Here is a 139177-nt window from a genome sequence, read left to right as displayed (position 1 = left end):
AGGAAGTGAGAAATAACCCATATTCCACTGTGTATTCGATAGGGGTGAGTTCAAAAACTACAAACCTCAGATATCCCACTTCCTGTTTGGATTTTTTCTCAGGTTTTTGCCTGCCATATGAGTTCTGTTATACACACAGACATCATTCAAACAGTTTTAGAAACTTCAGAGTGTTTTATATCCAATACTAATAATAATAATATGCATATATTAGCATCTGGGACTGAGTAGGAGGCAGTTCACTCTGGGCATGCTATTCATCCAAAAGTGAAAATGCTGCCCCCTATCCCAAACAAGTTAACTAATATTTGAATTCTAAGGTTAGAACATGGTACATCATGTCTTTCTAAGGCGTTTTGATTTTGTATCAAATAAGTTAAGATGACTTCACCTCTGGGCATATTTTAATGATGTGAGATCGAAGGTTTAGTGTGGAATCGTCCTGGGCTGTTTCCCCAGATTGAGATTTTCAATGTAAACCATTTGTTAAGAACTAATCAATTCTGTAAGCATGCTGTCTCAGGGCTGTTGCCTTTCCCACCCATTCACGGTCAATGTCAGTACAGTATGTACATGACATAATGGGACATGATTAATGCAAAATGTTAATCAATTTAAGGTAGGCCTGAACTTGATTGTAAAGTTCTGCCTGTTTTTGAGTACATTAAGTTCTTCAGATGGCAGTTTGAGAGAGCCACAACCTTTTTTTTGAGGAGTCATTAGGCAAAAGATAATATGGTGCAGTATCAATGTACTTGGCATGTACTTACAAATCTAGAACCTGTTTTGCTAACTTTCCACTCCTTGGCAAACGTGGCATGACATGGAGTGGAATAATAACTCAAACGAATGGGTACCCAGGCTACTTACAAGTTACTTTACATTTAAAATAAATACATGTGTATATGCATAACGTATTTGGATCACTACATGTAGCTACTTGTCTTGAAAATAGCCAAACTGTTTTCATTGCTTGAAATAGTTAAAGCAGCCCTCTCAAATGGCAAGAACAGCAGCATGTTGAGGTTCCTGGGCCCTGTCCCTCAGCTCCAGAGAGGAGAAGAGGAAGGAGAGGGGCCAATGCAGCAACAAACTAGAGTTCATCCCGTCTGTGATGGGATCCATCATCGGCCTGGGTAACATGTGGCACTTTCCTTACCTCTGCTACAAGAACGGAGGAGGTGAGTTCTAAGGATGGGACCAGAGTAGGTCACAGACGTTTTAATTGACTCTGCTTCTAAAATAAGAGTTCATTTAGCAGTGAGAAGGTCCGGCTAGTTCAGTGACAGAACATGCATAAAAAAAGGTTACCATGAGGCAGAAGTATCACAATAGATTTAAGTGAAAAACTTAAAGTAGACAGCCAATCTACATGCAAAAACAGGCAAATCTTTAAAATACACAAACCATTATTGAATGTGTACATACAGTGGGGAGAACAAGTATTTGATACACTGCCGATTTTGCAGGTTTTCCTACTTACAAAGCATGTAGAGGTCTGTAATTTTTATCATAGGTACACTTCAACTGTGAGAGACGGAATCTAAAACAAAAATCCAGAAAATCACATTGTATGATTAAGTAATTCATTTGCATTTTAATGCATGACATAAGTATTTGATACATCAGAAAAGCAGAACTTAATATTTGGTGACAGAAACCTTGTTTTGCAATTACAGAGATCATACGTTTCCTGTAGTTCTTGACCAGGTTTGCACACACTGCAGCAGGGATTTTGGCCCACTCCTCCATACAGACCTTCTCCAGATCCTTCAGGTTTCGGGGCTGTCGCTGGCAATACGGACTTTCAGCTCCTCCAAAGATTTTCGATTGTTCAGGTCTGGAGACTGGCAGGCATCCAGGACTTGAGATGGTCTTACGGGAGCACTCCTTAGTTCCCTGGCTGTGTGTTTTGGTCGTTGTCATGCTGGAAGACCCAGCCACGACCCATCTTCAATGCTCTTTACTGAGGGAAGGAGGTGTTGGCCAAGATCTCGCGATACATGGCCATCATCCCCCTCAATACGGTGCAGTGTCCTGTCCCTTTGCAGAAAATCATCCCCAAAGAATGATGTTTCCACCTCCATGCTTCATGGTTGGGATGGTGTTCTTTGGGGTTGTACTCATCCTTCTTCTTCTCCAAACACGGCGAGTGGAGTTTAGACCAAAAGCTCTATTTTTGTCTCATCAGACACATGACCTTCTCCCATTCCTCCTCTGGATCATCCAGATGGTCATTGGCAAACTTCAGACGGCCTGGATATGCGCGGCTTGAGCAGGGGGACCTTGCGTGCGCTGCAGGATTTTAATCCATGACGGCGTAGTGTGTTACTAATGGTTTTCTTTGAGACTGTGGTCCCAGCTCTCTTCAGGTCATTGACCAGGTCCTGCGTGTAGTTCTGGGGCTGACCCTCACCTTCCTCATGATCATTGATGCCCCACGAGTGAGATCTTGCATGGAGCCCCAGACAGAGGGTGATTGAACTTCTTCCATTTTCTAATAATTGCGCCACAGTTGTTGCCTTCTCACCAACCTGCTTGCCTATTGTCCTGTAGCCCATCCCAGCCTTGTGCAGGTCTACAATTTTATCCCTGATGTCCTTACACAGCTCTCTGGTCTTGGCCATTGTGGAGAGGTTGGAATCTGTGTGATGCAGTTGTGACAGGTGTCTTTTATACAGGTAACGAGTTCAAACAGGTGCAGTTAATACAGGTAATGAGTGGAGAACATGAGGGCTTCTTAAAGAAAAACTAACAGGTCTGTGAGAGCCGGAATTCTTACTGGTTGTACCTATGATAAAAATTACAGACCTCTACATGCTTTGTAAGTAGGAAAACCTGCAAAATCGGCAGTGTATCAAATACTTGTTCTCCCCACTGTACGTACTGTTACATTTTTTATATTTTAGAAAATGGGAAAGCTGTACTCTTTGGAACTTTTAATGTTCTGCTCTGAATTAGTTTGTGTCTAGTAGAAAAAGGCCTGCTGTCAAATACCTATATCGACATAACCTGAAAGGCCGCTCAGCAAGGAAGAAGCCACTGCTCCAAAACCGCCAAAAACAGCCAGACTACGGTTTGCAACTGCACATGGGGACAAAGATCGTACTTTTTGAAGAAAATGTTATGTTTGGAGGAAAAAGGGGGATGCTTGCAAGCCGAAGAACACCATCCCAACCGTGAAGCACGGGGGTGGCAGCATCATGTTGTGGGGGTGCTTTGCAGCAGGAGAGACTGGTGCACTTCACAAAACAGATGGCATCATGAAGAGGAAAAATATGTGGATATATTGAAGCAACATCAGTCAGGAAGTTAAAGCTTGGTCACAAATGGGTTTTCCAAATGGACAATGACCTCAAGCATACTTCCAAAGTTGTGGAAAAATGTCTTAAGGACAACAAAGTCAAGGTATTGGAGTGGCCATCACAAAGCCCTGACCTCAGTCCTATAGAAAATTTGTGGGCAGAACTGAAAAAGCGTGTGCGAGCAAGGAGGCCTACAAACCTGACTCACTTACACCAGCTCTGTCAGGAGGAATGGGCCAAAATTCACCCAACTTATTGTGGGAAGCTTGTGGAAGGCTACCTGAAACGTTTGACCCAAGTTAAACAATTTAAAGGCAATGCTACCAAATACTAATTGAGTGTATGTAAACTTCTGACTCACTGGGAATGTGATGAAATAAATAAAAACTGAAATAAATCATTCTCTCTACTATTATTCTGACATTTCACTATGGGCCATCTTCTTTATCATGATCATTCTACTAGGGTTGGACAGTAAAGTAAAGCATCTTAAGTTATTTACAATGTTTATGAATGTACTGTCAAGCAAATGGTTGCGGTTAAGGATAGAATGGACCACTTCTGTACAATGAGAACTAAGGAGATCCAAGAGCACCACGATCTATGTAACCAAACATACCTAGCCTAACATGATATCAGCGATGCTCACTATTTGTTACCAAACATGCCTAGAACTGAGATTTGTTAAAATACCTCTCCCTTTCTCTCCAGTTTGTGTGTGTAGAGAGTGTTGGGGCTCATTTCCTTGTTCCTTGTCAATCATTGGCTCATTGGTGAAATTAGCATTATGACAATATCTTTAATTAAATAATTCAAAAACTTTTATTAATGCAATTGCAGACAGAACTTGACAACAGAAACATAACACATGTTTCCGAGTAAATTCTGCAAAATATAAAAAGTCCCAAGTTATTTTATTAAAGCCGAAGTCCAGCCCTTGTGATGTCACTGCATACGTCATTACCTTCTACTTATCAGACCAAGCCCGTGCATACACAGCTATATAAACTTGCAAGAGATACAAAAGTTCCACTGTTTTCTAAGGCCTAGGCAATAAATGTCCACTCCCCAAAGTTGATTTATTGTGGAATGTCTGGCTAGTCTCTTATCTCCTACACTCCCCTGCAGAGTTCTGTCTGTCACACATTTCTCAGAGGGGTCTCTTTATAAGAGGCAGAGAGACTAGAAAATAACTGTGGAACAATACGAAAGCTCTATAATGAATATATATATATTGTTAATCTGTAGTCTAGGACCCTATAAATGGAAGGAGGGTGGGGTCTTATAACCCCTCCCCTTCTATTAATACAACATAAGCATAATCAATTATTATAATACATCAAACATTTGGTACAGCCCCTATCATGACCCCTAGGTGAACTCCTGACAAGAGCTTAAAAACCTCTCTTGGGTAGGGGGCAGTATTTTGACATCCAGATGAAAAGCATGCCCAAAGTAAACTGCCTGTTACTCAGGCCCAGAAGCTAGGAAATGCATATAATTGGTGGATTTGGATAGAAAACTCTAAAGTTTCGAAAACTGTTAAAATAATGTCTGTGAGTATAACAGAACTGATATGGCAGGCGAAACCCCGAGGATAAACCCCCCCCCCAACAAAAAAATTCAGCCTATCTCTATTTTCAATGGCTATCACTTTTATTATAAGGCCAAGTCCACCCAGATTGCAGTTCCTAGGGATTCCACTAGATGTCAACAGTCTTTAGGAAGAGTTTCAGGCTGGTTTTTGGAAAAATGACACAGACATTTTAGTTTTTCTAGGTGGCTCCCATTTTGGCTGTAGTGTTTCCAAGCGCGTGGAAGAGAGCGCGTTCTTTGGTATTTTTCTCCGGTAAAGACAATAACGATTCTCCCTCTTAAATTGTATAGTTTATTTACGTATTAGGGTACCTAAGGTTTGATTGTAAATGTTGTTTGACTTGTTTGGTAAAGTTTATTAGTAACGTTTGGGATTCATTTTGTATGCATTTTGATGGAGGGAAACTTTGACTGAAGTGCGCCAGCTAAATTGAGTTTTTATGGATATAAAGAAGGACATTATCAAACAAAATGACCAATTGTGATGTAACTGGGACCTTGGAGTGCCAACAGAAGATCATCAAAGGTAAGGCATTTTTTATATTGCTATTTCTGACTTTCGTGTCACACCTGCCTGGTTAAAATGTTTTTCATGTGTTTGTATGTGGGGCGCTGTCCTCAGATAATCGCATGGTTTGCTTTCGCCGTCAAGGCTTTTTGAAATCTGACACATCGGCTGGATTAACAAGAAGTTAAGCTTTATTTTGATGTATTACACTTGTGATTTTATGAAAGTTAAATATTTATAAAACTGTAATTTGAATTTTGCTCTCTGCAATTTCACTGGACCCTTCCGTCCCACCTGCCCATAAGAACACCAACGGCCATGGTGAACATGTATCCTGAGGTGTTCTGTCGTAAGAACCGCAGAGAGCTCTTTCTGGCTTTCATGGCCTTCATCTCCTTCCTCATGGGCCTGGTCATGCTGATGGAGGTACATCTGGCATCACATCTGGAATTTGGAATTAACCCTCATGGGTTAGTCAGGCAGGTGTCCCCAGACACCTGCCTGGGGACTGGGTTGTGAATAAACCCTCAAGGGCTATTTCATTGTGTTCTTTAGCTGTAATATGCAGACAGACAAAGTCTAACTTACCAGGTGGCTGGTCGAGATTGCGTTCAAAGCAAACAAAACAAATATAGATTATGATTTGTTTTATTAGCTAGGACATTTTCATTCTGTGGACAGAAACCACTTCAGAGTTGTTAACAGCCTCGTCACTGTGATTCAGGACAGCATAACACATTGTTGTTCACTACATGACCAAGTGGCGCAGCTGTCTAAGGCACTGCATCGCAGTGTTGAGGTGTCACAAATGTCTGGGTGTTTGATCCCAGGCTGTGTCACAGCCGGCCGTGACCGGGAGTCCCGTAGGGCGGCGCACAATTGTCCCAGCGTCGTCCGGTTTAGGGGAGGGTTTGGCCGGGGGGCTTTCATTGGCTCATCGAGCTCTAGCTCCTTGTGGCGGGCCGGGCGCCTGCAAGTTGACTTTGGTCGTCAGTTGAGCGGTGTTTCCTCCGACACATTGGTGCGGCTGGCTTCCGGGTTAAGTGAGCAGGTGTTAAGAAGCAACGCTGCTTAGCGGGTCATGTTTTGGAGGACGCATGTAACAAACTTTGCCTCTCCCTAGCCCATTGGGGAATTGCAGCGATGAGACAAGATCGTAACTACCAACTTGGATATCACGAAACGGGGTGAAAAAAAACTATAACAAAAAAAAGTATGTGGACACCTGCTTGTCGAACATCTAATTCCAAAATCATGGGCATTAATATGGTCTTGGTCCTCCGCTCTTCTGAGGCTATCCACTAATGCTGGAACATTGCTGCGGGGAATTGCTTCCGTTCAGCGACATGAGCATTAGTTAAGTCGGTCACTGATGTTGGGCGATTAGGCCTGGCTCGCAGTCAGCGTTCCAATTCATTCTGAAAGTGTTTGATGGGGTTGAGGTCAGGGATCTGTGCAGGCCAGTCAAGTTCTTCCACACCGATCTCAAGTGTTTTTTTGTGTTCTTGTCTCTCTTTAGGGTGGGGTGTAAGTGTTCCAGCTGACGGACTACTATGCTGCTAGTGGCATGTGTCTTTTCTTCATGGCCATCTTTGAGACGGTCTCCAATCCGATTCTACAACCCAAAAATCTGATGGAACCGATCGAAAGATTGTTACACCATATCAAACCCCCAAAGACAGAACTGTCACTGGTTCATTCCAGAATACAGTGCATTCGGGAAGTATTCAGACCCCTTCACCTTTTCCACATTTTGTTACGTTAGTGCCTTAACAAGGCAGTTAACCAAGCCCGTCATTGTAAATAAGTATTTGTTCTTAATTAACTGACTTGCCTAGTTAAATAAAGGTTCAATAAAATAAAAATAATAAAGTATTCTGACACTTTGCTATGAGACTCGCAATTGAGCTCAGGTGGATCCTGTTTCCATTGATCATCCTTGATATGTTTCTACAACTTGATTGGAGTCCACCTGTGGTCAATTCAATTGATAGGACATGATACACACCTGTCTATATAAGGTCCCACAGTTGACAGTGCAAGTCAGAGCAAAAACCTAGCCATGAGGTCGAAGGTATTGTCTTGATTTATTATTGCCAGCCTAATCTCGGGAGTTGATAGGCTTGAAGTCATAAACAGTGCTGTGCATCCCAGCATTGCTAAGAGCTGCTTTTCGAATGAATGCTTACGAGCCTACCACCGCTCAGTCAGACTGCTCTATCAAATCATATACTTAATTATAATATAATAAACACACAGAAATACGAGCCTTTGGTCATTAATATGGTCAATTTCGAAAACAAAACGTTTATTCTTTCAGTGAAATACGGAACCGTTCCGTATTTTATCGAACGGGTGGCGACCCTAAGTCTAAATATTGCTGTTACATTGCACAACCTTCAACGTTATGTCATAATTATGTAAAATTCTGGCAAATTAATTATGGTCTTCACACAGTTGGCAACGAGCCAGGCGGCCCAAACTGTTGCATATACCCAGACTCTGTTTGCACTAAACGCAAGAGAAGTGAAACATTTTCCCTAGTTAATATTGCCTGCTAACATTAATTTATTTTAACTACGAATGCAGGTTTAAGAAAATATACTTGTGTATTGATTTTAAGAAAGGCATTGATGTTTATGGTTAGGTACATTATTGCAACGATTATGCCTTTTTCGCGAATGCGCTTTTGTTAAATCATCAAGTTGAAGTAGGCTGTGATTCAATGATAAATTGACAGGCACCGCATTGATTATATGCAACGCAGAACAAGCTAGTTAATTAACCTAGTAATACAATCAACCATGTGTAGTTAACTAGTGATTATGTGGAGATTGATTGTTTTTTTTTCTAAGTTCAGTTTAATGCTAGCTAGCAACTTAGTTTGGCTCCCTGCAGCCACAAGGTCATTTTGAGGCTGCACTCGCTTAACAGGTGGTCAGCCTGCCACGTAGTCTCCTTGTGGATTGCAATGTAATCGGTCATAATCGGCATCCAAAAAGGCAGATTATCGATTATTATGAAAACTTGAAATCTGCCCTAATTAATCAGTCGTCCTCTAGTCTGAATACTTTCTGAATGCACTGTATATTCCTTACCGTTTGATAGTACTGTTCAGAGACTGCTTCATAGTCTCAATTGTTGACCTTCATGTCCACAGCTCTTGTTATGATCAAACCCAGCATGGTTAGCCTGTCTCTCTGTTGTATGTTGTTCCAGTTGTCGACCGCTTCTATGATAACATCGAAGACATGATTGGCTACCATCCAGTACCTTACATTAAATACTGCTGGCTGTATGTCACCCCAGCCACATGCATGGTGAGTGACCTACAAACCCATTTAAAATATTGTATACAGTATAAAATGCCATTAGTTATGGTAAGGGAAAGGATTTTTTCCCCTGGGCCCACTCCAATTTGCATACTGCCCAAACAGATCCACAGATGATGCAATCTCTATTGCACTCCACACTGCCCTTTCCCACCTGGACAAAAGGAACAGTTATGTGAGAATGCTATTCATTGACTACAGCTCAGCGTTCAACACCATAGTGCCCTCAAAGCTCATCACTAAGCTAAGGATCCAGGGACTAAACACCTCCCTCTGCAACTGGATCCTGGACTTCCTGACGGGCCGCCCCCAGGTGGTGAGGGGAGGTAGAAACATCTGCCACGCTGATCCTCAACACTGGAGCTCCCCAGGGGTGCGTGCTCAGTCCCCTCCTGTACTCCCTGTTCACCCACGACTGCATGGCCAGGCACGACTCCAACACCATCATTAAGTTTGCAGATGACAACAGTGGTAGGCCTGATCACTGACAACGACGAGACAGCCTATAGGGAGGAGGTCAGAGACCTAGCCGGGTGGTGCCAGAATAACAACCTATCCCTCAATGTAACCAAGACTAAGGAGACTATTGTGGACTTCATGAAAAGGAGGACCGAGCATGCCCCCATTCTCATCGACGGGGTTGTAGTGGAGCAGATTGAGAGCTTCAAGTTCCTTGGTGTCCACATCAATGACAAACTAGAATGGTCCAAACACACCAAGACAGTCGTGAAGAGGGCACGGCAAAGCCTATTCCCTCTCAGGAAACTAAAAAGATTTGTCATAGGTCCTGAGATCCTCAAAATGTCCTACAGCTGCAACATCGAGAGCATCCTGACTGGTTGCATCACTGCCTGGTACGGCAATTGCTCGGCCTCTGACCGCAAGGCACTACAGACGGTAGTGCGTACGGCCCAGTACATCACTGGGGCTAAGCTGCCTGCCATCCAGGACCTCTACACCAGGCGGTGTCAGAGGAAGGCCCTAAAAATTGTCAAAGACCCCAGCCACCCCAGTCATAGACTGTTCTCTCTACTACCGCATGGCAAGCGGTACCGGAGTGCCAAGTCTAGGACAAAAAGGCTTCTCAACAGCTTTTTACTGTTGTTTTATTTCTTTACCTACCTATTGTTCACCTAATACCGTTTTTGCACTATTGGTTAGAGCCTGTAATTAAGCATTTTCGCTGTAAGGTCTACACATGTTGTATTCGGCGCACGTGACAAATAAACATGTTGCCCATAGAACGGTTTAGGCCTTCTGTGGTGCACCTCCGAATAATGCAATAAACGCAGAAAGTTCTCTAGGTCTCTCCGGTAACTTAGAAAATGTATTTAAAAAATTATATCCAGAAATGTGTCAATTTCAGGCATGTACAAAACGTGTAATAAAGTAGCAGGAGCCTGCTTACATCGGTCACAAGTGGGATATATTTCTGGTCTGATCTTGGATAATTTTGCCTTTGACTAATGCAGCTGATTAACTATTTTAAATTGAATTACAGCATGTCTTAGACACATAGATGAAAAAGGTATTCTCTGAAGCATACGCTGCCAAGTTAAGTCTGAAAGTTGTTCACCTAAATCCTCTTCCCATTGGTTGTTAAGTTCAAGGTTCAGATTGTGCGAGTTTAATAACGTGTAGATCATGCTCATGGCACAGTAGCCTGCTGCAGATGTGCCCCACTGATGGCGCCGACAGAGATGGTCGCTTCGCATTCTTAGGAAACTATGCAGTATTTTGTTTTTTATGTATTATTTCTTACATTGTTACCCCAGGAAATCTTAACTCTTATTACATACAGCCGGGAAGAACTATTGGATATAAGAGCAACGTCAACTTACCAACATTACGATCAGGAATACGACTTTTCCAAAGCGGATCCTCTGTTTGGACCACCACCCAAGGCAATGGATCGGGTCCCAGTAGGCGACCCAAAACAACAGCACTGTAGAAGGGGCAGACGGAGCGGTCTTCTGGTCAGACTCCGTAGACGGACACATCGCTCACCGCTCCCAAGTATACTACTCGCCAATGTCCAGTCTCTTGACAACAAGGTAGATGAAATTCGAGCAAGGGTTGCCTTCCAGAGAGACATCAGAGATTGTAACATTCACTGTTTCATGGAAACATGGCCCACTCGGCATATGTTATCAGAGTCGGTACAGCCATCCGGTTTCTTCACGCATCACGCCGACAGAAACAAACATCTCTCTGGTAAGAAGGGCGGGGGTGTATGCCTTATGATTAATGAGTCGTGGTGTGATCATAACAACATACAGGAACTCAAGTCCTTTTGTTCACCTGACCTAGAATTCCTTACAATCAAATGCCGACCGCATTATCTACCAAGATAATTCTCTTCGATTATAATCACAGCCGTGTATATCCCCCCCAAGCAGACACCTCGACAGCCCTGAAAGAACTTCATAGTATCCAAGATGATCCAAAAAAAGATAAAAATCCAAGATGGTGTAGCAGTTCAGACGTCTTTGTCTTCATCTTGTCGTGTCCCGTGTATATATATTTTTTTCCTTTGTATATATATTTTTAAATATTTTAACATACTCTCCTGGAACCCGCCTCACCCAATGTGGCATGGATCTGCTATTTTCTATACTTTAGAACCGGAACCCCCAACAAAAGCTAGCCAGCTAACTAGCTAATAGTCAGTTAGCCACGGCTACCCGTCAAACAGAGGTTAATACAGGCCCTGCAGCGCCTAGCCCCACTCCCATTCCCCAGGCGCTCTCATTTGTTGATTTCTGTAACTGTAAAAGCCTTGGTTTCATGCATGTTAACATTAGAAGCCTCCTCCCTAAGTTTGTTTTACTCACTGCTTTAGCAAACTCTGCCAACCCGGATGTCCTAGCCGTGTCTGAATCCTGGCTTAGGAAGGCCACCAAAAATCCTGAAATTTCCTGAACTTCCAAAGGGGGCGGAGTTGCAATCTACTGTAGAGACAGCCTGCAGAGTTCTGTCATACTACCCAGGTCTGTGCCCAAACAATTCAAGCTTCTACTTCTAAAAATCCACTTTTCCAGAAACAAGTCTCTCACCGTTGCCGCTTGTTATAGACCACCTTCTGCCCCCAGCTGTGCCCTGGACAACATATGTGAATTGATTGATCTTCAGAGCTCGTACTGTAAGGTGACCTAAACTGGGACATGCTTAACAGTCTGGTCCTACAATCTATGCTTGATGCTCTCAATCTCACACAAATTATCAATGAACCTACCAGGTACAACCCCAAATCTGTAAACACGGGGACCCTCATAGATATCATCCTGACCAACCTGCCATCTAAATACACCTCTGCTGTCTTCAACCAGGATCTCAGCGATCACTGCCTCATTGCCTGCGTACGTAATGGGTCTGCTGTCAAACGACCACCCCTCATCACAGTCAAACGCTCCCTAAAACACTTCAGCGAGCAGGCCTTTCTAATCTACCTGGCCCGGGTATCCTGGAAGGATATTGACCTCATTCCGTCAGTAGAGGATGCCTGGTTATTCTTTAAAAATAACTTCCTCACCATCTTAAATAAGCATGCCCCATTCAAAAAATGTAGAACCAGGAACAGATATAGCCCTTGGTTCACTTTAGACTTGACTGCCCTTAACCAGCACAACAACATCCTGTGGCGTACTGCATTAGCATCGAATAGCCCCCGCGATATACAACTTTTCAGGGAAGTTAGGAACCAATATACACAGGCAGTTAGGAAAGCAAAGCCTAGCTTTTTCAAACAGAAATTTGGATCCTGTAGCACAAACTCAAAAAGTTCTGGGACACTGTAAAGTCCATGGAGAATAAGAGCACCTCCTTCGAGCTGCCCACTGCACTGAGGCTAGGAAACACTGTAAATCCACGATAATTGAGAATTTCAATAAGCATTTTTCTACGGCTGGCCATGCTTTTCACCTGGTTACCCCTACCAACAGCCCTGCACTCCACACAGAAACTTGCTCAAACCTCCCCCATTTCTCCTTCACCCAAATCCAGATAGCTGATGTTCTGAAAGAGTTGCAAAATCTGGACCCCAACAAATCAGCTGGGCTAGACAATCTGGACCCTCTCTTTCTAAAATTATCCGCCGCAATTGTTGCAACCCCTATTACTAGCCTGTTCAACCTCTCTTTCGTATCGTCTGAGATCCCCAAAGATTTGAAAGCTGCCGCGGTCATCTCCCTCTTCAAAGGGGGAGACACTCTAGACCCACACTGTTACAGACCTATATCTATCCTACCCTGCCTTTCTAAGGTCTTCGAAAGCCAAGTTAACCTCGTCCCACACGGCCAACATCCAGTGAAAATGCAGAGCGCCAAATTCAAATAAATTACTATAAAAATGTAACTTTCATGAAATCACACATGCAATAGATTTCAGATTTCAAAAAGGCTTTACGACGAAAGGACACCAAACGATTATGTTATGTCAGTACCTAGTCACAGAAAAACACACAGCCATTTTTCCAGACAAAGASAGGAGTCACAAAAAGCAGAAATAGAGAAAAAATGAATCACTAACCCTTGATGATCTTCATCAGATGACACTCATAGGACTTCATGTTACACAATACATGTATGTTTTGTTCGATAAAGTTCATATTTATATCCAAAAATCTCAGTTTACATTGGCGCATTACGTTCAGTAATGTTTTGCTTCCAAAACATCCGGTGATTTTGCAGAGTACCACATCAATTTACAGAAATACTCATCATAAATGTTGATGAAAATACAAGTGTTACGCATGGAATTTTAGATCCACTTCTCCTTAATGCAACCGCTGTGTCAGATTTCAAAAAAGCTTTACCGAAAAAGCACACCATGCAATAATCTGAGTACAGCGCTCAGAGCCCAAACAAGCCTTACAGATATCCGCCATATTGTGGAGTCAACAAAGTCAGAAATAGAATTATAAATATTCACTTACCTTTGATGATCTTCATCAGAATGCACTCCCAGGAATCCCAGTTCCACAATAAATGTTTGATTTGTTCGATAAAGTCCATCATTTATGTCCAAATACCTCCTTTTTGTTCACGTGTTTAGTACAAAATCCAAACTGACGACGAGTGGGCAGGTCCAGGCGAAAGTTCAGACGAAAAGTCATATTACAGTTAGTAGAAACATGTCAAACTAAGTATAGAATCAATTTTTAGGATATTTTTATCATAAATCTTCAGTAATGTTCCAACCAGAGAATTCCTTTGTCTGTAGAATTGCAATGGAACGCAAGCTAACTCTCACGTGAACGCGCATGACCAGCTCATGCAACTCTGGCAGACCTCTGACTCATTCAGCTCCCATTCCCCCCTCCTTCACAGTAGAAGCATCAAACAAGGTTCTAAAGACTGTTGACATCTAGTGGAAGCCTTATGAAGTGCAATATGACCCAATAGACACTATATTCGATAGGCAAAGAGTTGAAAAACTACAAACCTCAGATTTCCCACTTCCTGGTGGATGTTTTCTCAGGTTTTTGCCTMCCATATGAGTTCTGTTATACTCACAGACATCATTCAAACAGTTTTAGAAACGTACGTGTTTCTATCCAAACCTACTAATTATATGCATATTCTAGCTTTTAGGACTTTTAGGACAGGCAGTTTACTCTGGGCACCTTTTTATCCAAGCTACTCAATACTGCCCCCCTGTCCCGAAGAAGTTAACAAACAACTCACCGACCATTTCGAAATCCCACCGTACCTTCTCCGCTATGCAATCTGGTTTCAGAGCTGGTCATGGGTGCACCTCAGCCACGCTCAAGGTCCTAAACAATATCAGAACCGCCATCGATAAAAGACAATACTGTGAAGCCGTCTTCATCGACCTGGCCAAGGCTTTCGACTCTGTCAATCACCACATTCTTATCGGCAGGCTCAACAGCCTTGGTTTCTCAAATGACTGCCTCGCCTTGTTCACCAACTACTTATCAGACAGAGTTCAGTGTGTCATATCGGAGGGCATGTTGTCCGGACCTCTGGCAGTCTCTATGGGGGTGCCACAGGGTTCAATTCTCGGGCCGACTCTTTTCTCTGTATACATCAATGATGTCACTCTTGCTGCTGGTGAGTCTCTGATCCACCTCCACCTCTACGCAGACAACACCATTCTGTATACTTCTGGCCCTTCTTTGGACACTGTGTTAACTAACATCCAGGTGAGCTTCAATGCCATACAACTCTCCTTCCGTGGCCTCCAATTGCTCTTAAATACAAGTAAAACTAAATGCATGCTCTTCAACCGATCGCTGCCTGCACCTGCCCGCCCGTCCAGCATCACTACTCTGGGCGGTTTTGACTTAGAATATGTGGACAATTACAAATACCTAAGTGTCTGGTTAGACTGTAAACTCTCCTTCCAGACTCACATTAAGCATCTCCAATCCAAAATTAAATCTTTAATCGGCTTCCTTTTTTGTAACAAAGCATCCTTCACTCATGCTTCCAAACATACCCTCGTAAAACTGACTATCCTACCGATCCTTGACTTCGGTGATGTCATTTACAAAATAGCCTCCAACACTCTACTCAGCAAACTGGATGTCGTCTATCACAGTGCCATTCGTTTTATCACCAAAGCCCCATATACTACCCAGCACTGCGACCTGTATGCTCTCGTTGGCTGGCCCTCGCTTCATATTCGTCGCTAAAACCACTGGCTCCAGGTCATCTATAAGTCTTTGCTAGGTAAAGCCCTGCCTTATTTCAGCTCACTGGTCACCATAGCAACACCCACCCATAGCACACGCTCCAGCATGTATATTTCACTGGTCACCCCCAAAGCCTATTCCTCCTTTGGCTGCCTTTCCTTCCAGTTCTCTGCTGCCAATGACCGGAACAAATTGCAAAAATCACTGAAGCTGGAGACTCATATCTCCCTCACTAACTTTAAGTATCAGCTGTCAGAGCAGCTCACAGATCACTGCATCTGTACATAACCATAATCTGTAAATAGCCCATCCAACTACCTCATCCCCATGTTGTTATTATATATTTTTTTAAATGTTGCTCCTTTGCACCCCAGTATCTCTACTTGCACATTCATTTTCTGCACATCTATCACTCCGGTGTTTAATTGCTAAATTGTAATTACTTTGCCACTACGGCCTTATCTCCCTAATCTTACCTCATTTGCACACACTGTATATAGATTTTTTTCCTTTTGTGTTATTGACTGTACGTTTGTTTATTCTATGTGTAACTCTGTGTTGTTGTTTGTGTCGAACTGCTTTGCTTAATCTTGGCCAGGTCGCAGTTGTAAATGAGAACTTGTTCTCAACTGGCCTACCTGGTTAAATAAAGGTTAAATAAATAAATATGTAAACTGGAAACCACATATCCTGAGGCTACATTTATTGTAGCTGGGGATTTTAACAAGGCTAATCTGAAAACAAGGCTCTCTAAATTTTATCAGCACATCGATTGCGCGACCCGGGCTGGCAAAATTCTGGATCATTGATACTCTAACTTCCGCGACGCATACAAAGCCTTCCCTCGCCCTCCTTTCGGCAAAATTGACCACGACTCCATTATGTTGCTCCCAGCCTATAGACAGAAACTAAAACAGGAAACTCCCGTGCTCAGGTCTGTTCAACGCTGGTCCAACCAATCTGATTCCACGCTTCAAGATTGCTTCGATCACGTGGACTGGGATATGTTCCGGAAAGAATCGGACAACAACATTGATGTATACGCTGATTCGGTGAGCGAGTTCATTAGCAAGTGCATCAGTGATGTTGTACCCACAGTGACTATTAAAACCTTCCTCAACCAGAATTGATGGATTGATGGAAGCATTCGCGCAAAACTGAAAGCGACCACTACTTTTTATTATGGCAAGGCGACCGGAAACATGACCGAATACAAACAGTGTAGCTATTCCCTCAGCAAGGCAATCAAACAAACTAAGTGTCAGTGTAGAGACAAAGTAGAGTCGCAATTCAATGGCTCAGACACGAGACGTATGTGGCAGGGTCTACAGTCAATCACAGATTACAAGAAGAAAACCAGCCCCGTCACGGACAACAACATCTTGCTCCCAGACAAACTAAACAACTTCTTTGCCTGCTTTGAGGACGATACAGTGCCACTGACACGGCCCGCTACCAAAACCTGCGGGCTCTCCTTCACTGCAGCCGAGGTGAGTAAAACATTTAAACGTGTTAACCCTCGCAATGCTGCCGGCCCAGACGACATCCCTAGCAGCGTCCTCAGAGCATGCGCAGACCAGCTGGCTGGTGTGTTTACGGACATATTCAATCAATCCCTATCCCAGTCTGCTGTTCCCACATGCTTCAAGAGGGCCACCATTGTTCCTGTTCCCAAGAAAGCTAAGGTAACTGAGCTAAACGACTATCGCCCCGTAGCACTCACTTCCGTCATGAAGTGTTTTGAGAGACTAGTCAAGGATCATATCACCTCCATCCTACCTGACACCCTAGAACCACTCCAATTTGCTTACCGCCCCAATAGGTCCACAGACGACGCAATCGCAATCACACTGCCCTAACCCATCTGGACAAGAGGAATACCTACAGTTGAAGTCAGAAGTTTACATACACCTTAGCCAAATGCATTTAAACTCAGTTTTTAACAATTCCTGACATTTAAACCAAGAAAACATTCCCTGTCTTAGGTCAGTTAGGATCACCACTTTATTTTAAGAATGTGAAATGTCAGAATAATAGTAGAGAATCTTTTATTTCTTTCATCACATTTCCAGTGGGTCAGAAGTTTACATCCACTCAATTAGTATTTGGTAGCATTGCCTTTAAATTGTTTAACTTGTGTCAAACGTTTTGGGTAGCCTTCCACAAGCTTCCCAGAATAAGTTGGGTGAATTTTGGCCCATTCCTCCTGACAGAGCTGGTGTAAGTGAGTCAGGTTTGTAGGCCTCTTTGCTCACACACGCTTTTTCAGTTCTGCCCACAAATGTTAAATAGGTTTGAGGTCAGGGCTTTGTGATGGCCACTCCAATACCTTGACTTTGTTGTCCTTAAGACATTTTTCCACAACTTTGGAAGTATTCTTGGGGTCATTGTCCATTTGGAAGACCCATTTGCGACCCAAGCTTTAACTTCCTGACTGATGTCTTGAGATGTAGCTTCACTATATCCACATTTTCCTACCTCGTGATGCCATCTATTTTGTGAAGTGCACCAGTCTCTCCTGCAGCAAAGCACCCCCAAAACATGATGCTGCCACCCCATGCTTCACGGTTGGGATGGTGTTCTTTGGCTTGCAACCCTCCCCCTTTTTCCTCCAAACATAACGATGGTCATTATGGCCAAACAGTTCTATTTATGTTTCATCAGACCAGAGGACAATTCTTCAAAAAGTACGATCTTTGTCCCCATGTGCAGTTGCAAACCGTAGTCTGGCTGTTTTTGGCGGTTATGGAGCAGTGGCTTCTTCCTTGCTGAGCGGCCTTTCAGGTTATTTCGGTACTCGTTTTACTGTGGATATAGATACTTTTGTACCTGTTTCCTCCAGCATCTTCACAAGGTCCTTTGCTGTTGTTCTGGGATTGATTTGCACTTTTCGCACCAAAGTACGTTCATCGCTAGGAGACAGAACGGGTCTTCTTCCTGAGCGGTATGACAGCTGTGTGGTCCCATGGTGTTTATACTTGCGTACTATTGTTTGTACAGATGAACGTGGTACCTTCAGGCATTAGGAAATTTCTCCTAAGGTTGAACCAGACTTGTGGAGAGGTCTTGGCTGATTTCTTTTGATTTTCCCATGATGTCAAGCATAGAGGCATAGAGTTTGAAGGTGGGCCTTTAAATACATCCACAGGTACACCTCCAATTGACGTCAATTAGCCTATCAGAAGCTTCTAAAGCCATGACATAATTTTCTGGAATTTTCCAAGCTGTTTAAAGGCACAGTCAACTTAGTGTATGTAAACTTCTGACCCACTGGAATTGTGACAGTGAATTATAAATGAAATAATGTCTGTAAAAAATTGTTGGAAAAATTACTTGTGTCATGCACAAGTATGACCCTGGGTCTCGACCCCGCCCTGTGCAACTGGGTCCTGGACTTTCTGACGGGCCTCCCCCAGGTGGTGAGGGTAGGAACAACATCTCCACCTCGCTGATTGTCAACACTGGGGCACCACAAGGGTGCTTTCTCAGCCCTCTCCTGTACTCCCTGTTCACCCATGACTGCGTGGCCATGCACGCCTCCAACTCAATCATCAAGTTTGCAGACGACACTACAGTTGTAGGCTAATTACCAACAACCACGAGATGGCCTACAGGGAGGAGGTGAGGGCCCTCGGAGTATGGTGTCAGGAAAATAACCTGATCGTGGACTTCAGGAAACAGCATCGTTTGACCTCTGTCATTGCCAACAAAGGGTATATAACAAAGTATTGAGATTAACTTTTGTTATTGACCAAATACTTATTTTCCACCATAATTTGCAAATAAATTCATAAAAAATCCTACAATGTGATTTTCTGGATTTTTTTTCTCATTTTGTCTGTCATAGTTGAAGTGTACCTATGATGAAAATTACAGGCCTCTCTCATCTTTTTAAGTGGGAGAACTTGCACAATTGGTGGCTGACTAAATACTTTTTTGCCCCACTGTATATAGTAGCATGTCATCCGCATAGAGTGAAACTTTATGCTCTAAGCCCCCTCTTAGAATACCTTTTGATAGTGGTGGCATTACGTATTGTGATGGCAAACAACTGAGGGGATAGAGGACCCTGTCTTCTCCCACATTGAAGTTGGAAATAGGATGAAAGGTTGTTATTTGTGCGCACTGCAGCCATAGAGGAGGAGTAAGGGACTTTGGTCTAGGACATAAAATTGGGACTGAATCCAAATTGTTTGAGAGTATAAAATAGATAATCCCACTCCACCTGATTTAAACGCTTTCTCAGCATTAAGTGATAACAAAATCTCTGGAGTGTCAGATGAAGAGGGATTCTAAAGTATATTATAAAGACGTCTGATGTTGAAAAAATAATTACGATTTTTTATGAAACCAGTTGGATCTGTAGAGATAATGGAGGAAAGGACTGACTCAAAGCGGCAGGCAATCATCTTCGAAAGTATATTTACATTGCAAAGAAATTGGTACTTTTTCAGAATAAGTGAAATACATGCTTGTCTCGTTGTTGAGGGTAAAGAGTTTGAGGAGAATGATGTCTCAAATACGGAAAGCAAGAGGAGATATGATCATTTTTTTTACGTATTTGCTCGGAAATCCATCGGGTCCAGGGGATTTACCACACTGCATAGATTTAATTTCCAACACAATCTCTTCTACAGAGAAATGTTCTTCTAATTCAGCAGCTATCTCAGGTTCAACTGTAGGATATCTAAGTTCTCAAAGGTGTCGAGTAAGGTAACATTACCAGCGGATTCCGAAGTGTATAATTGTGAGTTAAAGTTATGAAAGCATGAATTGACCTCAAAATCAATACATTTGTTATCCAGCTCGTCAGTTATCATAGGTATGGTTTGATTTGCGGTTCTCTGACGCAGCTAGTGTGCTAGATTTTTCCCTGATTTCTCTCCATGTTCATAATTTTTGTATAGATATTTACTAATTCGATTTTCAGCTTGTCGAGTTGGAAGAAGATCAAACTCTGTCTGAAGTGTCAAACGTTGTTTTTTAGTAAATCTGCAGATGAAGAGTATGAATATGCCATATTCAAATCCAAGATTTTATTTGTAAATTCCCCTAGGCGTTGAATATTTCACTTCCTTAATCTTGCGCTTTACGTAATAATTTGGCCCCTTAGATAAGCCTTCATTGATTCCCATACTGTTGTAGGGGAATCAGGGCTTTGGTTAAGCTTGAAATAGCTTAACTTCTTATGGCTGCAGGGGCAGTATTGAGTAGCTTGGATGAAAGGTGCACAGAGGTGCCCATAGTAAACTGCCTGCTCCTCAGTCCCAGTTGCTAATATATGCATATTATTATTCATATTGGATAGAAAACACTCTGAAGTTTCTAAAACTGTTTGAATTATGTCTGTGAGTATAACAAAACTCATATGGCAGGCAACAACCCAAACAGGAAGTGGGAATTCTGAGGCTGGTCGATTTTCAACCAAGATCCTATTGAATTCACAGCGAAACTCATATGGATGAGTTTGCACTTTCTACGACTTCCACTAGATGTCAACAGTCTGTAGAACCTTGTCTGATGCCTCTACTGTGAAGGGGGGCCGAATGAGAGGAGAATTAGTCAGGTCTGCCATGAGGTGACCATTCTTTGACCATGCGCGTTCACATGAGAGAGAGCTCCGTTCCATCGCTCATCTGAAGTCAATGTAATTCTCCGGTTGGAACGTTATTCGAGATTTATGTTAAAAACATTCTAAAGATTGATTCAATACATCGTTTGACATGTTTCTACTGACTGTTACGGACCTTTTGGACATGTCGTCAGCTTTTAGTGAACGCGCTTCCTGACGTTGGATTTGTTTACCAAACACGCTAACAAAAATAGCTATTTGGACATAAATGATGGACATTACCGAACCAAACAAAGATTTCTTGTGGAAGTGGGAGTCCTGGGAGTGCATTCTGACAAAGATCAGCAAAGTGAAGATTTATAATGCTTTTTATGAGTTTTGTTGACTGCACAATTTGGCGGGTATGGCTTGCTTTTGTGGCTGAACGCTGTTTTCAGATTATTGAATATTGTATTTTGCCGTAAAGCTTTTTGAAATCTGACACAGCGGTTGCATTAAGAACAAGTGTATCTTTAATTCTATGTAAAACATGTATCTTTCATCAAAGTTTATGATGAGTATTTATGTTATTTGACGTGGCTCTCTGCAATTTCTCAGAATATTTTGGAGGCATTTCTGAACATGGCGCCAATGTAAACTGAGGTTTTTGGATATAAATATTAACTTTATCGAACAAAACATATATGTATTGTGTAACATGAATTCCTATGAGTGTCATCTGATGAAGATCATCAAAGGTTAGTGATTCATTTTATCTCTTTCTGCTTTTTGTGACTCCTGTCTTTGGCTGGATTTTGCGGTGACCTAACATAATCGTTTGTGGTGCTTTCGCTGAAAAGCCTATTTGAAATCGGACACTTTGGTGGGATTAACAACAAGATTACCTTTAAAATGGTATGAGATACATGTATGTTTGAGGAATTTTAATTATGAGATTTCTGTTGTTTGAATTTGGCGCCCTGCACTTTCACTGGGTCTCGTCATATCGATCCTGTTAACGGGATTGCAGCCATAAGAAGTTAATTTGAGATGATATAAAAGCGACAAAGGTTTCTTCTGATAACAGTAGTAAGATAACTAGGCTGTGTATTTGGTGTAAGTAGTTTCATAGTAAGAGGAGAATGATCCGAAATGACTATACAGTGGCAAGAAAAAGTATGCGAACACTTAGGAATTACCTGGTTTTCTGCATAAATTGGTCATAAAATTTGATCTGATCTTCTTCTAGGTCACAACAATAGAAAAACACAGTGTACTTACAATAATTTGTGTGTTATTAGTTTATTTTTCTTATCTATATTGAACACATAATTTAAACATTCACAGTGTATGTTGAAAAAAGTATGTGAACCCCTAGGCTAATGACTTCTCCAAAAGCTATTTGGAGTCAGGAGTCAGCTAACCTGGAGTCCAATCAATGAGACGAAATTGGAGATGTTGGTTAGAGCTGCCTTGCCCTATAAAACACTCACAAAATGTGTGTTTGCTATTCACAAGAAGCATTGCCTGATGTGAACCATGCCTCAAACAAAAAAGATCTCCGAAGACCCATGATTAAGAATTCTGTGGACAGATTAAACTAAAGTTGAGTTGTTTTGTATGGAACACACAACACTGTGTGGAGAAGAAAAGGCACAGCACACCAACATCAAAACCTCATCCCAACTGTAAAGTATGGTGGAGGGAGCATCATGGTTTGGGACTGCGTTGCTGCCTCAGGGCCTGGACAGCTTGCCATCATTGACGGAAAAAATGAATTCTCAAGTTCATCAAACATTTTGCAGGAGAATGTTAGGCTTTCTGTAAGCGAATTGAAGCTCAACAGAAGTTGGGTGATGCAACAGGACAACGACCCAAAACACAGAAGTAAATCAACAACACAATGTCTTCAATAGAAGAAAATGCACCTTCTGGAGAGGCCCAGTCATAGTCCTGACCTCAACCTGATTGAGATGCTGTGGCATGACCTCAAGAGCAGTTCACACCAGACAACCCAATAATTTTGCTGAACTGAAACAGTTTTGTAAAGAAGAATGTTCCAAAATTCCAAAATTGAGGTTATTGCTGCCAAAGGAGGGTCAACCAGTTATTAAATCCAAGGGTTCACATATACTTTTTGCACCCTGCACTGTGAATGTTCACACGGTGTGTTCAATAAAGACATGAAAATAATTGTTTGTGTTATTAGTTTAAGCAGACTGTGTTTGTCTATTGCAGAAATCCAGGTAATTCCAAAGGGTTCACATACTTTTTCTTGCCACTGTAGCTTGATTATCACACTCTGTGATAGGTGGCACAAATCTATTGTCGAGGAAAAAGTAGTCTATATGTGAGAATATCTTATGAACTGGTGAGAAAAAACAATACTCCCTAGCTGTGGGATTGTGGAAACACCACGCATCCAATATGCCTTGAATTGTGGATACTGTCTTTGATGAAAACGATACCTTAGGAGAGCTACGATCCAGATTGGGCGACAGTGCACAATTCATATCACCACCTAGTATTAGGTGGTGTGTCCATGTTAAGTAATCGAGAAAATAAATTTGTTTAGAATGAACTGTCATCCCAATTTGTTGCATAAATGTTAGCCAAGATAACAAGGTGTATTATACAGTCTTCCTACTACAACAATGAAACAGCCTGCTGAGTCTGCCTCTATACTTGACATTGCAAACAGTTTGTTTTTACTAATTAAAATGGCTGCTCCTCTAGTTTAGAATGAAAATTGTAATGATATGATTGACCGATCCACCCTCTTTTTAAACGAGTGGTCGAAAGTGCGGCGATACTGATGAGAGGATGCTGGCCCCCAAGGGCGAGGGAGGCATGGAGCCAGTAGGGCTACCAAACAAAAATGGCTAAAAAAATTGAATAAAGCATAATGGACTGAGTAGATTGAGACAATCTTAGTAGTAATGTTGTGTATCAGAGGAATGAAACAATGGTCATAAAAACACTGGACTGAGAAACTTAAGGTTGCTTGCTTAACCCTAGTTCTCTGATAATATGGGTGACACATCTAACTGTGGGGTTCACCAGAATAAGTAGCTCAAAGGACCAATTATACACAACTGTATAATTCGCGTGGCGAATGAGGGAGCTCCTGCCCTCATACTAAAGAGTCACTCGCCTGCCATCTGATCACTCTTGAACGTGACAAACTTTTTCACACACATGCAAGTAGGGGAATGTGGTGATGTCACGCTCATAATATTTATTAGAGAACTGGGGTTACACAAGTAACCTTAAGTTCTCTTTAAATTATTTGTATCGACATCTCACTGTGGGATTTGGCCAAGTCCCATATCGCACACGCTCTCTGAAGCCAGGCAGTCTCAATATCAACCCTTAGAGGCCCCGACACCGAGGACAGTATGAGCCAATGAAGGCGCAGTGACATCTAGTCGGTAAAACCTCAAAAGTATGAGGGGATGCCCAACAAGCCACAAATCTCCTGCAAGGAGATGCCCTTGAACAGTGCTCAAGAGGTGGCCATATCTCTGGTGGAGTGAGCCTTTACACCCTCTAGAGGCTGTAACCCCTAGCTATTATAGGCCAAAATAATAGCATCCACAATCCAATGAGACAACCGTTGATGAGAGGAGCCTCCCCTTGCAGGGAGGCGCCCAAGACACAAAGAGTTGGTCACTCTTGCGCAAAGCTCTTGTCCTATCCAAGTATATGCGCAACTCGCATACTAGACACAAACGGTGTAGCCGCTCCTCTTCTATAAAAAGGCGGGTGGAAAGCCACAAGCTCCAAGGCCCCAAACTTGGGCATAAAAGCGGGTTTGGATAACAAGGTGATCTTGGAAAAGCCCCAGGAAAACTGCATGCATGAATTGAGAACTGACAATTCATGTAGCTCATGCACTCGCTTTTGAGGACATAAGTGCAACCAGTAAAGTGGTCTTAAAAAGGCTGATATTTAATCTCCACGCTTTCCAACACAAAAGGCTGCTGTGAAACAGCCTTAAGAACAATAGACAAATTCCATGACAGGGCTAAAGGCTTGGGAACTGTACGTAAGGGATAGGCGCCCTTCATGAAACAACATGACAGAGGATGTTTTCCCACCGTGTTTTTGCGGAAGTCTATATGACAGGCAGAGATAGCGCCTAGATAGACCTTAACAGTTGAGAAAGCCTTCCCTTTGTCCACGTAGAAGCATAACACCTTTGATACAGAGCATTGGTAAAGTATCTGTTTTTGGTCACACCACTTCTCAAAAACCCACCACTTATTTCCATACAGTGAGCATGTAGAAGGGGAAGCCTGTCGCATCCAAATTTATCTTCTCATGGACAAAGCCCAGAGGGCCATTGCTTCCGGGTGAGGGTGGAAAATCTTATTTTTGCTTAGGTCAGCAAATCCCTGCGTAACGGGAGTTGACAAGGCTCGTTGTATTGCCTTGCCATCCCGAGGCTACCAAGATGTGTTCCTTGAGAGCAAACGCATTAAACTGAGTTGCTGCACAAAGGGAAGGGTTTTAGGAGCACAGATGTGCCTTTCCCCCATAGTGGTGGCCATATGTGCCTGTCAAACTCTGTTGTCCAACCGAGAGGATGCAGGCCAGAACCCAGAGTGAACTGTTGGCTGCCCCTCTCTGCCGCAGGGGGCGTACCCCTAGATCGGGCGCTCCTTCTTCCATTAGTAGGGGTAGGCCAGTAGCCACAATTCCCGGGTCTACGGGCAGAGAGAAGTTGAAGGCTTTGCCCTCCTTCGCACTTCTGCCACATGGAGGTGACAATATTTTCCGTCTGGATTTTAACAGTTCCTTCGGCTCAAGAGAAGCGTAAAGGAAATCTGCTTTCTCCCTGTCAGACAGGTTGAGTCACAAAGCTCTCTCCCTTACCACGGCAAGGCTCATGACACGGCTGCATCCTTGAACGGCACCCCTGAAGGCTCGGAGGTTGGGCCCTGTGACAACACAGATCTCATCACAAAGGTCTGGGTCAGGCTTGCAAATCGATTTGAGATTGTGCATCTCCAACATCAAATTGGACTGGTAAACCAGTAGTAGAAACGTAACATTCAATGCCCGTACATAGTGTTGAAGACACATAGACCTTTTGGTACATATGTAACAGTTTAACTTTACCTCCGTCCCCTCGCCCCGACCCGGGCGCGAACCAGGGACCCTCTGCACATATCAACAACAGTCACCCACGAAGCATCGTTACTCATCGCTCCACAAAAGCCGCGGCCCTTGCAGAGCAAGGGGAACCACTACCTCAAGGTATCAAAGCGAGTGACGTAACCGATTGAAACGCTATTAGCGCGCACCACCGCTAACTAGCTAGCCATTTCACAGCCGTTACACATAGACGCGGAGAAGCAATGTTAACATAGCTAGCATTCGCTACGTGGGCTAGTTGCCTAGTTAGTTAGGACAAAGTTAGCCAAAGGAAGCTAGCGCTATGTTGGTCTAGCGAAGACCAAAAGTATGGCTCTCGGCCAATTAGCAATGTCTAGTCAACGCCGGCGAGAAAGCAAACTAGTAATTCTACCCTTCCAAGTAGAAAAGCCTTGCGGCGAGCTAGCCAGGTTAGCTAAGCCTTGCAACTAAGTTAACTAAGTCTCCACAGCTAGCCTTGTGATGCTAGCTACAACTGGAGACAAAGGAAGAAAATCAGTGACGCAAATTCTTACCCAACACAAAAGACGCGAGCTGATAACRCTGCGTTCGGCGACGTAACCTACAACATTTGATTCAACCAGTGTGTGCCCAGTGGTATGGTAAAGAAAAGGAAGCTGTACCTTACAAATGAGATGAATAACCGTTGATGTTAGAATGTGGATCATTGTTAAACGATGATGTATTGTATGACCTTTGTCAATTTAACAAGATCTATCAACCGTTGGACTAATAGAAAACGTGTACATTATTTTAATTATTGAATTTTCTGTGTAACAAAAGACTGTACAAATAAATATGAATCTGTTTTGAAATAAATTAAATGTGTAATGTATCAGTGTATTGTATGCTATTATGATCTTAATGAGATCACTCTTCACTAGGGAAGGCTTTACAATCACTAAACAGTATTGTTCTAGTCTATTCAAGTATTTTCCTGTCTTTCTTGGGCCAAGTACTATTCTATGGATATTGTCAGATCTATTATAAATCAGAGCAAGAATGATCTAGCAATATTCAGGAAACATGCTGTGAACATTTAACCACTAGAAGTCGCGCTTTCCCCGCTATCTACTAGCCACAGTTCCAGTTCGGGTTGATGATTGGCTGAAAAGGGCTGTTTTACGTGTGTGAATGACGTTTCTCGGTCCCACCATGCAGCGGGTGATGTCTAAGGAAAGATGGCGGAAGGAGGAGCGGCTGATATGGATACCCAGAGAGGGGAAGTCGCAGCACTGCTGAAAACACAGCTACGAAAGGGAGATACTTGGTAAGAGTTTGCCGATAACTTTTTAAAGGTCTTAGGAGGGTGCAGGCTGACTCTGTCTGGGCTGTCAAAGTGCTAAACCAGCGGAGAGCGGTGTGACAGTTACCCTGCCAGTTAACGTTAGCAAGTCAGTCAGACCGCTGGCTATCAAGTCTGCCAGCTAAAGCCAGGCAGTGGGATTCGCTACATTCCACAGTTTCTAGTAACCGAGTTATTTGCCAACATGGTATTGTCTAGATACATAGGTATGTTACCAACGTACCTAGTAAAATATATTTATTTCCCCAATGGTTTTATGATCTTACGATTCCAATCTGGCTAGCTTGATTTCAAGTGATTTGCCCGTGACGTACGCTCATTTGGCAAATCATGGAGGAGTCGTGAAAAGCACCTGTCTAAAATTACCTAGCCTGCCAATTAGCTAACACTCACAAACGTGCCAGTATCAAACAGTTAACTGCTGACATAATTGATGTTTAGTGACAATCAAGTGTCCCAACTAGCGCACTTTTGGGTAACTCCCACTGTTAGCAAGCATCTGTTTTATGATAATTGTAACATTCCTTACATTATTTAATAGGGATGCACCAATGACATTTTTGGCCATACCGATATCCAAATATTTTCCTTGCCCAAAAAAACGATAACGGATATTTATCGGCCTTAAGCATTCTAGTACAGTTAAATAGTTGACACAAACTGACCAGAAAGTTATTTTGTTGGCATTTACGTGCCCCCGTTACCAGTAAAACAATCAAAACGTATTTATTTAACTTACTTGCTGTACTGTTTCGTTCAGTCTCAACCAGGATTTCATCATACATGTCAAGCAGTGAAGTTTCTTCTCTGTCTGTCCGTGGCCTCCTCCCGGGTAGGCACTGTCACTGTCTGTTTCCGTCTTTTCCAGCTGTATCTAACATTTCACGTAAACCTTGTTTCTTGTCTGCATCGGAGTAGTGGTCCTTGTACCTAGCTTCGAGCATGGTGGCTACACCGTAAAGAGGCTCAGAGAGAATGCCACCGAATCGCTAATTCACAGCCCCTTGTAGAGTACTTTTACAAGTTTTAACCCCACAGTCTGTCGGCAGTTTTGTTGAGCAGGTGTTTCAATGCCATGACAAAGGGTGTCGCGTCTGCTGCAGACGCAGTTGATTAGCTTATTTCTCAGTCAGTTCGAATGGAGGTAGTTGGTGTGTTCAAGTTTCAAACATGTTCTCAAATGCCATTGAAATGGCAGCAGCGTTATGAGAACCAACACATTCTTGAGCATGCAATACGGCTTTCCTCAGTACGAAATCCTCGTCCACCCACTGTGCTGTCAGACTCGGTATGCTCATGGGGCTGACATCGCTGGTCCAAATGTCAGTGATGCCCATAGCAAGTAGCTTAGGGATGTGCGTTTCAACAATACTGTGTAACTCCGGTAGGGCAACATCTGAAAAATAGCACCTACTTGGTAGTGTATACCAGGGCTTGAGGTGCTCGACCAGTCGATGATAGCCAACATCATCGACGACAGAGAATGGTTGATTGTCAAGTGCAATGAATTCCATTGTCTTGGCGTTAATGGATTTCGTCTTTGAGTTGTCTCGCTGAAATTTTCTTACTCTTTCAAATGACTGCTCGACTTGAACTTGTTTAGTTGTTGGAACTGTGCGCTTAGTATTTTTCTGCTTTTGTTCTGTGTAGCGCTGTATTTTTTGTGGCGTCATTACTTCATATACCTACGTTATATATGCACGTCAGCTTTGACATCGGTTTTGCACAATGGTGTTAAACTAGACATCGGGGCGTTGTTGGCATTTTTTAGCTAATATCGTCCGATATGCTTACTGATATATCGTGCATCCCTATTGTTTAACGTTACTCCAAATGAATGTCAGTGAATGTTATTTAACTAATCTAAACAGATAAGCTGCTGATAACCTCTGTCTTGTTCTTCTCTCTAACAAAGATAGACTTTTGTAACCTGAGGCCTGTACTTTGGAGCTTCACACTTATTCTTAAAAAATAAAGTACTTATCAGATACAATCTATCACCCCAAACGTATTACCGTAATTTCCGGACTATAAGGCGCTACTTTTTCCCACGCTTTGAACCTCGCGGCTTATACAATGACGCGGCTAATTTATGGATTTTTCCCGCTTTCACAAGATTCATGCCGCCAAAAAACTGAGCACAGTCACATAATGTGACGTAAATCGAGCACGCTCAAACTTGCCATCATTCTGATTACGGTAGTCATTTTGTCACCCTCATCATGGCAAAGACACAGAGAAATGCATATGATGCAGCTTTCAAGTTGAAGGCGATCGATCTGGCTGTTGGAAAAGGAAATAGAGCTGCTGCATGGGAGCTTGGCCTTAATGAGTRGATGATAAGACGTTGGAAACAGCAACTTGAGGAACTGACTCAGTGCAAAAAGACAACAAAAGCTTTCAGAGGGAAGAAAAGCAGATGGCCCGAACTAGAAAATGAGCTTGAAGACTGATTCCTGGGGGCACAACAAAGTATTTGCAGCCACTCGACATCAGTGTAAATCGTGCATTTAAGGTGGCGCTCCGTGTTCAGTGGGAGGCTTGGATGACAAGTGGGGAGAAATCCTTCACTAAAACGGGCCGCATGCGAAGAGCAACTTATGGTCAAGTCTGCCAGTGGGTCCTGACAGCGTGGAGCATTGTCAAAAAATCCACTATCATCAACGGGTTTCGAAAGGCTGGACTGCTGCGTGTTGGAGGGCAGCATGAGCTCAGCAGGGAATTTGCCTCCGGATGAAAGTGACGAGAGCGACAATGAAAACGATCCAACATCGGATGAAGCAATTCTGAGGCTATTCAACTCTGACACCGAAGGAGATGACTTCAGTGGTTTCAGTGCATAGGAGGAGGAAGATAGTGACCAATGACTTTCTTGGTAGGCTACTGTTTACTGCTATTTTTTAAATTTTTGTTACAAGCCGTGTTTCGTTAAAGCCTATTTATTTTTGTTACAAGCCGTGTTTCGTTTAAAGGCTGTGTAAAATTCATTTGTTTCAATGTACCGGGAGGCACGTGCGGCTTATTTATGTACAAAATACATATATATATATATATTTTTTTTTGCAGCTTATATTCAGGTGCGCTTAATAGTCCAGAAATTACGGTAGATCTAATCTAGTGTGATCTCAGATCTAAATAATCAGTGCTCTCGCTCTTTATACATAGGTACCTAGTGGACAGCCACTGGTTCAAACAGTGGAAGAAATATGTGGGCTTTGACAGCTGGGACAAATATCAGATGGGAGACCAGAATGTCTACCCTGGACCAGTGGACAACTCAGGGCTCCTTACAAGTGGTAAGATGCACCACACTCAGACCTCTTTGAAGCAATATTTGTCAATCTCTGGTGTGATTAGGGGAAATGGTGACATCATAACATGTTCTTTTACTCATCCCCAGTGTATCTGGATGAACCCACCACTGTTTTGCGCAGTACAGGATGTTTAGAGTGAACAAGATGTATCTTAACTAATATATCAAACTAAAGGCTGTTATACATGCAATTTCTATAGGCTAGTATGACAGAAAAAGTAGGTCTATAATTGACTCTGTAAACATCAATGAAAATAGGACAAGGGTAGCCTACCTCTGGTCTATAGAAAGCTGTCTGTTGTTTTATTGTATGAGAAACTGCCATTATGAGTAGGCTACCACCATTGAAGCAGTCCCAATTGAATGACACCATTATAACCCTTTAGTAAACCTTCTTTCACCACTAAACCTGGGTCATATTCATTATGGCAAACAAACAAAAATGAATGTCTGTTATTGGCCAGGTTTGTGTAGTCCTTCCATGTCAGTCCATTTTCTTCTGTTGGTTGCCGAACGAACATGACCCTGTTCTTTCTGTCGTGAGTAGGTGGGGATGTTCTGGCCATAAAGGAGCACCTCATTGATGAGCTGGACTACATCCTGATCCCAACAGAAGGCTGGAATAAGCTAGTGAGCTGGTATGCACTGATGGAGGGACATGAGCCCATCTCACGCAAGGTAAGGATGGGTGACATTAGTGGCTAATTATGGCTGGTGAGGTCCAATATCTTCTCTTTAAATGGTCAAATAAGTAAAATAATGTTCAGCAACTGTATGGGTGAAAGAGCTGATTGGGTACAGTGCACGTAGCGCCAGTGCCTCAGCGGTAATCAATTGAAAGAGAAGCTCAGTAAGATCACGGCCCAGGTACTTTATGTGAAGTGGTGAATAGTATGAGATAAAATAATATGGTCAGTACAAGAGGTCGACCGATTAATCGTAATGGCCGATTAATTAGGACCGATTTCAAGTTTTTATAACAATCGGAAATCACTATTTTTGGACACCGATTGGCAGATAAAAAAAATATAATAATAATAAAGTTTTTACTACACCTTTATTTAACTAGGCAAGTCAGTTAAGAACACATTCTTATTTCCAATGGCGTCCTAGGAACGGTGGGTTAACTGCCTTGTTCAGGGGCAGAACGACAGATTTTTACCTTGTCAGCTCGGGGATTCAATCTTGCAGCCTTACAGTTAACTAGTCCAACGCTCTAACCACCTGCTTTACATTGCACTCCACGAGGAGCCTGCCTGTTACGCGAATGCAGTAAGAAGCCATGGTAAGTTGCTAGCTAGCATTAAACTTATCTTATAAAAAACAATCAAACATAATCACTAGTTAACTACACATGGTTGATGATATTACTAGTTTATCTAGCGTGTCCTGCATTGCATATAATCGATGCGGTGCGCATTCGTGAAAAAGGACTGTCGTTGCTCCGTGTACCTAACCATAAACATCAATGCCTTTCTTAAAATCAATACACAGAAGTATATATTTTTAAACCTGCATATTTAGCTAAAAGAAATCCAGGTTAGCAGGCAATATTAACCAGGTGAAATTGTGTCACTTCTCTTGTGTTCATTGCACGCAGATTCAGGGTATATACAACAGTTTGGGCCGCCTGGCTCGTTGCGAACTAATTTGCCAGAATTTTACGTAATTATGACATAACATTGAAGGTTGTGCAATGTAACAGGAATATTTAGACTTATGGATGCCACCCGTTACATAAAATACGGAACGGTTCCGTATTTCACTGAAAGAATAAACGTTTTGTTTTCGAGATGATAGTTTCCGGATTCGACCATATTAATGACCTAAGGCTCGTATTTCAGTGTGTTATTATGTTATAATTAAGTCTATGATTTGATAGAGCAGTCTGACTGAGCGATGGTAGGCACCAGCAGGCTTGTAAGCATTCAGTCAAACAGCACTTTCGTGCGTTTCACCAGCAGCTCTTCGCAATGCTTCAAGCATTGCGCTACTTATGACTTCAAGACTATCAACTCCCGAGATTAGGCTGGTGTAACCAATGTGAAATGGCTAGCTAGTTAGTGGGGTGCGCGCTAATAGCGTTTCAAACGTCACTCGCTCTGAGACTTGGAATAGTTCCCCTTGCTCTGCATGGGTAACGCTGCTTCGAGGGTGGCTGTTGTCGATGTGTTCCTGGTTCGAGCCCAGGTAGGAGCGAGGAGAGGGACCGAAGCTATACTGTTACACTGGCAATACTAAAGTGCCTATAAGAACATCCAATAGTCAAAGGTATATGATATACAAATCGTATAGAGAGAAATAGTCCTATAATTCCTATAATAACTGCAACCTAAAACTTCTTACCTGGGAATATTGAAGACTCATGTTAAAAGGAACAACCAGCTTTCATATGTTCTGAGCAAGGAACTTAAACGTTAGCTTTCTTACATGGCACATATTGCACTTTTACTTTCTTCCCCAACACTTTGTTTTTGCATTATTTAAACCAAATTGAACATGTCATTATTTATTTGAGGCTAAATTGATTTTATTGATGTATTATATTACGTTAAAATAAGTGTTCATTCAGTATTGTTGTAATTGTCATTATTACAAATAAATAAATAAAAATCGGCCGATTTTAATCGGTATCAGCTTTTTTTTGGGTCCTCCAATAATCTGAACCGGTATCGGCGTTGAAAAATCATAATCGGTTGACCTCTAGTCAGTACACACTTACATTTCTATGGTTGCTGTTAGGCCTGTTTGTTGATAACCTACTTGTAGCCAAAGAGCTTATTGTGGTGTGAGGAGTAATTGAGAAGTTTCACTGTGTCAAAATCTTGGCTGTTTTCTATAGGGTTGGATTGATCAATACACTTCAACACAGGTCAGATTGGGCCGATAGTGAAAAAGGATAACTTTGATTTCTAGATCGATATTAAGGCCTACCCAGCTAGTAACTGAATCTCAAGCGTAAGTTATCTCAATGTTTAGGCTGTCTCTCTCACGGTCTTCTTCAAGAGAAACAGCTGGACTGGTCATGCGATTTTGATACAATTTAGCTACCGGTATTCCAAATATGCTAGTTATTATTTGTAGTACATGCTGTATAAGGACTTAATTGGTTTTTAAACGTAAAGTGGACCCAAGCACAGATGCTTACTGATGGAATGTTGTCCTCAGAAGATCTGTTTTTATAAAGTGTAAGTAGGCTACATTAATATTATTTAGTTGCTTTTTTATTCAGTGTGCTTTGGGTTTAACTCTTGACAACTGACTACAAGTTAAGCCAGTAGCTCACATAAAGATTTGTTCTGCTAACGTAGGGCTATTTCTAACTGCCAGCTGGGCCTACTGTACTGAGCCCAGACATGAGCTTTCTGCATCTTCAAGTCTAGCCAGTCATGGCATCATGGCTGCTGTAGTGCTTTCTTTCTCCCCCCATTGATCCTCCCCTTTTTGCCATGTATGTTGCGGGGGGTATCAAGTGGCCCTGGCCGTTTCTATTTTCAGAGATTGCTCTGGATGACTGGAACACCGCAACATGGAGCGAGCTACGAGACACAACATGCAGGAGGTTTTCTTTTCTTTCTCACTTTTGGGGGTTCTTTTACTGTGTTGCCAGACGGTTGGAATTGATTTTCCGGGTTCTCCTCTTGCTGTTCCACTCAGGTTCTCTGTGTTGAGGCTATCACCTGGGGAGTGATTCTAGTGTCCTTGTTTTTTGAAATGGAGGAATGCTGGCTGAGGTCAAACTGAGAGAGCGTCAGAGGCTTTTTAAGAGTGAAGGGAGCGATGGCCTAGCCTAAGCAGAAAGGAGTGAGCAGGGTAGATCTGGTCTCGTTGGTTCTTCGCCTTGCTGTTTTAGAACTTTGTAACAGTTCTGTTCTGTCAGTTTGTTTCCTGTGAGACTTGCATATTGCCTTTTATCTCTGCATTATGTGGAACACATGGCTGGGCATTCATTTTATAAGGAGGGCGGTGGGTCGTGTCTGGTAGTGGGTGAAGCTGACCCATGCCATTGCCTGGGGCTAGGCCCACACCCTACGGTGTGGTGTAGGGTCAGCTACCAGCGGAGAGGCTGTGTGAAATGAATAGGAATGGACCCTTCAGCTGTCTCTACGCTCTGGGGCTATATTAAGAGGCTCTGTGACTCGCTCCTATCAAGGGAGTTAAAGTGTAGCTTTTAGTTTATACACTAACAATGCTTTCAGTGTATAGATAGGCCTATTAACTGGATAGCCAAATTCTTAGTTTGTTTCTGTTTTGTTGTTGATTTGTCCCAAATAATGAGCTTGACTAATCTAATGCCAAGTTTTCTTTATTTCTTCTTTCCTTGGTGTTGGTGAATGCTTCTCTGTTCAATGTTGAAGAGTTTTAGCAAGTTGTAAGCAATCAGCAATGCAAATCTTGCCCGTGTTGGAACAATGTCATGAGTTAAATTTTTTATTTATTTTATTTTATTTAACCTTTATTTAACCAGGTAGGCAAATTGAGAACACGTTCTCATTTACAATTGCGACCTGGCCAAGATAAAGCAAAGCAGTTCGACACATACAACAACACATAGTTACACATGGAGTAAAACAAACATATAGTCAATAATACAGTGGGGAAAAAAATAAGTCTATATACAATGTGAGCAAGTGAGGTGAGATAAGGGAGGTGAAGGCAAACAAATATATGTATAAATAAATAAAAATATAAAAGGCCATGGAGGCGAAGTGAGTACAACACAGCAAGTAAAATAAAAACTAAAAAAAACACTGGAATGGTTGGTTTGCAGTGGAAGAAAGTGCAAAGTAGAGACAGAAATAATGGGGTGCAAAGGAGCAAAATAAATTAATAAATAAATACAGTAGGTAAAGAGGTAGTTGTTTGGGCTAAATTGTAGATTGTTAATCATTCATATGCCATGTACAGCAAATGTTTGAACAAAATGTAACTGAGTGATGCCTTTTTTCTTCTCATGCCATCTGTCATGTAAGACAACTTTAACATTGTCAAGTGTTTCATTTGCGAAACAAACATTTTGTTAATATTTTATTTCTTGTACCATCTGCCATGATATAAGACACTATCAAAATATTTCGACAGGTGGTAGAACAGGGTATGTTTGTGAAGCACTGCAAGGTGGAGGTGTACCTCACAGAACTGAAGCTGTGTGAAGACGGCAACATAGACAACGTGGTCACCAGACGCTTCAGCAAAGCAGACACGATAGGTAGGCAGACACTTATCTTCTCCCTGACAGAATGAATGGAGCAGATTATATCTTTATTTGAAGAAACTCTGGTCTCTTCCTCATGGATAATTTCCACCCGTTTTCTACCTGCCATTATAATGTAACAGTATGCCCTTTAGCCTACGTGTTTATCTATAGCGACTTATAGTCATGTGTGCACGTATGGGTATGCCTAGTCCTGTGAATAGAACCCATGCTCTACCAACTGAGCTATAGAGTACCATTATATTGGTATAACCATTATATTCATTGTATAGTCAACCTGACAAAAGTAGCAACTCGCTTCTTCTCCCAGCCAGAGAATGAATGAATAGATCATTCCCATCCATTAGACACCAGTCATAGTGATTGTACAAGAGCACTTCACTTCTACATGACAGAGAATTAATGAGTAATATATTTGATTTGAAATGCACAGAAGCTCTGCTTTTTTCCTCTTCTGCTCAATTCCACGAATGTTTAACCTGACATTAGGATTGTATATTTATAACCTGATGTGTTCTGTATTTCTTAATTTGACTTGTTGATTGTATACTTTGGTTCACTGTGCCCCATTGCTCTTACTTATTTCACTGATAATACTAACATTTTTTGTTCAATTTATGCAAATCGGATGCATTGCCAAGCCTTTTAATGGTCAACTTAAACAGTGAAATCACAGGGGAAGGTCACTGATAACTCTGTTCTGTGTTTGTCAACTTCTTATGTAAACTGACTTTGCTTTTGGCTACTACAAAATGATGCGCTCCCACAAGAACAGCCAAAACTCTACTCTCTGAAGTGCACACACAAGTAATCAACAATTACATGAGCAGGGAGTGTTACTGTAAAGTAGTTCATTAATCTGCTGCCTATTTATCAGAGCATGAGATTTATACACAATTATTCTCTGCCCTAAGTATGCAGGTGCATGAGTGTAGTTTTGTCAGTTTGTCACCTACACTGAGAATACCTGTTCTTTCCATGACAGACTGACCAGGTGAATCCAAATGAAAGCTATCATCCCTTATTGATGTTAACTGTTAAATCCACTTCAATCAGAGTAGATAAAGGGGAGGAGACCGGTTACAGAATAATTTTTAAACCTCGAGACAATTGAGACATTGATTGTGTATGTATGCCATTCACAGGGTGAATGGGCAAGACAAAAGATTCAAGTGCCTTTGAACGGGATATGGTAGTAGGTGCCAGGTGCACCGGTTTGTCTCAAATTCAGCAGCGTTCCTTTCACAACAGTTTCCTACGTGTATCAAGAATGGTCAACCACCCAAAGGACACCCAGCCAACTTGACACAACTGTAGGAGGCAATGGTGTCAACATGGGGCAGCATGTAAAACACTTTCGACACCTTGTAGATTCCATGCCCTGACAAATTGAGTCTGTTCTGAGGGCAAAAAGGGGGTGCAACTCAATATTATGGTGTTCATAATTTTTTTAAATAATCAATATGTGTAATGTTGCTTATTTGTTACCTTTGTCATATAACCTCCTGTGATGCAGACACCATTGAGAAGGAGATGCGTAAACTGTTCAGTATCCCAGACGAGAAAGAGATCAGGTTGTGGAACAAGTACATGAGCAACACGTTCGAGCCTCTGAACAAACCGGACCGCACTATACAGGATGCAGGACTCTACCAAGGACAGGTATGAAATAACCCTTGGATACCAGGCTATTTATACCTTAATGTCTCTATTTCCTGTCATCGCAGCAGTTATATAGGGTCTAGATTAATCCAGACCATGCAAACTGACAAGGAAATTCTCTATGCTCTTGTTTACGAGGAATGGCGCCGGAGGGAATGGCTGCTGTTTTACGGGCTGCTAACCAATTGTGCTAGTTTTTTAGTTTATTTTTTACTTTAGTATATTTCTTAATTCTATTTTCTTAACTGCGTTTAAGTAAGTAAGCATTTCACGCTAAGGTCAACACCTGTTGTATTCGGCGTATGTGACAAAATTAGATTTCATTATAGTCTAAGTAGGTTCTGGAGTTTTTCCTGGTCAGGTGAGTTCACATGCTTGGTGAAAATTCAAGGACCGTAATAATAGTATACGTCAGTCTTCAGATGTGAAGCCTAGTATTAATTGTCACTTGTTTGTCTGTTTAACAAGCTCAAATTTCAGCTTCATGGTTTTGTACATACTGAACAAAAATATCAACGTAACAATTTAAATTATTTTACTGAGTTACTGTTCATATGAGGAAATCCGTCAATTTTGAAAAATACATTTGTGCCTAATCTATGGATTTCACATGACTGGGAATACAGCTATGCATATTTTGGTCACAGATACCTTCAAAGAAATGGGCCTCAGGATCTCATCACGGTACTTCTGTGCATTCAAATTGCCTTCATTGAAATGCAGTTGTTCATTGTCCATAATGTATTTCGCTTTATCAGCTCTGGTTAATAAAGTAGCATGAAATGACTTTTCTGCTGCTTCCTTCAGCTCGAACCTGGCCTGGATCCCACCAGGTCAATACGGAATGGGTCTAGTTGTCCTCGGGTTCGTTCGGAACAGGTCTCTCTCTCTTAAAAAATATATATTTATCCATATCGGGTACGGGTGGGAAAGCCCCAGGTCCATTTTGGAATGTGAAGACCTCTACCACACACTCCTAGCCTCGCCCCCTGTCACTCAAGCAGCACAGTTCTTCCTCCTCGCTGGTAGATTCACTAAGTTTGCATGCTGTTCTATTAGATCAAATTCAGTCAACAGATTGTTCTTGTTTGGAACAATGTTGAATTTCACTTTGCTTCTAAACATCAAATCATTTTATTTATATGATTCCAACAGTTCACCCAAGTCTTTGATCTGTATCGTGAGTGCAATCGCAATATTTGGTAAAACAAAAAGGCTATTAGATTGTTTTGCCCATAGTGTGCAGGCCTGCTAGAAGTAGATGCCGTTAACAGATTGGGAAATATAGCACTGAGAGTAGATGCAGTTGTACAAAATATTTGGAAATACTAAAAGACAAGTGTTTCCATAGTACTCTTATGTGTGTTGCTGTAGATACATTTATGGGACCGTAGGCCAATCTGACGAAGGAAGTTGGTTAACATAGTGGCGTATGTATTATGTTGCCATATATTTATGTCTATTATGTTTCTATTTCTGATGTCCATGCAGGTCCTGGTAATAGAGCAGAGGAACGAGGATGGATTGTGGCCTAGAGGTTCTTCTGCACCAAAGTGAGTGTGTCTGGTTGGGTCCATAACCTTGGGTTATGTGAGTGAGGAGCTAGACTTCCGATTTAGATATGACTCTCACTTGGGATGGAAAGACATTGGTTCTGCTGAGGCAGAGCTTTCTCTATCCTGGTCTGTTCTGCTAAGTTTGTTGTATACATTTTATGTTCAACCTAGCAGACCCTTACGATTATTTGAGCTACTATTTTACTACCGTCTTTCGTCTTTGAATTTCAACTCCCTATCATATATTTGCCTCTATCCTATTTGCTTGGCTTTAGTTGCTGACATCTCTTTAACCCAGGGGTTTTCAAACGTTTCTTTCCCAGGCAAACCGGCGACATAGGAACCCCCATAATATGTTAGCATAAAAAATAACAATGTCTTGTCTCATCAGGTGAATGATAATGGCTGGTAGAAGTAATCAACTGTTTAAACTGAAAAAATTCAGTAAACAGTTTTACTTTGACCTCCCCACATCATTGTCTGGGTTTACCCTTCCTCTTCCAGTCTATTAGCTAGAAGGGTATCTTGGCACCGTAGAGAAAATGTTGCTGTTCAAAGCATGTTTTCTGCAATTCTACAGATTTTTCCATTTTAGGTGTGAATTTAGCAGTTAATAAAATTTCCAGCTATTCTATGTAGTTTGGCATGGAGCTGAGACAATTTTGCCATTTTTAAAACACATTTGCAATTCTATGCATTTTGCCATGGCTAAGGCTTTGTTCCTCTGCTCAAAGATTATAACAAAATAAATGGGCATGTGCCCTGAATGCCTGGTTTTCTGAATTTTCGATCTCCCTGACAGTCCAGCTTTTATTTGATTGTTAGTTCTCAAAGTTGGTATTATTTAAAAATACATATAGTTCAAAATCTTTTCTGCATGATTTTTATCTGGTTTTGGATGATTAAAATTGACACACTGTTTCTCAATCCCTAAACCTACCACTTAGATGGCCTCCCTAAGAATAATCCTATACAGAACAACCCTTGTGATTAGCTCCAATTATTATAATTTCCTCCATTTTGTTAAAGGGATAGTTTGAGATTTTGGCAATGATCCCTTTATCTACTTCCCCAGAATTGGAGGAACAGCTAGCATGCTAACTGTTCCTGTAGACTTCGTCATTGAGCTAACGCTAGTTAGCATTGGCTCGTGAAACTTCCTTTAACATCTGGTGAAATTGCAGAGCGCCAAATTCAAAATACAGAAATAGTCAAATTAAACATTAATAAAAATAGAAGTGTTGAACATCGGCTTAAAGATGAACTTCTTGTTAATCTAGCCGCTGTGTCAGATTTCAAAAAGGCTTTACGGCGAAAGCATACCATGCGGTTATCTGAGGACAGTGCCCCGCTTACAAAAGCATACAAACATTTTACATCCAAGCAAAGGAATTACAAAAGTCAGAAATAGCAATAAAATGAATCACTTACCTATGATCTTCATATGTTTGCAGTCACAAGAGTCCATGTTACACAAATGTTTATTTTGTTCTATAAAGTCCCTCTTTATGTCCCAAAAACTCAGTTTTGTTGGCGCGTTTTGTTCAGTAATCCACTGGCTCAAAGGCGGTCACGACATGCAGACGAATACATCCTAATATTTCGACAAATTTGACCGGTACTATGTCAAACGATGTTTCTATTTAATCCTCAGGTTGTCTATTGTCTAAATAATCGATAATATTTCAACCGGACAATAGCGTCTTCAATAGCGCACCCTCCGTTCTTTTTCCTTTCTATCGGTCACGCGTGCAAAGGAGCTCTGCTTCATTCTGCATGCCACTTACAAAATTGTCTCATTCTTCCTCGTTTTTCAGAATACAAGCCCGAAACAATGTCTAAAGACTGCTGACATCTAGTGGAAGCCATAGGAACTGCAATTTGGTTCTTATCCAAATACATACTGTATAGGCATTCAATAGAAAAGTACCCACATAAAAAATATCCCACTTCCTGGATGGATTTCCCTCAGGTTTTCGCCTGCCGTATCAGTTCTGTTATACTCACAGACATTATTTTAACAGTTTTGGAAACTTTAGTATTTTCTATCCAATACTGCCATGCATATGCATATCCTAGCTTCTGGGCCTGAGCAGTTTACATTGGGCACCTCATTCATTCAAAATACTGCCCCCTACCCAAGAGATGTTAACTAACTTCATACTGGACGCAGAGACATAGAAATGGTATCCACGATGGTATTCTGTTGCAGCTTGCGATATTCAGAAATATCGCAGACCCCCTGCAGTACCTGGAACCCAGTTTGAAAACCCCTGGTTTGACCTATTTCCATTTTTCAATTAACGACCACCTCTCAAAAGCCTCTTTGAGAGCCATTATCCTTTCTCTCTAATTTATGATATTCCTTATCTTTTGAAGGTCATCTGGTGCTTCCAATCTGTCTGCTTTGCCAAAGATCTCCCCTTCATCTCTGACAAACAATCATAACAGCAGGAAGTAAGGACTAGTGAGCATAGAGAGGGTTGTTTTATTGACTGACGGCTGTGGCACATAGGGCCATAGAGGGACGCTACGGAGTTCCGTAAACTCTGAAGACTGAGTTTTGAACATCAGCCATCTTGGCTCCAAAGGTTCTATCTAGGCAAAGAGTGCAAATTAGAATGTTATTGATTTTAATGGAATGTTTGGTGCCAATATGGAGGCTAGTTTGTGGAACTCTGTACATCTCTGGGTTTAGGCTTGAGGTGGTTATGCGGTGATTTGCAGTTGCCTGCATGTTTTATGGTTTTCATCTGTCGTTTCACTTTTCACAGCAGTGTTCTCCATCATAGGACTGAGAGCTTCTGCGTATTAAACAGTGTTTGAATGTCATCTCAGATTAATTCATATTCTATTGATGGAATTATGAGTTGATAAAATGTTAACTCTCTTAACTAACAATTTTCAAGGAGAGTCATTTTGTGTAGGTGGTTCGTGAGAATCAAAAGTTGCTGTGAAACTTTTGCAACCCATAAACTCTTGAGACCTAGGTTGTTCACCACTGGTGTGGATTGTTGTCCCTGTCCAGTAGTTGAACTATAGCCTAGTAGTAGAGGAATGTCTTATTTTCCACTGTAGTTGTGAAGCATTGCATGCTGGAGTGGGTGTAATATCAGTGTCACTGTCAACACTGTAGGTTATTCTCACTGAAGGCTTGTGTGGGGATATAGGCTACCTGCAATTTTCTTTTACCCAGCGTCTGAGTGAGAAATAAGGGCACACTTCTGAGAGATTAATGTAAACTTGGCAAAAAAAGAAATGTCCCTTTTTCAGGACCCTGTCTTTAAAAGATAATTTGTTAAAATCCAAGAAACTTCACAGATCTTCATTGTAAAGGGTTTAAACACTGTTTTCCATGCTTGTTCAATTACCCATATACAATTAATGAACATGCACCTGTGGAACTGTCGTTAAGACACTAACAGCTTATAGACGGTAGGCAATTAAGGTCACAGTTATGAAAACTTAGGACACTAAAGAGTCCTTTCTACTGACTCTGAAAAACACCAAAAGAAAGATGCCCAGGGTCCTTGCTCATCTGTGTGAACGTGCCTTAGACATGCTGCAAGGCGGCATGAGGACTGCAGATGTGGCCAGGGCAATAAATTGCAATGTCCGTACTGTGAGACGCCTAACACAGCGCTACAGGGAGCTGATCGTTCTACGGACAGCTGATCGTCCTCGCAGTGGCAGACCACATGTAACAACACCTGCACAGGATCGGTACATCCAAACATCACACCTGCGGGACAGGTACAGGATGGCAACAACAACTGCCCGAGTTACACCAGGAACGCACAATCCCTCCATCAGTGTTCAGACTGTCCGCAATAGGCTGAGAGAGGCTGGACTGAGGGCTTGTAGACCTGTTGTAAGGCAGGTCTTCACCAGACATCACTGGCAATAACGTTGCCTTTGGGCACAATCCCACCGTCGCTGGACAGGACTAGCAAAAAATGCTCTTCATTGACGAGTCGCGGTTTTGTCTCACCAGGGGTGATGGTTGGATTCGTGTTTATCTTCGAAGGAATGAGCGTTACACCGAGGCCTGTACTCTGGAGCAGGATCAAGGTGGAGGGTCCGTCATGGTCTGAGGTGGTGTGTCACAGCATCATCGGACTGAACTTGTTGTCATTGCAGGCAATCTCAAAGCTGTGCGTTACAGGGAAGACATCCTCATCCCTCATGTGGTACCCTTCCTGCAGGCTCATCCTGACATGACCCTCCAGCATGACAGTGCCACCAGCCATACTAATCGTTCTGTGCGTGATTTCCTGCAAGACAGGAATGTCAGCGTTCTGCCATGGCCAGCCAAGAGCCCGGATCTCAATCCCATCGACCCATTGAGCACGTCTGGGACCTGTTGGATCGAAGGGTGAGGGCTAGGGCCATTCCCCCCAAAAATGTCCAGGAATTTGCAGGTGCCCTGGTGGAAGAGTGAGGCAAAATCTGGTGCAGTTCATGAGGAGATGCACTGCAGTACTTAATGCAGCTGGTGGCCACACCAGATACTGGCTTAATTTTGATTTTGACCCCCCCCCCCCCCCCTTTGTTCAGGGACACATTGTTTAATTTCTGTTAGTCACATGTCTGTGGAACTTGTTCAGTTTGTCTGTTGAATCTTATGTTCATACAAATATTTACACGTTAAGTTTGCTGAAAATATACACAGTTGACAGTGAGAGGACGTTTCTTTTTTTGCTGAGTTTATGTAGCACACTTACGGTCTGAGCACATCACTGTTTTCACCATTGCACACTGTAATGGTAGATTTATTTCCATATTGTGTTCTTGTATCTGTGGAATCCATCGATGTGGGAATAGTCTCTCCCTACAAGCATTTTGCTACACCTGCGATAACATCTGCTAAAAACGTGTATGTGACATACAATTTTATTTGAGATCCCCTTCCTGTCAACCACTGTACATTGCCAGCTTGGTCCGCTCTGGCATTGAATAATGGATAGGATGCTATTTTAATCTTGAATGTTTCAAACCAGGATCAAGTACGCAAGGATGGATCTCTGTCTTTGACTGTTTGATTGTAGATGGTGTGGGACAAGATTAGGGTTGCACATTTTGGGGAATATTCAGAGGTGGTAACTTTCTGTGTGAATTAATGGAAATGTATGCAAATGAATATTAATACCATTGTTTTTTGCATTGGATATATTTACCATATCACATGGAGACAAAAACAAACCTTTTACCTTATCATAAGTAGACATAATTGCAAATGATTAAATCATTCCAATAGAAATAAACAATTTAGTTACGAATTAAAGTTTAACTTAATTAGTTTACTTTTGACATGGGATGATTTCACTGAACAAAATGATCCATCGTATCTCCCAAGAATGTTTTCAACATACTTCTGTAAAATGATAACCAAAGCTTTAATTTATAGACTGTCTTCCTCTCAGGCTTCCATGTCTTCTCCCTGGACCTCCTCAATGTCCACCTGTTGAACATCAGACTCTGAGGCCTCAACTTCACTGTCACTTTCCAAGCTTGTTGAGGATGGCTCGTTGTCAGGCTCAAAAAGCCTAAAATTGGCCCGGATGCCCACCAATTTTTCAACCCTTGTATTGGTAAGCCTGTTGCGTGCTTTGGTGTGTGTTCCCAAACAAGGACCAGTTGTACTCTGAGGCGTCTGATGTTGGTGGGATTTGGAGGATGGAGGCAACAGGGGAAAGAGCCTCAGATCCACAAAGTTCCTTCCACCAGGTGGTTGATGAGATGTTGGCACAACTGCCATGTTGCATCTCCATCCCCAACACCCTTGCTTGGAAGTGTATTTCGCCAGACTGCCAAGAACCTTGCCCTCATCCAGGCCAAGGCGGCAAGACACGGTAGTGATGACACTATAGGCCTTGTTGATCTCTGCACCAGACAGGATGCTCTTGCCAGTCTACTTGGTGTCCAACATGTACGCTGAGGCGTGTATGGGCTTCAGGCAGATGTCTTCACACTTTTTGATGTATTTCAGAACTGCAGTTTCCTCTGCTTGGAGCAACAGTGAAGTGGGCAGGGCAGTACGGATTTCTTCTGACAGTATGGCATTGTCTCCCTCAATCCGTGCAATTGCTATAGGTTTCAGGCTGCTTACCACTCTCTCCCAAAATACATCATCCAGGAGGATCCTCTTGATGGGGCTGTCCATATTGGCCATTTCTTGGAGAGACTCCTTCCCCTCCAGGAGACTGTCAAACATGATGACAACACCACCCCAGCGGGTGTTGCTGGGCAGCTTCAATGTGGTGCTCTTATTCTTCTCACTTTGCTTGGTGAGGTAGATTGCTGATGTAACCTGATGACCCTTCACATACCTAACCATTTCCTTGGCTCTCTTGTAGTGTCTCCATTGTTTTCAGTGCCATGATGTCCTTGAGGAGCAGATTCAATGCACGAGCAGCACAGCCAATGGGTGTGATGTGAGGGTAGGACTCCTCCACTTTAGACCAAGCAGCCATCATGTTCGCAGCATTGTCTGTCACCAGTGCAAGTACCTTCTGTGGTCCAAGGTCATTGATGACTGCCTTCAGCTCAATTGCAATGTAGAGACCGGTGTGTCTGTTGTCCCTTGTGTCTGTGCTCTTGTAGAATACTGGTTGAGTGCTGGAGATGTAGTTAATTATTACTTGCCCACAAACATTCGACCACCCATCAGAGATGACTGCAATACAGTCTGTTCTCTATGATTTGCTTGACCTTCTGTTGAACTCTGCATCCAGCAAATGAGTATATAAAGCATGTCTGGTTGGAGGGGTGTATGCTGGGCGAAGAACATTCAGAAATCTCTTCCAATACACATTGCCTGTGAGCATCAGAGGTGAACCAGTTGCATGCTCGAGCAAGGCATTCATCGGTAATTCTCTGACAATGTTCCTCCATTGAGTCAAAAACACTTCTGATTCCAGGAGGACAATGAGCTGTTGCTATCGATAAGGTGTCTGATTGATCATTTTCACCTCGAATAGAAGTCGACTTTTGTCAGAGGTTGCTTGTTGTGAGCACTGAGGGAACTTTATACACTTGGCCAGATGAGTCTGCATCTTTTTTGCATTCTTCACATATGATTTGGCACACTATCTGCAAATCTACACAGCTTTTCCTTCTACATTAGCTGCAGTGAAATGTCTCCACACATTAGATAGTTCCCGTGGCATTTTCCGATAAACATAAAAAACAACAAATACAATTCCATGTACAGATAAATAGTTAAGCAGTTAGATTAAACAACTCTTACTTTGTAAGATAAATGTTTTAAAATTAAACATGTATGGAAACAGGTGAAAAACCTACATGGTAGCGAAAATTAACTAACAAATTCTTAACAAGTTAGAAATTATTTAAACACACTTTGCTGTAGGCTACTATTTAGTAGTTAACAAAAAATAATGTATGTCATGTAAAATATATTCACCACGCCCAGTATTTTTAAATCAAGTATTACCAGAAAGCATGTAGTCCTTGGCTCAGACAGTGTAGTAGTGTGGGCTCAATAGCTTCTCATTAGTGCAAGATCTTGAGAATCAGCTGACCATGTGATGGAAGAATGCACTGTGTATGCAGAGGGTTGCAATTCCATTGAATTTGCGATAGTTTAACCAAAATATGCCATGACCTAGAATTTACTTATGTGTATCCCACAAAAAAAAGGTTCACTGTTATAAGATAACTTTGAATTTAAGCAAAATTCCCAGGCTTAATTTTCCGACCCTTTGCAACCCTAGACAAGATGCATTTGTTCTGAGCCACTGTCCCTAGACTGTGCAGTGACAGTCCTCTCACATTTTTCTCTGCTCTCTCACTTCTTCCCCTCTCTCTGAGCTCATTGTGCTGCATATTCTGCAGTCCCTGTGTGACCTTCAGAATGCATTTCATCTGCTCCCCTTTCCCTCTCCACCTCCACACCCTCTCTCTTGCCTGGCTGCGACACAGATGCTAACTTCATTATTCTCATCACATCCTCCTCCAGCTATACTCACGCTACAGTAGATTCTTAAGGAGACCAAGCTATATGAATACCTAATTGCATATAAAGTAGCTGTCTATTTGGACAAGATGCATTCTGCAGCCTCAGCAGGAATTCTCTGCTGTCAGGCCCCCTCTGTCACCCCCTCTGCTATTTTCCTTCCTTTCTCTTGAGCTCTCCATCTCTTTCTTGCCTGTACATCCCCTTTCTTTCCTTTACCCATCTGTCTCTCTCCTGTACCCCTTCCTCTCACCCTACATCTCTTTCTCCTGTACCACTCTCTGTACTACCTCTATTTTGCCTCTCCTTTGCTCTTGTCTCCCCTTTCCCGCTTTCTCTCTGTCTGTGTACCTCTACTTCCTGAATCATATTCTTGCGCATCGTTGTAGCTTAGGGAGCTGCTGCTATAAATAGGCTATCCTGTGGTAGCAGCAGTGCAGAGCACACGTCAGGGCAGGAGCAGTGTGATGCTAGGGGACAGGGCAGGGGATGGCACTGTCACTCAGCAGGACCTGGAGAGAGTGAGGAGAGACACTGCATAACTTCAACTGTGACTGAGGGAAGAGGCTTCTCGTTAGCTATGTTTGACTGTGTTGCGCTCGGAATGGGATGGGCCTTGCTTACTGTTCCCTCTGCTGCATATCTGAACTGGGACTGAGCTCTGGGACCAAGGCCTGGGCAAGGAGTGAGCTGAGCTACAACTGGGCTAGACCTGAACTCTAGTTAAAGCGTTTGAGGTGAGATGCTGCTGGTGGTGGCTGAAACCTATATGGATTTTGAACGACAAGATGGTTGTTGAAAGCCTGGGCAGAGGCTAAGTTAAGGCAATGGCAAATATTTGTGGAGCAGTAACTGTATGAGCTGTCTTACCGTAGTGAGCTAGGTTACAGGCCAAATCAATCTACTTCCTTAGCTCTATGGCAGACTGTTGGTGATCACGCTAAATTCTGGAAAACCGATAATTCACTGAAGCCGGGTAATTCCTCTACTTCCCTGCCTAAGCAGTTTTCTGCATCATTACTGAAAGTTACGACTTATGATGCTTTTAATCAGCATTTAACTCCGCTGGTTTCCTATTTGAAAAATGTTTATCTTACTGGTTTTGGCCAGTCAGTTGACTCGATGGATAATCACTCACCCTTATGTGACTTGGTAAATGGTAGGTTTTTATTTTTGGCAACTCACAGAAACCGATGTTATTGCTGCCTTATTAGCAATTGACACCATGAAGTCCATTAGCAGCTGACAATTTGGACCCGTCTTTGCTTAAGTATGCAGCGCCTCTCATTGCTGGGACTGTAACACAAATGTTTTAATATATATTCCAAAAGTGTGGAAAGCAGCTTTGCTACCACTTCATAAGGGTGGGGATAGTAGTGATCTTGATAATTATCAACCCATTTCCAGGCTCCCCTGTCTTTCAAAAATTCTAGGATCATTGGTCCACAAACGGCTGTTATTTTCTGTAAATTGTTTTCTTAATATTAATCAATCGGATTCAGACCTAAACATAGCACCACTATGGCTACCATGCTGTTTGTAAATTATATTGCAAATGCCTTAAAGAATTGTTGCCATGTCTGTTGAATAAGCTGTCCTCGATAGGGTTGGGTACTGATGCTTGCCGATGGTTTCATAATTATCTCAATGACAACTCAGGCCAACAAGGTAGATGGGATCAAATCGGAGTTCCTTGACTTACATAAAGGATGTTTTACAATCTACAGTGTATATAAATATAATTGGTAATGCTTAAAAAATATATACATTTATTTAGATGCAGATAGTCTGCAATATTAAAGCTGATCACTGAGTTCTATCAATTGAGTGTTTGCATAATTTCCAATCGCCCATATTTTATAAAAATATATTTTCCTTCATTATTGTCCCCTAACCCCCACCCCTCCCCTAATTGGCGTAAACTAATGGACAACAATACTTCTACTTCCAATATATACATTGGTTATTCATTTAAAAGTTACGAGCTTATGCCGCGACCGTTAGTGGTAGATGTGGTTGGATTCTGTCATTGCACTACACTATAACAAGGGGGATTTAGAACACTGATCGATCGGTAGTCTAAACTGGCATTTTAATGGAGGTGTTTTCAGTCAGTCTCTCCTCTGGCACGAGTCCTCCATCAGACAACAAAAAAAAAATGTCAGTGGTCCTGGAGTTAAGAGAGAACAAAAAATATGCACGGTGGGCTTCTGGTTTCTCTCCCTCTAAAATCATGGGGTAAAAGTAAGGAACTTGTCTGTAGGCCCTGCATTAAAGACCAAAATTGGTTGAAGAAAATGAAATAAATTGCAAAATAGTTGGGAATAGATTTTCGATGTACCAATTCCATGATTTATAAATTGACACGCAATTTTTCAGTTTATTATAACCTACTGCAGGCTTAAAACCTATGGGTTTAACCTTTTGAATTAATGATTTTTATTGAAGATAGAAGCCGTCTCTTAATGATTTCCGAGAGCTGATCTGTTATCCAACGATTTAAATATCATTAACCCTGCTTTATATAGAATCCCCTTAGATGTTCTGTGTTTTTATTTACAGTAGTGATGGACAGTTGGATGTTTTGTTTTTCACAAGCGTAGCGGGCTGTGAATTCTGCAAACAACGTTTCCAGGATTCTCAATATCTAAGGGGCATTTTTCGTTAGGTATTTTCACAGACCATATTTGCCCATCATGCAAACAATATAAGCAGGACGATAGACTCTTCATAGCCCGGCGACTGTCGGTGTGAACCCCCCCGAACTTGCAATGTTTTCGATGCTTGAGTACTCAAAACCTCATGCAACTGCGAAGTGTTGGTTAAAGTATACTGTACAGTATCTGTTCAACATCTTTATGCTGTTAATAAAATAATGAGGGAAAAAAAATACTTTCAAAATGCAGATGTTTATTTCAACTACATTTTAGTTGCACTTCCCCCCCCAGCTCCACAAACTTTGCTGAGATGATCAATGTACACTGCTCAAAAAAATAAAGGGAACACTTAAACAACACAATGTAACTCCAAGTCAATCACACTTCTGTGAAATCAAACTGTCCACTTAGGAAGCAACACTGATTGACAATACATTTCACATGCTGTTGTGCAAATGGAATAGACAACAGGTGGAAATTATAGGCAATTAGCAAGACACTAAGGAGTGGTTCTGCAGGTGGTGACCACAGACCACTTCTCAGTTCCTATGCTTCCTGGCTGATGTTTTGGTCACTTTTGAATGCTGGCGGTGCTTTCACTCTAGTGTAGCATGAGACGGAGTCTACAACCCACACAAGTGGCTCAGGTAGTGCAGCTCATCCAGGATGGCACATCAATGCGAGCTGTGGCAAGAAGGTTTGCTGTGTCTGTCAGCGTAGTGTCCAGAGCATGGAGGCGCTACCAGGAGACAGGCCAGTACATCAGGAACGTGGAGGAGGCCGTAGGAGGGCACAACCCAGCAGCAGGATCGCTACCTCCGCCTTTGTGCAAGGAGGAGCAGGAGGAGCACTACCAGAGCCCTGAAAATGACCTCCAGCAGGCCACAAATGTGCATGTGTCTGCTCAAACAGTCAGAAACAGACTCCATGAGGGTGGTATGAGGGCCCGACGTCCACAGGTGGGGTTGTGCTTACAGCCCAACACGTGCAGGACGTTTGGAATTTGCCAAGAAACACCAAGATTGGCAATTCGCCACTAGCGCCCTGTGCTCTTCACAGATGAAAGCAGGTTCACACTGAGCACATGTGACAGTCTGGAGACGACGTGGAGAACGTTCTGCTGCCTGCAACCGCGTGGCCGCCGCACTAAACCTGGTGGTCCAGCGCGCACGACCCACGTGGATTTCCAGGTCTCCGGCAGCCTCTGGAACTGCTGATCTGCGGCCAACAAGGCAGAGTTCATCTCAGCCTATGCTTCCTCCAGTCCCTCGACTTCTTGGCACTGACGGAAACATGGATTACCACAGATAACACTGCTACTCCTACTGCTCTCTCCTCGTCTGCCCACGTGTTCTCCGCACACCCCGAGAGCTTCTGGTCAGCGGGGTGGTGGCACTGGATCCTCATCTCTCCCAAGTGGACATTCTCTCTCTCTCCCTGACCCATCTGTCTATCGCCTCCTTTGAATTCCATGCTGTCACAGTTACCAGCCCTTTCAAGCTTAACATCCTTATCATTTATCACCCCCCAGGTTCCCTTGGAGAGTTCATCATGAGCTTGACGCTTATAAGTTCCTTTCCTGAGGATGGCTCACCTCTCACAGTTCTGGGTGACTTTAACCTCCCCACGTCTACCTTTGACTCATTCCTCTCTGCCTCCTTCTTTCCACTCCTCTCCTCTTTTGACCTCACCCTCTCACCTTCCCCCCCTACTCACAAGGCAGGCAATACGCTTGACCTCATCTTTACTAGATGCTGTTCTTCCACTAATCTCATTGCAACTCCCCTCCAAGTCTCCGACCACTACCTTGTATCCTTTTCCCTCTCGCTCTCATCCAACACTTCCCACACTGCCCCTACTCGGATGGTATCGCGCCGTCCCAACCTTCGCTCTCTCTCCCCCGCTACTCTCTCCTCTTCCATCCTATCATTCTTCCCTCTGCTCAAACCTTCTCCAACCTATCTCCTGATTCTGCCTCCTCAACCCTCCCCTCCTCCCTTTCTGCATCCTTTAACTCTCTATGTCCCTATCCTCCAGGCCGGCTCGGTCCTCCCCTCCTGCTCCGTGGCTCGACGACTCATTGCGAGCTCACAGAACAGGGCTCCGGGCAGCCGAGCGGAAATGGAGGAAAACTCGCTCCCTGCGGACCTGGCATCCTTTCACTCCCTCCTCTCTACATTCTCCTCTTCTGTCTGTGCTGCTAAAGCACATTTCTACCACTCTAAATTCCAAGCATCTGCCTCTAACCCTAGGAAGCTCTTTGCCACCTTCTCCTCCCTCCTGAATCCCTCCCTCCCCACCCCCTCCTCCCTCTCTGCAGATGACTCGTCAACCATTTTGAAAAGAAGGTCGACGACATCCGATCCTCGTTTGCTAAGTCAAACGACACCGCTGGTTCTGCTCACACTGCCCTACCCTGTGCTTTGACCCCTTTCTCCCTCTCTCTCCAGATGAAATCTCGCGTTTTGTGACGGCCGGCCGCCCAACAACCTGCCCGCTTGACCCTATCCCCTCTCTCTTCTCCAGGCCATTTCCGGAGACCTTCTCCCTTACCTCACCTCGCTCATCAACTCATCCTTGACCGCTGGCTACGTCCCTTCCGCCTTCAAGAGAGCGAGAGTTGCACCCCTGCTGAAAAAACCTACACTCGACCCTCCGATGTCAACAACTACAGACCAGTATCCCTTCTTTCTTTTCTCTCCAAAACTCTTGAACGTCCGTCCTGGCCAGCTCTCCTGCTATCTCTCTCAGAATGACCTTCTTGATCCAAATCAGTCAGGTTTCAAGACTAGTCATTCAACTGAGACTGCTCTTCTCTGTGTCACGGAGGCGCTCCGCACTGCTAAAGCTAACTCTCTCTCCTCTGCTCTCATCCTTCTAGACCTATCGGCTGCCTTTGATACAGTGAACCATCAGATCCTCCTCTCCACCCGCTCCGAGTTGGGCATCTCCGGCGCGGCCCCACGCTTGGATTGCGTCCTACCTGACAGGTCGCTCCTACCAGGTGGCGTGGCGAGAATCTGTCCCTCGCACCACGTGCTCTCACCACTGGTGTCCCCAGGGCTTGTTCTAGGCCCTCTCCTATTCTCGCTATACACCAAGTCACTTGGCTCTGTCATATCCTCACATGGTCTCTCCTATCTTGCTATGCAGACGACACACAATTAATCTTCTCCTTCCCCCTTCTGATAACCAGGTGGCGAATCGCATCTCTGCATGTCTGCAGACATATCAGTGTGGATGACGGATCACACCTCAAGCTGAACCTCGGCAAGACGGAGCTGCTCTTCCTCCCGGGAAGGACTGCCCGTTCCATGATCTCGCCATCACGGTTGACAACTCCATTGTGTCCTCCTCCCAGAGTGCTAAGAACCTTGCGGGATCCTGGACAACACGCTGTCGTTCCACTAACATCAAGGCGGTGACCCGTTCCTGTAGGTTCATGCTCTACAACATTCGCAGAGTACAACCCTGCCTCACACAGGAAGTGGGCAGGTCCTAATCCAGGCACTTGTCATCTCCCGTCTGGAAACTCGCTGTTGGCTGGGCTCCCTGCCTGTGCCATTAAACCGCTACAACTCATCCAGAACGCCGCAGCCCGTCTGGTGTTCAACTTCCCAAGTTCTTCCACGTCACCCGCTCCTCCGCTCTCTCCACTGGCTTCCAGTTGAAGCTCGCATCCGCTACAAGACCATGGTGCTTGCCTACGGAGCTGTGAGGGGAACGGCACCTCCGTACCTTCAGGCTCTGATCAGGCCTACACCCAAACAAGGGCACTGCGTTCATCCACCTCTGGCCTGCTCGCCTCCCTACCTCTGAGGAAGTACAGCTCCCGCTCAGCCCAGTCAAAACTGTTCGCTGCTCTGGCACCCCATGGTGGAACAAACTCCCACGACGCCAGGTCAGCGGAGTCAATCACCACTTCTGGAAACACCTGAAACACCACCTCTTAAGGAATAACTAGGATAGGATAAAGTAATCCTTCTAACCCCCCCCCCCCCCCCCCCCTTAAAAGAGTTAGATGCACTATTGTAAAGTGGTTGTTCCACTGGATATCATAAGGTGAATGCACCAACTTGTAAGTCGCTCTGGATAAGAGAGTCTGCTAAATGACTTAAATGTAAATGCAACATCCTCCAGCATGACCGGTTTGGCGGTGGGTCAGTCATGGTGTGGGGTGGCATTTTTTGGGGGGCCGCACAGCCCTCCATGTGCTCGCCAGAGGTAGCCTGACTGCCATTAGGTACCGAGATGAGATCCTCAGACCCTTGTGAGACCATATGCTGGTGCGGTTGGCCCTGGGTTCCTCCTAATGCAAGACAATGCTAGACCTCATGTGGCTGGAGTGTGTCAGCAGTTCCTGCAAGAGGAAGGCATTGATGCTATGGACTGGCCCGCCCCGTTCCCCAGACTGAATCCAATTGGAGCACATCTGGGACATCATGTCTCGCTCCATCCACCAACGCCACGTTGCACCACAGACTGTCCAGGAGTTGGCGGATGCTTTAGTCCAGGTCTGGGACTACCTCATCAGGAGCATGCCCAGGCGTTGTAGGGAGGTCATACAGGCACGTGGAGGCCACACACACTACTCAGAATCATTTTGACTTGTTTTAAGGACATTACATCAAAGTTGGATCAGCCTGTAGTGTGGTTTTTCACTTTAATTTTGAGTGTGACTCCAAATCCAGACCTCCATGGGTTGATAAATTTGATTTCCATTAATTTTTGTGTGATTTTGTTGTCAGCACATTCAACTATGTAAAGAAAAGTCTTTAATAAGAATATTTCATTCATTCAGATCTAGGATGTGTTATTTTAGTGTTCCCTTTATTTTTTTGAGCAGTGTATTTGTTGCACCAGTTCAATTTAGCTTGTAGGCTTGGCAGAGTTATAGATGAATGTTTTCAGTTGATGCCYAACAAGTTCGATCGGGTCTAAATCAGAAGATCTACATGTGGAGATGCAAAAAATATATTTTGATATACTGTAGGTGTTGTAGGTTATTTTATTTAACCTTTATTTTACAACATAAGTCTACTTACTCTGCTGGCATCTTGACCCAGTTTATGCCCTCATTTGCAATACAAACCCGGGCGGCAGTGTGTTTTGGGTCATTGTCTGCATTTGGAGAAGAAAAAAAAMACATTTAGCCTAACAGCCAACATTAGGTGCAATTCTAGAAATGTACATGTAAATATGCCTAAACATAACAAAATATTGCTGTAATCCTACCTTGAAAGAAACATTGTGGTCCCTGAAACACCTCTCTGACATAGGGTCCAGCAAATCTCTTGATGAATTATTTTTCCTCAAATCTCGAGCCATGATTCCTGAAAAAGGAGCCAACTGAATTATTGTGGAACACATAGCAGTCCGTGAGGTGTAGGCTATAATATTTGATGTACCTTTTGCTTTGTAAATAGCCAAACTTAACATCAAAGTGCAAATATGGGCCTGGTCCCTGGTGAGCAGTTTGCTCAAGGGCCACAATTGAGTTGTCTGTGTAGATCACGTCATTGAATGTCTCGCCAGCTTTGATCCATTCCTGGGCCTGCAGCACGCAAAGTTCTTTGTCAGACGAATCATTGGGTCGAAACTACATAACGGTACAAAACAAGAGAACACACATGGTTAATGTTCTGAGAAAAATTAAATGGTTTGTGTGTATGTGTACACTGCCTTTCAAAAGTTTTGGGTCACTTAAATGTCTTTGTTTTTGAAGGAAATMTTTTATTTTTTTGGTCCATTTTTTAAATGACATCAAATTGATCAGAAATAGTGTAGTTATTGTTGTAAATGACTATTGTAGCTGGAAACGGCATACTTTTTTTGAATGGAATATCTACATAGGCGTACAGAGGTCCATTATCAGCAACCATCACTCACTTGGATTAGCTAATTGATCATTAGAAAACCCTTTTGCAATTATGTTAGCATAGCTGAAAACTGTTGTCTGGTTAAAGAAGCAATAAAACTGTCCTTCTTTAGATTACTTGAGTATCTGGAGCATCAGCATTTGTGGGTTTGATTACAGGCTCAAAATGGCCAGAAACAAATACCTTTCTTTTGAAACTCGTCAATTTATTCTTGTTCTGAATAGAAAGAGTGCAAGGCCCTGGTGCACAACTGAACAAGAGGACAAGTAGATTAGATTGTCTAGTCTGAGAAACAGACGCCTCATTAAATACTACCCGCAAAACACCCGTCTCACCGTCAACAGTGAGGAGGCGACTCCGGGATGCTGGCCTTCTAGGTGGCATTCCTCTGTCCAGTGTCTGTCTTCTTTTGCCRATCTTAATCTTTTTATTGGCTAGTTTGAGGTATGGATTTTTCTTTTCCACTCTGCCTAGAAGACCAGCATCCCGGAGTTGCCTCTTCACTGTTGACATTGAGACTGGGGTTTTGCGGGTTCGTGGTAGGTCCCTTATTTCCAGGTAAGGGAAATCTTAATGCTACAGCATACAATGACAAACTAGACGATTGTGCTTCCAACTTTGTAGCAACAGTTTGGGGAAGGCCTTTTTCAGCATGACAATGCCCCTGTGTACAAAGCGAGGTACATCAAGAAATGGTTTGCTGAGATTGCTGTGGAATAACTTGACTGGCCTGTACACATCCCTGACCTCAACCCAATCGAACGCCTTCAGAATGAATTGGAGCGGTGACGGGAAGCCAGGCCTAATCGGCTTTAATTCATTAATGCTGTTGTGGCTGAATGGAAGCAAGTCCCCGCAGCAATGTTCCAACATGTAGTGGAAAGCCTTCCCAGAAGAGTGGAGGCTGTTATAGCAGCAAAGGGGGACCAACACTGTATTAATGCACATGATTTTGGAATTATATGTTTGACGTGTGTGTGTGTGTGTGTGTGTGTGTACACACACTACAAGACTAAAAGTGTGTGTCTCTCACACACTGAACAAAAATATAAATGCAACAAGTAAAGTGTTTGTCCCATGTTTCATGAGCTAAAAAAATAGGCCCCAGCTATCTTCCATACACACACAAATTGTATTTCTCTTTACATGTTGTGCACAAATTGTTAATATCCCTGTTATTGAGCATTTCTCCTTAGCCAAGATAATCCATCCACCTAACAGGTGTGGCATATTAAGAAGCTGATTAAACAGCATGATCATTACACAGGGGCACCTTGTACTGGGGACAATAAAAGGCCACTTTAAAATGTGCAGTTTTGTCACACAACTCAATGCCACATGTCTCAAGTTGAGGGATTGTGCGTTTGGCATGCTGACTGCAGGAATGTCCACCAGAGCTGTTGCCGGAGAATTTAATGTTAATTTCTGTACCATAAGCCACCTTCAAAGTCGCTTTAGAGAATTTGACATTACAACAGCAGACCACGTGTAACCACGCCAGCCCAGGACCTCCACCTTCATCTGTAGTATCGTCTGAGGGGGGGTGCGGGGGTTACGTCGGCGTATTTATTTTTGTGATACAAATGTTTTAAGGTGTGTGTGTGGGCACTAGCCTTTGTATTTATTAAGGATCCCCATTCTTAATCCCCACTCTTCATGGGGTCCAAACAAGATTAAGGCAATTACTTAAAAATAAGCAGTACACATTATTATCCCGCTACTCTAAGTACTTTATGCCTGCATTAGTTGGGTAACATCCAGTAATCTTAAGTCCATGTTCTTTATTTATTCCTGACTGATGTTATGGATCCTCTTCAGTGTGAAAAACTCTAGCTACAGCCTTCCGTCCTACCACCCGTATAACAGCTATGAGTGCTCCGAAGGCAGGCAGAGTGAGCGGGCTGGCCTGTGTGGTCTCTCCAACCTGGGAAACACCTGCTTCATGAACTCTGCACTGCAGGTACCATACTCTAACCCCTCAACTTGCCGAAAAATGTTTGTACCATGTTTTGTGCTGCTACCATGTTATATGGTGTTGCTTCCATGGTGTGTTGCTGCTATGTTGTCTTAGGTCTCTTTATGTAGTGTTGTGGTGTTTCTTGGCGTGATGTGTATTTTGTCCTATATTTTTAATCCCCGCCTTCCCCACAGGAGGCCTTTTGGTAGGCCGTCATTGTGAATAAGAATTTGTTCTTAACTGACTTGCCTGGTTAAATTTAAAAAATACATTAAACTGTTCACTGTGAACGTTGGTGTGTATGCATTTGTTTTAATTGTATCATGGCATGAACTGCTGCTGGTATTGATTGACCTTTGGCATTGTATAATACTGTTGGTTTTGGCGATTCCTTTGACTGTTGGATTTTTCATTTGGAGTTGCTCGTTATTCCCTGTCTTACATATTTTACTGCTTTTTTCCTTTAACTTTTAATAGTTTTTATATATTTTATGTGTTTCTCGTTGTTTTTCTTCAGTGTTTAAGTAATGTTCCTCCTCTCACCGAGTATTTCCTGAAAGACAAGTACAACGATGAGTTGAACGAGGACAACCCTCTGGGAATGAAAGGGGAGATCGCCAAGGCCTACGCTGAGATCACCAAGCAGTCATGGTCTGGGAAGTACAGCTACATCACACCACGGCCTTTCAAGGTAATTTACTGTACCAGGGTTGGTGTCAAGTCCATTTCCATTCCAGGCAATTCCGAAGGTACACTGAAATTCCAATTATCTTCAATGCTTTTCAATTGGGAAAATGTCTAATTGGAATTTGGTTTACATTCTGAATTGAAATGGAATTGACCCCAACCCTGTACTGTACCCATACTAACTTCTGAAATTCACATGGTCTGAAAGTTGTTTCCTCACTTCTGCTTTGATTCTGGATTGAAATGCAGCAATGATGTGCCCAATCCCAAATTGACCCACAAGCCACAACAACCGAGTCTCTTCAGCAGTGATGTAGTGGTAGAAAGAATGGGTGGGTAAACACTGATTTCTGTTCGTGGTGAATAAAGTAACGCTCCCTATACTTTCAATGTGGTTTTCCGCAATAGGTAGGTCAACGTTCATGCAAAATAGAAAAGGTGCGTGAACGGTGTTTACGTGAGTTTACCTTTGATTACACCACTGCTCTTGAGTAGATCAGAAAGTATCACAGATATAAGAAATATGGCAATAGTACTACTTTGTTAACTGACGGGCTACAGGTTGGTGGAATCTGCTATTTTGCTTCCACTCATTCAATCTCCACAAGTTCCCTAGGGGTGAAGTGTCAATTTGGAATTTCCTATATACCTGTTGTGTGTGTGACTCTGTTCTCCCCTCCCTCCAGACCCAGGTGGGTCGTTTTGCCCCCCAGTTCTCAGGTTACCAGCAGCAGGACTCTCACGAGCTGCTGGCCTTCCTGTTGGACGGTCTACACGAGGACCTGAACCGTATCCGAAAGAAACCCTACATCCTGCTCAAAGATGCCGAATGCAGGCCTGACAAGGTATGTTACTGCTAACTTACTGGCACTCTTTATTTTATTAGTTTAATTTAATTTGCTTTACTATTTGTCAGGGACCATGCACAACAAATGCTACAGTACACAGTACAGTACACAGCAATTTTTCTCTAAGTCGCAGGTAGTCTTTGCGCTCTTTCTGGCACTCAACACTCATTCAGTTAATGTTGTGCGTTGATTTTTTTCAAATCAAATCCATTTAAATGTTATTTGTCACATGTGCCGAATACAACAGGTGTTGACCTTACAGTGAAATTCTTACTTACAAGCCCTTAACCAACAATGCTGTTTTTTTTCTTTAAGTAAAAAAAAAAAAAAAAAAAAAAGTAAGAGATAAGCGAAACCAATAATTAAGGAGCAGCAGTAAATAACAATTGCGGGGCTATATACAGGGGGTACCAGTTCAGAGTCAATGTGTAAATGTGCGGGGGCACCGGTATTGAGGTAATATGTACATGTAGATAGGCTTATTCAAGTGGCTATGCATAGATAATAACAGAGTAGCAGCAGTGCAAATAGTCTGGGTAGCCATTTGATTAGCTGTTCAGGAGTCTTATGGCTTGGGGATAGAAGCTGTTTAGAAGCCTCTTGGACCTAGACATGGCGCTCCGGTACCGCTTGCCGTGCGGTAGCACCGAGAACAGACTATGACTAGGGTGGCAGGAGTCTTTGACCATTTTTGGGGCCTTCCTCTGACACTGCCTGGTATAGAGGTCCTGGATGGCAGGAAGCTTGGCCCCGGTGATGTACTGGGCCGTACGCACTACCCTCTGTAGTGCCTTGCGGTCGGATGCCGTGCAGTTGCCATATCTGGCCGTGATGCAACATGTCAGGATGTTCTCGATGGTGCAGCTGTAAAACCTTTTGAGGATCTGAGGACCCATGCCAAATCTTTTCAGTCTCCTGAGGGGGAATAGGTTTTGTTGTGCCCTGTTCACGACTGTCATGGTGTTCTTGGACCATGTTAGTTTGTTGGTGATGTGGACGCAAAGGAACTTGAAGCTCTCAACCTGCTCCGCTACAGCCCCGTCGATGAGAATGGGGGCATGCTCGGTCCTCCTTTTCCACAATCGTCTCCTTTGTCTTGATCACATTGAGGGAGAGGTTGTTGTCCTTGCACCACACGGTCAGGTCTCTGACCTCCTTCCTATAGGCTGTCTCATCGTTGTCGGTGATCAGGCCTACCACTGTTGTCATCAGCAAACTTAATGATGGTGTTGGAGTTGTCTGGCTGTGCAGTCATGAGTGAACAGGGAGTACAGGAGGGGACTGAGCACTAACCCCCGAGGGGCCCTGTGTTGAGAATCAGCGTGGCGGATGTATTGTTACCTACCCTTACCACCTGGGGGTGGCCCGTTAGAAATTCTTGGATCCAGTTGCAGAGGGAGGTGGTTGGTCCTTAGCTTAGTGATGAGCTTTGAGGGCACTATGGTGTTGAACGCTGAGCTGTAGTCAATGAATAGCATTCTCACATAGGTGTTCCTTTTGTCCAGATGGGAAAGAACAGTGTGGAGTGCAATAGGTATTGCGTCATCTGTGGATGTGTTGGTGAAGTAATGCAAATTGGAGTGGGTCTAGGGTTTCTGGGATAATGGTGTTGAACTGAGCCGTGACCAGCCTTTCAAAGCATTTCATGGCTACAGACGTGAGTGCTATGGGTCGGTAGTCATTTAGGCAGGTTACCTTCGTCCCTGGCCCTACCAAGCAAAAAGGCAGTAACTGCTCATAGCGTGGAACTGAGAAAAAAGGCATTTATTTACCTTGGTTTCACAGTAACTTTATGCAGTTACTGCTAACATGACCCCCATTTTCTCAAACACAGTACAATAGAGGCAAGATACTTGTCTACATGATTAAGCATGTATTTAACGTTGTAAAAATGACATGAAATCATTTTCGACCAAATTAGCAGTTACTGCCTTTTTGCTTGGTAGGGCAGTATGGTGGTCTGCTTGAAAGATGTTTGTTACAGACTCAGACAGGGAGAGGTTGAAAATGTCAGTGAAGACACTTGCCAGTTGTTCAGCGCATCTGGCCCAGTGGCCTTGTGAATGTTTACCTGTTTAAAGGTCTTACTCACATCGGCTGCTGAGAGCGTGATCACACAGTCATCCGGACCAGCTGATGCTCTCATGCATGTTTTAGTGTTCTTTGCCTCTAAGCGAGCATAGAAGTTATTTAGCTTGTCTGGTGGGCTCGTGTCACTGTGCAGCTCTCGGTTGTGCTTCCCTTTTGTAGTCTGTAATAGTTTACAAGCCCTGCCACATCCGACGAGCGTCGAAGTCGGTGTAGTACAACTCGATCTTAGTCCTATATTGACGCTTTGCCTGTTTGATGGTTCGTCGGAGAGCATAGCGGGATTTCTTATAAGCTTCTGGGTTAGAGTCCCGCTCCTTGAAAGCATCATCTCTTCCCTTTAGCTCGGTGCGAATGTTGCCTGTAATCCWTGGCTTCTGGTTGGGGTATGTACGTACAGTCACTGTGGGAATGATGTCCTCGATGCACTTATTGATAAAGCCAGTGACTGATCTGGTGTACTCGTCAATGCCATTGGAAAAATGGCATTCCGGAACATGTTCCAGTCTGTTCTAGCAAAACAGTCCTGTAGTTTAGCATCTGCTTCATCTGACCACTTTTTTGTAAACCAAGTCACTGGTGCTTCTTGCATTTATTTTTGCTTCTAAGCAGGAATCAGGAGGATAGCATTATGGACAGATTTGCCAAATGGAGGGTGAGGGAGAGAGTTGTACAGGTCTCTGTGTGTGGAGTTTTAAGTTCCTCGGTGTACACATCACGGACAAATTGAATTGGTCCACCCACACAGACAGCGTTGTGAAGAAGGCGCAGCAGCGCCTCTTCAACCTCAGGAGGCTGAAGAAATTCGGCTTGTCACCAAAAGCACTCACAAACTTCTAAGAGTGCACCAATCAGAGAGCATCCTGTCGGGCTGTATCACCGCCTGGTACGGCAACTGCTCCGCCACAACCGTAAGGCTCTCCAGAGGGTAGTGAGGTCTGCAGAACGCACCACCGGGGGCAAACTACCTGCCTCCAGGACACCTACACCACCCGATGTCACAGGAAGGCCATAAAAGATCATCAAGGACAACAACCACCCAAGCCACTGCCTGTTCACCCGCTATCATCCAGAAGGCGAGGTCAGTACAGTGCATCAAAGCAGGGACCAGAGAACTGAAAAACAGCTTCTATCTCAAGCCATCAGACTGTTAAACAGCCACCACTAACATTTAGCGGCCGCTGCCAACATACTGACTCAACTCCAGCCACTTTAAAAATGGGAATTGATGGAAATTATGTAAAAATGTACCACTAGCCACTTTAAACAATGCCACTTAATATAATGTTTACATACCCTACTACCATCTCATATGTATATACTGTACTCTATATCATCTACTGCATCTTGCCATCTTATGTAATACATGTACACTAGCCACTTTAAACTATGCCACTTTATGTTTACATACCCTACAGTACTCATCTCATATGTATATACCGTACTCTATACCATCTACTGCATCTTGCCATGCCGTTCTGTACCACCACTCATTCATATATCTTTATGTACATTTCTTTATCCCTTTACACTTGTGTGTGTGTGTAAGTTAGATAGTTGTGGAATTGTTAGGTTAGATTACTTGTTGGTTATTACTGCATTGTCGGAACTAGAAGAACAAGCATTTCGCTACACTCGCATTAACATCTGCTAACCATGTGTATGTGACTAATAAAATTTGATTTGATTTGAGTAATGGTGGTCTGGAATTTTTTCCCCCCTCTGGTTGCACATTTAACATGCTGATAGAAATTTGGGTAAAGCTGATTTAACTTTCCCTGCATTAAAGTCACTGCCGCCTCTGGGTGAGTGTTTTCCTGTTTGCTTATGGCGGAATACAGCTCATGGAGTGTGGTTTTAGTGCCAACTACATGGTGGTATGTAGACATCTTCGAAAAATACAGATTTAAACTCTCTAGGTAGATAGTGTGACCTACAGCTTATCATCAGATACTGTACCTCACACGAGTAAAACTTTGAGACTTCCTTCGATATTGTGCACCCTGACAAATAGTGGATGTCTTTGATTCCACAATCTTGAGTTTTGTTTCAGCCCAATGAGGCATTTATGTTCAAGAATCAATGGTATATCATTAATTGAAATGACCAATTGAATGGCAGGAAATATGCCAGATCTTGCGCAAACGCTATAACCTAATTATTGTCTCTGTAGCCAATGTGTTTCTGGAGGAGAACCAGTCGCAGTGGGAACAGTGTTCCTACCTCCAGTCACTCCACTGTGTCATTTTAGTCTGTTGAAATGGTTTCTCATAGCCCTGAGACATGGCTGTAACTTCCATTATTCTAGCTTATTTGTATTTATTATGGATCCCCATTAGGTGCTGCCAAAGCAGCAGCTACTCTTCCTGGGGTCCAGCAAAATTAAGGCAGTTTATACAATTTTAAAGACATTACAATACATTCACACATTTCACAACACACTGTGTGCCCTCAGGCCCCAACTCCACCACTACCACATATATACAGTACTAAATCCATGTGTATGTAAAGTGCATATGTTATCGTGTGTGTCTGTGCCAATGTTTGTGTTGCTTCACAGTCCCCGCTGCTCGATGAGGTGTTTTTTTTTTTCAATCTAATTTTACTGCTGGCATGAGTTACTTGATCTGGAATAGAGTTCCATGTCGTCATGGCTCTATGTAGTACTCTGTGCCTCCCATAGTCTGTTCTGGACTGTGTCCGAGCTGTGTGCCAGTAGTTTAGTGCATTAACTTCTTATGGCTGCAATCCCGTTAACAGGATCGATATGACGAGACCCAGTGAAAGTGCAGGGCGCCAAATTCAAACAACAGAAATCTCATAATTAAAATTCCTCAAACATACATGTATCTCATACCATTTTAAAGGTAATCTTGTTGTTAATCCCACCAAAGTGTCCGATTTCAAATAGGCTTTTCAGCGAAAGCACCACAAACGATTATGTTAGGTCACCGCAAAATCCAGCCAAAGATAAAATGAATCACTAACCTTTGATGATCTTCATCAGATGACACTCATAGGACTTCATGTTACACAATACATATATGTTTTGTTCGATAAAGTTAATATTTATATCCAAAAACCTCAGTTTACATTGGCGCCATGTTCAGAAATGCCTCCAAAATATTCGGAGAAATTGCAGAGAGCCACGTCAAATAACATAAATACTCATCATAAACTTTGATGAAAGATACATGTTTTATATAGAATTAAAGATACACTTGTTCTTAATGCAACCGCTGTGTCAGATTTCAAAAAGCTTTACGGCAAAATACAATATTCAATAATATGAAAACAGCGTTCAGCCACAAAAGCAAGCCATACAGTTACCCGCCAAATTGTGCAGTCAACAAAACTCATAAAAAGCATTATAAATCTTCACTTTGCTGATCTTCGTCGGAATGCACTCCCAAGACTCCCACTTCCACAAGAAATGTTTGTTTGGTTCGGTAATGTCCATCATTTATGTCCAAATAGCTATTTTCATTAGCGTGTTTGGTTAACAAATCCAACGTCAGGAAGCGTGTTCACTAAAAGCTGACAATGTCCAAAAGTTCCGTAACAGTCAGTAGAAACATGTCAAACGATTTATTGAATCAATCTTTAGAATGTTTTTAACATAAATCTTGCATAACGTTCCAACCGGAGAATTTCATTGACTTCAGATGAGCGATGGAACGGAGCTCCCTCTCATGTGAACGCGCATGGTCAAAGAATGGTCACCTCATGGCAGACCTGACTAATTCTCCTCTCATTCGGCCCCCCTTCACAGTAGAGGCATCAGACAAGGTTCTACAGACTGTTGACATCTAGTGGAAGCCGTAGGAAGTGCAAACTCATCCATATCTCGCTGTGATTTCAATGGGAGCTTGGGTGAAAATCTACCAGCCTCAGAATTTCCACTTCCTGTTTGGATTTTTTCTCAGGTTTTTGCCTGCCATATGAGTTCTGTTATACTCACAGACATAATTCAAACAGTTTTAGAAACTTCAGAGTGTTTTCTATCCAATACTAATAATAATATGCATATATTAGCAACTGTGATTGAGGAGCAGGCAGTTTACTCTGGGCACCTCTGTGCACCTTTCATCCAAGCTACTCAATACTGCCCCTGCAGCCATAAGAAGCTAAACATGTCAATACCTCTCATAAACGAAAGTATTGATGAAGTCAATCTCTCTTCCACTTTCAGCCCGGAGAGATTGACATGCATTTGATTAATATTAGCTTTCTGTGTACATCCAAGGGCCAGCCGTGCTGCCCTGTTCTGAGGCAATTTCAATTTTCCTAAGTCTTTTTTTTGTGTCACCTGACCACACGACTAAACAGTAGTCAAGGTGCAACAAAACTTGGGCCTGTAGGACCTGCCTTGTTGATAGTGTAACAAGGCAGAGCAGCGCTTTGTTATGGACATACTTCTCCCCGTTTTAGCTACTACTGCATCAATATGTTTTGTCCATGACAGTTTATAATCTAGGGTTACTCCAAGCAGTTTAGTCATCTCAACTTGCTCAATTTCCACATCATTTATTACAATATTTGGTTGAGGTTTAGGGTTTAGTGAGTGTTTTGTTCCAAATACAATGCTTTTAGTTATAGAAATATTTAGGGTAAACTTATTCCTTGTCACCCACTCTGAAACTAACTGCAGCGCATTGAGTGTTGCAGTAATTTCAGTCGCTGTAGTAGCTGACGTGTATAGTGTTGAGTCATCCGCATACATAGACACTCTGGCTTTACTCAAATTAGTGGCATGTCGTTATTAAAAATGTAATAAAGCAAGGGACCTCAACAGCTACCCTGGGGAATTATATTTGAGAGGCTTCCATTAAAGAATACCCTCTGTGTTCTGTTAGACAAGTAACTCTATCTACATTATAGAAGGGGGTGTAAAGCAGCAGATCGATAATGTCAAAAGCTCCACTGAAGTCTAACAGAGCCCCCACAATAATTTTCTCAATTTCTCTCAGCCAATCATCAGTCATTTGTGTAAGTGCTGTGTTTGTTGAGTGTCCTTCCCTATAAGCATGCTGAAGTTCTGTTTTCAATTTGTTTACTGTGAAATAGCATTGTATCTGGTCAAACACAATTTTTTTCCAGAAGTTTCCTAAGGGTTGGTAACAGGCTGATTGGTTGGCTATTTGAGCCAATAAAGGTGTCTTTACTATTTTTGTGTAGCGGAATGACTTTAGCTTCCCTCCAGTCCTGAGAGCACACACTTTCTAGTATGTTTAAATTGAAGATGTGGCTAATAGGAGTGGCAATATTGTCTGCTATTATCCTCAGTAATTTTCCATCCAGAATATCAGACCTGATGGCTTGTCATTGTTGATAGACAACAATCGTTTTTTCACCTCTTCCACACTGACTTTACGGATTTCAAAAGTACAATTCTTGTCTTTCATAATTTGGTCCGATATATACTTGGATGTGTAGTGTCAGCGTTTGTTGCTGGCATGTCATCGCTAAGTTTGCTTATCTTGCCAATGAAAAGTAATTTAAGTAGTTTGCAATATCAGTGGGCTTTGTAATGAATGAGCCATCTGATTCAATAAATGAAGGAGCCAAGTTGGCTTTTTTCCCAAAAATTTCATTTAAAGTGCCCCAAAGCTTTTAACTATCATTATTTATATAATATATCTTTGTTTCATAGTGTAGTTTATTTTTATTTAGTTTAGTCACATGAGTTCTTAATTTGCAGTACGTTTGCCAATCAGTTGGGCGGCCAGACTTAATTGCCATACCTTTTGCCTCATCCCTCTCAACTGTACAATTTTTCTATTCCTCATCAATCCAAGGGGATTAACTGTTTTTACAGTCATTTTCTTAATGGGTGCATGCTTATTAGTAACTGGAATAAGTAGTTTCATAAATGCGTCAAGTGCAGCGTCTGGTTGCTTCTCATTACACACCACAGACCAGCAAATATTCTTTACATCATCAACATATGAATCACCACAAAATTTTGTGTATACGAGGTCATACAATATGTTCGGCCCAGCCTTTGGAACTTTGGTTTTCCTAGATATGGTTATTATATTGTTATCACTACATCCTATAAAGTCTGTCTCGGCTATGTTTCTGATTTCATTGCTTTTGCTTCCCTTCTGTAACACTGTAGGCATGTTTCTAGAGTATAAGCAATAAATAGAAACAGTGTACCACTCCATAGTGTTCCCTTGGTTTATGTCAAAATGGTTTCTCAGCCGTATCCCTCCCCTCAGTGTGACTACTGTAGGTGTTTCCCGAGGAGGTGTGGCAATAGTTATACCACCACACACTCCATGTGTCCCTTCACCCTGTATCTAAATAGTTTGTCTTTCCCTTCCCTTCTGTGTAACTTTAGGTAGTGGCTGAGGAGAAGAGAAAAAACAGTAGAATAAACGGTGTCATAGCAACACTGGAGTGTCTGAAGGAGGTACAGTATATCTCACCCTGTCTCACTAACTTCCCTCCCCTCTGTGTGTCTGTAGGTGGTGGCCGAGGAGGCATGGGAGAACCACATCAAGAGGAACGACTCCATCATCGTGGACATCTTCCACGGCCTCTTCAAGTCCACCCTGGTGTGCCCCGTCTGCGCCAAGGTCTCCGTCACCTTTGATCCCTTCTGCTACCTGACCCTGCCGCTGCCCATGAAAAAGGAGCGCACACTGGAAGTCTACCTGGTCAGTCTGGACCCGATGGCCAAACCCACACAGGTAACTGAGCTGTTACCGCCTACCTAGAAATGAGTCATCCTTCACATATTGTGGTCACCCACAATATTCTCTGCTTTTGAATAGATGTACTCTGAAGTGGATTTTAGTGTTTGTAATCATTTTATGCTCTGAATAGGGCCAGATGGAATCTGCAGGGAGGTCCTTTTTATTAATACCTTTTGAAGGCTTGGTGTATATTTAATGAATCTGCAGCTATTCATTCTTCATGGGGCTTAAGTGATGAGTTAATCTTAGGACCTGGCTTAATGGGTGTTTGTCTTTCTCTGTGTTTCAGTATAAACTGACTGTGCCCAAGGTGGGCTACATATCAGACCTCTGTACCTCGCTCTCTACTCTATCTGGTGTTCCTGCTGAGAAAGTAAGATATATATATACACACACACACACACACACACACACACACACACACACACACACACACACACACACACACAAATATCTGTCCTGCTCTTAACTAAATCAGTTCTCCCTCAAAAAATAAAAGTATGCTCTGGAATGGTGTACAGTGCATTCGGAAAGTATTCAGACCCCTTCCCTTCCAGATTTTGTTACGTTACAGCCTTATTCTAAAATGGATTAAATAATTGTTTCCTCATCAATCTACACACAATACCCCATAATGACAAAGTGAAACGTTTTGGGGAAATTTCTACAAATGTATTACAAATAAAAAACATACGTTATTTACATAAGTATTCGGACCCTTTGCTATGAGACTCGAAATTGAACTCGGCTGCATCCTGATTCCATTGATCTTCCTTGATGTTTCTACAACTTGATTGGAGTCCATCTGTGGTAAATATAGAAAGGTACACCTTTCTATATAAGGTCCCACAGTTGACAATGCATGTCAGAGCAAAAAACAAGCAATGAGGTCGAAGGAATTGTCCGTAGAGCTCCGAGACAGGATTGTGGGGCACAGATCTGGGGAAGGGTACCAAAACATTTCTGCAGTATTGAAGGTCCTCAAGAACACAATGGCCTCCGTCATTCTTAAATGGAAGAAGTTTGGAACCACCAAGACTCTAKCTAGAGCTTGCCTCCCGGCCAAACGAAATAATCGGGGGAGAAGGGCCTTGGTCAGGGAGTTGACCAAGAACCTGCTGGTCACTCTGACAGAGCTCCAGAGTTTCTCTGTGGAGATGGGAGAACCTTCCAGAAGGACAACCATCTCTGCAGCACACCACCAATCAGGCCTTTATGGTAGAGTGGCCAGACGGAAGCCAATCTTCAGTAAAAGGTACACGACAGCCGTTTGGAGTTTGCCAAAAGGCACCTAAAGGACTCTCAGACCATGAGAAGCAAGATTCTCTGGTCTGATGAAACCAAGATTGAACACTTCGGCCTGAATGCCAAGGGTCACATCTGGAGGAAACCTGGAACCATCCCTACGGTGAAGCATGGTGGTGGCAGCATCGTGCTGTGGGGATGTTTTTCAGATGCAGGGACTGGAAGACTAGTCAAGATTGAGGGAAAGATGAACGGAGCAAAGTACAGAGATCTTTGATGAAAACCTGCTCCAGAGCGCTCAGGACCTCAGACTGAGGTGAAGGTTCACCTTCCAACAGGACGACCCTTAGCACACAGCCAAGACAATGCAGGAGTGGCTTCGGGACAAGTCTCTGAATGTCCTTGAATGGCCCAGCCAGAGCCCGGACTTTAGCTTGATCGAACGTCTCTGGGGAGACCTGAGAATAGATGTGCAGCGACGCTCCCCATCCAATCTGACAGAGCTTTAGAGGATCTGCAGAGAAGAATTTGAGAAACTCCACAAATACAGGTGTGCCAGTTTTAGAATAAGGTTGTAATGTAACAAAATGTGGGAAAAGTCGAGGGGTCTGAATGATTTCTGAATGCACTGTATGTGTACTTAAGATGTTTTTTTTTGTTTTTTTCAAATTCAGATGATTGTAACAGATATCTACAACCATCGGTTCCATCGGATATTTGCCACCAATGAGAACCTCAGCAGCATCATGGAGAGGGACGACATCTATGTGTGAGTGTCAGACTATTCTGATGAAGGCAGTTGGATGAAGCACTGTCTACTCCCCCTCCAGTGTTAGATCTGTGAAACCTGGGTTGTTTTCATTAGGTACCAAACAGAAGGGCATGGACTGAAAACGGGAGGGTCTACCTGAACCTGTCCAATTTGAAACACTCGGTTTTGCTACAGTATGCCTGAATGAATACAACCCTTAACTTACCAAAGATGCAGACATCTGCAACACATTCACCCTACCCTATAGTTCTGTAGCTTTGAGGTGGCAGTGCATTTGTTCTTAATAACTAACATAATGTAGCAGACGTCCGCAGGGTTTCTTTTTTTCTGGTCCTGACGAGAAAGAAAAAAAACTGCACTATTGAACCAATACAGTAAATGTGGAGGAGGAATTAAGATGGAGTGTCACCTTGTTAAGATCCAAAAGTGGTAGTCGCGTCACAAGCTCTTTCCTTTTCCCCTGAAAACCGGATGCATCTTACTGTTTCCCGAGCCCGCAGAGGGTTGTTCTTAGCTGACTTGCCATGGTAAATAAAGGTTAAATTAATGGGGGGGGAAATAACTCTCTCCTTGTTGTACAGCTTTGAAGTGGCAGTGAACCGGCTAGAGGACACAGACCATGTGGTGATCCCAGTCCACCTTAGAGAAAAGTACAAGCAGTCAGGGTACAACCATACCTCCACTCCTCTGTTTGGCCAGCCCTTCCTCATCACCGTTCCCAGAACACTCAGCGAGGACAAGCTCTACAACATGTTGCTGGTACATCTCTGGTGGGTCACACACACATGCTCTAAAACATGTTGCTGCTACGCCTCTGGTGGGTTACACACACACTTACATGCATACAGTGCATTCGGGAAAGTATTCCGACCCCTTGACGTTTTCCAAATTTCGTCACGTTACAGCCTTATTCTGAAATTGATGAAATTTTATTTTTTTCTCATCAGTCTACACACGATACCCCATAATGACAAAGCAAACACAGGTTTTTCGATTTTTTTTGCAACAAAAAACTATCACATTTACATAAGTATTCAGACCCTTTACTCAGTACTTTGTTGAAGCACCTTTGGCAGCGATTACAGCCTTCAGTCTTCTTGGGTATGACGTTACAAGCTTGGCACACCTGTATTTGGGGAGTTTCTCCCATTCTTCTTTGCAGATCCTCTCAAGCGCTGTCAGTTTGGATGGTGAGAGTTGCTGCACAGATATTTTCAGGTCTCCAGAGATGTTTGATCGGCTTCAAGTCCGGACTCTGGCTGGGCCGCTCAAGGACATGTCCCGAAGCCACCCCTGTGTTGTCTTGGCTGTGTGCTTAGGGTCATTGTCCTGTTGGAAGGTGAACCTTCGTCCCAGTCTGAGGTCCTGAGCGTTCTGGAGAATGTTTTCATCTTGGATCTTTCTGTACTTTGCTCCGTTCATCTTTCCCTCGATCCCGATTATTCTCCCAGTCCCTGCTGCTGAAAAACATCCCAACACCATGATGCTGCTACCACCATGCTTCACCGTAGGGATGTTGCCAGGTTTCCTCCAGACGTTACGCTTGGCATTCCAGCCAAAGAGTTCAATCTTGGTTAAATCAGACCAAAGAATCTTGTTTCTCATGGTCTGAGAGTCCTTTAGATGCCTTTTGGCTAACTCCAAGCGGGCTGTCATGTGCCTTTTACTGAGGAGTGGCTTCCGTCTGGCCACTCTACCATAAAGGCCTGATTGGTGGCCAAGATTGGCCCAGCCAGAGCCTGGACTTGAACCTGATCGAACATCTCTGGAGAGACCTGAAAATAGCTGTGCAGCGACGTTCCCCATCCAACCTGACAGAGCTTGAGAGGATATGCAAAGAAGAATCTCCCCAAATACAGGTGTGCCGAGCTTGTAGCATCATGCCCAAGAACACGCAAGGCTGTAATRGCTGCCAAAGGTGCTTCAACAAAGTGCTGAGTAAAGTGTCTGAATAATAATGTAAATGTGATATTTCAGTTTTTGCTTTGTCATTATGGGGTATTGTGTGTAGATTGAGGGGGGGGGGGTCCATTTTAGAATAAGGCTGTAACATAAGAAATTGTGTAAAAAATCAAGGGGTCTGAATACTTTCCAGATACTCTGTACATACATTCATGCGCTACAGCAAGCCTTACAACATGCTGCTGCTACACCTCTGGTGGGTAGGTAACCATCTCAGAAACTGCCGCTAACTAACCTTGTACTCTGCGCTCTTGTTAAGTACTTAGCCTAATTGTGACAGATGTTGCTGTAAAAAGGGCTATATAAATACATTTGATTGCTCTTTTCATTGTTTCTATGGAACCTTTTTTAGTTTCTAGTGTAAACAAGACTTTGACACAATGTCCTGATCTTTATGTTTTCTCATGAAATGTTTTCTATTCCGGGAGCACTGAAGAACTGAGTAATAACAGCACTGAGGGTGGATGTTTCTTCGAGGGGAGCATATCAGTTATGTTGAGCAGTTATATGTTGTTGGAATGTGTCAATGTATTGAATGGTAACTGATTATATTAATATTGTGTGTTTTATGTTGTATGGTGCAGTCGGTTTGTGCGTTCTGTCGTTGAGGAGGACGACACTGAACAGACAACCCCCTCTTCTAAACAACACACTGTCAATGGCAATGCTACAAATGGGCTCCTGGAGGWGGGCTCGCCCAGTAGGTAACACACACGCTCAAGAACACACACTCAAACGGACACACTTACACATGTGCTCACCTATGACTGAGGAATGTTTCATATGATTCTGTATTGTGTTTCCCTTTGATGAGTTTTGTAATTTATATGTAAATAGATATGTATAGTGCAACTGTTTTATTGATATTACGCAGGGCTCATCTGCGAAAGAGACTGGTCTCAGAATTAAATAAAAGTTAAATAAAAAATGTAACCCCTGTCGATAAAGCTATTCCAAAAACTGATCGGCTGATCCATTCCAGGCGAGATGGAGACTGACGAGCAGGATGGAGATGACGAATCCAGTCAGGACCAGGAGCTGCCTTCTGAGAACGACAACAGCCAATCAGAGGACTCTGTGGGTGGTGGGGACAATGAGCTGGAGAACAGGGTTGGTCCAGGGGAAGAGAATTCGGGGACCAAAGGTCACCAGAACCAGATGTCTACGACGATGGAGGACAAGAAGAGATTGTTTACATTCCAGTTTAACAACATAGGGAAGACGGACTTCAGCTTAATTAAGGAGGAACCGCGGCTGATCCGGTTCAACGAGGGACACCTCAGACTCAGTGGTAAGATGCGCATTTTGCATACAGTATGCAGATGAAGTCACAACCGTCCAATAAAGATAAAAACATGGTAACGTTCTAATAACATTATACTTATTGTAAGCACTAAGCAGTGCCTCTACTAGTTGTTAATGCACAATCCACCTTTCTCTGTCTGTTATATTCTCACCTTTACAATTAGTCTTAAAGGGTATATTGCTCTCTCCCTGTAACAGAACGGTCCTATCTCTCTTTGGACTGGGAACCAGAGGTTAAGAAGAAACACTTTCATGAGGGTATCACAGAGGTAAGGCTTTCTACTCTCCTCTAACACTAGAAACCATTTTACCTTCACTACCCTCCTTATTTATTTGGACAGTGAATATAAATGTCATTTTATTTTAGATGATAAAATGTTTCATATAAGGGGTGACAGTACAGATTGTCACCGTTTTTATTTGAGGTTATATTCATACATATGTTTTACCATTTAGAAATTAAGTCACTATATCTTCTTTTTTTTCAACTTTATTTAACCAGGTAGGCTAGCTGAGAACAAGTTCTCATTTACAGCTGCGACCCGGCCAAGATAAAGCAAAGCAGTGTGACACAGACAACGACACAGAGTTACACATGGAGTAAACAATACAGCCAATGACACAGTAGAGAAAAAAAAGAAAGTCTATATACAGTGTGTGCAAAAGGCATGAGGTAGGCAATAAATAGGCCATAGGGGCGAATAATTACAATTTAGCAGATTAACACTGGAGTGATAAATGAGCAGATGATGTGCAAGTAGAGATACTGGTGTGCAAAAGAGCAGAAAAGTATATAAAATAAAAACAATATGGGGATGAGGTAGGTAGATTGGGTGGGCTATTTACAGAAGGACTATGTACAGCTGCAGCGATTGGTTAGCTGCTCAGATAGCTGATGTTTAACGTTGGTGAGGGAAATAAGTCTCCAACTTCAGCGATTTTTGCAATTTGTTCCATTCACTGGCAGCAGAGAACTGGAAGGAAAGGCGGCCAAATGAGGTGTTGGCTTTGGGGATGATCAGTGAGATATACCTGCTGGAACGTGTGCTACGGGTGGGTGTTGTTATCGTGACCAGTGAACTGAGATAAGGCGGACCTTTACCTAGCATAGACTTATAGATGACCTGGAGCCAGRGGGTCTGGCGAKGAAWATGTAGCGAGGGCCAGCCGACTAGAGCATACAGGTCGCAGTGGTGGGTGGTATAAGGTGATTTGGTAACAAAACYGATGGCACTGTGATAGACTGCATCCAGTTTGCTGAGTAGATTATTGGAAGCTATTTTGTAGATGACATCGCCAAAGTCGAGGATCGGTAGGATAGTCAGTTTTACTAGGGTAAGTTTGGCGGTGTGAGTGAAGGAGGCTTTGTTGCTGTCACGATCGTCAAAGGGAGAGAGAGAGGACCAAGGCGCAGCGTGTGAAAAATACATCTTCTCTTTATTTAGAAGAAGAAAAACTAAACAAAACAACAAATAGACGAACGTGAAGCTATAAARGACTAAGTGCAAAAACATGCAACATAGACATAGACAATTACCCACAAATGCATGATGCCTATGGCTGCCTTAAATATGGCTCCCAATCAGAGACAAATGAAAGACATCTGTCTCTGATTGAGAACCACTCAGGCAACCATAGACATACCTAGAAACATTCACTCAACCATAGACTTACCTAGAAACATTCACTCAACACAAACTCATACACTAAACCCAACACCCCCTTTACCATATAACCACCCAAAACGACAAAACACAAACATTCCCCATGTCACACCCTGACCTAACTAAAATAATAAAAAACAAAGAATACTAAGGCCAGGGCGTGACAGTTGCGAAATAGCCGATTTATAGATTTGATTTTGGATTGGAGATGTTTAATATGAGTCTGGAAGGAGAGTTTACAGTCTAACCAGACACCTAGGTATTTATAGTTGTCCACATATTCTAGGTCGGAACCGTCCAGGGTGGTGATGCTAGTCGGGCGGGCGGGTGCAGGCAGCGAACGGTTGAAAAGCATGCATTTGGTTTTACTAGCGTTTAAGAGCAGTTGGAGGCCATGGAAGGAGTGTTGTATGGCATTGAAGCTCGTTTGGAGCGACATCATTGATATACAGAGAAGAGTCGGCCCGAGAATTGAACCCTGTGGCACGCCCAGAGACTGCCAGAGGTCCGGACAACATGCCCTCCGATTTGACACACTGAACTCTGTCTGCAAAGTAGTTGGTGAACCTGGCGAGGCAGTCATTAGAAAAACCAAGGCTATTGAGTCTGCCGATAAGAATACGGTGATTGACAGAGTCGAAAGCCTTGGCCAGGTCGATGAAGACGGCTGCACAGTACTGTCTTTTATCGATGGCGGTTATGATATCGTTTAGTACCTTGATCGTGACTGAGGTGACCGGCTCAGAAACCGGATTGCACCACGGAGAAGGTACGGTGGGATTCGAAATGGTCAGTGATCTGTTTATTAACTTGGCTTTCGAAGACTTTAGATGGCCAGGGCAGGATGGATATAGGTCTTTAACAGTTTGGGTCTAGGGTGTCACCCCCTTTGAAGAGGGGGATGGCCGCGGCAGCTTTCCAATCTTTAGGGATCTCTGACGATACGAAAGAGAGGTTGAACAGGCTGGTAATAGGGGTTGCAACAATGGCGGCTGATAGTTTTAGAAAGAGAGGGTCCAGATTGTCTATCCCAGCTGATTTGTACGGGTCCAGGTTTTGAAGCTCTTTCAGAACATCTGCTATCTGGATTTGGGTGAAGGAGAAGCTGGGGAGGCTTGGGGAGTAGCTGGGGGGGGGGGCGGAGCTGTTGGCCGGGGTTGGAGAGCCAGGAGGAAGGCATGTCCAGCCGTTGAGAAATGCTTATTGACATTTTCGATTATCGTGTATTTATCGGTGGTGACCGTGTTACCAGTGGGCAGCTGGGAGGAGGTGCTCTTGTTCTCCATGGACTTTAGTGTCCCAACATTTTTTGAAGTTAGAGCTACAGGATGCACATTTCTGCTTGAAAAAGCTAGCCTTTGCTTTCCTGACCAACTGCGTGTATTGGTTCCTGACTTCCCTGAACAGTTGCATATCGCGGGGACTATTCGATGCTCCTGACTTCCCTGAACAGTTGCATATCGCGGGGACTATTCGATGCTATTGCAGTCCGCCACAGGATGTTTTTGTGCTGATCGAGGGCAGTCAGGTCTGGGGTGAACCAAGGGCTATATCTGTTCTTAGTTCTGCATTTTTTGAACGGGGCATGCTTATCTAAGATGGTGAGGAAATTACTTTTAAAGAATAACCAGGCATCCTCAACTGACGGGATGAGGTCAATATCCTTCCAGGACACCCTTGCCAGGTTGATTAGAAAGGCCTGCTCACAGAAGTGTTTTAGGGAGCGTTTGACAGTGATGAGGGGTGGTCGTTTGAACGCGGACCATAGCGGATACAGGCAATGAAGCAGTGATCGCTGAGATCCTGATTGAAAACAGCTGAGGTGTATTTGGAGGGCAAGTTGGTCAGGATGTATATGAGGGTGCCCATGTTTACGGATTTAGGGTTGTACTTGATGATTGAGGGCATCTAGCTTAGATTGTAGGACTGCCGTGGTGTTAAGCATATCCCGGTTTAGGTCTCCTAACAGAACGAACTCTGAAGCTAGATGGGGGGGCGATCAATTCACAAATGGTGTCCAGGGCACAGCTGGGAGCGGAGGGGGGTCGATAGCAGGCGGCAACAGTGAGAGACTTATTTCTGGAGAGATTCATTTTTAAAATTAGAAGTTCGAACTGTTTGGGTATAGACCTGGAAAGTATGACAGAACTTTGCAGGCCATCTCTGCAGTAGATTGCAACTCCTCCCCCTTTGGCAGTTCTATCTTGATGGAAAATGTTGTAGTTGGGTGTGGAAATCTCAGAATTTTTGGTGGCCTTCCTAAGCCAGGATTCAGACACGGCAAGGACATCAGGGTTGGCGGAGTGTGCTAAAGCAGTGAGTAAAACAAACTTAGGGAGGAGGCTTCTGATGTTGACATGCATGAAACCAAGGCTTTTTCGATCACAGAAGTCAACAAATGAGGGTGTACTGGGGACACGCCTCCACATCACCCGAGGAACAGAGGAGGAGTAGGATGAGGGTACGGCTAAAGGCTATCAAAACTGGTCGCCTAGAGCGTTGGGGACAAAGAATAAAAGGAGCAGATTTCTGGGCGTGGTAGAGTAGAATCAGGGCAAAATGTGCAGACGGGTGTGGTGCGGGTACAGCGGACGTAAGCCCAGGCACTGAGTGATGATAAGAGAGGTTGTATCTCTAGACATGCTGGTTATAATGGGTGAGGTCACCACATGTGTGGGAGGTGGGACAAAGGAGGTATATCAGAGTGGAACTAGGAATGAGTGGAACTAGGGGCTCCATTGTAAACTAAAACAATGATAACTAACCTAAACAACAGTATACAAGGCATATTGACATTTGAGAGAGACAAACAGCGAGGCATAAAGTAATCACAGGTGTTGATTGGGAGAGCTAGCTAAAAACGGGTGAGACAACAACAGCTAATCAGCTAAAACAACAACAGGTAAAATGGCGATGATTGGGCAGAGAGGGTCGGTTAACTACACACAGAGCCTTAGTTCGCGGCTGGGGCCTACAGATAATCAAAAAATTAACAGAATGGAGTACTGTGATTAATGGACAGTCCAGCAGGCATCAGCTATGTAGACATGTGATCATAGGGTCCAGGGGGCAGCAATAGATGGAACAGGGAAGCCGCGGAGTAGTCGCTACTATGCTAGCACGTGGGCGACACGGCGTTTAAAGTTAGTAGCCCGGGGCTAGTAGAAGCGTCTGCTCCGACATCCGACAGAGGCCAGTTGAAGGCACAGCGGATGGAGTATTCGTCGGCAGACCAGTCGTGGTGGTGTGGCGGGGCGCCGTGTCGACAAAGGATCCAAGCCAGATGGCGAAAGAGGTATTGTAGTTGTAGTAATTTAGTTTGCTAGCCAGGAGATGCGCTTGGCTCACGGCTAACTGGTGCTAGCTCACTGCAGGGGCCCCGAAGCTAACTGCTGCTACCGAGTGCTGCTACCACAGCAGTGATCCGGTGCCAAGGTCCAGAGCTTACGGCAAGGATCCGGTGGAGTAGTGGGTTCTAGCCGTGTTTTGGTGGAGTCCGGGTGAACAACTGAGTAGGCCGGGAGGTGGGCCTCAGGGATAGCTTGGGTACTGGATAACTCGGTGGGTGCTTGCTAGCTGTGAAGATCAGGAGTAATGGTCCAAGGATTACGGCAGGAATCCGGCGTTGTAGTGGAGAGACAGTCCGATACTGGTAGGCTGGCGAGTATTATCCAGGCAAAAAAAAAAGGGCTGGTATCTGTGCAGAAGGTAAAGGCCGCTAGCAGTGGCTAACAATGACTAAATAGCTTGTAGCTGGTTAGCTTCTGATGGCTAGGTGGTTCTTGCTATAAGGTCTAAAAATTTAAAATAATAGCGGTTCCGTATCACATTGGGTGAGGCAGGTTACCGGAAGGTATAATTTTTATTAAAATGGAAAAGAGATTGAAAATGAATTGAAATATATATAATATCTAGTCCCCCCCATTGGAATACTTTTTTCCCATAAGTATTTGGACAAATTAAAGTGTATTAAAGTTGTCAGCAGTTTAGTATTTGGTCCCATATTCCTAAACAACATCAAGCTTGTGACTCTACATACTTGTTGGATGCATTTGCAGTTTGTTTTGGATACTTTTTTTGCCCAATAGGAACTGAATGGTGAAAAATGTATTGTCATTTTGGAGTCACTTAACAGAATAAATGTTTCTGAACACTTCTGCATTTTTTTTAAATATATGTTTTTAACCTTTATTTAACTAGGCAAATCAGTTAAGAGCAAATTCTTAATTACAATGACTGCCTGGCTTTAGGCCTCCTGTGGGGATGGGGGCAGGGATTAAAAATACCCATGAATGTGAATGGTACCATGATTTATGGATAATCATAAATAAAGATACGTGAGAAAGTTACAGAGCAACAAAGATCATACCCCCCAAAAAATGCTAACCACCCGTTATTGGTAATGGTGAGAGGTTAGCATTTTTTTGGGGGGGGTTAACTTTCTCACTCATCATTATGACAGGTGACATTCTGTACTGTCGCCTCATATGAAACATTTGATCTAAATTCCAAAATGCTGGATTATAGAAACTAATTTACATATTTTTGCATCGCTGTCTAAATAAATATAGGGTGGTGTATAGTATATCAATTCATGTCTGACTCCTCTGCATGGATGTCTGTGTCTGTCCTAGAATAGTGTTTGCCAAACCTGGTGTGCTAGTTTATAGATCAAATAGTTGGAATGGCTGGAGGAATTTGAGAAGAGGCTTGGGAAACACTGTTGTAGAATGAATGTCTCTCTTTAAGCCTTGGATGGTAATAATTGAACTAAATAAGTAATAACAAATCTTGCTCTGCCTGTGAACAGGACTTTGAGAAGCATGAGAGCATGGAGTATACGCCTCAGAAGAAAGCCTTCTTCAAGCTGAAAGACTGCATCGAGCTGTTCACCACCAAGGAGAAGCTCGGAGCTGAGGACCCATGGTGAGACTTAACTTCATATTGTCAAAGCTAATAAAGGACATAATGAACATTTAAAAGAATAGTTCACTCAAAATAAATAAAAATACATGTTTTAACATGATATTAATCTCCATTCACCCAGAACTAAAATCTCCTGTAATTTGATCAGATGTGTAATTGATCCTGTCTGTCTCGGGTAGTACTAAGAAAGTATATGCTTTTTTATAAATGTTTTATTGTCAAATCAAATATAATAATTCATTAATCTATCCCAGGTACTGTCCAAACTGCAAGGAGCACCAGCAGGCCACTAAGAAGCTGGACCTGTGGTCTCTGCCTCCTGTCCTGGTGGTCCATCTGAAACGCTTCTCCTACAGCAGATACATGAGGGACAAGCTGGATTCACTAGTTGATTTCCCACTCGGGTACGGTTTTGACCAGACGGCCATACTTTTCTGTCAAAACAAGCTATAATGTCAATGAACAAGTATCATTGTGAAAGTAAAAACACTCAGCTGTTTCCCTATGATTAAAAGGGATACTTCTGGATTTTGTTCTACCTCCCCAGAGTAAGATGAACTCGTGGATACCATTTTTATGACTCTGTGAGCAATTTGAAGGAAGTTGCTAACATGCATGCCCATACACTTCTACCTCTACCTCTAACATCCTTCATACAGGACACAGACACAACATTTTTATCCACAAGTTCATCTAACTCTTGGGAAGTATTTAAAGAGCCTCATTGCTAAAATCCAGAAGTATCCCTTTAAGTTGTAAGACACTTATACAAATGTTAAATATCTCTTGAAGAGAAAACAAGGAATGCTCCCCCCCATGAATGGTTCTTTTGTGTGATTCTTTCTCCAGTGACATGGAAATGTCAGAGTTCCTGATCGACCCTAATGCTGGTCCCTGTCGCTATGATCTCATTGCGGTCTCCAACCACTACGGAGGCATGGGAGGAGGACACTGTAAGTCTGATTTTAAGTATTTTTATTTGACAATTTAGTCATCACTAGAAGTGCAGACAACTTCATTTGAACGTAATGTGTGTTCAAAATGATAAATTCAGACATTGCTAGCCACAGTCTTATCCGAGTGTATTCAAACAAGGAAGTTTGAATTAAGAACCAACAGTCTTAATTCCATGCTTGCTTTTAGCAGACAAATGCTCATCTTCTCATCTTGTCTTTGGGACACCTTAGATACTGCTTATGCTAAGAACAAGGATGATAACAAGTGGTACAACTTTGACGACAGCAGTGTCTCTCCAGCCAACAAAGATCAGATAGTGGTGAGTTCCATGGTCCTCCAACATCTTGTCAGATACACAGCACTGCCCAGTGTGAATTGAATGTGCACTTCATGTGTGTGTCTGTTCAGTCCAAAGCAGCGTACGTGCTGTTCTACCAGCGCCAGGACACAGTGAATGGAACAGGCTACTTCAATCTGGACCAAGAGGAGGAGAACAGAGAAGCGGAGGAGGAGAGGAAGAGCGTCCCCTCATCCCAGGGGGCCTCATCCCAGGGGGCCTCCACTTCATTCCAGAATGACGAAGAAGATGTAAACGACAATGTCACCATGAAAACCAACTGAGCTGGAGAAAGAGACAGAGCGAGAGACAACAATATCCATCCTAAGCCATATCGACAGACACAGAGCAGTGGGCCAGGCCTGAGGCTGTGCACTGACCTCTGACCCCATCCATTCCTACGAAGAGTGGGCTACCAGGGGAAACTATACACTGAGAAGTTTGTCAGTGCTGGAACACCCAAGCAATATTACTAAAGAAATCAGGGCCTATAGATATGTGGCCTGACTGACCGGTCTTATTCGTATCGCAGTGAGTCTTCTCCATGTCCATTCTACATGAATCATCCACTCTGGAGGAAAAAGAAGTCAAGCTCTGTTCTGATTCTGAACAATGACATCATCCTGAAATCTAATGGATCCATTAGAAGCGTTAGGAAGGCCTGCATTACGAAGTTCAGTTCGTCATAGAATCAAACACAGAATGTCACAGTGCAGTGGAGTCGCTGCTTTGGCACTTCGAACCGATACTCCCTCCCTCCCACCCACCTGCTTTAATTTTGTTTTTGTTAAGTTTTTATTTTTTTGAGAGCGCAAATCATTAGCATACCATTTTACCATTCTTTTTAAGCTAGGCCTTGTAAATATATATTTTTTAATGAACGCTGAATTATTAAGTTTTAATGATGCGCTGAAGCCTTTTTGGGAATTCTTTCGAATACTTTTATTTTGTTGCACAATCACCTCCACTCCCATTTTTTTTTTTTTATAATGAATTGTATATTAGTGCCACGTACTGCAATTGCTTTACAAATTACTCTGAGCCAGGGTCTTCTCAGTTAAAATGCTTTGAATGCTGCCTTTTAAACACTGGTCAACAGAACACACATCCACACATAGTGACTCTGCTCTGTGTAGAGTAGGAGTGCTGATCTAGGATACTTTTTGCCTCTAGGATCATAATGAATAAGGTTATATGGACAGGGAGGGACCTGATCCTAGATCAGCCCTCCTACTCTGCTTTGTGTATGTGAGGAGGAAGAGCAAAATACACTTCATAATGTAAAACAGCCAAACCAGTCATGTGGTGAACTTGCATTTTAAACACAACTAATGTACACAATATAAGCCTTATGATTAAGTTCTGTTTTTTTCTTCTGCTGGTCCTTACAATAAGTATCCTCCTAGCCACATGAAGTCAAGTTCCAGAAACAACCCCTAGACACTTTTGTAGATCTGAAATGATCAGATAGGTTAGGTGAATTTCATCCCATTTCGCATACCTATCACATGACAAGGTGGAGCTACTACCATATTGCTCACATCCAATTCTTTCAGATCTGCATAAGTGATTAGGAGACGTGTTTGCATATTAGGTAGGGGCTTTTCTGGGACAGAGCCACCACTCTTAGGCTGTATGTTGCATTACTAGCTTTACATGGCTTGAACCTCTCCTCTGCTACCTGCTCCTTCTAGAGGCTTTTTGAGATTATGAATATTGGTGATACATTAGATTTCTGTTACTTGGTTGGATCACCTCAGCCTTAACTCTTAGTCTCAGATTGTAGTCTTTAGCACATTATTACGTCACGCTGTCTGTGCATGGCCCCGAAACACACACACACACACACACACTTAAACAGGACACAGATACGAGCTGAAACTCATTCATACACTCACAGTAACACTTACACACCCTCAAACCTATCTTTGCTGTTCCCAACAGAAACATACATGAATAGCAACCGCTGCTACCGGAATTCAACCATTTAAAAAAAAAAAAAGGGCAAACGCAAGAGCTCGAATGTATGCTGAATGTGACTGATTTGAACTGATCCACTTGTAAGGCTGTTTTTTTTTGCCTCATCTTTTCTTGCTTTGTTTAAATGTGAGGGGGGAAATAGTAGGGGGTTCATTACCTTTGATAGAAATACCTGGGTACTGCTGTATGTGTCCACTCTTCCAAGGGAAAATAATGCTTCATTGTGGTTGGAGCATGTAGGGCGGGAGGGATGGGTGGAGGGTAGTATTACTGATCAGCCTGAGTGGGTGAGATATGGTGATTACATATAGGATATATAATACTGTACATAAGAGTTCACTCTGTGAGTGCACATTTGATAACATTTATTTATATATAAGCATTTAATAAAAAAGATATATATATATTTAAAGACCTTGGCACGACCGACYATGTAATAGGGATTTGGCTTTATAGTCCACAAGTTCAGGGTTGTGTCCGAAATAGTGCTCTATATTTTGGACACACCCAGAATTCTTGCCTGTGCTCTTCTCTTCTGGGGGATTGAATATTTTTTAAAGAGCTATTGTTCTGACTTTTTTTGTAAGGTGAATACATTCAGGCATCCTTGCATGACAGGGTTTCCAGGTTTGGCTGCGTTTGAGTTAACTTGGGTTTACATTTGAAATGCGCATGTGTATTTATACACAAACTTCAATAAAGTTGTGTAAAGTCCAGTACAATTTTTTTTTCTGTAAACTATTCTGAATTACCAACCTTAAGGTTGTGTATAGATGTAGATATAGATGTAACTTGATTGATAATGACTGATTGGGTATTCGTGCCCTAAGGAGGTAAACGTATAACAGGAGCATTCCTGGCTCAACAGAGAAATTGGAAATAGAGGCCCTCTTGTGGTTGAAGCTGGACCATGACTGGATATTATGGTCTATTCATACTATACTAAAACATATTTTGTCGGAGATTATTAAGTGTTGAAGCTCAGCACAAACATGGATGACCATTTGTCTAACTTGATTATTTATTAGAGACTTCTTCAGAATGCGTCTGGCGCATTTTAGAATTTCACACAAAATCGCAATGGCCAACATTTTGCGCATGAATTGAAATACTCCCTTTCCCACAACCCAATACGAATGGAGCTGTTGTGCGGTGCTTTACACCCAGTTTGACGTTTCCCGCAGTTGATCGCATACTCCTTAATTTTCCACACGGATCGCGGGAAGGAGCTGAAACATACTGATATACTATGCGGGTGCGCGTGGCTGTGCTAGACTGAATTGCGCGTGTATTTTTCTTAAAAGCTCGACCGCACAGATAATTGTTCCGCCTTTATGTTTTCTTTACAGGGGAGATGGTTGGCTGCTGCTTGCACCGAAAATACGGTGTACGCACAAGATAATATTGCATTGCTGGGCTGGATCAACCAATCACAATTATAAGGTTGTTTTGTGTGTATGCCATTTAACTGTTCTTAATTATCGGATTGTGATATAGCTTTGTTGTAAACTATTAAGCTATAACGGTATTCAATATTCTCCCTGTATTAATTCCTACGGTCTGTGATTTGTCGTATCTTTCATTCGGGACCCCAGGTAGGCTGACGCGGTTGAAAACGGCACGTGGATGTTCAGTAGCCTATCAAATCAATCGTTGATAATGAAATATACCTCTGGATAAAAAAGAAAGACCGCTACTGCTGTTAATACACAGTCAAACGCTGTATAGTCTAGGTCTAAAACGAGAACTTGGCCGAGACATGATGCAAAGTCCAGCCATGTCATTTTAGGGGAAGGGCAGTGAAGTCAGGAGACTGAGTTGCTCGGGACTTGGGTGGGGTTTCAATTGTGTTTTACGCATGGGACGTGTTGAATGACACAGGTACTGTATATGACGCACCATCATGGAACAGTTCATTCTCATGGTCATTCTGAACCATTTGGACAGGAGGCAGACACACGGATGACAGAGCTGGTTCGTTCGTTCCTTTCCACTGTGCTCCGGCTGAGGTAGTAGTTTGTGCTGTTGGTCAGGTTGTGACATGGCCCGCTGTGGAGATAACTGCGCAAACTACTGCCTTGCTGGCGCTGGTGATATGCACATCAAGATACCTGGATTATTATTTTTCTTGGAGCAAAAACATGTTTGGATTAAACCGATCCAAATTACTTTTTGGCATTCTGAGTAACTGTAACTTCATTACCATTCAAGTAGGCCTGTGTGTGTAATTTGTAGGCATATTCATGACAGAAGTGTTAGCCTATAGATAGGTACACTATATATACAAAAGTATATACACCCCTGTAGATGACTGGTGTATAAAATGTAGGACACAGCCATGCAATCTCCATAGACAAACATTGTCAGTAGAATGGCCTTACTGAAGAGCTCAGTGACCTTCATTGTGGCACCGTCATAGGATGCCACCTTTCCAACAAGTCAGTTCATCAAATTTCTGCCCTGCTAGGGCTTCCCCGGTCAACTGTAAGTGCTGATATTGTGTAGATGTCTAGGAGAAAAAGCGGCTCAGCCCTGTAGTGGTAGGTCACAAGCTCACAGAACGGGACCGCAAAGTGCTGAAACGCGTAACAATTCTGTCCTCGGTTGCAACACTTACTACCGAGTTCCAAACTGCCTCTGGAAGCAATGTCAGCACAATAACTCTTCGTTGGGAGCTTCATGAAATGAGTTTCCATGGCCGAGCAGCCACACACAAACCTAAGATCACCAGGCGCAATGCCAAGCGTCGGCTGGAGTGGTGTAAAGCTCGCCGCCTTTGGACTCTGGACCATCTGGCAGTCCAACAGACGAATCTGAATTTGGGCGATTCCAGGAGAATGCTACCTGCCCCAATGCATAGTGCCAACTTTAAAGTTTGGTGGCGGAGGAAAAATGGTCTGTGGCTGTTTTTCATGGTTCAGGCTAGCCCTCTTAATTCCAGTGAGGGAAAATCTTAACGCTTCAGCATACAATGATATTCAATGATTCCGTAAGGAAATCGTTTGTCGAGATCGGTGTGGAAGAACCCCATTGAACACCTTTGGGATAAATTGGAACGCCGACTGCGAGCCAGGCCTAATTGCCACAAATTCAGTGCCTGACCTCACTAATGCTCTTGTGGCTGAATGGAAGCAAGTCCCTGCAGCAATGTTCCAACATCTAGTGGATAGACTTCACAGAAGAGTGGAGGCTGTTATAGCAGCAAAGGCTGGATCAACTCCATATTAATGCCCATGATTTTGGAATGAGATGTTCGACGAGCTGGTGTCCACACTTTTGGTCATTTAGTGTAGGTGGTTGTCATCATCACCAACTTGAGCACTTGTTTTTTTGTTCCATTCTAAATAAAGTATAAATATTAAAACTTGCCGTTAATTTAACATTTATAGTACTATTTTGCATCATGTATAAAGACTAAAAGAGCCATTTTTATCTAAGCCTACTGGAGTTGTAGCCTAGACCTTTGATCTGATTGCCAGAGTTGTTTTAATACAAGTTTTTCATGTTAGTCATAATTCTCTCATGCAGTGTGTCTTCAGGTCTTTGTCACGCAAATAGTAGGGGAATAATCACATCACAGATGAAGAGGGGAGTCACGCTGTGTGCTGTCAGGAAATGCCATTAGAGAGGAGATAGTGTTACCCTCCATTTAGGCAGCCTGTGTAGTATTTCTCATTCACCCAGGTGCTCTAGTTATTCACGGAGAGTGAGAATTAATGAAATAGCAATACTACTACTAGGCCTACTACACATCAAATCACTTTATTTTACAGAGAGTCAATCCTGCCAGTGCATCGCCTGGTCTCATAGAGTAGACATAACATAGCAAATGTAAATCTGGGACACTCAAAATAGTATGATTTGTAACCATGCCAATGGCAAAGACGAAAGTAGGGTAGTTGGTCGGGGCGGATGGATGGGTGTAAAACATGAACGTATAGCAATCCAAAGGTTGTGTGTTCGAATCTCATCACGGACAACGTTAGCATTTGAGCTAATTAGCAATTACTTTTTGGCTACTTTACAACTACTACCCTTCCCCTTACCTAACTCTTAACTCCTAGCCTAGCTAACGTTATCCTCCCTGCTAACAGTATTCGTAACAAATTGTATGAATCCCTTGATGGCCCTGAAAGAACTTCACTGGATATGTAACCTTGAAACCATATATCCTGAGGCTGCATTTATTGTAGCTGTGGATTTCAACAAGCTAATTTGAGAACAAGGCTACCCAAATTCTACCAGCACATTGATTGTTGTACCCGCTCGAGCAAAACACTTAACCACTGCTACTCATACAAGGTCCTCCCCCGCCCTCCCTTTGGCAAATCTGACCATGACTCCATCTTGTTGCTCCCCTACTATAGGCAGAAACTAAAACAGGAAGCACCCGTGCTTTGGTCAGACCGGCGTTGGATAGACCTATCGGATTCCACACTTCAAGATTGATTCGATCATGTGGACTGGGATATGTTCTGGGTAGCCTCCGACAATAACATTGACGTATAGCTGACTTGAAGAGTTTTTATTAGGTTGTGCATTGGAGATGTTGTACCCACTGTGACTATTAAAATCTTCCCTAGCCAGAAACTGTGGTTTGATGGCAGCATTCGCGTAAAACTGAAAGCACGAACCACCACATTTAATCATGGCAAGGCGACTGGAAACATGACCGAATACAAACAGTGTAGTTATTTCCTCCGCAAGGCAATCCAACAACCAAAGCGTCGGTATAGAGACTCGGTCGCAATTCAACGGCTCAAACACGAGACGTATGTGGCAGGGTCTACAGACAATCACGGATTATAAAAAGATAACCAGCCCTGTCGCGAACATTGACGTCTTGCTCCCAGACAAATTAAACAGCTTCTTTGCGCGCTTTGAGGACAATACGATCATAGTCAAGGATCATATCACCTCCACATAGCTAGGTAGCTATGTAAACCACGCCCCTCTGCGAACGTTCCTTTTGCGATATTGGTTACAAGGCGGTACCTAATTTAAATTGGTCAATTAAAATGAGAGGATTTTGTGATGTCACAAAAATCTCTTAATAATCCCGCCTCCTGAATCCAAATGGGGGAATGGACCAGTAACTATATAATCAAACTTTATCAATGTAGAAGCAACAGTCAATTCATACTTTGGTCATCCTACTTTGATCTGGTTTCATCCAAGTATCAATGTGATTTTGACTTTAAGACCTTTAAGGCCTGTTCAATAAGTTCCAGCGTAAACTTGCCATGACTGACAACTGCATAGCAGTTTCATTGCTTTTGTTTAGGTGATGTTAGAGGTATAACTGCGAAACCACATCGTCCATAAAACCTACCCGCGTTAGAAGTTTGAGAAAGTGTAGGCTACATAGAAAGTGAAACTCATTAAACAAATTAATAAGGATTGATATCAGCCTAAATGAGGTGTAGATTACAGCACACATTTGAATTTGTAACAAGGCTGCATGGGATTTATACTAATGCGACTCGTGCATCCAATGGCAATGTCTGCGATAGGTATAACGCCGGGAATCACTTGCTGATTTGACAGCTCCAATGCAGTTACACCTCTAAAATCATCTAAATAAAAACCATGAAACTGCTATACAGTTGTCCGTTATCGTGGGTTAAGGCAGATTTGATTGAAAATAGTCCTAAATTTACCACATGGTCTACTGACGGGTAGACAGCAGGCAAGAGCCAGAACTGAGTATCTTATGTTCGGAAACCATCTTTGAGCACTGCATCTGTGAWCTTGAGCCACTATCAACAATACATCAAGGGCGACAATGTCACCAAATATGTAATGTAACGTAGGAAATGATATAGTATGTTTACATCAATTAATGTTTTATGGTATGTATGATTTTTTTTTTTTTTAAATGTGCAGTTTGACATGTGGATTATTGCCACTGAATTGAAGGATCAAGTGTGACGTACACAGTATAAATACATCCTCTTATAATATTGAAAGTGAAATACACAGAATTGCACAAACTGAAGTGGCAATTGTGTAGGCCAACTTACTTAATAATCCATGGAGTATATGAAACCTAAAAACATCCTTCAGTGAAGAGATCTCTTTTCTTTGGGTTCTGTCTGAACTACTATCCCTAGCTCCAGCTCTTTCCCAAAGCAAGCAGCATTACATACAAATAAACATCTTGACCATCATCAGCCTAAAATAATGATCTAACAGGGTGACAGGGTGATTAACAGAAAGAAATACAGCTACATCAGATTTGTAACAGAACGTGGGTCTTGGTCTCTGAGTACATTGTGTGAGAGTTCTGATTTGTTTTTACACAAATGAGAAAAACAAGATCAAGTCATACAGAAACAGTACCATAGTGAACTATTGCACCTTGCTCAGTCAGATACAGAATCTATTTTCATTACATAGGCTACATCAACAAGTCAAAAAAATGTGATCTTCACTAAGTTCAGCCTCCCTTTCCATTTGAGATGTTTGAGAAAACTACATAAAGAATACTTTTAGTAGAAACCATTTTCTGCCAGACAAACACCTGTCTGTACTGAACCTTGGTAGGTCTGGAAGAAAGTACTTCAGGAAGTGACTCCTCAAGCCACACTAGGGCATGGTCAGGACAGTCCAGCGTCACATGACTGGGATGTCAGGTCACAGAGTGAGAGAGAGAAAAAAACACTAACTGCCTGCTGGTTGAGGGAGCCTGCTCCATTCAAGGCCTTGTAGGTGGTACTAGGGCTGGCGGTTTCCGTACACCAGAGTGATGATGTAACAGGAGATGTCGTCTCTAGATCCCAGACGTTCGTTAGTGATCCGCCAGCCTCGGTCCTTCAGTACTCCCTTCGCTCTCATCACTAGATCCTGAGCAGCCATTGTGTACCTGGTCACATACATGAAGTGGAGGGGTGTTATGGCAAAAATGGTCCACCGTCAATCGTTGTATTTGCCTTGTTTGTAAGATGTTGGATGTTCACTCATTTTACAGTTTTATGTCAAGCAAAAATTGGACAGAAAAAAAAATTGCTAAGAAAGGTTGGAGGGCCAAATAAAACCACCACGTGCCACCCACCAGTTGTGGAACCCTATTGTACACCTTCACCTGTAACAAAGAGGGTCTTATTCAGGAGGGTACACCATAGAAAAACCTCTTGCAGAGACAAATGTCATGACAGTGGTTCATTAATCACTACCAGTAATCTTTATCATATACCTCGCAGTAACCTTTATTATACACCTCATCCCAGTAACCTTTATTATACACCTCCTCCCAGGAACCTTTATCATTCACCTCCTCCCAGTAATCTTTATAATACACCTCCAAGTAATCTTTATCATACAGCTCCTCCCAGCTCCTGGAAGTCGAAGTCAGGTTAGGATTTACAAACCATAGACGTAATCCATACGCTGGATCACATATGAGTATCATAATCCAGCATTGGGAGATTTCTTTGGATGTGCACTCAATAGTCTGCCTCATAGAATTTCATATATAATTGAATAGGATCTCTGAGTCTGGTAGCATTATCAGACAACCTTGGTTTGACCATGACAGAAGAACTATGGTACTGTACACCCTGATCCCATAGTGTATGTGCTTTAGCCAACTCTTCTATCGTCATACCATACAACAGTGTGGGAGCAGGCTACTGTAGACCCTGAAGCCATTCTCTCTGCCTTTTGAGATAAAGACGATAACACTGTATAATAATGGCACCATAATTAACATGACATCTAAGTGCCTTGTACATATTCCATCATACAGTACTGTACACTACATAACCAATATACGTTCATACATTCACAGCAGAGAAAGTAGGAAAGACGTGGGGGTGGGGAAGAGAGGGAGAGAGCGAGTGAGAGAAAGTGTCCTCAATGAAAAAAAGGAAGTTCAACTTGTTGAGGCAGCCAGGTGAACCCTGGCTGAACTGCCTGTGTAATGATTAAAGATCAAAAGAGCTGAACATTGTCAAATTGAATGAGACAACTCAACGAATGGACTATGAGTGAGATGAAAGAGCTGGGACACTACCAGAGTCAGGGGGGCAAAAGTACTCCAGGAACCAAGCATGGCCAAAAACGTTATGCATTGCTCTTTCCTTCCTTCCTTTCAATATTTACCAGTCTGATAACTTTTGTCTTTACTCACTGTTACAAACCCAGTTAGCCAATCCACTGAAAAAACGACACTTTCACTCGGTCTAGGGTAACGTACGCCTAGTTACTTGGATCATAAACTGAGCTAAATGTGTGCACAAGACGTTATCTGGATATTAGATAGTGTATCTGGGTAGAATGGTGCCAGAATGCTACACGCAGTGTTCCAGAATTGTATTTACCTCTGGACAGCAGGACAGGAAAGGCTTGATGTAGATGTTGGTGTCGTGGACTTTAAGATTGTGGTCACCAAGGCCTCTGATCCCTCATATGGTGGCCATCGCCCTGGCCTGACGAAGAGTCGTAAAGACATCAGTTAGTATACTATTAAACTAAGATATAAAATCAGTTTTTCCTATGTAATAACTCTTTTATAAGTCTGTTATAAATTCTGTTCATATCCACATTCAAACACAGACACGCACACACACTCCCTCTCATGCATGAGACACACACAAAAATAACCGTTTTCCCTTCGCCATAGACAGGGGGAACCTCAGGTCCATCTTCTATGGTTTTATAAGCCCTGTGTGGAAAGAGGAGACAATGTTTTTTTATTTCATGGTTTATAGCGCTGAGCATTACACACACTGTATTTGATGAGCCTCAGTAGACCTGTGCTGAAGGGAGGAGAGGGAGAGAGAGGTTGAGAGAGATTAATAAAGAGAGAGGAGACAGAGAGAAAGAAGGCACAGTAAAAATCACCTGAGAACGAGGGAAGCAGATGGAGACCTCAGATCTTTCAAACATGCTACAGTACCTGTTTTTCCTTCTCTGCTTCATAACAGGCCAGGGAGCCATTCTGGTTCTTCAGAGCCACAGTCAGCAAGTTCATGACCCTTCCTCTAGTTTCACATACACACACTGTAAAGGGGTTGCCGTGAATTTGACAGTCATTTCCAGGAGGCTCATTAGCAAGTAAGTTACTGTATTTCATATTGCAGTACACCTATTGTAATCTAAATACACTCAAAGCAAGCACTGTGTAATGACTCGCATTACAATACTGTAGAATTGACTATTATACTGTAAAAGGTAAATGATGCCATAATCCTAATAAATAAATGGATGAAATTAATTGAGGGTATGGTGTTTGTATGATATTGTTGATAATACCCCAAATTGCAGGTAAAACATTTTAATGCCCCCCCAGGAGGTCAGAGCCCCTGGGCACATGCCCGGTCGGTATACGGCCATAATTACTACAAGTTTAGATAGCTGGCTAGACTAATTTACCAATCTAAAAGTTGTTAGTTGACATGGCAAATTGAGTGACTGTCAGTGACTGACAAAAGATAAAAACTGCTGATGCACAACCAAATTTAAGAAATTGCACCATGTATATTCTACAATTCTAACTCTCAATGGGGGCGGCTCGTCAGTAAGTCCAGGATCTAGTTGCAGAGGGAGGTGTTTAGTCCCAGGGTCCTTAGCTTATGGATGAGTTTTAAGGATACTATGGTGTTGAACGCTGAGCTGTAGTCAATTAATTAGCATTCTCACGTAGGTGTTCCTTTTGTCCAGGTGGGAAAGGGCAGTGGGGAGTGCAATAGAGATTACATCATCTGTGGATCTGTTGGTGCGGTATGCAAATCGGAGTGGATCTAGAGTTTCTGGGATAATGGTGTTGATGTGAGCCATGACCAGCCTTTCAAAGCAGTTCATGGGTACAGACGTGAGTGCTACGGGTCGGTACTCATTTAGGCAGGTTACCTTGGTAACTTTCATGTGCAGTAATATCAGACTTGTATGTCATCTGTAAATACGAATAAAATTGTTAAATTATGAGCCTAGTTGGGTTAGCCACAGAAAAAGGGGCAACCTTCCCGCTAGCCATGATTCACTGAGAAAATGAGTGGGCTGCAAATGCCGAGAGATGAGTTTGGATTGGTCGGTGTTGCATCTTGTGTCTATAAAATGAGCTGCTCGTACTGTAGTTTATTTTTTAAAGATATGTTAGTCATGGAGAACTGCAAATATGTTGCTACTGCTCTCAATAACATTGCTGCCCTGAATTTATCAGACGCTATCGACAAAGGTCAGTGGGAAAAAGTTGTGATGGACAACTTTCTGGACGACGATTGTGCCATGCTATGCTGACTCTCTCATTTCATAACACGTTTTGAAATCAGTGGAACACAACGGGCCTAACAAGCTGTGCAAACTAAACGGAAACAACACAGGATGTCTTATAAAAGGGATTGCAGTCTGCCATGAAGCTTTCATCTATGTATACAGGTAAGAATCTAGCTACAGATTCAGATATTATACGTTTCTAATTTTGTCCGAAAGGTGTTTTCATTGCAAGCTAAAGCTTGCTGTTATCTAGCCACCTGGAGTTTGATGTCTGGCTTGCTAACTAACAATGAACCCAACGTGAATCTTTCATCCATGTATACAGGTAAGAATCTAGCTACAGATTCAGATATTATACGGACTGAATACAGCTATGTAGACCACCTCAAGATAAAAATGCAATATTTAATATCGGAAAGTTAGACTAAATATTAGCACTACACAATCTGGTGGGTAATAACCTTCAATCAACACAAAACAAATCATAAGACTAGAGAAATTTATCAACAAATATTACGAAAACAAGCAACACCCAAACATGACGGAGAGTAAGACAGGGGAACCTTTTTCAAAACTAAAACGTGACTCTTCTACAGACAATTGAATATTTTCACCATTGGGAATGGCAAAGGTCAAAACCAATAAATGACAAACTGGGCATACTTGCACTAGTCAGTAAGGATATTAAAGAGTTGAAGGCAAACCGTGAGATGAGTGATGAAAAAGCTGCGACATTGGAGAAGGAAACAAACAAGCTAAAAGGGACAGTCAATAAGATTGAAACAAAGTTAATGAACTTAAAAAGGAGAACACCGTTCTGAGAGAAGCCTTACTTGACATACAGACTAGATCCATGAGAGAGAATCTGGTACTTACAAGTATCCAAGTGAAAGAAGGAGAAGTTCCTGAATCTGTAGTTAGAGTTCCTCCTTGCAGCGCTTCAGATTCCACGCGAAGCTATCGACAACATCCAACTCAAATGTTTACACCACTTCGGACAGAGAGAGCAAAGGTATGAACGCCCAATCGTTGCCAAATTTGCTTCCTTTAAAGATAAAATAATGGTTAAAAGCCTGGGTAAAAGACTTGCTGGGACCAAAATTGGCAAGAATGACCAGTTCCTGAAGGAAATTGCAGAACGGCGTAAAGTTCTGTATCCAATTTTCTAGGAAAATAGATTTAAAAGGGAATTGAGTAACTCTCGTCATCGATAAACTATATATTGATAACCAGCTGTTCAGGGACACAAAGACTACTCCATGGCTATTTTAAAAATTACAAAGTTCTTATAGACGAGGAAAATAATGAAACACAATTCTAGCCTGGTTATGGATTGTAATAATACAATAAATATATTTTCTATATATCTTCAAATAACTAATTGGAACACAAAAGCACTAATTCAACATGGTGAAGATAAAAACTCAAACAGAAGGCACAGTATGTGTGGATGGTGTGGTGTGTTTTTTTTATGTATGGGGAAAGTGAATTATGAATTATGTTGAGTGAGAAGGGAAATGGTTGCATATCTCAGAACCAATGTATTGCTGTGAGCGGGGGTGTGAGAGAGCTTTCAATGTTGTTCAGATGATGGATATACTTTTTATAATGAATTATGTCTTATTGTCCTATCATGGTGGAACAGTGTTTTAAAATAAATTATACATTTCATTTATTTATTGTCCTATCATGGGGAACTCAATTTTTTAAATAAATTATATATCTTATTATTTATGATCCTATATTGATGGAACGGTCCACAACCCTATACGCTAGACACCCACCTGAATGACCAAGATACTAAGGAGAAGTCTCTAACTGTTTTATGGGCCTGCTGTAAGTGGTCTGTATGCAGCAAAAAAATGCGGTCAGAGACCTAGAGCAGCACTGCCCCCTCAACATTCGGTGCCTGCTTGTCAGGGTTGGTCCTGCAAAGCCAAAGCCCCCTAAAGGGAGAGCATACTATACAAGGAAATTCTCAAAGCTGCTAATGAGAACCTTGACGACCTTGTATCTAGCCGGTGGGGTGCCCCCACCCAGGCAGTGGCAGTGCTGGCAACACTAGCTGCAGTAACCCATGGGGAGGGGGTCACACTCTGACATTCAGAGAGGGTGTATATTATTGTGGCCCTGGTGGCACAAAATCAAAAGTCTGACTGCATGGAGGTGCTTGGGAATATGGTCAATACGGGGGACCGTGTTGTGGGTGTTTCAGGGAAAAAGTGTACATTTGACCTCCATCTAGGATGTGGCAATGGTTAATAAAATCTCTCAATTTCTTCCCATTTTTTTGCACAGTCTTGCAGGCCTTCTCATACAGCTGCAACTGTATATGCATTCATAAATCAAGACCTTTCTTGAGTTGGGCTCTGGGATGGTGCAACTGTTGAGAATGTGAGCCTATGATTGTGTGGGGGAAAGGGTTGAGTTAACAGTAATTTTGATCCAAATGTGCAAATTGTCCAAACAGATAATAAAGGTAGATGGATTATTTTAAATATGTTATTGGACAATAAACAGATATGGCTTATTAACCTATACGGTCCAAATAATGATGATGATCCAAGCTTCTTTGAAAATATATAAGAATTTATCAACTCTACAAGCAACATTAGACTCTATTATTATGGTGGGAGATTTTAATACGGTCTTAAATACCTCTATGGACCGGAAAGGAAATCACACTACAAACCATCACCCTCAGGCACTTAAGGAAATCATGAATGTCATGGATATATTGGAATTAGTGGATATATGGAGACTTAAATACCCTGACCAAGTGAGATATACATGGCGGAGGCTTAATCAAGCTAGTCGTCTTGACTACTTTCTTATACCATTCTCTCTGGCACCAAAAGTTTAAAAAGTGTTGATAGGGGACAGAATGCAGTCGGATCATCACATAATTGGCATATATATTACTCTTACAGAATTTCCACGTGGGCGAGGATATTGGAAATTTAATCAAAGCCTACTAGATGATAAATTGTTTAGAACTAGGACAGAAGAATTTATAACTGACTTTTTCAGACATAACATAGGTACATCAGATCTCCTTATTGTATGGGACACTTTTAAATGTGCCTTTAGAGGCCATGCAATTCACTACTCATCTATAAAACAAAAGCAATTTAGAACAAAAGAGTCCATATTAACAAAGGAAATTGAAGGACTAACAGTACAGTTAGATAGCAATAAAAACTGTACCATAGAGGCACAGAATAAGTTGGAGGAAAAACAAAAAGTAAAGGAGGAACTTATTCAAGAGTTATAAATTATAAAAAATAAAGCTAACTGGATGGAATATGGGGGAAAATGCACCAAATTCTTTTTCAATCTTCAATATAGAAATGCAACCAACATATTTTTATTGAAACTTGTTACAAATGATGGAGTCACGCATGATTCACCAAATTATATTTTGAAAGAGGAAGTAAAGTATTTTAAGAATATGTTTTCGTTTCAGTCTCCTCCATCTCCACTAACGGAAGCTAATTGTATGGATTTTCTTCCTAATAATAATGTAAAATTTACATCTGTACAGAAAGACTCATGTGAAGGCCAAATTACAGAGGAGGAACTTCTTTATGCAATTAAAGCCTTTAAGGCTGGGAAAACTCCAGGGCTGGATGGCATACCAGTGGAAGTATCTAAAACCTTTTTTGATATACTCAGAGGACCATTATTAGCTTGTTTTAACCACTCCTATATAAATGGTAGATTATCAGACACGAAACAAGAAGGTCTGATATCATTATTACTGAAACAGGATCCAAGTGGTATATATAAAGATCCAGTCCATTAAAAAAAATTGAGACCTCTTTACACTTCAGTGTTGTGATGCAAAATGCTTGGCGCATAGAATTTAGAAAGTATTGTCAGATATTATTCATCCTAATCAGACAGGTTTTTTACATGGACGATACATTGGAGATAATATAAGACAAGTACTGGAAACAATAGAATACTATGAAATATCGGGGACACCAGACCTGGTTTTTAAGGGATTAGAAATCCGTGGCTTAAAAACAAAGGTGTCAATGTACGCTGATAATTCATGTTTTCTTTTAAAACCACAATTAGAATCTCTCCATGGCCTCATAGAGGATCTAGATACTTTCGCTATCTTCTCTGGATTACAACCGAATTATGATAAGTGTACTATATTATATATTCGATCACAAAAAAATGCAAATTTTACATTACCGTGTAGTTTACCAATTAAATGGTCTGACGGTATACAAATCCCAAAAGAAAGAAATGAACTTCAATAAATTTTTATAGAAAGTTAGCAAAAATAGATAGGTATTTTCCTTTCCATGGAAGCAAGATCTTGTCTGTTTGTGGAAAAATAACCTGATTAACTCTTTAGTCATATCACAGTTTACCTATTTGCATATAGTTTTGCCTACACCTGCTTTTTAAAATATATGAAAAAAATATTATTATATATTAAAAATATTATATTCAATTTTATTTGGAATGGCAAGCCAGACAAAATTAAAAGGGCCTATTTATATAACGAATATGAATTCGGAGGGCAGAAATTATTAAATATTAAAGCATTAGACCTCTCACTAAAGGCATCAGTCATACAAAAGGTATACTTAAATCCAAACTGGTTCTCTAGTAAATTGGTAGGAATGCGCCGAAAAGAGATGGCCGCCTCGCTTCGTGTTCCTTGGAAAATATGCAGTATTTTGTTTTTTTACGTGTTATTTCTTACATCGGTACCCCGGGTAATCTTAGGTTTCATTACATACAGTCGGGAGGAACTACTGAATATACGATTAACGTAACTCATCATCGTTCCTACCAGGAATACGACTTTCCCGAAACGGATCCAGTGTTTGCCTTCCACACAATACAATGGATCTGATCCCAGCGCGCGACCCTGTGCGACGCCGAAAAAGGGGAAAACGTGGCGGTCTCGTGGTCAGGCTTCGGAGACGGGCACATCGCGCTCCCTCCCTAGCATACACTCGCCAATGTCCAGTCTCTTGACAATAAGGTTGATGAAATCCGAGCACGGGTAGCATTCAGAGAGACATCAGGGATTGCAACGTGCTCTGCTTCACGGAAACATGGCTAACTCAAGGACGCTAACGGAGTCGGTGCAGCCAGCTGGTTTCTTCATGCATCGCGCCGACAGAAACAAACATCTTTCCGGTAAGAAGAGGGCGGGGGGGAATGCCTTATGATTAACGAGAAGTGGTGTGATCATCATAACAACACACACAAGAACTCAAGTCGTTCTGTTCACCTGATCTAGAACTCCTCACAATCAAATGTCGACCGCATTATCTACCAAGGGAATTCTCGTCAATCATAATCACAGCCGTATACATTCCCCCCAGCAGACACATCGATGGCCCTGAACGAACTTTATCTGACTCTTTGTAAACTGGAAACCACACACCCTGAGGCTGCATTCATCGTGCTGGGGATTTTAACAAGGCTAATCTAAAAACAAAACTCCCTAAATTCTATCAGCATATCGAGTGTGCACCAGGGCTGGAAAACACTAGACATTGTTATACTAATTTCCGCGCGCGCTTATAAGGCCCTCCCCCGCCCCCTTTCGGAAAAGCTGACCACGACTCCATTTTGTTGATTCCAGCCTACAAACAGAAACTCAAACAACAAGCCTCGCGCTCAGGTCTGTTCAACGCTGGTCCGACCAATCTGAATCCACGCTTCAAGACTGCTTCGATCACGCGGATTGGAATATGTTCCGCATCGCGTCCAACAACAATTTGACGAATATGCTGATTCGGTGAGCGAGTTCATTAGGAAGTGCATTGACGATGTCGTACCACAGCAACGATAAAACATTCCCAAACCAGAAACGGTGGATTGACGGCAGCATTCGCGTGAAACTGAAAGCGCGAACCACTGCTTTTAACCAGGGCAAGGTGACCGGAAGCATGACCGATACAAACAGTGTAGCTATTCTCTCCGCAAGGCAATCAAACAGGCTAAGTCTCAGTACAGAGACAAAATCGAGTCGAAATTCAACAGCTCAGACACAAGAGGTATGTGGCAGGGTCTACAGTCAATCACGGATTACAAAAAGAAAACCAGCCCCGTCGAGGACCAGGATGTCTTGCTCCAGACAGGCTAACAAACTTTTTTGCCCGCTTTGAGGACAATAAAGTGCCATGACACGGCCCCCTACCAAAACCTGCGGGCTCTCCTTACCTGCAGCCGAGGTGAGTAAAACATTTAAACGTGTTAACCCTCGCAAGGCTGCAGCCCAGACGGCATTCCCAGCCGCGTCCTCAGAGCATGCGCAGACCAGCTGGCTGGTGTGTTTACGGACATATTCAATCAATCCTTATCCCAGTCTGCTGTTCCCACATGCTTCAAGAGGGCCACCATTGTTCCTGTTCCCAGAAAGCTAAGGTAACTGAGCTAAACGACTACCGCCCCGTAGCACTCACTTCCGTCATCATGAAGTGCTTTGAGAGACTAGTCAAGGACCATATCACCTCCACCCTACCGGACACCCTAGACCCACTCCAATTTGCTTACCGACCAATAGGTCCACAGACGACGCAACCACACTGCACACTGCCCTAACCCATCTGGACAAGAGGAATACCCATGTGAGAATGCTGTTCATCGATTACAGCTCAGCATTTAACACCATAGTACCCTCCAAACTCGTCATCAAGCTGGACCTGGGCTCGACCCCGCCCTGTGCAACTGGGTCCTGGACTTCCTGACGGGCCGCCCCAGGTGGTGAGGGTAGGTAACAACATCTCCACCCCGCTGATCCTCAACATGGGGCCCACAAGGGTGCGTTCTGAGCCCTCTCCTATACTCCCTGTTCACCCACGACTGCGTGGCCATGCACGCCTCCAACTCAATCATCAAGTTTGCGGATGACACTACAGTGGTAGGCTTGATCACCAACAACGACGAGACGGCCTACAGGGAGGAGGTGAGGGCCCTCGGAGTGTGGTGTCAGGAAAATAACCTCATACTCAACGTCAACAAAAAAAAGGAGATGATTGTGGACTTCAGGAAACAGCAGAGGGAGACCCCCCTATCCACATCGACGGGTCAGTAGTGGAGAAGGTGGAAAGTTTTAAGTTCCTCGGTGTACACATCACGGACAAACTGAATTGGTCCACCCACACAGACAGCGTTGTGAAGAAGGCGCAGCAGCGCCTCTTCAACCTCAGGAGGCTGAGAAATTCGGCTTGTCACCAAAAGCACTCACAAACTTCTACAGATGCACAATCGAGAGCATCCTGTCGGGCTGTATCACCGCCTGGTACGGCAACTGCTCCGCCCACAACCGTAAGGCTCTCCAGAGGGTAGTGAGGTCTGCAGAACGCATCACCAGGGGAAACTACCTGCCTCCAGGACACTACACCACCCGATGTCACAGGAAGGCCATAAAGATCATCAAGGACAACAACCACCCAAGCCACTGCCTGTTCACCCCGCTATCATCCAGAAGGCGAGGTAGTACAGGTGCACAAAGCAGGGACCGAGAGACTGAAAAACAGCTTCTATCTCAAGGCCATCAGACTGTTAAACAGCCACCACTAACATTTAGGGCCGCTGCCAACATACTGACTCAACTCCAGCCACTTTAAAAATGGGAATTGATGGAAATTATGTAAAAATGTACCACTAGCCACTTTAAGCAAATGCCACTTACAATGTTTACATCCCCTACATTACCCATCTCATATGTATATAACTGTACTCTATATCATCTACTGCATCTTGCCATCTTAATGCAATCATAGTACCACTAGCCACTTTAAACTATGCCACTTTATGTTTACATACCCTACAGTACTCATCTCATACGTATATACCGTTCTGTACCACCACTCATTCATATATCTTTATGTAACATATTCTTTATCCTTTACACTTGTGTGTGTGTGTGTAAGGTAGTAGTGTGGAATTGTTGGTTAGCTTACTGTTGGTTTATTACTGCATTGTCGGAACTAGAAGCACAAGCATTTCGCTACACTCGCATTAACATCTGCTAACCATGTGTATGTGACTAATAAAATTTGATTTGATTTGATTTGAATGTCTCATCCTTTGTTCAAGAATGGCCTTTTTCCCTTTTCAGATTACACCAGCTCAGTTTTGGTTGTTTGAAAAGGAAATAATCTCCAAAATATTGTTATTTTTTAAACAAGCCTTAGAAAGTTGGTTGCAATTTCAATTTAATCTACCTAAAAAGACAGAACAAATAATACAACAAATATTGTGGTTAAACTCAAATATAGTAATTGATAAAAAAWAAAAAAAATTGTGAATGATATCATAAATAGGACTGGTGGAGTTATGTCACACATGCAGCTAACCCAGACATATAGAAATGTCTGCTCTACCCAAAATTACAACCAACTAATTGCAGCATTACCACAAAAATGAAAGAGGCAAGTAGAAGGGGGGAAAAGTAAGGAACTTGTATGTCTGCCCAGTATTAAAGAACATAAATGGTTAAAGAAAAGTGTGATAAATAAAAACATATACKAATTTCATTTAAGGACCAAAAAACTGACAGCTTTGCCATATAAATTGCAAAATAGTTGGGAAGAGAWTTTCGATGTACCCATTCCATGGCACATGGTTTATGAATTGATACGCAAAACAACGCCGGATTCAATACTTCAAATTTTTCAATTTAAATTACTATACAAAATTCTTGCAACCAATAGAATGGTATACTTTGCTGTGAGGAGGCAGAGTCATTAGATCATTTATTTTGGAACCGTCCATATGTAGCTTGTTTTTGGTCACAGGTCCAGGAATGGCTGAAGAATTGCAACTTTTGCCTAGAACTAACTCTGCAGATAGCAATACTGGGTGATTTGAAAAGTCATAATCAATCAATAATATAATAATTATTTTCGTTAACAAAAATGTATCTGTAGAAGCTATGATATTAGAAAGGTGAAGCATCACAGCACAGTTGAAAATAATATGGCAAATAGAAATCCAAAATGGATGGTGTTAATTAAGAGATCAATGGGAGGGGTTGACTGGAGTTGAAGGGTGGGACTAATAACAAGATAACCAATGTAAAACATACGGGGTGTGTAAAATATATATATTTTGGTTCAGAAATTCTGTGAAATAGCACAGTTTTACAAATAGAAATCAAACTGGATGGACATCAGAAATAGAGGAAGAACTAAAAACAAACTAAATGTAACTATTGTAAAATAGATTGTCTGTAAAATGTGTATAAGATGTATAAACTGAAGGTAGAAGCCTAAGTGTTATTGTTTATTAGTTTACTACAATTGGGGGAGGGGTGGTAGGGTTTTCAGGTAATAATAAAGGTATATTCTAAAAATAAGTATGTATATCTATATAGGTATGTGTATGTATATATGTGTATATGTAAGCATATGTGTATGTATATACAGTGGGGAGAACAAGTATTTGATACACTGCCGATTTTGCAGGTTTTCCTACTTACAAAGCATGTAGAGGTCTGTAATTTTTATCATAGGTACACTTCAACTGTGAGAGACGGAATCTAAAACAAAAATCCAGAAAATCACATTGTATGTTGATCCAGAGAAAGAGAGAATGCTGTGAGCAACCCACTTTGGGGAGTCAACTCTTAATCTCCTGACTGATGACAGAATTGCTGGGTGAGTCTAGACCAATATAATTTTAAAAGAACCAAATCAGGTTAAAATAATGTATGCAATGAGTGATATGTATCTGTGATGTATAAGTGTTCAAGTCCTTTGTTATATTGCAGAGTTTTGAGGTTTGAGGCCTCTGTTTTTGTGAAACCTTCTTGTTGTACAGAAGTAGGTTGTTAGTTGAGAAGCAGTTTTTTGGTGTGAAACCTTCTTATTGCATAGAAGTGAATTGCTAGTTGAGTAGCAATTTTTACACGTGTGGTTAATGTAAGCCTTGTACGCATTCAACAAGCTTTGAGTGAACATAAGTTATGGGTTGCCATGCCCCACAGAAACAATTTGTGTTCTAGAAGAGGTTTGAGTCCTCAAAAGGGGTTATATATATATATATATATATATATATATATATATATATATATATATTGGGGTTAAATAAATATATAAACATAGAGATATATATTAAACAACTTTTGACGTTAATGTAATGCCACTGTTAAGTGAGAAAACCAGTATGGAAAAGGGTGGAACAGCTCTTCCGGATGTGAACATGAAACAGATTTTAAATTCACTGTCTAGAACCATTTCAAAGTAGAGCAGGAGACACGGGGGGAAAAGTCAGATGTGACCCCCACTTGTGGCCTCTCTGTTCTCCTAATCTATCCTTACACTAAGTTGTGCAAGGCAGATCAGGTTTCAAGCATCTGGTCAGCACTGTTTGTCTTTGAGTCAACAGATTCTGACAGCAGTGACGAATGATGTCTTAGGCCAACCAGAACACAGGCTGTAAAAGAAAGTAAAGGCCGACTTCTAGAGATAGTGATCACACATAAATCAGCATCTCCAAAACAGTTGGATGAATGGTCAAAAACTTTTAAGCATCTATGAGACGTGGTTATCAAAGTTGTGCAGGTTCCGAGTGAAACCGAGTGAAACATTATTCGTTCAGTAAAAGAGAAACCTGGTGTATGTCATTATTGCGGGATTTCTGGTCACTGGTAATGAAAATGTCAGAAAAGAAATCACGATTTTAGGAGAAGTGGCCAGGAGAAGAAGGGTCCGTCTAAGGCAGTGCTTCTCAATTATTTTCTGTTACGCCCCCCCCCTAGGAAGAAGTAAACATTTCGTGCCCCCCAACTCTCCGCCGCGACTGTAAATAGTATAATTTGTCTATAAAATTGTTATAAGTACACCTCTGCATAACATTGTATCCTTATTAACATTAAAGAAAACTAAAAAACTAAAAAGAAAGAAATATAGATCAACTTACAAAGAATAACTTTATTAACATAGTTTTTTAGTCTGTAACAGAAAAGACTTAAAGTGCATCGATTTGTCTGAAATTAAATAAAAAAATTCAATCCTTATTTAAACTGTACATTTTTTTTTACCATTTGATACTGAAATATTAAATTAAATATAATAAATTCAAATTGATCAGCAACATTAATTCAGGAGCACTGAGGTAGTATCAGCTCCTCTGCTATGGAGTGAGGTTTTTTGCACTGAGCAATTTGGTACGCCACCTGATATGATGCTAACAGTGCTCGCTGGTTTACTGAAGTAGCATTCACAAAGCGGGACGATTGTTGGCAATATTCGGCACGTTTTCGCTGAAAAAACTCAAGCAGCTTATCAGCGTGATTGGGGTGTAATGTCTTTAAGTGACGTCTTAATTTATTTGGCTTCATGCTGTCCGCTGCCAACACTTTTAGACACAGTAAACATACCGGTCTTTCCTCGTCTCCCACCGTAGTCACAGTGAAGCCAAGCGCTACATATATTTCCTCGTCTTAGCTTTCGGGAGACTTACGTTTGTCTCATTATCTCCATCTCTCTCCGCCTTTCTTTTCATCCCTGTTAAATATTTTTCCATGGTGTCTCTTAAGGGTTTGTTATCTGCACTTCATATCTCCTGCTCTGTGCTGTGTGCTCTTGTTCGGTGCAAAAATAAACTACTCCCTGCAGCAAAGAAAAGCATGTTCCCCGGGGTCACACGCGCCCCCCCTGGCATCGCTCCGAGCCCCCCCAGGGGGGCGCGCCCCACTATTTGAGAAGGACTGGTCTAAGGGAAGATGGAATCAAGACAACAGCCCCAACGACACAATACTTGTGCAGAAATTTAAGAGGCTCAGCAGCAGAGTTTGCTAGATGCTGTGGAGGTAAACTAATAGACTCCCTCTTACGTCCCTACTCAGCTGGTGTACATATGAAATTGGATGGAATATATGTGAACATGATGGTTAACAACATTGCAGTATATATTTTTTAATAGATACGGGTGCTGAAGTCACTGTATTTCCCATATCTTATGCAAAACATACATGTCCTCAGTACACGGGCAAGAAGATGAGAGCAACAGGAGTGGGGGGAGACGTAGACAGATAAACCATGAAACAAAATAAACCATTATCAATTTCTATTGGTCCAATGAAGATTGATGCACGAATCTACAGTTCAGAACCATACTATTTGGACTACGAAGAAAAATGAGTGTGGAACTTTGGATATCGAATCAGTGTGCTTGACAGGTGTTGCCCCACCTTGCACGAAACAATATCCCATTAGCAAGGAAGCAATGGACACTACTAAAGTAGTGAGTAAAGATCTATGGGACATGGGTATAGTTGAAAAGACACCATGTAATCCAGCTACTCTGATGTATCCTACAGATACCACATTACTTTAACACGACTGTTGTGAGTTGTTTTGGATCAGCTCTCTGATGGGTTTATAGAATCATTTGTTGAAAAACCCTGAGTTTATCTTATGCACAGATGGTTCAAGCATTGTGGATGCAGGTGTGAGGTAGGCTGGGCATGGGTAGTTACTACAATGAACAATGTGATAATACCAGGCACGTTAGATTTGAGAAAAGCAGATGTTCACTTTATGAGTGACACAATGCTTAACTTCTCTAGGGTAGGGGGCAGCATTCGGAATTTTGGATGAAAAGCATGCCCAAATTAAACTTCCTGCTTCTCGGGCCCAGAAGATATGATATGTATATAAATGGTAGATTTGGATAGAAAACACTCTAAAGTTTCCAAAACTGTTAAAACAGTGTCTGTGAGTATAACACAACTGATTTGGCAGGCGAAAACCTGAGAAAAATCCATTCGGGAAGTAGTTTTATTTTTGGTTTTGTAGTTTTCTATTCAATGCCATTACAGTATCCATTGACTTAGGACTCAAATTGCAGTTCCTATGCCTTCCARTAGATGTCAACAGTCTTTAGAAATTGTTTCAGGCTTGTATTCTGAAAAATTAGGAAGTAAGAGCAGTCTGAATGAGTGGACCCTAAAGTGTCACAGAGCTTCTTCCTGCGCACGACCGAGAGAGTGTCTTTCTTGATTACCTTTTATATTGACAACGTTATTGTCCAGTTGAAATATTATCGATTATTTAGGCTAAAAACAACCTGAGGGTTGAATATAAACATCGTTTGACATGTTTCAATGAACTTTACGGATACAACTTGGATTTTTTTGTCTGCCTGTTTTGACTGCGTTTGAGCCTGTGGATTACTGAAGAAAACGCGCGAACAAAACAGAGGTTTTTGGATATAAAGAGACTTTATCGAACAAAAGGAACATTTATTGAGTAAATTAATGTCTGCTGAGTGCAACCATATGAAGATCATCAAAGGTAAGGGATTAATTTTATCTCTATTTCTGACGTGTGCAACTCTTCTACTTGGCTGGTTACTGTTTGTAATGATTTGTCTGCTGGGCTATTCTCAAATAATCGTAAGGTATGCTTTCGCCGTAAAGCATTTAAAAAATCTGACACCGTGGTTGGATTCACAAGAAGTTCATCTCTTGACACTACAGGGGGTGCTGTTTCAACTTGGACATTTATCGTTCCCAAATTAAACTGCCTCGTACTCAATTCTTGCTCGTACAATATGCATATTATTATTACTATTGGATAGAAAACAATCTCTAGTTTCTAAAACCGTTTGAATTATGTCTGTGGGTGAACCAGAACTCTTTCTGCAGCGAAATTCATGACAGGAACTGCGACGGTCTGAAAACGAGGCTCTGTTCTCAGATCAGTTTAAAGCTCTGTATGTATCCTATGGGTTGACATTGATGCACCGCCTTCCCTGGATGTCAGTCCAATAGAAGTGGAATGGAGTTTCTACGTAGTTCTCAGAGCTTATAAAAGGCAAGGAACGATGGGAGCTCTCTTTTCGACTTTCGTCATTGCGCAAAGCAGACTCAGGATGGCATTTTGAAACGCTCAGTTATCGACCTTAGATAATCTGTCTGTAATTTAATTCGATATAGGTGTTAGAAACATCTAAGAAGTTATTTAAACCGAGTTATATAGTTTATGCGAGTATATTGCTATTTTCCGGAATTTCTTAGTATTGCGTTTTGAACATTTGGCATGTTGTGGCAATAGCTATTGTTAGTGCCTAATTCGAAGTTGAAGAACGACGTTTTACAACAAGCAACGATTCTTGGACAAAAGGACCACTTGCCCAAGATTCTGATGGAAGCTCGTCAAAGAGTAAGAGCTATTTATGATGTTATTCCGTATTTATGTGGAAAAATGTAAACGGATTTGTCGCCATTATTGCGGCCTAGTCTGGCTGTAACGGAACACTGTATGTCTAGTACGTTAATTTTAAAATCTAACTCAGCGGTTGCATTAATAACTAATGCATCTTTCATTTGCTGTCAACCTGTATTTTTTAGTCAAGTTTACGATTATTTATTGATTAGATTAGGTGCTTTCCAAGATGCGCCGGCCAGAATGCTGATCCTGTTTGCCACTGATCACATTGTATAACCACGATTTGTGCTGCTAAATATGCACATTTTCGAACAAAACCTATATCAATTGTGTAATATGATGTTACAGGACTGTCATCTGACGAAGTATATCAAGGTTAGTCAAATTATATATCTTTTGCTGTATTGTTACGATCGCTAACTGTGCTGCTGGTAATTGCTTGTGTTTCTGTATTGTGCTAAGCTAATATAAATGCTATATGTGTTTTCGCTGTAAACACTTAAAATCTACATATTGGCTGGATTCACAAGTCGCTCTGGATAGAGAGTCTGTCTCTAATGACTTAAATGTAAATGTTGGGCTTTCATTTGCTGTCGCTGTGTATTTTTCAGAAATGTTTTAAGATGAGTAATTAGGTATTAGGTTCTGTAATTATTCTGGCAGCTTCGGCATATTTCAGATTGCAGCTGCAATGTAGATGTGATTTATACCTGAAATATGCACATTTTCTCAAAAACATATGCTATACAATAATATGTTATCAGACTCATTTATGAAGTTGTTTCTTGGTTAGTGTATTTATATCTTTATTTGTCGAATTAGTGATGGCTACTGATGGAGTAAAAAACTGGTGGTTACTGGTGTCTTTTGGCTAACGTGTTAGCTAATGATTTACATATTGTGTCTTCCCTGTAACATTTTAAAAATCAGAAATGATGGCTGGATTCACAAGATGTGTACTCTTCATCTGGTGTCTTTGGAATTGTTTTAATGATATTTAGATGCTAGTATTTACTTGTGACGCTATGCTAGGCTATGCTAGTCAGCTTTTTTACTGTGGGGGGTGCTCCCGGATCCGGGTTTGGGAGGAATTAGAGGTTAAACCTATGTAAAATATGTTTTGTTTTCTGAATTTTTATAATTAGTATTTCTGTATTTGAATTTGGCGCCCAGCAGTTTCACTGGCTGTTGAAGAGGTGGGACGCTAACGTCTCACGTACCCAAGAGAGGTTAACTATTGCATACAACTCTCTAATGGGGGAAAACTCCCGAGGGGGGCATGACGTAGTGCCAGGATAGTGGGTGATGGTAAAAAAATGTCACAGACACATTAGGGCCAAAATGGGAAAGTCCTTATCAAGTTTTGCTCATAATGAGGTCAACAGTAAAAGTTCAGGGAAAATCACGATGGATACATGTCATTCAATGCAAGGTTGTCCATATTCATTGCAAGATTGTCCATGTTGATGACAAAGCGGAGCCTGGAGAATAACTGATTGATTAGCAATCGGGGGCAAATCTCGGGTGAAGAAGCATAGTAAGATGATCAGAACCTGATAAGCTTCTATGTTGTATACCGCAGTCGTCATATTAGGGATATCTAGGTGAAACGTTTTCCTGAAAATTGGGACATGCTTACTTAGGGAAATCTATGTGAAATATCAATTTCTCTTGAAACCAGGACATGTTACTTTCACTTTATTGTTTCCTTTGTTACAGGTTATGAGAATCTATCGTCTGAGGCTGCAGCAATATCCCTTGACTGTACCTGAAACAATACAAGATCACCTGTGAAGTGCAACCAGTGGAACGGAAGAAGAATTCCTCACTACTGGCAGACTGTCAGAACATAATTTTTAATAGTTATCTATGTGGGACTGATACCAGTGTAAAATAGTTGGTCTTTTTTAAAGGACTTTGTGAATGATTACCTTGACAATAGGATGATTTAATATTATTGTCTTTCAGACAAGTGAAAGATGTTTGAAATTATTTGCCTTGTGAGTTTCCTCCTAATACAGGATGTGGGTGGTGTTTCCATTTCTAACACAGTGATACAGTTGAGGTCGGAAGTTTACAAACTTATGTTGGAGTCGTTAAAACTCGTTTGTAGACCTCCACAAGTCTGGTTCATCCTTGGGAGGAATTTCCAAACGCCTGAAGTTACCACGTTCATCTGTACAAACAATAGTACGCAAGTATAAACACCATAGGACCACACAGCTGTCATACCGCTCAGGAAGAAGACGCGTTCTGTCTCCTAGAGATGAACGTACTTTGGTGCGAAAAGTGCAAGTCAATCCCAGAACAACAGCAAAGGACCGTGTGAAGATGCTGGAGGAAACAGGTACAAAAGTATCTATATCCACAGTAAAACGAGTCCTATAATCGACATAACCTGAAAGGCCGCTCAGCGTGGAAGAAGCCACGACTCCAAAACCGCCATAAAAAAAGCTTCAATCCATTTAGAAAACATGTCAACAATAATTATTCCCCTCACAAGGGGTAAACTCTATGAAGTCCATCATTAAGTGCTCAAAGGGTCCTTCAAGCCTTGGATGGGACGCCATGGATATTGAAAATGCCGCGCCCAACAATGTTAGTCATTCAACAATAATTTCTTGCAGAAATGTTCTGCGAACTCAGTAAAAACCTACTCAAGTCCAACCTAGGCCTACAGTCAATCTGAATAGCCTGTGTATTAATTTTTGTGCAAGCATGAGGCACATGAACGGTTAGCGGAGACATAGCCACAATATCAGAACAAGCCAAAACAGCCTCAGTAGCAGCCACTACTGACCTCAAACAGGAAACCATTCCCCTGATAACACTATCCAATCGTTTAGAATAATAGCCCACAGGTCTATATCCCACACCACCATGATACTGTGTCAAAACTGCTGACATAAATCCACCCGTCTCAGAAACAAATAGATGAAAAGGTTTCATATGGTCTGGCAGGCCCAGGCAAAGAGCAGACATCAGAGTTTGTTTCAATTTTACCAATGCTTACCAATGCCTCATCTGTCCAGACCACAATTTCACTCGCGTCCATCTTTCTCCCATAAATACAATCCTGCAATGGTTGAACTATCGCTGCATAGTCTTTCAACAACGGACGACAGTAACCAGCCACACCTGACAAAGACATGTGCTGCTTAGTAACAGGTTTAGGCAAAACTTGAATTGCCTCTAATCTATCTTTGGAGAGGGAGCGACCCTTGGAAGTAATGTCATGACCTAAATATCTAACGGTGCTCCGGCATAACTGCATTTTACTTGGGGAAACTTTGTTACCATTTTCTGCTCAGAATATCAACAATGCTCAAGTGTTCTTATTAAATCTCTCCTCTGATTGTGAGCAAACCCCCCAAAAACATTTGCCAAATCAATCAACAACTACCTGGGGGCACCTGGGATAAAATGTTAACAGTGTTAGGCACCAGAGCTGCTCTAGCATGTCCAGCATAGTTTACTATTCTAAGGTCTTGCACAAAGTGGGTATTTTTTGGAACGACCACAAGTGGCGCAGCTCCTTTAATGCGTCCAATGTCGATCTTTGATTTAGCTCACAGGTTTTAATGTATGTCTTTTAGCCAATCAATGTGTGAATGATCTTGTAATACCACAGGCATGGTTTCAATGGGAATTGGTTATTGTCATCCAAACACCCACATTTTTCCATTGGTTTCCTGGTGCTTTTGATAAGCTACAATGGGGAACAGAGCCAGGGATTTCATACATATTTCTCTTAGTATCTCCAGCTGCTATGAAGTCTTCTCCTCTGTATATCCCACTCATGTATCTCAACTTTCTCTTTTTGGTTTAACCATCTCTATGGGTATTCAGGGTATTTTTCAAATGAGGGAACAGCAGCAGTACAATGTAGATGTTCAGAAACTTCCCAGGTAGCATGCAATGGTGAAGAGAGGGCTAAATCTCTCAGCTGTCCCTCCACATGTTGATCATTCAAATGCCAAGAATATTAACAGTTAATTCGGCACAGGAGATTCCATTTTCTCTTGATCCCAATGACAGTCCTTCTTCAGTACATGCAACAGATATCTGATTAAAATTAATTTCTCTTCCTGATAAATGTATTGGCCAGGCAGATGAATATAGGAATATGTGTTTCCATTTACCCTCACCCTACATCACTTCTAGGGGAAAGGTCAAACATTCTTCAGAGGGAATTCCAGATGCTACAACTGTGCACATTGTTTTCTTTGAGGGGAGAACAGGTAGGGCAGCGGCCCCAGTGTCCACCAAATATGGAATTTTATGGTTATTCATTAAAATGTCAATCAGGGGGTTTTGGGTTGGCAAGGTAGTCCATTTTAGCATTTGACAGGTTTCTTCTGGTTCTTCATCATTGTTTTCATTAGTTTCTTCTTCTGTTTCCACCTCATCCTATGTTTGATATCCCTTACGACCTCGTCCTCCTCAAAATGGGTAGTCAAGATGTACGGCAACAGATGGGAGAGATCAGTATTTTTGTTTATTCATCCTTCAGGACTATCTCTTGAGTAATGCCCTAAATTTCCCACAGTTGCATGACACAAGGCGAGACCCAGATGCAGACACAGGAGGCAGATGGTTGGAGTCTTACAATGTTTAATAATCCAAAAGGAGTAGGCAAGAGAATAGTCGTGGACAGGAAAAAGGTCAAAACCAGATCAGAGTTCAGGAGGTACAGAGTAGCAGAAAGGCTCGTGATCAAGGCAGGCAGAATGGTCAGGCAGGTGGGTACAGAGTCCAGAACAGGCAAGGGTCAAAACAGGGAGGACTAGAAAAAAGAGAATAGCAAAGGCAGGAGTATGGGAAAAACGCTGGTTGACCTGGAACATACAAGACGAACTGTCACAGAGAGACAGGAAACACAGGGAAAATACACTGGGGAAAACAAGCGACACCTGGATGGGGTTGAGACAATGACGAGGACAGGTGAAACAGATCAGGGTGTGACAGTACACCCCCCCCCCTCTAGGGATGCCACCTGGCATCCTACCAGGGTGCATACCTGGTTGACTGGGGTGTCGGCGGTGGAAGTCGGTGATGAGGGCTGGATCCAGGATGTCTCTAGCGGGAACCCAGCACCTCTCCTCCGGGCCGTAACCCTCCCAGTCAACCAGGTACTGGAAACCCCTGCCCCGTGGTCGAACACCCAGGAGACATTTTACCGTGTAGGCCGGATGGCCATCAATGACACAGGGAGGGGGGTGGGCCTGGGGACAGAAGACAAAGAACAGTGAGACACAGGCTTAATCTTAGACACATGGAAGGTAGGGTGAATACGGTGGGTACGGGGTAACACAAGATGGACAGCAGTGGAACTCAGGACTCTGGAGATGGCAAAAGGACCAATGAAACGAGGGGACAGTTTGCGGGACTACCCGAAGGGGCAGGTCCCATGTGGACAGTCATACCCTCTGCCCAATACGGTAGTGGGGAGCTGGGGTCCGGCAACGGTCCGCTTGTCGACGATACCTGGAGTTGGTCTTGAGAATAGCCGCCCTGGCTCTTCTCTAGGTACGCCGACAATGGAGGACAAACATCTGGGCCGAGGGTACGCTGACCTCCTGCTCTTGTTCAGGGAAGAGTGGAGGCTGATTAGCCCATGGAGCACTCGAAAGGGGAGAGTTCCGTGGCAGAACTGGGAAGAGTGTTCCAGGCATACTTCACCCAGACCAGTTGACGGCTCCAGGTACTGGGGTTGGTTGAGACCAGGCACCTTAAGGTAGTCTCCAGGTCTTGATTTGCTCGCTCTGACTGACCGTTAGTTTGGGGATGGAATCCGGATGACAGGCTGGCCGACGACCCAATAAGGATGCAGAATGCCTTCCATTACTGAGACAAGAACTAAGGACCCCAATCGGAGACCATGTCTACCGGGAGTCCGTGGATCCGGAAGACATGCTGCACCATAAGCTGGGCCGTCTCCTTGGCAGAAGGTAGTTTGGGGAGAGGGATGAAATGGGCGGCCTTGAAGAACCGGTCGACTACCGTCAGAATGACAGTGTTGCCATAAGATGGGGAGGGAGTCCAGTGACAAAGTCCAGAGATATGAGACCAAGGACGAAGAGGGACCGGTAGTGGCTGCAGGAGGCCAGAAGGAGCTTGCAGTGGAGTCTTGTTTTGAGCACACACAGTGCATGCGGTGACGAAGGCAGAGATGTCAGGGACCATTGTGGTCCACCAGAAACGTTGTCGAAGGAAGGCTAGTGTACGACGGGACCCTGGATGACAGGTCAGCCTGGAGGAATGAGTCCATTACAGGACCCCGGACTGGATTAGGGAAAAACAAAAAAAGCCGGGCCCCRTTCAGGTCCAGGCTGGGAGTGTTGTGCCTCGCAGACCAGGTTCTCAATACCCCAATCCACAGTGGCAGCAAGGCATGAGGTAGGGAGAATCGTTTCAGAGGTCGAGGGTGTGGCAGAGGAACTGTATAGGCGGGAGAGGGCATCAGGCTTCACATTCTTTGACCCTGGGCGGCAGGAGATGTTGAAGTTAAATCTGGTGAACAGTAGGGCCCACCGGGCCTGCCTGGAGTTGAGGCGCTTGGCTGTATGGAGATATTCCAGGTTTTTATGGTCGATCTAGACCAGGAATGGCTGTTTTGCTCCTTCCAGCCAGTGCCTCCACTCTTCCAATGCCATCTTCACCGCCAGGAGTTCTCGATTGCCAACATCGTAGTTCCTTTCAGCAGGATTGAGACGATGGGACAGGAACGCACAGGGATGAACCTTCTGGTCCTGGGCAGATCGCTGGAACAGGATGGCCCCCACTCAGACATCCGAAGCATCCACTTCCACCACAAATTGACGCGAGGGGTCCGGATGGATCAGGATGGGTGCTGTTGTGAACCGATACTTCAGGTCCACAAAGGCTTTGTCAACAGCTGGAGACCATTTGAACAGTACCTTGATAGAGGTGAGTGCCGAGAGGGGGGCCGCCATGGTGTTGTAGTCCCGAATGAAACGGCGGTAGAAGTTTGCAAAACCAAGAAACTGTTGCAACTGCACCATGGACGTTGGTTGAGGCCAATCCACCACTGCTTTCACCTTTCCAGGATCCATCTGAACATTGCCCTCAGTAATGACATATCCCAGAAAGGTGATTGTAGAGCGGTGGAACTCACACTTCTTGGCTTTCATAAACAGTTGGTTCTCCAGGAGGTGCTGAAGGACCCGTCTGACATGAAGAACATGTAGTTTTGCAGATCAAGAAAAAAACAGGATGTCGTCAAGGTACACGAACACAAACCGGTTTAGCATGTCCCGAAGCACATCATTGACCAAAGCCTGGAAAACAGCATGACAGTAATTCTTGACAGTAATGTCATTAAGTCCCCAGTAGTTAATGCACGGACGCAGGGTCTTGTCCTTCTTTTCCACAAAGAAAAACCCTGCGCCGGCAGGAGATGCAGACGGACGGACTGCCCTAGTGGCCAGAGACTCCTCTATGTACTCCCCCATAGCTTTAGTCTCTGGTCCTGACAGAGAACACAACCGACCCCAAGGTGGTGTAGTGCCTGGGAGAAGATCATAAGTCGAAAGGAGGGTGCAGGGGAAGGGAAGTAGCACGTGCCTTACTGAAGACCTCCAGGAGGTCATGGTACTCAGTGGGAATGGCAAAGACATCCACAGTCTTGCTAACATCCTGAGGGAGACAACTTGGGTAAGGCTGTGCTGCTTGAAGGCAGTGGGAATGGCAAAATGGGCTCCAACCCAGGATGGAGCTTGTGGTCCAGTCACTCACAGGATTGTGTTTTTGTAGCCAGGAAAATCCCAAAACGACTGGAACATGGGGAGATGCAATGAGGAGGAACTGTATGGTCTCACTGTGGTTAGCAGCGACCCATAATTGAATGGGCACAGTACTATGGGTGACTTCCTCAATAGAGCGGCCGTCCAGTGCCCTAGCATCCATGGGCACAGAGAGAGGCATACCAAGCTCCGAAGCAATCGTGGCGTCCATAAGACAAACATCAGCCCCAGAGTCAATGAGCACTCGGAGAGACTTGGATTGGTCTCCCTACAGCACAAGCACAAAAAAGGGTGTGCGGGTGATGGGAATTAGGGAACTCCCAGTCTGATTCACCGTAGCGCTGGTACCCACTAGAAACAAGGGTTTCCTAATAGGACAGGTAGCTATAAAATGTCCTGCCCCTCCACAGTACAGACAACAGTTACTGTTCATCCTCCGTGAGCGTTCCCCAACTGACAACCTAGCTCTTCCCAACTGCATATGCTCAGGAGTATCCAAATCATCCATTGTAGATTCACGAGAGAGCTTGGTTGGCTTCGAATCCTCTCGGAAAAGCTGCCTTCGGAAACTTCCGGATTCCCTCGAAGTGGAACGAGCCATAGCGGGTGCATGAGTGTGCCTGAGACCAGACCTCCTTTCACTCCTACGTTCCCTTAGGTGTCCATTGATTTTGATGGTTAGAGCAATAAGGGAGTCGAGGTCCACCGGTAATTCCCGGGCAGCTAGCTCATCCTTGACATCCTCAGATAATCCGTGCAGAAAAGTATCGTAAAGATACTACGGATTCCAGGCACTCTCGGCGGCCATCTTGCGAAAATCAACCGCGTAGTCTGCCACACTACGGGAGTTTTGACGTATGTCAAGCAGTTTACTGGCCGCCTTTCTCCCAGATACCGGAGACTCAAATACCTTTCTCACCTCTGCCATAAATTTGTCCAGATGACCACCAATGGCAGAATGTTGCTGCCAAACTGCCGTAGCCCAGGAGCACGCCCTTTCCGACATTACTGGGGTATGGGGATATTTTATATATGAATGCTTCCGCTCAGTGTTTGAGATCAATTGAGACCCTTTACCATGGCACTTTGAGATTTATTTTAAACTGCAAAACCCTTACGCACCACTGCACTTTGTATACCAGGGTTGGCTGGCCTTCTCTAGTCACTCGTAGGATCAGTCACTTGTATACTTTAATTTACAAAGCCATTTTACTACCTTTTTATTTGGGCATTTTTATTGTTCAGAAATGTGGTGGGTACTCTCTTCATTTGCTGGACTTTATCCTGCTAACTGTTCTAAATGTCCGAACTGAATTTGGTAAAAGGACTTTTATGTACTCTGCGCCATCGTCTTGGAACGCCTTACAAAATACTTTTAAACTGGAAGAACTTGTCCCGATTGGTGTTTTTAAATCACTGATGAATGATCTTGAGACTGATTCCCTGACCCGTCAATGTTTTTAATTTGCTGTTTTTGATTTTGTTATACTCTTGTGAATTCTATGGTTTTTACTAGATTACTTGTAGTTTTTCATGTTGTTTGTCTGTAATTTTTGTAATGACTTGGTGCTGCCTATCTTGGCCAGGACGCTCTTGAAAAATAGATTTTAAGTCTCAATGAGCCCTTCCTGGTTAAATAAAGGTTAAATATATATATATATTTTTAAATTGCGTAATGATATACGCTATCTTCGATCAGTCTGAAGGAAACGTAGATGGCTGTAGCTCAAAAATAAGCGAGTACTGAGAAAGAAAACACGGCACACACCAGGATTCCCCGAATATTTCTCTGGAAGAGGTAAGCGAGGTTCTCAGGGAGCCGGGATATGCTGTACCAACTCACCACAGAGAGGGAAAAAATTACTGGGTGATTGGGGTTTTTCAGAGGTGGCAGGCAGCCTCTGAGCTAACTCCCTGATTTGCTACATAATAGCCTTCAACCTATGGTCGTGGTGTTCCGTCAAGGAACAGAGCCCTTCCAAAAGGCCCTGTAACAAATCCTCATGTCTCCCAATGGTGGCTCCCTGCAGCGAGACAGCGTGGCGGAGTTGGTCCAAGTCTGCTGGGTCTGTCAGTATAACAGAACTCATATGGCAGGAAAAAACCTGAGAGAAAATCCAACCAGGAATGGGGGAAATCTGAGGTTTGTAGTTTTTCAACTCATCGCCTATCGAATATACAGTGTCTATGGGGTCATATTGCACTTCCTAAGGCTTCCACTACATGTCAACAGTCTTTAGAACCGTGTTTGATGCTTCTACTGTGTAGGAGAGGGGAATGAGGGCTCTTTGAGTCAGGGCTCTGGCCATGAGCTGACCACGCGTGTTCACGTGAGAGTTAGACCTGCGTTCCATCGCATTTCTACAGACAAATGAATTCTCCGGTTGAAACATTATTGAAGATTTATGTTAAAAACATCCTAAAGATTGATTCTATACTTCGTTTGACATGTTTCTACAAACTGTAATATTACTTTTCGTCTGAACTTTCGCATGGACTTGCCCGCTCGTCGTGAGTTTGGATTGTGTACTGAACGCGTGAACAAAAATGAAGTATTTGGACATAAATGGACTTTATCGAACAAAACAAACATTTATTGTGGAACTGGGATTCCTGGGAGTACATTCTGATGAAGATCATCAAAGGTAAGTTAATATTTATAATGCTATTTCTGACTTTTGTGACACCACTCCTTCTTTGGTCTGTGACCTGGCGCTTACCAAACATAATCGCAAGGTGTGCTTTCACCGTAAAGCGTTTTTGACACAGCGGTTGCATTAACTTCTTATGGCTGCAGGGGCAGTATTGAGTAGCTTGGATGAAAGGTGCACAGAGGTGCCCAGAGTAAACGGCCTGCTCCTTAGTCATAGTTGCTAATATATGCATATTATTATTAGTATTGGATAGAAAACACTCTGAAGTTTCTAAAACAGTTTGAATTATGTCTGTGAGTATAACAGAACTCATATGGCAGGCAAAAACCTGAGAAAAAATCCAAACAGGAAGTGGAAATTCTGAGGCTGGTAGATTTTCAACCAAGCTCCCATGAAATCACAGCGAGATATGGATGAGTTTTCACTTCCTACGGCTTCCACTAGATGTCAACAGTCTGTAGAACCTTGTCTGATGACTCTACTGTGAAGGGGGGCCGGATGAGAGGAGAATTAGTCAGGTCTGCCATGAGGTGACCATTCTTTGACCATGCGCGTTCACATGAGAGGGAGCTCCGTTCCATCGCTCATCTGAAGTCAATGTAATTCTCCGGTTGGAACGTTATTCAAGATTTATGTTAAAAACATTCTAAAGATTGATTCAATACATCATTTGACATGTTTCTACGGACTGTTACGGAACTTTTGGACATTTCGTCAGGTTTTAGTGAACGCGCTTCCCTGACGTTGGATTTGTATACCAAACACGCGACAAAAATAGCTATTTGGACATAAATGATGGACATTACCGAAAAAAACGAACATTTCTTGTGGAAGTGGGAGTCCTGGGAGTGCATTCCGACAAAGATCAGCAAAGGTAAGTGAAGATTTATAATGCTTTTTATGAGTTTTGTTGACTGCACAATTTGGGCGGGTAACTGTATGGCTTGCTTTTGTGGCTGAACGCTGTTTTCAGATTATTGAATATTGTGTTTTGCCGTAAAGCTTTTTGAAATCTGACACAGCGGTTGCATTAAGAACAAGTGTATCTTTAATTCTATGTAAAACATGTATCTTTCATCAAAGTTTATGATGAGTATTTCTGTTAATTGACGATGGCTCTCTGCAATTTATCCGGATATTTGAGGCATTTCTGGACATGGCGCCAATGTTAACGGAGGTTTTTGGATATAAATATGAACTTAATCGAACAAGACATATGTATTGTGTAACATGAAGTCCTGTGAGTGCCATCTGATGAAGATCAAAGGTTAGTGATGAATTTAATCGCTATTTCTGACTTTTGTGAGGGCTCTCCTTGGCTGGAAAATGTCTTTATGGTTTTCTGTGAATAGGTGCTGACCTAACGTAATCGTTTGGTGTGCTTTCGCCGTAAAGCCTATTAGAAATCAGACACTGTGGCTGGATTTACAAGAAGTTTATCTTTAAAATGGTGTAAAATACTTGTATGTTTGAGGAATTTACATTATGGGATTTCTGTTTTGAATTTGGCGCTCTGCAATTTCACTGGCTGTTGTCGAGGTGGGACGCTAGCGTCCCAAATATCCCAGAGAGGTTATGCTCTCGCCAATATACCTGGGCTAAGGTGTGTGTGTGTGTAAACTTTCGACTTCTGTATGTTGAAGTCAGACTAAACATTCCTAATTCTGATTTCCCGACCGATGACAATTGGTGAGCAGACAAGAGGTGAGGTCTTTGCCAGAGCCCCATTGATGGGCATAGCAGCGTATATCACCTCCTGACTCCTCAAAGATACTGGTCAATCTCACACACACCACACTTTCAATGGTGGTTATGATTAGCCTGGTGATCGCTCCATTCACCTTTCTATTACACTTCAGATATAATTAAAAGCTAAATAGAATGTCGTTCAGGCTGGTTTCACCAGGCTAGGTTATGCCCTGGACATTATAAACATTGTTACGTACACCTCTAGGAAGAGGGAACACAACACCCTGCTACAACTCAACTCCCCGTGGAGTGAAAGAGGTATGGGATTGTAGGTGCGGGTAAGGATGACAGAGGCAGAGATTGGTACCGTTTACAGGAAATGTATTCCGTCACACGGTCATTTGGGGAAAAGGGGCTGGACACTCACTCACTCACTCAGCAACAACCAACATAGGACATACCAAATCTGCTTCCTGTCTGAGCAACAAACACTGCCTTTTCTAGCTTCAGAAGGAGTCGGTAATTGAAGACAGCTGTTTCTGACGAGAGGGCGGGGTCAGCTCCAATCATCAATGGGGCCGACCAATCAGCTGCTTGAGGGAATTTCAGGAAGCCATCCTGAAACATACAAACAAACCACAACACAGAAACTGGGGAATGTAACATACATCTAAGAAGTAGAAAATAAGCAACAAATAATGTCAGTTTACATACATTATGTTTCACAATTGGGTTATCAAATGTATCAAAGTAATGAAGTGGGTTATGTGTAAAAATAATGAGCCTGTGAAAGCTGTTGCTGCTGACAGGTGAAAGTTGCTGGCCGTATACTTGCCAACATGTGGCTGACTGTTTCATTCGTAGGAATGCTCACAGTGAGGGCATGTCTGCATGATGCTGATGAGGGCCCCCTTGCTAGTCTTCTCTATGCTGCATGTTCGGCTGCAAACTGGACGTCTTTCAAATAACTGCAACAGGCAATCTTATGAGGTGGTGTTGACTGGGAGTGCCTGTGACAGGGTGATATAATGGACTGCCAAGTGGTCAATTGCATTTTGTTCGGAAGAAATGACAAAGCTTTTTGCTAATGCACTTGAAAATCAAAATTAATTTTATTCTGTGGTCTTGAATGCCGTTTGGATCTTTGTGTCAAAAAAAGTTACACGTCAAATAAGCTTGTTGACAAATCAGGACCTGAATATGACTGTCACAATAATTGAACACGTTCATACATGTTTTACCTAGTTATTACACATTGATTACACTATCACTCGTCTTTCATATGTCACTACGATTCACCGATACGTATGCTATGATGCTGGTAAAGTTTTGTCTCGCACACCTGCCACACCAGCACAGACACACTTCCCCAAGCTCTGGACAGTGCTGGTCATAAAAAAAGCTAGCTAGCTGATGGATGCAAACAATGTTCTTCCCCCAAAACGACTGTATCAGAAGCTATAGTTAGCAAGCTAAACTCAGCAAAAAAAAGAAATGTTCTCTCACTGCAGTGCATCTCCTCCTCATGGACAGCACCAGATTTGCCAGTTATTGCTGTGAGATGTTACCCCAGATGTTGCCCTAGCCCTCACCCTCCGATCCAACAGGTCCCAGATGTGTTCAATGGGATTGAGATTCGGGCTCTTCGCTGGCCATGGCGGAACATTGACATTCCTGTCTTGCAGGAAATCACGCACAGAACGAGCAGTATGGCTGGTGGCATTGTCATGCTGGAGGGTCATGTCAGGATGAGCCTGCAGGAACGGTACCACATGAGGGAGGAGGATGTCTTCCCTGTAACGTACAGCGTTGAGATTGCCTGCAATGACAACAATCTCAGTCCGATAACGCTGTGACACACCGCCCCAGACCATGACGGACCCTCCACCTCCAAATCGATCCCGCTCCAGAGTACAGGCCTCGGTGTAATGCTCATTCCTTCAACAATAAACGTGAATCCAACCACCACCCCTGGTGAGACAAAACCGCGACTCGTCAGTGAAGAGCACTTTTTGCCAGTCCTGTCTGGTCCAGCGGCGGTGGGTTTGTGCCTATAGGCGACGTTATTGCCGGTGATGTCTGGTGTGGACCTGCCTTACAACAGGCCTACAAGCCCTCATTCCAGCCTCTCTCAGCCTATTGCAGACAGTCTGAGCACTGATGGAGGGATTGTGCGTTCCTGGTGTGTTCCTGGTGTAACTCGGGCAGTTGTTGTTGCCATCCTGTACCTGTCCCGCAGGTGTGATGTTCGGATGTACCGATCCTGTGCAGGTGTTGTTACACATGGCCTGCCACTGCGAGGACGATCAGCTGTCCGTCCTGTCTCCCTCTAGTGCTGTCTTAGGCGTCTCACAGTACGGCGTTCCTGGTGTAACTCGGGCCATTGTTGTTGCCACCTGTTAACCTGTCCCGCAGGTGTGATGTTCGGATGTACCGATCCTGTGCAGGTGTTGTTACACATGGTCTGCCACTGCGAGGACGATCAGCTGTCCGTCCTGTCTCCCTGTAGCGCTGTCTTAGGCGTCTCACAGTACGGACATGGCAAATTATTGTCCTGGCCACATCTGCAGTCCTCATGCCTCCTTGCAGCATGCCTAAGGCACGTTCACACAGATGAGCAGGGACCCTGGTCATCTTTCTTTTGGGGATTTTCAGAGTCAGTAGAAAGGCCTCTTTAGTGTCCTACGTTTTCATAACTGTGACCTTAATTGCCTACTGTCTGTAAGCTGTTAGGGTTGTAACGACTGTTCCACAGGTGCATTTTCATTAATTGTTTATGGTTCATTGAACAAGCATGGGAAACAGTGTTTAAACCCTTTACAATGAAGATCTGTAAAGTTATTTGGATTTTTACGAATTATCTTTGAAAGACAGGGTCCTGAAAAAGGGCCTTTTTTTCTGACTTTATATATCTAGGTGTCATCTAAAATACCCCTAATTTATAAGACAGTTCTTATTTGATTAATGGTGGTCGGATGTACCTATGTGAAGCCGCAATAAGGATTAGCCACAATAAAAGTCTGACATTGACAGTGATGAAAATTAATACAAATAGTGGAATTATACCATAATTCAATAGATCATGCTAAACGAGTTTGGGATGTTATATAAATTCAACAAAAGATAATTTGTTAATTTGACTAAATCTGTTGAAATCACACTGGATGTATTAAGACATTAGAATTGCGTTGGTGGCATACTTATTTCCCTGTACGGCTTTACCTATGGATTGTGGATCAATGACATGGGGTATCAGTCTACTCAGTGACACACAGAGAACATTAGCGTTGTAGCTCTTATTGCGGGACTCTGAAACCACTGAATTTAGCCACATTTATTGTACCAGTCAAACTACTATGTGTATTGAACACTATTCCAGAGGAAAAACAATACAACGTGGATGTTTTGGAGTCTGATAACTCTGAGGAGGACATTGGGAATAAAGCACTTGGGTACTTAATTGACTTATACCCCATTTCATTGATCCCCAATCCTTGGGTAAGGCTGTACAGTGCAATATGATTGTCAGTACGCACAATAGGCTGACTGGGGAGGTGATTTCCCACAGTCAAAGTCTCTTATAACGCTAATTACATTTACATTTACATTTAAGTCATTTAGCAGACGCTCTTATCCAGAGCGACTTACAAGTTGGTGCATTCACCTTATGATATCCAGTGGAACAACCACTTTACAATAGTGCATCTAACTCTTTTAAGGGGGAGGGGGGGGGTTAGAAGGATTTTTATCCTATCCTAGGTATTCCTTAAGAGGTGGGGTTTCAGGTGTCTCCGGAAGGTGTGATTGACTCCGCTGACTGGGTCGTGAGGGAGTTTGTTCCACCATTGGGGTGCCAGAGCAGCGAACAGTTTTGACTGGCTGAGCGGGAACTGTACTTCCTCAGAGGTAGGGAGGCGAGCAGGCCAGAGGTGGTGAACGCAGTGCCCTTGTTTGGGTGTAGGGCTGATCAGAGCCTGAAGGTCGGAGGTGCGTCCCCTCACAGCTCCGTAGGCAAGCACCATGGTCTTGTAGCGGATGCGAGCTTCAACTGGAAGCCAGTGGAGAGAGCGAGGAGCGGGGTGACGTGAGAGAACTTGGAACACCAGACGGGCTGCGGCGTTCTGGATGAGTTGTAGGGGTTTAATAGCACAGGCAGGGAGCCCAGCCAACAGCGAGTTGCAGTAGTCCAGACGGGAGATGACAAGTGCCTGGATTAGGACCTGCGCCGCTTCCTGTGTGAGGCAGGGTCGTACTCTGCGAATGTTGTAGAGCATGAACCTACAGGAACGGGTCACCGCCTTGATGTGAGTTGAGAACGACAGGGTGTTGTCCAGGATCACGCCAAGTTTCTTAGCACTCTGGAGGAGGACACAATGGAGTTGTCAACCGTGATGGCGAGATCAATGGAACGGGCAGTCCTTCCCCGGGAGGAAGAGCAGCTCCGTCTTGCCGAGGTTCAGCTTGAGGTGGTGATCCGTCATCCACACTGATATGTCTGCCAGACATGCAGAGATGCGATTCGCCACCTGGTTATCAGAGGGGGAAAGGAGAAGATTAATTGTGTGTCGTCTGCAAGCAATGATAGGAGAGACCATGTGAGGATATGACAGAGCCAAGTGACTTGGTGTATAGCGAGAATAGGAGAGGCCTAGAACAGAGCCCTGGGGCACACCAGTGGTGAGAGCACGTGGTGGCGGAGACACGATTCTCGCCACGCCACCTGGTAGGAGCGACCTGTCAGGTGAGGAGCAATCCAAGCGTGGGCCGCGCCGGAGATGCCCAGCTCGGAGCGGGTGAGAGGAGGATCTGATGGTTCACAGTATCAAAGGCAGCCGATAGGTCTAGAAGGATGAGAGCAGAGGAGAGAGAGTTAGCTTTAGCAGTGCGGAGCGTCCGTGACACAGAGAAGAGCAGTCTCAGTTGAATGACTAGTCTTGAAACCTGACTGATTTGGATCAAGAAGGTCATTCTGAGAGAGATAGCAGGAGAGCGTGGCAAGGACGGCACGTTCAAGAGTTTTGGAGAGAAAAGAAAGAAGGGATACTGGTCGGTGTTGTTGACATCGGAGGGATCGAGTGTAGGTTTTTTCAGAAGGGGTGTAACTCTCGCTCTCTTGAAGACGGAAGGGACGTAGCCAGCGGTCAAGGATGAGTTTGATGAGCGAGGTGAGGTAAGGGAGAAGGTCTCGGAAATGTCTGGAGAAGAGAGGAGGGGATAGGGTCAAGCGGGCAGGTTGTTGGGCGGCCGGCCATCACAAGACGCGAGATTTCATCTGGAGAGAGAGGGGAGAAAGAGGTCAAAGCACAGGGTAGGAGTGTGAGCAGAACCAGCGGTGTCGTTTGACTTAGCAAACGAGGATCGGATGTCGTCGACCTTCTTTTCAAAATGGTTGACGAAGTCATCTGCAGAGAGGGAGGAGGAGGGAGGGGGAGGAGGGAGGAGGAATTCAGGAGGGAGGAGAAGGTGCAAAGAGCTTCCTAGGGTTAGAGGCAGATGCTTGGAATTTAGAGTGGTAGAAAGTGGTTTTAGCAGCAGAGACAGAAGAGGAGAATGTAGAGAGGAGGGAGTGAAAGGATGCCAGGTCCGCAGGGAGGCGAGTTTTCCTCCATTTCCGCTCGGCTGCCCGGAGCCCTGTTCTGTGAGCTCGCAGTGAGTCGTTGAGCCACGGAGCAGGAGGGGAGGACCGAGCCGGCCTGGAGGAATAGGGACATAGAGAGTCAAAGGATGCAGAAAGGGAGAGAAGGAGGGTTGAGGAGGCAGAATCAGGAGATAGGTTGGAGAAGGTTTGAGCAGAGGGGAAGAGATGATAGGATGGAGAGGAGAGAGTAGCGGGGGAGAGAGCGAAGGTGGGACGGCGCGATACCATCCGAGTAGGGGCAGTGTGGGAAGTGTTGGATGAGAGCGAGAGGGAAAAGGATACAAGGTAATGGTCGGAGACTTGGAGGGGAGTTGCAATGAGATTAGTGGAAGAAGCATCTAGTAAAGATGAGGTCAAGCGTATTGCCTGCCTTGTGAGTAGGGGGGAAGGTGAGAGGGTGAGGTCAAAAGAGGAGAGGAGTGGAAAGAAGGAGGCAGAGAGGAATGAGTCAAAGGTAGACGTGGGAGGTTAAAGTCACCCAGAACTGTGAGAGGTGAGCCATCCTCAGGAAAGGAGCTTATCAGGGCGTCAAGCTCATTGATGAACTCTCCAAGGGCCTGGAGGGCGATAAATGATAAGGATGTTAAGCTTGAAAGGGCTGGTAACTGTGACAGCATGGAATTCAAAGGAGGCGATAGACAGATGGGTCGGGAAGAGAGAGATGTCCACTTGGGAGAGATGAGGATCCCAGTGCCACCACCCGCTGACCAGAAGCTCTCGGGGTGTGCGAGAACACGTGGGCAGACGAGGAGAGAGCAGTAGGAGTAGCAGTGTTATCAGTGGTAATCCATGTTTCCGTCAGTGCCAAGAAGTCGAGGGACTGGAGGGACGCATAGGCTGAGATGAACTTCTGCCTTGTTGCCGCAATCGGCAGTTCCAGAGCGTGCCGGAGACCTGGAACTCCGCTAATTTGCGTAAGCTCTTCACAATTGTTGTTCTGTGGGTGTCCCCGAGTAGACGGATACCCATTTCATTGCTCCACATTACAACACTCCAACCTTGTTATAATAACATTATGTAGTCTAAATATGGCATGATTGCATCAAAAGTAACGTTCTTCTCATCACTTTCAAAGAGGTCTTTTATTTTGAAGCCAACGCAAATTCTACTATTGTGGCTGGCTTCAACACACTAACGTCAAGCCTCACTCGTAGAAGGAGGCTAGCTGTGCTTTATAACGTTAGCTTTTTGAGCAACAGCGGTTAAAACCTCTACTTTATCACCCTCCGGATCCGATCTTCTCAATCAGAAACGCTGACTAGCATAGCCTAGCCTAGCGCCACAGGGAATATCATATAATATAATTTCATGAAATCACAAGTCCAATACAGCAAATGAAAGATAAACATCTTGTGAATCCAGCCAACATGTCCGATTTTTTTAAATGTTTTACAGCGAAAACACAACATATATTTACGTTAGCTCACCACAATAGCCCAAAACACAACGCCATTTTTCACCGCAAAGATAGCTTTCACAAAACCCACAAATAGAGATAAAAATAATCACTAACCTTTGAACAACTTCATCAGATGACAGTCTTATAACATCATGTTATACAATACATTTATGTTTTGTTCGAAAATGTGCATATTTATAGCTACAAATCCTGGTTTTACATTGTGAASATMGCGCCAAAATGCTCCAAATTGTCCGGAGAAATTTTAGAGAGTCACGTAATCTAACAGAAAAACTCATCATAAACTTTGCTGAAAAATACATGTTGGGCAAATAAATAAAGATACACTGGTTCTTAATGCAACCGCTGTGTTAGATTAAAAAAAATAACTTTAGTAAAAAGCATGCATTAATCTGAGACAGCGCTCAGCCATTCTCCGCCATGTTGGAGTCAACGTATTCAACAAAAATACGAAATAACATCATAAATATTCTCTCACCTTTGCTGAACTTTCATCAGAATGCAGTGCCAGGAATCCTTGTTRCACAATAAATCGTTGTTTTGTTTTAGAATGTCCATTTCTTCTGTCGAATTAGCAACTTTGGCTAGCATGGTGGAGCTCAAGTGTCCATGAAGATTTTACGCATGAACGAAAAATTCAAAAAGTCATAATAATAGTCGAATAAACTGGTCAAACTCAGTTGATAATCCATCTTTAGTATGTTTTTCAGAAATAGATCCAATAACGTCCCAGACGGAGCATTTCTTCGTGTCTACCTAACGCATTGCAGAAAACGATGTGACAAACCCTAGTGCGCAGCAAAATACTGCCAATATGGCTGACCTGTCACTCCAAAAMCTCTCATTCYGTCCCACATCAGGCTAGACACCTCATTCAACGTTCTACTGCCTGTTGACATCTAGTGGAAGGCGTATGAAGTGCATACATATCCATAAATACAAGGCAATTGAATAGGCGAGGCCTGTCAGAGACCCATTTCAGAATTTTCACTTGCTGTTTGGAAGTTTGCCTGCCAAATGAGTTCTGTTTTACTCACAGATATAATTCAAACAGTTTTAGAAACTTCAGAGTGTTTTCTATCCAATAGTAATAATAATATGCATATCATATGATCTAGAACAGAGTACGAGGCTGTTTAATTTGGGCACTATTTTTTCCCAAAGTGGAAATGGCGCCCCCTATTAAGAAGTTTTAAGTAGCTAGCTAGCTATTTATTTTCATGAACTGAAGTCAACAACAAGTGGCTACTTAGCTAATAGTTGCTCACATGGATTCCTAAATCATTTTTAAGAATATTGAAAATGACTGCAGTTTCTACTGGTCATTGTTTTCAGGCTGGTTGCATTGGTGCTAGCTAGGTACCAAGCTAAAGGCAAAGCTTGCTAGCTACCGCAGAAGTTGCTAATAACATCTGTACCAAAAATATTTGCTAAATTTTTTTATCCTGATCTTATTTCAAATGCTCACACAGACGTTTTCCCATTCGGTCTAACAAATAATGCCTTATTACCAACGCGGCATTGTAAACACATCGTTTGCGGCGGGTGTGTGCTTGTGTGCAGATTTATATTTCGTACAGCTTTGACAGTGCTACTGATCGTAGTGGGGAGCATGGCTTGCACGTGCAAATTCAGCACACACAACATTCTATAATACAATTGTGTTATTTGACGTGTCAAATTAAAAGCTTATTTGACGTGTCAAATAGTGATATTTGACYTGTCAAATTATAAGCTTATTTGACATGTATCATTTTTGACATGCAAAGACCCAAACAGCGCTCCATAGAAAAGCTGTCTCTGTATCTCATGTTTTACAGATGTAGACGGATTGGCTCCAGATTGGATTAGACCCGTTACACTATGCAACCCAACCAACTGTGACATGTTTTGCTATGGCCCTGGGTTGGTTTGAGTTTGGTGCTGGTAGTATGTACACTGTTGTAGTCAGACATGAGTTAGCTAGTACCACCATAGCTGCATCCAATATTTATTTGTGCCTTATTTTTTTATTTAACCTTTATTTAACTAGGCAAGTCAGTTAAGAACAAATTCTTATTTACAATGACAGCCTACCCCGGCCACACCCGGGCGACACAGGGCCAATTGTGCGCTACCCTATGAGACTCCCAATCATGGCCGGATGTGATACAGCCTGGATTCGAACCAGGGACTGTAGTGAAGCCTCTTGCACTGAGATGCAGTGCCTTAGACCGCTGCGTCCATGTGTGTGTGTTAACTATTTAACTGTACTAGAATGCTTAAAAGGCCGCAACATTTTTTTATATCGTTATCGGTATCGATTTTTTTTGGCAAAGAAAATATTGGATATCGGTATCAGCCAAAATGGCATATCGGTGCATCGCTAACCAGTACAGAGGGATAGGCCAACAAGTGATATATGTTTCAGTAAGATTGGATTTTTAGCATTTATAGCAATGTTTATCAACTGTACTGCAGGGATGGAACATAAAGTCGCAGAAAATGTAGGTTGTGGTGGCAGCTGCAAATAAGTATTTGACATCAGAAGAGTTACAGGGTGTGTTAAGTGGTGATGTCCCATCCTTTCACGTTCTTGACATGAGGTAGGACTAAATCTATTTAAATAGTGGGAGAAGGGTGGTGTTATTTCTATTATATTTATTTTTTTGAATTTTTTTGTGGTTGTGTTATGGTATTTATTATTATTTTAAACATTTTTCAGACAAAGTATAAGGGAGTTGTACTCCAGTCTAGTAGGTGTTGGTAATGTAGCATATTGGATACCAACCGCCGGTAAACCTCATCGAAGAAGAAGAACTATAACATAGCATGGCAGCAACACATGACAATACAGCATGGTAGCAACACAACATGGCAGCAGCACAACATTAGCAGCACAAAACATCCTAAAAACATGATTGGGAACAGACAACAGCACAACGGGCAAGAAGGTAGAGACAGCAATATATCACGCAAAGCAGCCGACCCTAGACATGGGTTGCACTTTGAAGGCTAATGTGTCTGTTTAGTCTAAATTACACTAACTTGGAGTGGCATGGAAATACGATGACATTGCTAAATTAGGCAAATAATTAGTAACAAARAACTTCCATTTTATGATGTCGTCAAATGTATTTTAGAGAGATGCTACCATTACTGTTATTAGCAAAGTTCTAGCAAAAAATAGCTAGCAATGCTAATGCTAGCTAAAATACAGTGGGCCCCTCCATCTTAGTTAGCTGGCRGTTGTTCCACTGCATTTTAAGTCAATCTGGCAACATCACAATCATGACAAAAGGTTTTCCCTCTAATTATTTGCCTTCTTTGAAGTGTTATCGTGTTTCCCATCCAAATCCGAGTTGTACTGGGGTAGGCTAACGTCAGCCAGGTAACGTTAGCTTGCTAGGTAAAAAGCAAATTTCAGCTATGCTAGTGATTTATAATCAATTATTATAAAAATAGACTAACCAGATACATAACCAGCAGTCTATGGTCTAGCTACTGGTATGCTCACCGCCACTGTGGCTCAACAACCTATTCCTAATAATAGGGTCCTTTGGCAGGGCATGCAAACTGGTTGTTGGCTGTGCATCCTGCTGGAAGCATGCATTGCATGGTCAATCTGTAAAGGGCTTTTCAGTCTCAAGCGGCCGTGATCCTTTGAACGTGTTGGGGGCGATGAAACAATGGAGCCTATTCAATGAAGGCAAGCGACGTGTGCGGAGGGGCGATTTGCATGTGGAGCTTGGCAAAAGGGGGCATGATTTGTTGACATACTTGTTATCCAAACCCAACCTTCATTTACTCGTTGTGACACACTAAGGTTTCAAAATATTAGATGGAACTGACTTTATGACCAAAATGATCAGATTTACACTTTGTAGTCGATTTTGACACTAGAATACATATTTCTGACTCACATTGATGCCACATAGGCTGTTTTCAAAGGGATTAGTTGTTTTTTTAGGGGCAGTATCTCTATAAATGAATCACTAGCTAATATAAACATGTCGTTTATTGGTGGTGTATTGTACAGAACAAAACAGCCACCCCTTTTCTCTTTTTGTTTAATTTTATTATTTTTTTCGCTCAGTTAGAGGGACCTTGTCACGTCTGCTCCCGCTCTTCCCTTCCCCTGGCGCTTGAGGGTGCCAGATTACCCTGCATCACACGCTCCTGCCATCCATCACTCACACCTGCCCTCCCTCATCACTCGCATCAGCGTTATTGGACTCACCTGGACTCACTTATCACATGTGCTTTTCCTCCCCTATATTTGTCTGTTCCCTTGCTCTGTTCCCCACTGCTGCATTGTATTGTTTTTGTCTTTTGAATTTGTTCTGAAGCTGTTCCTGTCTCGTCTCTGTCCGTTATAATTAAATGTTTTACTCCCCGTACCTGCTTTGTCTCTACAGCGTCATTCCGCGTGACAGAATGCAGCAGCCATACATACGAAGCATCGGGGAGTACTGGCGTTCTGGTTGGAATGGTGGCAGCGGTTCGGGGTCGCCACCAATGGAACCGGGGATGCCTAGCCAGCTCGTCGGGCTTTCACGCCCTAGCTGGCTCAAGAGGTTTCCTTGGCTCGGATGGCGCCCATCCCACGTCAGGCCTCAGCCGGATCGTCAATTCTTGTTCGCCCCGCTGGTCCAGGAGTTTTTGTTTTTTGTTTTGTTGGTAACGTCGGGATGGATCCCGTCGCCGATGGATCCGGGGGTGCCTAAGCCAGCCTGTCGGCCTTCCACGCCCTGGCTTGCTCGAGAGGTTTTCCTGGCTCGGCGGCTTCCCATCCCACGTCACACTTCACTGGATCATCGGGCTTCCCTTCCCCTTCAGTTGCGGGATCGCCAGGCGTCTTGCCTCAGCCGGATCGTCAGGCTCTCATGCCTCGGCCGGCTCGCCAGGCTCTCACGCTCCTGCCGGGTGGCGTCCCAAGAGGGAGGTGTACTGTCACGTCTTCTCCTGCTCTTCCCTTCCCCTGGCGCTTGAGGGCGCCATTTTACCCTGCATCACACGCTCCTGCCATCCATCACTCACACCTGCCCTCCCTCGTCACTCGCATCAGCGTTATTGGACTCACCTGGACTTACTTATCACCTGTTATTTCCTCCCCTATATTTATTTGTCAGTTCCCCAGCTCTGTTCCCCGCTGCTGCATTGGTTGCCTTTTGTCTTAGGCACAGCGTCAGCAAACAGAAACTGTCTCGTTATATGTCCGTCATTTATTAAATGTTACTCCCCGTACCTGCTTCGTCTCTCCAGCGTCATTCCATGTAACAGACCTGCCAGTATCCCTTCAGCAGATCGAACTTGTTAACCTACTTAGCAGTGTCAACACGGTCCACACAATCGTTAACCCTGGGCGAAGGGTACGAGTCTGACAATGAGTTTGAGAAAATCGGAAACAAAAGTGCAGAGACCCATCCGGCTTATGTACCAATATGCAGGGGGTACTCCACGGACTGTTGCCATGTTGTGCAATGCAGTGCTCAAGCATGAATTCTACCTCACTACAGTTTCTCTCTTTTCAGGATTCACTCGAGTCCCCAACGTGTCATGCTCTAGTACATTTGACTGAGTTGGCACATCTGAAAATAAACCCTAATATTCTAAAAGCAGTACAACGATGTTGCCTTTCTCCTCTGGAGACAAGTGTGCCAAAAAGCCCTCAAGCTTTTCCAGAATCTCTGCGTTACTCAACCGTCCCAAAAAAACAGGCTCTCGAGGAAGACTACCTGCGGAAGTCCAAACGTTGACAAGAACACCCTCCAAAATGAAGGATTGGGCTACCCCAGTGTCTCACAGTATCTTCACAGGCTGTTTAACAGCATCACCACTCTGCAGAGACATGAACCTGTCTGAAACAAAGGGTTCATACACATCTGATCCAAGTCTTAACGGGCTTGAGTGCGCCCACAAAAATAAAGCTTTTTCTGCGTAATTTTTCAGTTTCAACTTTTTACACAGAGACAGTGGCTGTGTTTGAATAGTACTACATACTAAAACTGCATACTCTTTACTCAACGTTGCATACTATTTAGCATGTACCGTTTAGTAAAAAGTATGCAGTATGCCGCAATGCAGTAGCGGCTCCTGATTGGCTGAGTAGGTGGGGCGGGACCGAGTGTGGGTGGATTTTTCCAAATTCAACCGACATGCATTGCATTAACCAGCCTGATAATAGCTCATTTCCAATTTGATTAACCCTTTAACGCGTGTAATCATTCTACAGTTGTCACTGCAGCGTAGTCTCAAACCAGTGTGATTAGAACACTTCATTAGAAAGTCTAGTTAATGAGTAAAGCTCATTTACTGTTGTTTTTTATTTCTTTACTTACCTATTGTTCACCTGATACCTTTTTTTGCGCTGTTGGTTAGAGCCTGTAAGTAAGCATTTCACTGTATGGTCTACACTTGTATTCGGCGCACGTGACAAATAAACTTTGATTTGATAGTTACAACTGACATAACAGTCAGCGTTTGAGCAGGCCACACTTTTTTCACAGTTACATTTTGCACAAACACAGTCTTTATAATGTTATGTCCTCAATGTGAGCTTTCGGTTACTGACCCAATGTTCTTAACTGCTAGTCTAATACCGTGAAGAACTGACAGAAACACAGTACTAGGTAGTACATGAAAGAGAGAGGGGACACACCTAAACAGAATTACAACAGAAGCCGTTAGGAAATCTTTTTCTTCTTCGAAAGCTCACTGACATGTTTGTGTTTTATGTCTTCCTTTTGAAGTAGAAATCTGTTCATCTCAACCTGACTGTGGACATATGCCTACCAAACACCTGTGTCCAGATAAGATGAATACTGTTCATATAAATGTTTGTACATGTATAGATTTCACAGGCTTTTTGATATTGATTGATAGACGCATATTCTATTTTTACAGGTGAAGAGGCTTAACATAAAGTATGCTGCCGCCATCCTTCATTGCCATATACGATGCTTTGAGTGTTGTGTAACTTTTTGACCTATAATACAGGGGTTTACTATGAAGAACTGAGCTCATTCAAAACTCTTGAGTTCAGCCTTGAGTGACCGACTGGGTTCCTACAGGGTCTCTGACAAGATCGTGTTAGCCCAATGACCTAAAGCCAAGGTATTGGCTCTGGTAGCTAACACAAGTCTTCAGGAAATCTTGCAAGCCTCAGGCAAGGTTACTCATCACGCTTGTGTGGTTCACCTTACCTCCTCCATTACAATAACTCCTTAAACATTATTGAGGAAGTAGGCATTCCCCTATTCGGCAGCACTCCACCTTCTTTACACTGGAATCCTGGCATGCACACCTTGCCTTGGCCCCTATCTGATACAAACACTGTTGACTTCCCAGCCTAAGTATCTTTTGTTTGAGGTTGTGTGTGTGTGTGTGTGTGTGTGTGTGTGTGTTGAGCAAGACTAAACACGCCAAATGTACAGTGCTTTCAGAAAGTATTCATACCATTTGACTTATTCCCCATTTTGTTGTTACAGCCTGAATTCAAAATTGATTAAATATTTTTTTTCTCAATAATTTAAACACAATACACCATAATGACAAAGTGAAAATCTGTTTTTAGACATTTTTGCAAAGTTATTGAAAATGAAATACATGTTAGAATCACCTTTGGCAGCAATTACAGCTGTGAGTCTTTCTGGGTAAGTCTAAGGTTTTGCACACCTGGATTGTACAATATCTGCACATTATTCTTTAAAAAATTCTTTAAGCTCTGTCAACTTGGTTGTTGTTCATAGCTAGACAGCCATTTGAGTCTTGTCATAGATTTAAGTCAAAACTTTAACTAGGCCACTCAGGAACATTCAATGTTGTCTTGGTAAGCAACTCCAGTGTACATTTGTCTTTGTGTTTTAGATTATTGTTTGCCCCTAACATAATTCTTTGTATTCAGGACATAAAGATTATTTCTTTATCACATTGTTTTCAGTTTTACTTTTGTGTTATTGCAAACAGGATCAAATCAGATTTATTTATATAGCCCTTCTTACATCAGCTGATATCTCAAAGTGCTGTACAGAAACCCAGCCTAAAYCCCCAAACAGCAAGCAATGCAGGTGTAGAAGCACGGTGGCTAGGAAAAACTCCCTAGAAAGGCCAAAACCTAGGAAGAAACCTAGAGAGGAACCAGGCTATGAGGGTGGCCAGTCCTCTTCTGGCTGTGCCGGGTGGAGATAACAGAACATGCCAAGATGTTCAAATGTTCATAAATGACCAGAATGGTCAAATAAAATAATCATAGTAGTTGTCAAGGGTGCAACAGGTCAGCATCTCAGGAGTAAATGTCAGTTGGCTTTTCATAGCCGATCATTGAGAGTATCTCTACCGCTCCTGCTGTCTCTAGAGAGTTGAAAACAGCAGGTCTGGGACAGGAAGCACGTCCGGTGAACAGGTCAGGGTTCCATAGCCGCAGGCAGAACAGTTGAAACTGGAGCAGCAGCATGGCCAGGTGGACTGGGGACAGCAAGGAGTCACATGCCAGGTAGTCCTGAGGCATGGTCCTAGGGCTCAGGCCCTCGAGAGAGAGAAAGAAAGAGAGAAGTAGAGAATTGGAGAGAGCATACTAAAATCACACAGGACACCGGATAAGACAAGAGAAATACTCCAGATATAACAGACTAACCCTAGCCCCCCGACACATAAACTACTGCAGCATAAATACTGGTAGGTTGAGACAGGAGGGGTCAGGAGACACTGTGGCCCCATCCGGTGTGGATAACCCCCGGACAGGGCCAAACAGGCAGGATATAACCCCACCCACTTTGCCAAAGCACAGCCCCCACACCACTAGAGGGATATCTTCAACCACCAACTTACCATCCTGAGACAAGACCGAGTATAGCCCACAAAGATCTCCGCCACGGCACAACCCAAGGGGGTTGCCAACCCAGACAGGAAGACCACGTCAGTGACTCAACCCACTCAAGTGACGCACCCCTCCTAGGGATGGCATGGAAGAGCYCCAGTAAGCCAGTGACTCAGCCCCTGTAATAGGATTAGAGGCAGCGAATCCCAGTGGAGAGAGGGGAACCGGCCAGGCAGAGACAGCAAGCGCGGTTCGTTGCTCCAGTGCCTTTCCGTTCACCTTCACACTCCTGGGCCAGACTACACTCAATCATAGGACCTACTGAAGAGATGAGTCTTCAATAAAGACTTAAAGGTTGAGACCGAGTCTGTGTCTCTCACATGGTTAGGCAGACCATTCCATTAAAAATGGAGCTCTATAGGAGAAAGCCCTGCCTCCAGCTGTTTGCTTAGAAATTCTTGGGACAATTAGGAGGCCTGCGTCTTGTGACCGTAGCGTACGTGTAGGTATGTACGGCAGGACCAAATCGGAAAGATCGGTAGGAGCAAGCCCGTGTAATGCTTTGTAGGTTAACAGTAAAACCTTGAAATCAGCCCTTGCCTTAACAGGAAGCCAGTGTATAGAGGCTAGCACTGGAGTAATATGATCAAATTTGGGGTTCTAGTCAGGATTATAGCAGCCGTATTTAGGACTAACTGAAGTTTATTTAGTGCTTTATCCGGGTAGCCGGAAAGTAGAGCATTGCAGTAGCCTAACCTAGAAGTAACAAAAGCATAGATACATTTTCTGCATCATTTTTGGACAGAACATTTCTGATTTTTGCAATGTTACGTAGATGGAAAAAAGCTGTCCTTGAAACAGTCTTGATATGTTCGTCAAAAGAGAGATAAGGGTCCAAAGTAACGCCGAGATCCTTCACAGTTTTATTTGAGAGGACTGTACAACCATCAAGAATAATTGTCAGATTCAACAGAAGATCTCTTTGTTTCTTGGGACCTGGAACAAGCATCTCTGTTTTGTCCGAGTTTAAAAGTAGAAAGATAGATGCAGGTTTTGGAATATTTGTATTCTGTACAAGCTTCCTTCTTTGCTGTCATTTAGGTTAGTATTGTGGAGTTACTACAATGTTGTTGATCCATCCTCAGTTTTCTCCTATCACAGCCATTAAAGTCTATAACTGTTTTAAAGTCACCATTGGCCTCATGGTGAAATCCCTGAGTGGTTTTCTTCCTTTCCGTCCAAAGTGTAATTAATAACTTCACCATGCTCATCTTTAACACTATTATTGCACACAGAGTGAGTCCATGAATTATTATGTGACTTGTTAAGCAAATTTTAACTCCTGAACTTATTTAGATTTGCCATAACAAAGGGTTTGAATACTTATTGACCCAAGACATTTAATTTGCAATTAATTAGTAAAAAAAAATTAAAACATAATTCCACTTTGACATTACGGAGTATTGTGTGTAGGCCAGTGACACAAAAGCTCAATAACGTAGAAAAAGTCAAAGGGTGTGAATACTTTCTGAAGGCACTGTAGCTAAATGCTTCCAATCTATTTAGCTGGCTTTATGGCAAGGTTTCTGAAAACACTGATAACTTGATGGTATTCCTCATACCAACAAAAATGTGTTGTTTTTTTCAACACGTTTACAAACCACTTCAGGTGTCAAAAACAAACGGAAAATAGGTTGTAGTCTAAGTGGTATTAGGAAACATTACACAGAAAAATATAAAGATACAAACATCCTATGGCTTTGAAAAAGTGCTTGAAGTCAAAGTGTATTACCACTGTTTATATAAAACACACTGAAGTATACATTGCAGAGTCCTCCTTTTCTTTTGGCTGAAATCCACCATGGAAAGAGCTTCTTCTCCCTCTTTGCTTTTCAAAGTCTACCAAGCTGATGCCCGTGGCCCTGCTATGGTTGGGCAAACTGACCTGGGTAGTGGTGCCAGCTGTGGCCTGTCTCACTGCTGCTGTCATAGTGGCAGCTCTAGTTGTCAAAGTCCTACTAACTGGTATGTATCCACCTCTCCCTAACTGGGTGAATAATAACTACCCTTTTCACAGTCATCTAATGCAGAGCCGAGATGTTCTGCGCTGGCCTGGTTAGGCAGCATCAATCATAGTTGCTGGAACTGTGCTGAAAATAATAAATGTAATGTCCCAGGTTTAAATGGGGGTGCTGACTGATTGTGTACACTGCCTGCCTGTCTGCCTGCCTGCCTACAGTTCACCAGAGGAGGCACAGAAAGGGACGGGATGGGGTCTGTACATCGAAACAACAAACAGGTGAGACCATGCATTCTACCGTGCATCCACTAACCATAGCCCTAACTCTAGCTTTATGTCCACATACCGGTTTAACCCACATGAAAAAATACTATAGTATACTATGGTAATGTCATGGAAATTCAGTACTGAGAGAGACTTGGTCATTTCTTCAAACAATCATCTTTATTTAATATCGATAAATTATTGCAATAATGAAACAGTCAGCCCAACAGTCTTGTTCTGACTGTTAGCTGAAAATTGAAAAAAAAGACATTATATAGACCAAAAAATGCTTCGTCACAATGGTTCCATCTCCCATAATCCACCTTGGTTATCTACACATGATGGTGTTTTACCCCCAACCCGGCTTAGTTTCCCAGATGCCAGGAAGATGAGACAATGAGGCATTGTTCTAAACTCTTCTCTATCTCGGGTCACACACACCACATCTTGTCTATGGAATGCCAGCTTTTAGGTTTTTATCACAAACATCAATCAATGGTCAGCTTCAAGCTATCTCTAGTAAAACCCATGTCCTCAACACCCAGACTAGCTGCAGGGTGCTAGAGTGGAGACCATAAAACACAGCATTAGCAGGAGAGAAATATCTTACTGTTTGTTAACTAAAAACAGAACATTATGATAAATCCACTGTACTCCCTCCAATGATTAATGATTTGTTTTAATCTACCCCAACGTTTATGTGCACTTAGTTTAGCATGTGCGACCCTTAGACACAATTCACTCCCATATCGTATTATATGATTGGTCTCTCTTTTCCATAACCATGTAAAATTATCCTGGTATCATTACTAGACCAATGTCCAATCAACATATGTAATAGCTGTTTCACCTTAGATTGTTCCTGTTAATCTTTGTAAATGTAATACTTTTTCCTGTCGTAAATTTAGTCAATTTCTCAGTTCAAGGAATCAGTGATATTTGATCCCAGGCATCTAATAAAAAGTTGTTTGAGACGTGGTCTCTTATGTCTCCCTTAATTAACATGCATACTGTATTGGATTTCATCGGTCCTGGAAGCAAGAATCCTACTCAAGACACATCAGGTAATACTGTGTTCCATTAATCTGATTTTTTTAATCAAATTTTACTGCTTGCATAAATTACTTGTGGAATAGAGTTTTTTGGGTTCACCTTGGGGTCATGATAGGGGCTGTACCAAATGTTTGTATTATAATAATGAATTATGCTTATGTTGTATTAATAGAAGGGGAAGGGTTATACGACCCCTCCCCCTTACATGTATAGGGTCCTAGACTACAGATTAACAATATATATATGCATTATAAGGCTTAATATTGTTCCACAGTTCTTTTTTAGTCTCTGCTTACCATAGGAAACGGTCTGAGAGATGTGTGAGTTATTGCAGTCAAAACAGGGTATCTGAGAAAGCACCTCAAAGATAAGAGATTCATAAGACACAGAACCC

The 139177-nt window shown here is 42.8% G+C and overlaps 1 protein-coding gene across 5 annotated transcripts; it reads left to right on the top strand.

Annotated features, from left to right (window-relative positions):
- Positions 1 to 27246: 27246 nt before the first annotated feature.
- On the top strand, positions 27247 to 109410 carry LOC111951509 (ubiquitin carboxyl-terminal hydrolase 15). Of its 5 annotated transcripts, XM_070434893.1 has the most exons (22): positions 27248 to 27377; positions 30579 to 30709; positions 31274 to 31404; positions 35809 to 35935; positions 37458 to 37603; positions 39095 to 39156; positions 41539 to 41616; positions 57492 to 57633; positions 58148 to 58321; positions 59004 to 59162; positions 67727 to 67951; positions 68247 to 68330; positions 69877 to 69971; positions 70556 to 70744; positions 72521 to 72636; positions 72919 to 73227; positions 73440 to 73510; positions 79716 to 79831; positions 80086 to 80235; positions 80681 to 80784; positions 81019 to 81107; positions 81197 to 82101. In XM_070434893.1, the coding sequence occupies exons 1-22, from the start codon at positions 27289 to 27291 to the stop codon at positions 81407 to 81409; spliced, it is 3000 nt and encodes a 999-aa protein (XP_070290994.1). In that variant the 5' UTR covers positions 27248 to 27288; the 3' UTR covers positions 81410 to 82101. The 5 variants fall into 5 exon arrangements, with proteins under 5 accessions (XP_070290990.1, XP_023825419.1, XP_070290994.1 ...); XM_070434889.1 differs by lacking the exons at positions 41539 to 41616; positions 81197 to 82101 and adding an exon at positions 109202 to 109410 and having other exon boundaries at positions 27247 to 27377; XM_023969643.2 differs by lacking the exon at positions 41539 to 41616.
- Positions 109411 to 139177: the final 29767 nt, after the last annotated feature.

Source organism: Salvelinus sp. IW2-2015, linkage group LG3 (assembly GCF_002910315.2).
Source record: "Salvelinus sp. IW2-2015 linkage group LG3, ASM291031v2, whole genome shotgun sequence".
Classification (NCBI taxonomy): Eukaryota; Metazoa; Chordata; class Actinopteri; order Salmoniformes; family Salmonidae; genus Salvelinus; species Salvelinus sp. IW2-2015.
This window is presented reverse-complemented; position numbering and strand designations above follow the sequence as displayed.